This window comes from Anas acuta, chromosome Z (genome assembly GCF_963932015.1).
Source record: "Anas acuta chromosome Z, bAnaAcu1.1, whole genome shotgun sequence".
Classification (NCBI taxonomy): Eukaryota; Metazoa; Chordata; class Aves; order Anseriformes; family Anatidae; genus Anas; species Anas acuta.
In genome coordinates this window covers 47,243,515-47,387,693 of record NC_089017.1, presented here as the reverse complement: position 1 = coordinate 47,387,693, position 144,179 = coordinate 47,243,515, and the positions used below count along the sequence as shown (strand labels likewise).

General features: G+C 46.7%; 1 protein-coding gene and 2 long non-coding RNA genes across 16 annotated transcripts; 2 read left to right on the top strand and 1 right to left on the bottom strand.

Moving 5' to 3' along the window:
- Positions 1 to 35,708: 35,708 nt before the first annotated feature.
- Positions 35,709 to 143,607, bottom strand: PSD3 (pleckstrin and Sec7 domain containing 3). 14 transcript variants are annotated; one of them, XM_068667899.1, is made up of 17 exons: positions 143,453 to 143,607; positions 143,226 to 143,330; positions 130,254 to 130,362; positions 116,661 to 117,729; positions 114,927 to 115,319; positions 101,958 to 102,164; positions 101,774 to 101,854; positions 98,947 to 99,059; positions 96,293 to 96,351; positions 93,195 to 93,284; positions 72,021 to 72,064; positions 64,902 to 65,095; positions 62,315 to 62,385; positions 56,028 to 56,185; positions 55,052 to 55,196; positions 51,742 to 51,885; positions 35,709 to 45,336 (listed from the first exon to the last, which is right to left on the bottom strand). In XM_068667899.1, exons 3-17 carry the CDS (start codon positions 130,255 to 130,257, stop codon positions 45,124 to 45,126), a joined length of 2,985 nt encoding a protein of 994 aa, XP_068524000.1. In that variant the 5' UTR covers positions 130,258 to 130,362; positions 143,226 to 143,330; positions 143,453 to 143,607; the 3' UTR covers positions 35,709 to 45,123. The 14 variants fall into 14 exon arrangements, with proteins under 14 accessions (XP_068524000.1, XP_068523995.1, XP_068523996.1 ...); XM_068667894.1 differs by lacking the exons at positions 143,226 to 143,330; positions 143,453 to 143,607 and adding an exon at positions 136,488 to 136,676 and having other exon boundaries at positions 35,709 to 42,082; positions 45,196 to 45,336; XM_068667895.1 differs by lacking the exons at positions 143,226 to 143,330; positions 143,453 to 143,607 and adding an exon at positions 142,796 to 143,007.
- On the top strand, positions 65,876 to 77,715 carry LOC137848629 (uncharacterized). Its single transcript, XR_011091455.1, has 3 exons — positions 65,876 to 66,763; positions 67,784 to 67,839; positions 77,413 to 77,715. It is a non-coding gene; the product is annotated as an uncharacterized lncRNA (long non-coding RNA).
- On the top strand, positions 88,937 to 92,335 carry LOC137848503 (uncharacterized). Its single transcript, XR_011091395.1, has 3 exons — positions 88,937 to 89,054; positions 90,129 to 90,261; positions 91,224 to 92,335. It is a non-coding gene; the product is annotated as an uncharacterized lncRNA (long non-coding RNA).
- Positions 143,608 to 144,179: the final 572 nt, after the last annotated feature.

The following is a 144,179-nucleotide window of genomic DNA, read 5'->3' as shown; positions in this document are numbered from 1 at the left end:
CGGCTCGGCACGGCACGGCACAGCTCGGCACAGCTCGGTACAGCTCGGTACAGCACGGCCCCCCCGCCCCAGCTCCGTCCCCTCCCCGAGGTCCCGTTCCGTTGTGCCGGCACCGCCGGGATGCCGTCGGTTTTCCCTGCCTCCCCCCGCCCCGGGTCCCCTTTCCAAAGGGGATGAGATCTTCCTTCCTATCCATGCTTCTGCACCCGAGAACCAACTCCACCGCGAAGTGCGTCTTCGGATCAGTGGCTGCAAGGCACCTTTTGCCTTTCCCTTGAAAAACCTCGGCCAAAACCTTGTTTTGCCAGCGCTCCTGGGGATGCAAGCTTGGAGCGTAAATTAATTTGCTGGAGATTGCATCCGGACTCTGGAGAAATGCAAAGTTGCCTTTTTGAGCTTTTCAACTCTCTCTGCCCTGCTCTCAGCAATGGGGTTCGCAAGCAGCTAGGTTGTCGTCGCCAGCCACGGGGTGAAAGATCAGTTATGTAAGGACATGTAACAGAAATACTAAATTAATAACAAGACCTGTTTTTATTTCGCAGCGTATTGTCAAAGGCCCAGCCTCATAAAGGTCTTCTGTAGCTAACAGGGAATGAGGACTCCCTGTTTTTTGTGATATGAAGCAAATATGATTCATTTTGAGGGCATCAGAGTCTTCTCAGGCCAGGCACCTTAGCAATATAATATACTAAAATGGACAAAAATATACCTGGTTCATATTAGTAAGGCTGTTCAATAAGAGGTCACTCGAGTGTAGCAGAACTGGGTCACCTTTGCAGACATAGGTTTCATAAAAAGACCAATAAGATCTAAATATGAGAGCACATCTTCCCTGGGACACAACTTGTGAAGTTCCTTAACTCCCAGCCTCTATTTATATCCAAAAGGAATCTCAGAAGAATCTAACGAGGCTGCAACTGGTTGTGCTGGGTCTTTCTTTCCAGCTGAGACAATCGGGGCAGGGGGGTCAGTGGGGTGAAGAAGTGCGTGGGAGTCAGAATGAAGAAGAGTCGGTGGGAGTCAGAGGCAAGGCACAGGAGGTGGGAAGGCTGAGGGTAAGAAGACAGAAAGGAGGATGAAAGGATGGAGGATGGAAGTGGTGTGAGCAGGGAAAAACATGGCTTGCACTCACTGCAGCTTGCTCTTGATAAGTATCAAGCATATCCTCTGACCAGTGTTTGAGACCCTCTCATCAAAACAATAGCAAGAATTTTCTCATGTCTTTTTTTTTTTTTTTTTCAAGTGTGGACTAAACAATATGTTTTCTCTTGATCTAATTTAGTTGAACCTCAATAGTGTAATTTCCCCCTCTACAAATCAACCTGACTCCCTCTAGGTGCAGACATCCTTCCTAGAAAATTCCAGTCCCTGTAGCCAACATTTGGCAAAATAAAAGAACAAACAATTTAAAGTAATAACAGGGACTGTCAGGCTACCTTTCTCACAGGTGATGCTACTGACCCAGTCAGAGCACAAGAGGGCATGAAGGGTGTCTCTCTCCTCTTTTGCACAGCTACATCCATGGCTACTGCAGCAAAAAACTTATGTTAGAATATGACTGTGGGAAGACAACTGATGCAATTTTAGCATCTGGTGGGATCAGGTACAAAAGAGCAGTCACAATGCCTGGCAGGCTAGCCCTGGGCAGACTGCTGGCCCCACTAACCTCTGCTAATCCACAGGCTGTAATCAGAATTTCAGCTCATTCCCAGCACAGAGCGTGGAACCTATGAGCAGCAAGGGCTGGCAGTGGATTTGAAGTCTATTTGGAATAAGATCTACTTTGCTACACTGAAAATGCTCGTTTGCATAATTTTGGGTTCCTTCTCATGCCCATGTAGCACTTGAAGACATAATCTGAGAGAGTTGTGCAAAGTCTCCACCAAAAAAAAAAAAAAAAAAAAAAAGAGGAAAAAATTGCAAACAAAGCACTAAAAGAAAACTTCCATGTGATCAAAGAGAAGTTGTGGGGCAAGGCGGGGAAGGACGAGCCAAGTAATTCTGTTTTCTCAGATCTCGAACAAGTAGTTGCCTCAATCTGTGTATACCCAGCTGCAAAATAGTCTGAAATACGTGGCCCTTCATGAAGGCAGAATGTGTCCCTGAACACTAAGCAATGTGCAGTTGCACTATTCTGTCACAGCACATCTTCCAGTACTTAAAATTGCTCTTACCCTTGCAGGTAATCATGATCAGGCTGCGAAGAAGCTTCACGGCATCAACTCAACATGCTTCAGCGCAATCATTAACTGGATTAAAGTTTTGCTTCCTCTGTAAAATACATAATCCTATAGGGGAAAGCAAAACTTCATCTGCGAAACTGAGCCTGATTTAATGTAGTCAGGGGTTCCAAAATGGGTGGAAGGTAACAGAGTGAGAGCTAAAACACATTATTTCCAACAGGGAAGGGTGGGGAGTCTGGAGGAATGGAGACAGCGGTTGCGTAACTGGGCTGCTACTTGCACCCACAGACCATGTGCAAGGTTAAAGTCAAAGCAAGCCCACGAGTGTCCCCAGCACAACGTGGGCAGCGCTGGTCTGTGTGATGCAGCTGTGTTAAACCCCGAGCAGATTCATTGGCCTCACACAACGGCAGGCAAGAGGAAGTCAACCCCAATGTTTTATTTCCACTGCAATACTCCAAAGGGAGCTTGAAACGCAGCACAGAAATGTGTTTGCGTATGTGTAAGAGAGAAAGAGAGAGAGAGCTAACGCTGTAACTTTGAAAATTCCTGTGCTGCCTTAATTCTCCTCATACAGGATGTTAGGACAAGAGGTCTGCCACCAAAAAATATATTCCTAGATATAAGAAAAAAAAGAAAAAAAAAAGTTCTGCTTTCCTCCTGGCTAGAAGATGAAAATAAGCAAGAGGTCTTTGTTTTCACCCTATGAATATTTAAATATTTGATTAAAGAGAAAAGGGGAAATTAAATTTAAAAAGTCAGAGTGAGCTTCCATGTGATTTCTCCTCTAGTAAATACAAACAAACAAACAAAAAGAATACTTTTCTCCTATGTTAAGTTTATTCAAAGGTTGAAAAAGAGGTATTTTTGAAAACTGCCTGGCAGCATGGACAGCCTGGTGACAGGCAAGCGTGTGCTGCAGGTGGGAGCGAAGTGGAAGCCTGCACGTTGTGGCTCTCCCAAACCCCTAGGTGTGCAGCAGTGGGAAAGGTGATGGCAGGAACCACGGGAGTGTCTGCTGGCAATGCAGTTCTGGTAGCTGGAAGAGCTCAGCTGTAGGCACAGAGCTACGGGGAGCTGTGCAGTGTTTGCAGCTCCGGCTGCAAAGGATGGGGCACCTGTTCCTCCTGTGGCTCTCTGTCTGTGGGGAGGCTCCTTCAGTCCCCAGAGCTGCACATGCGACAGGAGAAGGGATTCCTGCCTGTGTAAGACACCCTTTACTAGCCTTCACTTGTTTATCCTCTCTGCTACTGTGGTACAGCTTGCTGCTCCATTCCCAGGTTGCCTTATCTTGCAGACAAGGTCCTCGCTCACTGATTAGCGCAAGGATCCGTTCCTCTCCATCCCGCTCTCATTTTCGGAGCCAAATGCAGGCTGCCCACCCCCTCGCACGAAGAGGTGTGGGCTCCAGCAAGACGCCACGCTCTGCCACAGAGCTGCGGGCCTGGCTGCGGGGTAAGCTTGCGCTGCGATTTTCTCAACTGTGCTTTAATTAATTACCACGCTGCCGGCGCTGCCTGCCAAAGTCAGCTTGCTGTCTCGCCAGACACATCTTTCAAAACGCAATGCCAGGGGGGGAGACATTCCTGCAGCCCTTTTGGGGTGGCGGGCAGGGGAGTGTAGGCCAGCTCCCCACTCATTGGCCATGGGGCTGGTGTGCTGAACACGTGCGGCCCCCTCGCTGCCCCTCACGTGGCTCCCGAGCCCTGCCTGCAGTAGGTTAAAGATGACGTTGTCTGAAACTTTTGCAAGGTTACGAAAATGTGCAAGGGCAGGGGGGAGAAGGAGAGGGAAGAGCTCTTGTCTGGGGGTAGTGCTCAGTCCCAGTGGCGCTTGGGTGCCCGTAGGGACATGAGCAAGCCCCCAGGTCTTGCCAGCAAGGTGCCTGCTGTTCCTCTCACGCTATTTCCTAAACCAGTCTCTTTAACCATGGGAACGGAGCCCTCTTGCTCAGGTCCCAGCACGGCAGTCTGCATCCCTGGCTCACCACAGGGAGAGTGAGTAGGACAAGAGGGAATGCATGGCGTGGCCAGTGGGGGGAAATGCATGTGTCATGTCTGTCTCAAGAAGTGTAGCAGGGAAGAGAAGCCACTTCTCTGGCCTCTGGGCTCCCCAGCAAGGGAGAGGATAATTGCACACTTTCTGCTCTTCCTTTAGTTTGCTCTGCAATGCTGACAGATGGTGTGTGGTGCAGCCAAGGCTGGATTCCAGCTTGTATCTCCTTCGGTCGCTTGCAACTTACTCAGAACATATTCCTCCTTGGGCTGACATTTCCATCTCATCCCAAAGGGGATTTGTTTTAAATTTTCATTTAAAGTTTAGGCTGAGCTAGCATTGCTGCTCTGGGGTTTTGCAACTGGTAAGTAAAAACTCCCTCCTGGCCCAGCACCCCTGATGTGGACATCCAGCCCAAGTGCTCGTGGAGAGAGGGCCGTGCTCCCACAGGACAGGTCAGCCTGCCTGTGGTCACAGCACACTTGTGCAGTGCCTCTGGGGAATACAGAGGAATCTTTCAGTGTTTTTGTTCTCCCAGGTTTTATTTGCCTTGGTTCCAAGCCCAAAGTTAGAGGGTTTTATTCCTGTTTGCATGCATGCGTGGACACTTAGGTTCATGCATGTGTTCTCTCCATTTTTCTGTGCCTGCAGGGTTTGCATATAACTAGCCCTAACTTGGTGTGTGCTTATGGCTCTGATGTTGGCTCCCAGTTCCTCTGCTCAGTATCAGACAGTCAACAAGAATATGCCAAAGGAAGAGGGGGATTTAAACATGAAAACTTTTGAAAATGTCCTCAAGATTGTAGTGCAGAGCAGAGGAGACAAGTGGCTGAGCACGTAGTTCTCCAGCTCCCCTCCAATTAGGTGAAATCAGGATTTAGCTCAGGGAAGCTTGGAGCTAAAACAGATACTAAGACAAATTTTTAGGCCTTATGGAAATTTAAATGATTTCAAGCAAAGCTTAAACTCAGTGAGCTGTCTTCGAACTATTAGCAGGAAGCAAGCCAAGTTTGTATATGCAAAATTCCCTTGTCAGGTCTATTCTGTTTGTCACATGTAGGTAGCCAATAAATAGTATTTATTTCCACCCACTTCTTTATTCACATTACTTCACTGTCGCAAGCATGCTGACACTCTGTAGGAGCGCATACCGATCCCCGTACCAGAGGTATTCCTGCCAAAAGCCAGACATGGGAACAAAGAGGAGATACAAACAAGCCAGGGAAGGGGAGAGGAAGGGCAGGGGCTGCAATATCAAGATCCCACCGCTCTTCAGGTGACCCCGGTCACCATGCAGACTGTGGGAGAAACATGAGAAATGGCAAACCTGGTTCCATGATAAAGGAGGGTTTCAGACCCTGCAGATGGGTTCTCCAAGCTGGAAAGGGATATTTTCCCTAGGGACACTTCATTCAGCGAGAACCTGTGAGGGAAGTATATCATCTTTGCCTTTATGGCACCAGATGATGCCAGCGTTACGGTGTGCTGAAAGCAGCCACGAATCCAGGGGACCTTTGTTTTTGAAGCCCCGAAGTGCTCAGTCTGTCACTCTTCATGTGGAAGTCCTGTGTGTATCACTGAAGGTGCTGCCAGGTGGCACACCAGAGAGGAGGCACGTTCCAGCCCCTGCTAGGGCCTGGTCCTGAGGGCAGCCCCCAGAGCAGAAAACACAGCTAGGCCTCATCAAGGTGCTCTTCACCAGCCAGGTAGAGAGCTCCTCACCAGCCAGCCACACAAAGCAGATGGAAATTTGGCTGTTTGAAGGTCTCCAACACCAACTCCCTCCTGACTCAATCCTTTTGTGTCCGAGTGCTGAGCCTTGTAGGAAACACCAGTGAGACCCAGTTGCTGCTGCAGTGGAAACCACTGTCAGTGACCCACCATCTGGGCAACCCTTGTCCTCTGCAGCTCCTGAGGCCACTTGTAAGTGCTCTATGGACTGAGTAAGAAGACAAGGCACAAAACCTTCAATCATCCTGCCCCAGGGCTGCGTACAAAGCCAGGGGCTGAAAGAGACCCAGAGCTCAGATGTCCCTCAGCAGGACAGGCTCCTGCCCAGTGGATGTCCTGTGGGGATAAGGCCAGGGGGGCACGGAGTAGGTGATGAGAAGCAGGACAAGAGCTCAATCCATCTCCTTTGGGTGCCACAGGCATCAGGCTCCACCGATATCTTCACCTCCTCGACATTCACATCTCCCAGGATGTCCATGAGGTCCATGGGGGGATTTCTGTTTTCAGGATCCAGTGGTGAAGAAAGCAGCCATGTGTGTGTGTTTATACACAAGTTTGCAGTTGTGTGGCTGGCAGGATGCCGAGCAAAAAATGGCTATTCTTACAAACCTTCCTGTTTACTTAGTATGGCAGCTACCTCAGTAAATGTTCCTGTGTTTAAAGCTATAAAGAGGCCATTCAAAGAACCACTAAAAGGCTTAGAAATCTCTGAGGATCAGACTCCAGGCATGAATTAGGTAATAGTGGTATTAGCATAGCCTGTTTCTCCAGGCAGCTGATAACATTGTAACTAACCAAACTATGACATAAATTTGCCCCAGGAAACAGGCAAAATAGCTTTGTGGGTTGTTTCAAATTACTTATCCTGCAGGAATCTTAAGAATTCCTGTTAAATAATTAGGGACATGTGAATTTGATTTCCAATAGTCCTGATGCTATGAGAACTCTGGGGGAAGGTGGCTTTTTTAAGGAATATCGGCTCCTTTGTTGTTAGGTGAACTTCTTCCTCAAATTTTCTGGGGTTGTGATGTTTAAACTCATTTACATCCTTTAGGATTATTTTGTGTTACGGTAAGAACTAAGGGCTCCAGGCTTTCCTGTGTAGTAACGTAACTAGAAGGCTTATGACCAAAAATCTTGGGAAAATAAAATCAGCCAGACGAGTTCCTAGCACGTAAACTGTTCTGGACTCACACAGCCAAGACGGGGATACAGATACAGTGAAAATTCCCTCTGGGAAAAGGAAAGGTCCCGGGAAGGTGTTTCCCTGGCTGGCAGCAGTGGGTCCCCATGCCAGCCAGCCATCCGACTCTCCCCTGGCCATGGGACAGGCTGAGCTTCCTCTGGGCAGAGCTCACCATCAGCACATCCATGCTGTACCAGGGCTCCAGGGAAAACAAATTATTAACGCGCCACAGCTGTTCTATATTTTCCTCAAGCACTGAGACTTTCCATAGGCCATTTTGATGACAAAAGCTGTTTTGGACAGCTGTTTTTTTCCCACGCAGCATGGAAGGGCCTCAGTCTCAAGAGACCTCAGCCTTGCCACCCAGCTCCTCCTGACTGCCCTGTCTGTCTCCAGCCCAGGACCAAACAACACTTTTCAACCAAGCAGCCATAGCACAGGCTGTCATGCAAAAGGCAGTTCCCATCTCTTCTGCATGCACAGACTACTGGCAGAGATGGCTTTTCCCAAGGACATCTGCATTTACCTGTCATGGGCTGCTTCTGGACATGCTTAGCTGCATGGTGCTTAGGCACTCTGGAGGATAAAATGCAAGACTGTCTGTGGCAGCAGCCTTGACCTTGGTGTGATCTTGGATTTAGGTCTTAGAAAAGCCACCTAACCCCGTCTTAAGTGCCACTGTAGAAAGTATGAGGAGATGCTGTTGCTGCAAAGCCCAGTCATTCAATTGCATAGATATTTTTAACCCTGGGGTTTTCTACAAACGATGTGGTTGAGGTACAGGGCTGAAGAGACAGCAGAAGCCGAGAAAGTACACGCAGCAGAAAAATGAACACTACTCAGCCTAGCTTAAAAAATGCTAGGCTTTCTTTGTTTTGTTTCAAAAGACAAATGGTGAGGTATTTTTTATTTGCCTTCTGGTTTTTGAGGTTTAACATTCTCGTCTTCAAACTCTTCTCTGTGGCCATGAAGGCTAAACATTTACTCTTCTGTAATGCAAGCTGTGAGTCGTAGGTAATTGCAGGGCTGGAAGGGTATCTTACATAAACTACCTGCTTCCACAAGGCTTGCTATCATTCCTGAGAGCTTCCAGTCCTTTTGGGATTAGTTAACAAATTGTCCCTGGTTTTCTCTTGCTTGTTAATCTATGATCAGATTTACTGAATAATTCTTTTATCATTGTTTATTTACGTTTGTCAACAAACTGATGAAAAGGCACTCACTCTCCCATCTCCTTCAACAGCTCATATCTGAATATTGAGGTTTGTCGTCTCAGCCAAGCAAGGTTTTTTATTGTTGTTGTTTTGGCCTGTGTATTTTTTCCTTAATATCCTGAAGAGAAGAAAGCAGCTGTAAAGTAAAGGAGAGAATCAGGCTCAAAGGAAGTTCCACCTGTGGACATGGAAAAAACAGCTCCTACTTAAAAATTTCCCTTGCAGAGGGGAGAGCTAAACAAATTCTTCCCTTGTGTTTTCAGGACTCTGATCACAGGGGAGAACCACCCCGTGAGCTGCTTTGCAGGCAATTGAAGAGGACAGTCTCTGCCCTGTTTGGTGCTAGGCTGTCACCTTTATTCTCTCCCAAGATAAAGCAGAGACAGACAACAGAGCAAACAAAGCTAATGGGATAAGGCAAATTTGGGGCTGATTAGGCATGCTAAAGGAAGGAGTCAGTGCTCCATGGATAATTCACTAGGAAACAGCTGCAGGCTTCTCTTTCGAGGCAGAAGTAGAGCTCAGCAAAGTATTTCCAACCTAAGTAATTCTTGGCTTTGAAAACTTATGTTATGACTCAGTCACAATATTTTGCAGCTTTGTGCTGAATTAAATAAATTGCTGAAGATTAAAAAATAATGCCACCCAAACTTTCTGTTTTGACATTTTTAAAGCAAAACGCTGCCTTTTAAAACTTTTGGGGTTGGCACCTTTCAAATTTTTTTTTATTTTTTTTTTTTTTTAAAAAAGAGAGAGAGAGAAAAGGAAAACAACCACCCATCTCTTGAAAACAAATTTGGATATTGATCCTGGTTTCAGTCAGCAGTTGCGTTTGCCTCAGACAGGTATTTCATCTGCAAGCTTTTTTGGTTTCTCTGTCTCCTCTTGCATGCAGCTACTTTCCATCCAGATATCCCATGTAAATCCACGAGGACAGACTCGGCTGTTTTGTACCCATTCGAGTGCCAGTCTCAGAGGTGCTAAGCAGCTATAAACTGTCCAGCTGGCAGGGCCAGAAATATAACATCTCTTTTGCTTCTGATGGAACCACGCTAGCCAGAGGAGTACACTACACACATGCCAGTTTGACCGACCCTGGCAGAAAAGTATCACTCAGTGACAACCCACTTCCATATTTCTTGGTCTGTGTTTTGGGGATCTCTGCAAAAGCTCAGTTGTGCTTATGCAGGGAAGCTCAGAATCACAACCCTCATTAATCAGACATGCTCCCAGATACCTGGGACCTGCTGCAGGCAGGACATGTCAGAGCTGCTGCTGTTGGACTTGCTTTTGGACCCTTCTGGCAGGTCTGGGTACAGATCTATGCATCTAGGTGTATGATTCGTACTCTGAACAAATGCAGGACCAGCCCTCCTGGCAAGAGTGGGTCTGTAAGAATATGATACATTTAGTCTTAAATTTACCCAGACATATTAAATATCTGCTTCTGAGCTTCCAATTTCATTTCCATTTCCAATTTCAACTTTTTTTTTTTTTTTTTTTTTTTTTTTTTCTGGAGGAAAAAGCCTTAACATTTTAAAATGGTATTTTTTGTTCTAAATGAAACAATTCCATCCACCCCCACCCCCCTCAAAAAAAAAAAAAAAAAAAAAAAAAAAAAAAGTAATTTTCAAAAGTTTGTAATTACAGCATAAATCTAAAAATCTGGAAACCAGATCTGAAAATATATGAAAAATACAGATGATTTTTGTAATTTGACCTCTGTATAATTGTTGGATTTGCTCTGGCTGGAAAGGTATTTTCTTCTGGAATAGCAGACTAGATGCTGTAAATAATCTCAAAGCAGCTACTATAAACTTTGCAATAGCTGGCAGTCAAGTGTAAGGTTTCCTTATAGTGAAACAGGACCTTCTCCTAGCTGGCCTTTCTGCTGGCCAGATGAGCCTCCTCCAGTGATGCAGGGTTTATGTGTGTGGGAAGAAAACCTGGTACCTCTTCAAGGAGCAGAGCCACTGTGTATCCCAACAGGGTTTGGGAAGGAAGTGGCTCGCTCTTGCCAGCACAACCCTGCTGGCAGATCTCGGTCCCATTGAGGCACAGGGCTGGGAGCACTGATTGACTTGAGCAGGGGACAGTATTACTTTCCTTCCAGGGAGCAGCTGAGATATGTCAGTGTGTGTATCTGTGCTTAGTTACTCCTGCTGCTGCGCTCCCTGTCGCTCGGTGAGAAATCCCCTTCCCCAAGCTTTTTGCCATGGTTGGACGCCAGCATGGAGAGGGAGCTTTACAGTGATGATGTATTACCTTGCCACCTGTCAACTGATGATTGCGGTGTGCATTGCAAAAGAGTTTCCAACCCCCCTGCAGGCTGGCTCACCCCAGGCAGGGGGGCAAGGAAACAAGTTAGCAGGTTGGAGGAACAGGAGTCTTGTAACCCAAAACTGCATTTGAATTTTGCATGGACAGACCTTGAGGAGGCCAGAGCATCGGGGAACAGTGTGCAGTGCCTAGCAGCTGATGAGTGCAGTAGGCAATGGCTGGAAGCAGGTATTTCTCAGTGTCAGCTGGCTAACTGGCTTTAGTCACACGACTGGTGTATCTGTCAGCCTTCCCTTAAGCACCTGTTGCTGAGGCAAAATCTGGAGCCAGAAGGACAGTGGTCTGGCCTGGTGCAGCCATTGGTGCACAGTGCTTGTAGCACTGCTGTAACATCCAACCCAGAATTCATCTAAAGTATGAAAGCTGAAACATCAGCCCTTGTGAAAAGAGCTCTGAAAAGAGACACTGAAGTTCCAGTAACACTAGAGCCCCGGCAACTCAGCAAAAATGCTCCGGGTTCATACAAAATTTTGCTATTTTCCATGTCAGGTAATCTTCACAGCCTCTGGATAGCATGAAGGAGGCCTCCCATTTACCTGATGTTAATTCAAGCAAAATCAGTTCACTAGCTTCTTGTATGACTGCTTCTGGCCTTTCAAAACATTTAGGATATGTGGTAAAACAACAATATGGAGTGTTTTCATGAAAATAAACTGTTTCTTACTGTAGTCCAAAATCCTGCTGAGAATAAAAGCCTGTAACTTGTAATTTCCACTTATTAATTTCTTTTTCTGACCAGTTATTTTTTCGCCTTTGCTTTATTCTCACACCACTACCCACCTACCAAACACATTGGCAAACTGCAGAGTTGAAGTCAATTCAGCTAGTGCTTTTCTACTGGTAAGGTCTCATGTGATAAGTCCCTTCTTTCTGCTTCCTTCATACAGCTCTTCATTACATAAATACACCCTTTTTCTAAATCTTTTTCCTGTGTTGATCAGTTGTCTGTCTTGCTCTCACTTGAGAACACAGCTTTCTCTTTCACCCCACTGAAATCGAACCTGAGCCCAAGGGTCCTTCTTGCACTTGGGTAAACCATCTCAATAAATCAATGCCTAATAACCCAAGAGGAGAACCAGGCCTATTCCCCTCTAGCCTCAAACTTGCTTAAACCCCAGCCTGATGTTTTGTTCCAAGACCTTACACCATCCTTTCTCTCCCTACACCCACATGAACCCACTGGAAAATTAACCTCTTCCCCAAGGATACAGAAGGGCAATCTAAGTCCCATGGGAGTCCAGCCATGACCTTTTTAAAACTTAGAGGCCCTTCCTGTCTGACACAATCCCCTGGAGGGAGTACACAGCTGAAATTGCATGAACTGAGCTTGCCTTGCAACTGCCCTAGCCAAGTGGTTGCTAAATGCAACTCAACATCCACAGCTGAGTGTTATCTACAACCTGCAAACACCATCTCTTTGCAGTGAATCTAGGGGTTAGTGCAACTTCAGGGACAGTGCTTGATGCAAGGCTGCTGTGCACTGAGAACTGGAAACCCTCCTTGAATGCCAGATGTGTGGTGTCCTCAGCACCTTCTAGACTTCCCATTCACTACTTGGGTTTGTGCATTTTGGTTTGCATCAGGTGCACGTATCTTGCTACCCATATGAAAATATAAATGAAAGAGAGTGTTATGGTGGAAACTAATTTGGTTGAGCGCTACTAAGATGGTGAAGGGCCTAGAGGGGAAGATGTATGAGGAGCGGCTAAGGTCACTTGGCCTGTTCAGCCTGGAGAAGAGGAGGCTGAGGAGAGACCTCATCATGGTCTACAGCTTCCTCACAAGGGGGGAGTGGAGGCAGGCGCAGATATGTTCTCCTTAATCACCAGTGATAGGACCCACAGGAATTGTGTCAAGCCGAGGCAGGGGAGGTTTAGGCTGGACATCAGGAAGGGGTTCTTCACTGAGAGGGTGGTTGCACACTGGAAGAGGCTCCCCAGGGACATAGTCACTGCACCAAGTCTGTCAGAGTTTAAGAAGTGTTTGGACTGTGCACTTAGTCACATGGTCTAAAATTTTGGGTAGACCTGTGTGGCACCAGGAGTTGAACTCGATTAGCCTTGTGGGTCCCTTCCAACTCGGGATATTCTATGATTCTGTGATTCTATGGTTATCTGATACCTTCACTGTGAAACCTTATCACGGATTTCAAGCAGGGCCTCCAAGGTGCATTAAGCTCTTACACGGAAATGCCCTGGTGCAGCATAGAGTTCTCACAGTGAAGCATTTAGCTGTATGCTAGCTGACTAAAAACCCATCACACAGTGAGGTCTGAGAGAAACAAGAAGGAAAAGAGAGTCTGAGTATCGCGTCTTGTTTGATTGCATGGTTTGCAGTTCCCCTTGTAAAGGAGCAGTGCTCACTGCTTTAATCCCCTTCAGGCCCCAGAGAGCGCCGTGGCAGACAGCCAGCTTTGCAGCCCTTCCCACTCACATGTTTAGCCCTGTAAACCCCAAGAGAGTCAACTGGAACAACTCTCTGGGACAAAGGTGATGCTGTTGCTATTCCTCCACCTACTCACGTCCATACCATCAACTTGTGGACATCACTTATTACTTTTTCCCTTGCTCCTTATCCCTTGAGAATACAATTCAGCCCCCAGAAAGACAAACACAGGCTCTAAGAACTGTTCAGTTAATTCTGTCAGAGGAAAGTTCCAGTTATTTCTCTTGGATGACACATGACATTCAATGAACAAGAAAACAAAGCAATTTCAGGGCCCAATCCAACTCACAGAGTGCTCCTGCTGCATGAACATGGGTGTCAGGACACAGATCTCATGCCATGGCCAAGAGATTTCAAATTTTCTTAGAGAGTCTGAACACTTAACATCCATTTATTGCAAAACTGTTCACCTAAATATGTTAACCATTCTGGAAGACCACAGCATTAGTAGACAACATCAGAAGCAGGCAACAACTCATTAAAGAGTGAACTATCAGCAGGAAAAGTATTTGAGTCCCTTCATGATCCAGGTTGGGTCTAAAGACATATGAGTTAAAAATACACACAGCTCTGGGAGATCCATTACTGATTTTCCATGCCCTCGACAAAGAGCCCAAGGATATTTCTGGTACATCAGGTGAAGTTGGGGGAAATGCTTAAAAAGGAAAAAGAATCTGCAGCTCCAACATACATATCATTTGATAGGAAAGATAAAGGAGCAAGCTTCTTGGGTGCTACTGACAGGAAAGAGAAAGTCAAAATTAAGGAATTGGTGTTATTCCTGTTAGTCCCTATCACAAGCAGTTGACGTGCAAAAAGGAAAAAAAAAATCTCCAAGCAGAAGACCATCATTGTTCTGCAGAAGTTTCCAAACGCATGAAAAATCAGGAAAGAACAGCATGAATTGGTTAATTATGCAATAGAACATAAATTTCTACCATTCATCCCTAGTGTACAGTTAGGAAAAAGACAATATTACGCAAATTATGAAACATATTGCTATTCCTGAGCTATTTTAAATTTTCTTCATTATTTGCTGAAATTAATGCAAGCTAAGAAGTTCAGAAATATTTCTTAATATGCTTTTGCCTCAGAAAAGGTCACTTGCTGCTGGAGAGCTTATTCCAATGGGGACAATCAATACCTTTAACCTGTACCTCTCCCTCAGCCACCAAGATCTCATCATCAGCAAACTAACCACAGACAGCTTATTGCACTGGAGATAAAACACAGCTTAAGTCTTAAAGATACATGAAGAAAGAAATCCCTATCTTAAAGCAAGTAACCACCATTCCTACCTTTAGCTCAGACACCACATTAAATACCGAGATTACAAACCTATCTGGAATAACTTTGTTTTGTTACTTTTCTCGGACACTTGCCACGCAGGCCTCAGGAATGGGCAGGTCAGGTCTGCAGGTCTGTGAGTCAATACCTATTTGTGGTGAGCTGTTAAAGAAATGGTGACCCCCCCCATATCTGAAATACAATTATGCAGTCCTAAATTGGTGCTATAAGGACTATATGATGTGACCCCTGGAAGAAGAAAGAAAAGCAGAGGACAACCCCCAATTTCAAACTTCATCCAGAAGACGTCAGTCACGCAAATTTCTGGTTTACTGAGGTCAGCTAGTGCTTGTTATGGACAAAATATCTTGTAAAAGTTTCTCCTGTTCTGTTACTCTAAACATCCTTTTAAAAGCCTAAACAGTTTGCTATGCCTCAGTTTCATCCCTTGGGTCTTTCATCTGCCAAACGCTGTAGAAGACGCATTGAGGTCTGCAGGACTGCACAGCTGAGGATCTTGGCCAATTGTTTTTTCTAGGAGAGCAATCTCAGGGATATAAGATGTGCACTCTCTCATGCCCCTGAAAGCACACAGCAAACTGAAAAAGAGTGATGGCTACTCGTAACCAATAACTAACGTGGTCTTGGAAGGACTTGCTCCTGAATTGAAGGAGAAAGCCCTGAAGCCCAATTTAAACCCATTCAAGGAATGGTTTGATAGGAAGCTGGGTGGCTGGTTTTGTGCCCAAGGAACACCGGGCTTCATGCAGGCTGCAGAAGCCCTTCACTACGTGCTGGGAACGTGCCTAGAAAGCAGGACCCCGGCCTCAGATGGCGCCTCCAGGTTCCAGCCCCGCACAACGAGCAGCATCCGGCACACCTCAGGCTGACGCCGGTGCTCGCTCACAGGATATAAATAGAAGAGCTCTGGGATTCATTGACTAGACCTGCAAGGAAACACACGGCCACTCTCTCTGTGGCATGTTCCGACCAGCTTATTACTCTGTCTCCTCGTTAATGAAGAGATATCCGCTGGCTGCTAATCCAATTGTCGCGCAGCAATTCAGGGATGTGTGCAGAACATCTCAGAACAATTTGTCATTTTACGCCCTCTTGTGCTCCTGGGTTGTTTTTTCTTTTGTTGTTGTTTTGTTTTGTTTTGTTTTGTTTGTTTTGTTTTTTGTTTTTTACTGTCAGGTACCAAGCACAGCCATAAGGAGCTTGTATATCCTGGGTTCCTCCTCCTGCTCCTGGTGGGGCTTTTCAGGCAACACAGACACTTGGAAACAAATAAAGAGCCTGAAACTTGCTTACACGCCTTCTCTCTCTTCATTCCAGGAAAGATGCTCAAGCCACAACAAAGCACCAACAAGCCTCTCCAGCACTGACATCCTTCAGAGCCTTTGCATTGCTACTTCTTCCTCTGTGGCCTTCATTTTCATGAAAGTAACATGCTACAACCACATCTGCAACAGAATCCAAAATCTCCCAAAGCTTCTGGACAGGTGATCAGTTTTGACCCTAAATCCTAGGCTTAGTTTGTCCTGAACAGGAGGAAAGACTGCACAGTGTCTTTTTCTTTCAAAAAGTTATGTTTAATTTATTCAGGAAGAATCCTTCTCTGAACTCACGAAACACAAGTTAGCACAGTGTGAGCAAGTAAAGAGCCCGCTTTTCTTCCTTTGTTGTTATCTCCTTCCTATAGCAATACAAACGTGGCTTCTGTTAGCAGAGGCTGGCCACTACTAGAAGCTGTACAACTGGGGCTGCATGGTACACAGCCAGGACTGGGATCTCTGCATGCTGCAGCAGCTCAGCACTATGGCACCTGAACTCTTCTCAGCTCCTCACTGCTTCAGGGCTAATTTTGTCCCAGCAAGTGTACATCACACCAGTGAAGACATACCCTGCAAGACTAAGAGCTGAGTTGAGAAAGGGCTGCCAACAGCAGAGCAGGGCCCCAGACATGTCCAAGAAGGAGACGCCATGTGTTTTGTGCCTCCGCAGCTGGTCTGTGCTCCCTGGAGGATGCTCTCAGTCAGAGGAACTGGCCAGCCAGGGTCAGTCTGACCTGTGAAATCTGCAGCCAAGACCATCACGGCCACAGGTAGAGGAATGGAATTTCCTAATTGCGGGGGAGGAAGGGAGTGGGAGAGGGTGTGAGGGGGTGTAGGGGTTTGGTAGGGGAGGAAGAGGAGAAGGGAAAGGAGAGGGAGGGGAAAGAAAGCAGAGGTATTTTTTGGAAAGAAAAAAGAAAAAAGTTCTGGTGAAACAGGGACTGCCCTTTACTTGGCTGTCAGCTCCTTGACTGCACAAGTGAAACAGAGGTTTATGTTATTTCTTATTGTCAAAGCAGACAACATGTACATTCATTGATTTATTTAAACCAATTGTGTTTTGTTTTGTTTTGTTTTACCATACAAGCCTTTCTTGTTCTCTGTTACTCTTCTTATGCAAGTCCATCCTGGCTGAGATGCTGTGGGCATGACATTGAGTAAGCAAGTGATGAGCTGACAATTAGCCCAAGGGACTAATTTCCACTAAGCTCTTCCAGTATTAGAGAACAACCCTGACACATGAATATGCAAGAAATAATCTGTATTGCATTGCAGAGGAGCCAGCTACTAAAGCCATGCCTTGCAGTCAATAACTCATGAACCCTGTGGACCTATAGGTGCCGTACTAGACTCACCTGTTCTGGATAGAGGGTTTGAACACCCCAGGATATCTAAAGTGGTGTTTAAGAACCTGAATCATCCTCAAATTTTCCATAAGACACTGCAACCAAAAATGGTAAAGCCGCTACGTGAGAAGACAACCTGACGCCCTCTGTGAGAACATCTCACATCTAGTCATACGTCACTTTCCAAGAAGAATAGGTTCCAGTGCTCTGCAGCAATTTAAAAATAAATCATGAAAGAGTAATCTAAGTAGGCTCTATAGAATTAATATACAATGGAATTGAAAGTCTTTTAATTCACAGTGAGCATTGTCTGATGCTAATTATATTCTTCATTCAGGAGTCTTCTGTCTGGGACAAAGGGATATTATGATACAAACTGAAAGGTATTTCGCAGAGGTCATCTGATCAGGAAATGTATTCTCCAGGCCTTACTCTTGCTGCATGGCTGGTGTTCAGAGGCCAATATCTCCAGCTCCAGTCAGCAGCATGAGGGATGAGGTAGAACATAAGACCTTTCAGATGTGGGTATTGAGAGAAATGGCCTAGAGTCACTGTGTCCTACGGTCTTGGTGATGGGGTGCTTTCCATGTGGCTCAGCCTCCTGCACCAGACAAACTCCACTCCTGTGGCATCAAGGCTAGGGTGGCCTCTCTTTTCTCCACCTGTACAGGAAGGACCATACAGGCTTTGGTCCATTACATCTATTCCAATTCCTGAAACAGTAGACCCTCCAACTAGTTTTTCCTAATTAGAAGATGGGTACAGCACATGGTAGGAGAAGGAGATCGCTACAGGGCCAAGAGCAGCCTGTTTGCTTTGCCATGGGCAGCTTGTATGAGGCATCAAATGCATCCCATATTTGTGTCAGATGCCATGCATAGCTCAGAAAATTATGGTCTACCTGCCATGCAAAGAAAGGCAGAGTCATCCTAGTTACTGGAGCCAGATCAATGGTATGTGCAGTACATAATCTTGTCAGCAAGAAGCAGAGAGTATTAACAGACAGCAAAACATTGGGCTTTCACCACCTTGTCAAACTTTCCTCATGCCCCATGATTGCGCTGTTCTCCAGGGCTGACTTGAGCTTGGTTCCCCTTCTTCTACAGGCTGTTCTCTGCCCAGAGAGTCCCCTCAGAGCAAGCCAGTGAACTGCACAATCTCTCATCAGCACGTTCAAGGCACACCAGATGTTGCAATGGGACACCTTATCCCACTGATCTGGGTGATGATACAGGCACAGCTGGTTAAAAAGTTGTGCTTTGACCTTCACTTCCCTGTGCCAGGATGAGTGACACAGCAGTTAGCCCCTTGTTTCAGAGACAAGTGTCCAGGGCAGTCTCAGGCATGACAGTTAATGTATCCTGTCCATTTCAGTAGGCTCCTCATGGGTGGGCTGAGGACACATCTTCTGCTCATAAATCTAATCCAGTGGTGCTGGCTGCTGGTAAAGTCTTCCAGGATACTCCTTGCCAGCAAAGAGTCAAGAGACCCTAAAGCTTTCCCTGGAATAATGTACATGTCTGAGTGTTTTTTTCCTGGATGCGGGACAGCAGTTGGAAGTTTCACCACTCCAACTTCCAATTGCCTTTGTGCTGCTTGCCTTTCTCCTCATATGCCCCTTCTCTCCCAACAGCCTGTAGACACTCGTCTCCTGCGATGGCACCATCACCGTCCCTGCCCTGCCAAGTTCCCTTTCCTGGAGTGCTGATTCTCAGCAAAGTTGCGTTTGCAGTGTCAAAACCAGGAACTTTCAACATCCCCTTGGAAACCTCCCCCTAGTCTATTTATGATAGAGAAATGGTGTCCCATGTGCCTTATTTCCAGGACAGGAAATGGCTGTCCATTGGGAAGAGAGATGGCACAGTCACATCTTTGGCAGTCTGTGCCATGGAGTAACACAGGACAGGATTGCAACCATAATTGCAGCCCAGCACGGGGCAGCGCTGTAATTGCTGGCCCCCAGCTCCATTGAGCAGACTGCCTTCATTCTTGGTGAGCCACTGTAGAAGTGACAAGGTCGTGGGCTGCAGCTCTTTAACAACACGAGCAACCACACCATGCCACCCAAGTTCATAAGTTTACCTACGGCATGAAACTACCTAGTTCCTCTGTCCCCACAACTCCCGCAGGAAGGTGCTCACAGGACTCCTTTCCTGGTGGTTAGAAACCAACCTGACATCCAGCCTGACTTCAGACACAGGGTTCAGATGCTGTTGCAGCATTGGGAACGGCTGCATGACCTTCCAGCAAGGTACCTGCAAAGGCAAGGCCGAAAGTTTGCTAAACTTTTAGGCGTTTAAGAGAGTAAGCAATGCCACCTACTGGCACGGAAATGGAAGGCGATTCTGCTCCACTGGATGGGCGCGATGGAAAGGTCATAAAGGAGATACCATAAGGGAGATGGCCGTCACGGTTCTTCTGATAGTCTTTTGTGGCTTCAGAAGGAAGTGAGGTAGAGATAAACAGGAGCATTTGTCCTCACAGGTGTTACTTGGCTGAGCTCTGTAGGAAACCCTGAGCAGCTGGAGCTCACCCCTGGAGAGTGAACAGCAAGGAAAGCAGCAGCTAGACCTGGTGTTGGTGTGCTATGTACCAGGGTAGCACCTGAACTTCCCAGAAGGTGAATGTGCAGTGATAAGGTGAAATTAACACCCTTGCCCAGCAATATTTGTGGATGCAAACTGCCTCTGAGAAAGGGAAGGGGATCGGACCTTCATTTCAAAACAAGCAGTCACCAACGGGTTTTCAGGCTGTGCCTCCAACACTGAATGGTTTGGTGGGTGGGCAGCTGGGTGATTCCACCTTCATAATAGCACATGGATGTGGAAGCATTTGCAAATAATAGGCTTAAAGCACATAAAAGGAAATAACAAAGCCTGTAGCCAAACTAAGGAAGTCCCTAGTACAGGATATTCTTGAGGTGACCGCCACTGTTTGTTTGGGTTCCCCTATCCCGTTTCCAAAGGTGGAGCTCATGCTGAGGCAAGTACTTACACAAAAGGTAATGCATCAGCCGAGAGCCTTTCCAGGGTGTTGATCATTTATTTCCCAGCCCTGCTCCCTCAGCTGGTGAGCTTGCTCACCAGCTGTTTCCAGCAGAGGGAATGCAGGGTGCTGCCCTGCAGCACTGTCAGAGGGTAAGGCCTTCAGGAGGTGGATTGAAAGAAGGGATATTTGTGCTCTCCAGCAGTAACCCTGACTGTGCCTCGTGCTCAAGCAGGCAGCAATCTGCAGCTTCCAAACAGCCAGAAAGAGAGAGATGGTGACCCCCAGGGCCACGACTCTGCTGTTGTAGAGGTGAGCACAGACACTGAGCAGCACCCACCACCTCCCAGGAGGACCATCCTGCCGGATGCATCTGTGGGGCTCCTACTTCCCAGCGGTGGTCACCATCTTCCAGACCCTTCTGTTGCCATCACCAAGAGGGTACTGGAGCCATGGGAACCCAAGGCAGCTGCTGGGAGGCAATGCAATGTCATGTCCTTAACAGTTTTCACTCAGGACTCACAGACTTATCAAGGAGATTTCCTCCACTTTTGGTCCCCATTGCTCCTATGCTCATGATGAGGGCTTTTTCTCAGGCAACACGACAATAACTCTGGGAAAGTTACTCTGGAGATAAGACTCCCTGCAGCTGTGATCAACATTTTCTCATGCACTTTCCATCAGCATCTACAAATAGCAATCAGCTAGGAGAGAAGTTAAAAGTCCTGTGCCCTTTTCCAGTCAGCACCTTTTGGAGGGGACAAAATTTCCTTACACACATTAAACACTGATTCTGCTTTGAGCCAAGGCAAAGAAGGTGGTGGAAAGGGCCACAAAGGTTAATATACGTCAGCAAAGTGCATTGGCAGTGAGAAACCCATGTCCCAGTAAACATCAGACATGTCTAAAATGGATGGACTAAGGCAGCAATTGACAATGGTGTACTACCACCAAGAGTGGGGTCTCACCCCCTAAACATTTTCCATATGGTGAGCACTGAAAGCCCACGGACTGAATGCCAGTGCTGGTGAAACATATGAATCACATATCTTTCAGGTCTGCTCCATCTTTTGGATTATCTCACCCACACATAACTCTTTGCCCCATTTTTGTGACTAGCTAACAGTGCAATAAATAAATAAATAAGTAAAGGTGCTGCTAGGTCCCTGGAAAATTCCTCCTGGTACATATAGGACATCTGTATAGAAGCACCAGCCCAGCAGCATCTTGAATGGTTGCTGGCATCCACATGTAGCAGGAAAAAAAAAAATACTTATTAAAAAAAATACATCCAGGCATAGGCTCTACAACAGTTTTTGCTTTGGCCAGTGCTAAAGAAGAGAGACCAGAAATGCCCAGAGAAAGGTGCTGAGCAGTGGTGAAGAGGTAGTACCATGCAGGCAGAGCAGAGCAGAGCAGCACGTGGTGTAGGAGACCTTACCAGGTGCTCTTAGTCCTTGTATCCAGTGGGTATGTTTGACTGTGTCTCTTCTGAGCCTTGTCCTGCAAACCTAAGGACAGAATTAGACCCTGCTGGCTCATAGTTACATGTCTTCCTCTTCCAGGGCCCTGACTGGATCCTGTCCTGTGCTTCTCCACGTTTTTCTGCCTGCCACTAGCAAGAGAAATCAATACCTCACACCTGAGCTGTGAAGTGAAAACGGTCCCAAAGAACAAAAGGGAAGTACAGAGAGTCCCCAGTGACAATAAGCCAAAGCAAAATAGGTGAGGTCACATCAGTTTACACAGCAGAGTGTCTTCAAATTGTACTACCACTACAATCTAATAAGATGAATCAGCTGGGAGAGAAGTTCAATTAAAAGCATACAGATAGACTGTTGCCAATGAATTCCCTGTCCAGCTCTTATTAATATTTTGTGATACCAGACCCCGTACAAGTTAGTAAATTAGGAGAGATTACAGCTAATTGCTGCTTAAATGGCTGTGATAGAACATGTCCCTACAGATGTATTCACCCTCTCCCCTGCCACCTGTTCTTGGAATAATTCGCTGCATGTGAAGAAAAAAAAAAAAATACAACAAACTGTAACATATTAAAGAGTACAAGTCAGAGCTTTGCTAAGATTTTTGTATTTTATAGTGGTCTCAAAATACATCCAGGCATAGGCTCTACAACAGTTTTTGCTTTGGCCAGTGCTAAAATTGCTTTGGAGCCAATGAAGCTGAAATCATTCAAAATCAGTGCAGCTGACGCACTGTAATGAAATATTTTCTCTGAGATAGAAAGTGGATCTAGGCAGTGATTTGGAAGAGACTGGTTCATTTTCCTTCTCTGCCAAGTACTTCCTGCATGATCTAACACTCCGGGACATAATAAGGTGTGTAGCTCATGGCCTGGTTGTTTTAATGCAGCTTCAGGTGCATCGGTGGAGCAAGCTGAACTGTGAATGCCCCGGTGAAATGTGGATGCGCTGCATCATTTCAGGTGGGGCAACTCCTCGTCTAGAGATGGGGCAGGCAGCTGACTACAGTGATATCTTAAGTCAGCTAAACAAACCACGTTGTGCAGAGGTCACGGGAGAGCAAGGTGTTTGCATACTGCCACAATGAGGACTAAGCTAGTGCTGTACAGGAAGATCCTTAGACCAAGACCTCCACGGGCGATAGAGACAGCACTGCACCTGTGAGGGAGCAGAAGCAGGTGGGAGAGGAGCAGCATGACCCCCATTTTCAGTCCTCACATTGCAGCCTAGAGGGGTTGCTGCTCACCTAAGCTACACCAAACCCTCCCAGCCACCAGCCAGCACCCGGTGTGATTTACACATGGTGCACACATCCCAGCACAGGGACTGAATCTTACCTGCATTCAGACACAAGCAGCAGACATATACGTGTTGTCTGCTTCATTAGAGCTCCACGTGGATGAAAACCCAGGGTATTACCTCTGTGCAGCTGGCACACTCAACAGCCTACTGCCCCCTGCTCACCAGAGAGGCTTTCCAATAGATGTTACAGGTGCTTTGTGCTGCTGCACTCTGAGCACAATGCCCGCTGTGATCGCCCACAGTCCTGCCCAGCTTAGGAACTTGCTGTAGATGTGGCAACACCTAATTACTTCCCGGAGGGAGATGGTGTTAACTGCAGACTATCAAGGGTACGCTGCCCACAGAGAGGCTGAAAAGCATGCATGTAGAGAACTCTCCAGGCACAGCTGGCAAGGTGTGCTCCAGCATGGCAGTGTTGTGGCTGGATGCGAGCAGCCTGTAGTGGTGCCAAGGGCAGTCAAAACCGATCATTTCATCACCAACTTGTTGAGCTCGCTCCTCCTTTCTGGGCTTTCTCCTGTCTCTTTTGTCTTGTTTTCCAAGACAGCACACATCTCCCACAATACAGCACAGCATGGAGGCTGGCAGCCCTGATTTTGGCTGGGGTCATTATGCTTTAGGCAGATAATAAATGACACAGAGCCACTCACCCAGCTTTTACAAACAGCCAAGTGTAGGCTCATACTGATTGTTTCACCACTGTGCATTTTTCATGGGATTGGGAGAAGGTTTTGGTTATGATGCAAGAACCAGGTCTTCCTACACGAAACATACCTTCCACAGTGCTTGGGTGGCCAGCAGTGAACAACCTGTTTCAACTTGGTGCCAGCAGAAATAATACAACTCCTTATCTTCATAGCCCATGGTGAAAAGAAGCTCAGGGAACTCAAAGTCCATCAGGCCATCCGTCCTTGGAGGTGTGGAGCCCACAAGAAGTGCAATGCTCTCTTTTGGCTGTGAAGGAAACCAAAGCTGTAGTACTGCATCTGAGCTCACAGCCCTGTAAAGGTGGCTGAGATGTCCCTGGGCAGTGTCACTGAGAGAGCTAGAAGGGACTTTTGAAGCTAGGATCAGAGCAGATGCCCAGCACTGAGGGAAGAGGAGAGCTCAATCTGTTTCACCGCTCAAGAAGGAACTAAAGAGACCGTGACTGCCGTGTAAAGCTGCCTCTCAGGGAGAGAAAACTCTGGATCCTGAAGGGCTGTTTAATCAAGCAGAGGAAGGTACAATGGGAACCAATGGCTACAAATTGAAGTCAGACGTTTACACCAAGATTAGAAGGATTTATAAAATTAAAGGAGAATTAGCCATTTGGTTGGAGGCTCAACAGCAGCAGCCTCATATTCCTTCTGGGAGGGCAAAGCCTGGCTCTCTAACCACTGTGCTGACATGAACACTGCTGGGGCAGCACAGGGGAGCTTCCAGATGTAATGCAAAGCTAAATGGTATAACAGCATTTCCTGACACTGTGCACTGGAATTTTTTGTTTGTTTTGTGTTTGTTTGTTTGTTTGTTTGTTTTTTCCTTAAACAACCAAATGAAAAACAAACCAAACCAAACAAACAACAAAGAACAAACAAACAAATAACAACAACAAAAAAACAGCTCCTGGAAGCACTGGAATCTTAGACTTATCCTTTTCCTCACGGCTCTTACTATGCTATCCACACTTCTGCCCTTAGGAGATCAAACCTTCATTCCCAATTCAGCCCTACAACGTGAGAGAAGGACACCTTCAGCTAATTTACATCTAAGTGAGCATTTGTCAGAGTAAAGAATAAAGGTCTTACTGTGCAAAATGGCTCCTGTGGCAGTACTAATCAATACTTGTTTGATGGATTGCCTGCCAGGAGTCTTTCAGGCACATCATTTCAGCTGCTAGACTTTCTGCTTGCTCACTCCTTAACAAAATAAATAGAGATGAATCACGGTATTTAACATAAAACTCCAACTCAGAATCAAAGCTGTTTAAAATGCACAGTGGTTTGCCCTGCTCCATCCTTCCTCTCCCTTTGCTCAGAATGCATGCTAAGTCCTGGCTCTTCTGGAGCAGGCACAAGGCTTGAATGATAACCACTCCACCAAGGACTGCCCTTTCCTCTGCAATCAGTGATTGCAGTCCCGGCACAGGGCTTCATTCCTCATATGCCCCCTGAAGCGGGAGCTGGCTGGAAAAGAAAGAATCGAGATGTATTCCTGCGTGGCTGACAGGAGGGTGATATTTCACAGATGCCTTTCTTAGTTGCCGTGATGCAATGCACAAACTGTTCCCTCTGCTCCTGCGCCTATTGTGCTACTAATCCATGTGAAAGCTCCCACCACTGAACTGTCCCCACCTGCAACTGCATCAGACTCCAAACTACAAGCAGCAACAAAGAGGCAGGTTTTCAGAAGTACTTGGTTTCCCAGTAATAATAAATACGTGTTTAGCTCTCCAAAAATTCACATTTCTATTCAGAAGTGCAGCTAGTTGTTGATTTCTTTATCTGGCTTGAAAATGGATGATGCTTTTCTTCAAGCCCTATACGCCTACAAGCCACTAATAGCCTGGAAAAGGGTGAATAATCCTAGCAGTGACTTTTTTTGGCCAAAGAGGAACACCAAGCTCCTTCTATCAGGTTCTGTGCCCTCCCATATTTTGCCAAAGCCATCCCTACACTGCAACAAAGCTCAGTCAACCACATGAGGAGCCTGAAGGGGTGGGTGCAGGAGCTCTGCTCTGCTGTGTTTTGCCACTGCTCCCTCATGGCTGCTGTGCCAGACAGGTGATGCAGACGCCCAGATGGGACCTTAGCTGCCCTCTGCCGCTGGGGCATAACCTGGGGACCAATATCTGGAGAAACAAGGAGGATGCACCCTGGTAATCCAGGCTCAGATGGGACCAGGCAACCTCTTGTCAGGGAGCATTGCAGAGGTATGCCATCAGAGAGTCCCAGCAGCCAGGAAAGCCAGGGGGCAAATGGTGAGGAGTGTGCCAGCAAGGAGGAGCTGTGCTTTGTGCTCTCAGAGCAGTTACAGGACTGGGGTGCCACGGGATGGGAGGAGCACACAGGGCCTGGGGCTTCTTGGGGGCAAGGGTGCACAGAGCCAGGGCCAGGGGTATTTGGGAAAGAGTCAGAGAGAGTGCTTGACTTGGAGCAGCTGGTGGGTTTCAGATTTAGTGTAGCTGCAAGGAGCAAGGGGAGCTTTGAGCTCAAAGGCTCTTCCTCTGCAGCCCCACCCCGTTGTCCTCTTCATCCTATGTGAGCTCTGGTGCTCTTTGTGACAACGGTACAATGGCACGTCTTTTCCAAGCGAAAAGTAGTCTATTGAGGCACAAAGTGGAAGCCTTCAGATCTTCCCATTGAGGCCTTGAACATGCGGGGACCACGGGGTGACGTTTTTGGGATTACCCTTGCATGAAGGCTGGGACACACTGCATTAAAGCACAGGGAGGTCAGGCAGCTCACCTGGTGCAAAGACAGCCTCGTGCCAGTAATAACAACCCCACCCAGGGCTTTGCAGACCGTCTCTAGCAAATTATCAACAAGGCCCTTTCTGGCCTTAAAATCAGGGACTAGTTCTTGTTTTCATTGTCCAAGGAAAAATCTTCACTCAAAATATTTTGTTACGGTTTTGGTAACTCCTTCAGTTTTCAGTATCCTTGTCCCTCCTCCTTAGCTTTCTCGTAATCTGACATATCCATAGTTAATAATTTCTGTGGTACTGAATTCTCTGAATTATACATAAAGGATTCAAAAACAATCAGAGAAGAACTTGAATAATACATACTAAAATTAAATGTTTTATGATTGCTTACAGAGTGAAATTAATAAGGAGACTTGGCCAATGCTGTATAATTTATGCTGTGCTTAAGCAGGAAAACTACAGAATCGGGATCACAGAACAGTTAAAAATGGAGAGGATCTCTGGAGGTCACCTGATCCAAACCCTGCTCAAGCAAGGGACAACCAGAGCAGGCTGCCCAGGAGCATTTCCAGGTGGCTTCTGGAGATCTCCAAGGAGGGAGACCCCACAGCCTCTCTGGGCAGCCTGTGCCAGTGCTCCATCACCCACACAGCACAGACGTGCTGCCTGGTGTTCAGAGGGAGCCTCCTGTGTTTCAGCTTGTGCCCATCATCTCTCATCCTGTCACCTGACAGTAACGAAAAGAGCCTGGCTCCATCCTCTTTGCACTCCCCCTGCTCGTGTATTTGTACACATTGATGAGACCCCTTGACCCTTCTCTTCTCCAAGATGTACTGTCCCAGCTCTCTCAGCCTTTCCTCGCAGGAGAGGTTCTCCATCCCCTTCATCTACTTCAAGGCCCTTTGCTGGACTCTCTCCAGTATCCCCATGTCTCTCCTGTAGTGGAAAGCCCAGCACTGGCCCCAGCACTCCCAGTGTGAACTGCCAGAAGCTTACAAAAAAATCTTTAATGTTCTTTAATGCTGGGCAGATGGGTGTTTCTGTTAAGTGAGGGATGTTCTGCATCTTGATTTGTAATAAAAACCTACATCCAAGCTCACTGAAAAAACAGAATTTGGATTCTTTTTTTGTGTGTGTGTATCTGTGTGTGAAATCGTGTTTCACTTCTCTCACCTGGAAGGATGAAAGTCACTGACAGGGCAGTACCAACCTCTACCCTCAATCCAAACTACTGGTATTTATGTTTATTGTCCATAACAAGAGCTTTAAGAACAGTTATCAATAACAATGTCTGACCATGGGCAAAGCGATCGCAGTGTGCCTGTTTCTTTGTCTCTGTTATCTGTCTTTTCTAACTATTTTGTCTGCTCATCTTTACGCTCTGCAGCCAGCCAGTGCATCCTGACCCTATTAGCATTAACAGCAAAAAGTCCAGTAAACCACTTACCTCTGAATTTCAGCTTGGATATAAATCTTTTGAGAGCAAACAGATCAAAGCCATAGTGTGGAGCCATGGGGGGGCTTACACACTGCTTAACATAAGAGTACTCTGAACTCGGGTGATGGCTGCCGTACAAGCGACCACGAATAAATCTGTACGGTGCTACTGCTTGATCTTCAGCTGGCGTTTTGCCCTGAAATAAGAGAGGTGCAGATATGCTGGAGGTGTTAGTTGTACTGGCAGTGATTTTATGAGGTTTTCTCTACCGGCAATTCAGAACTAAACAAGCCAAGAGCAGCAATGAAGGGTAAGGCCAGGATGGGATGGTCTTCGTCATGGAGGCGAAGCTGTCAAAGTACTCGAGGGAGCTGAAAAAGAAGAGTGACCCAGAAGTGGGAGATGGGAATTCACGTTTCATATAAGCTCACAAATTCCCAAGTGAGCAAATTGCTTGGGCTTTTTGTGTCTCATTTTCCACCTAGAGGGCAATCGCATGAGGAGAAGATTAAAAATACAGTGCAGTCCATTAGCACGACAATAAAAGCATTGAGGGGGAAATATAAGCAAGGGATGACAAACTCCAGCAAAGCAATGCCACGGGTAACACAGGCAGCCAAACAAATGCAGTGTTTCCTCACAACCATCACAGCCAAAACAGAAACAGCAATGGGCATGGTGGCCTTTCACCATTCAATATGGGACAGTCCCACTGGGCTGCAGAAACCCACTGGATCTCAGAGCATACCTGCTGAGGAAATGTGGAATAAAAACTGTACTGCAACAGGAAGGATCTGACCGAATAAACTGGGCCATATTTTTCCCTTTCTCCTTCACCACTGTAAACTCCTTTGGCAAAATCAGAACCCCCAGGAGCAGAACGGTAAACCTGAAAAGCCCATTGCAGTGGGTTTGCTGGTGTTTTGTTTGCTTGTTTGGCTGTTTGTGTTTGGTTTTGTTTGTTTTTGTCTGTTTGCTTTTGAAAGCCATTTTGATGAAAGATTAGAGGAAATTTACAGAGTAAGTTTTCCACATTTGGCACCCCAGCAAATCTGCATTTCATGGCCCACAAAGCTCAGTCTCCAGCAGAGGAAAGCCAAGGAGATGACCTCTACCTTTAGCACCTGAGTCATCTTTACTTGACCTTGCCAGAGCTAGGGCCGGTTACTGCAGCTGCGGCTTCATTATCCAGAATTTTTCAAACTCCTTAAAGCCTGAGTCGAGTCAAGTGGATATTTAAACCCCTCAAATTCACGGAATCAGCCTTGGTGAGTCACAGGGAAAGGACTGCTCCTTTGATTGATCGCATCTGTGACTCAAATCCAAGCATGCATTCGAACGAGTTAAACCATCCCCAGGGCTCACAAAACACTGTGCCAGGCCTTCTGTGTTTTGCATTAAAGTCATACCAGCCTCCGAAAGCCTCGCAGTTTGCAAATCATGGGGATTAATATTTATTACTATTGAATGTACGTGGTTGAGGCCCCTGCCCTGGGGAGTTTGCAGTTGAAATAGTACAGGAAGAACAGGCACATGTTCTCAGCTCTGGCCTTGCTCTGCTCCCAGGGAAGCTGGGGGTGAAACTTGCCGGGCTGCTGGGCACAGAGATCAGGGCTGGGGCGGGCTGCAGCCTGAGCTCGTAAGAGCAAAGAGCCCTTGCCTGGAGGAGTGGACTGTGCTCTGAAATGAAGCGAGGCCGAGCCCCAGACCTCACGGTGGGTCGGCATATGTGAGCCCCCGAAGGATGTCCGCAGCTCCTGATGCTCGGCGAGGAGGCCCTGTCAGTCAGGCTGCGCAGTGAGCTAAACATCAAGAGACATCTGATGAATCACAAGCACAGCAACAGCCCAGAGGGCTGCGGAATACCTCCAGGGACTTGTTTGTGCCAGATCTCTTAGAAAGTTCAAGAGGAATTAGCTGAAGACGTGAATCAAATCGCTGAGGGGAACATGTTCCGGTTGAAAAGAGGCCCTCACGGGACTCCTGTTGCCACGCTCCAGAAGCTTGGCGGCGTCGAGGCCACCCTGCCTGTGAATCAGGGTGCCCACACAGGTGTTTAATGCAGTGCAGCCCACACGTTTTGAAGCAGAGTTACCTCACTTCAGACATAGCTATCCAGTTAAGGCCTTTGTGGTGGCATCAGCTCCCATGCAGTGTTACAGTGGAGCCCAGCCATCGTGTTCCTGAAAAAGAGTACCCACACCACGCATGCCGCACTCACAAAGGCTTCTTCATCTCATCTTACCTTTCCGACAGAGCGCAGACAAGCCCTAAGAGAAGTGATGAGAGAACAGACAAAAGGTTAGTGAACAAGCAAGCCTCTCTGAACCAGGGGATCCCATCTTGACAGACGGACAGATGTCCTGGGAATGGTGCAAAGGCTTCGCACACAAGGGTGTGGAAATGCCGTGGCTGTGAGATGTAAGCAGCAGAGAGGCTACAAAGCTGATTTCCGAAATTCCCCAGCCCTAACGCTTCCAGGGCAGCTGAGCCCAGGGACCTGTGATGGAGAAGGGCAGTGTAGCTCACCCAAGCACAACCACACTCCCATACTGAGCTGTGGCCGCACTCCTCAGAGGAGCCCTCATGGATGGAGCTCCCCAGCAGGCTGAAGCTGGATGAGGAGCATGAGCACATGCCTTGCTGTCCAGATGGGCCATTTGCAGAAGGAAGTTCCCCGTCCACCTGTAAAAATTACCTTTATATTGCTGCAGTCTGGTATTTTGGGTCTCTCCAGCAGCTTCACTGCACTCAGAGGTTCACTCGCTCGCCTGCAGGTGGACAAACGTGCAGGGGTTATTAGCCACGAGCAGCTGCTGCTCTAGGTCCACAGTCCTCAGCTCCCAAAGTCAGAGGTTCAGGACCCAATGAGGGATGGTCAGAAAACTAGCCTGGAAGGAACGTAGAGAGAAGAAGAAAGCAGCAAGGAAAACAAAGCTCTCCGAGGTTTCACTGTACCAGGTCCCCATCATCTGCCTACATTTTGCCCACACACAGTTTAATCAGCGTGCCAGGGAGCCTGGCTCCCTGCCAATGGGAATGTGGATTCTGACAATTTGTCTAAAGTGCAGTCAGAAATTGCAGCTAAACAGAAAGAGCACTTCTTTTTTCGTGTTTTTTCTTTTTCTTTTTTTTTTTTTTTTTCCCCTCCAGAAACAATTACAACCTCTAACTGCCGCCCACACCTCAGTTGCCTGAGTAACGCAGCGTGGGTATGGTGGTGGTAATAGAGATTTGGGTTTTACACCATGCTTGCTATCACTGGCTAGCTGCAAGGCCCCCACAGAAGTGTCCCAGCAGGATGCTCTAGCCCATACAGAGAGAGCATTCCCACCCCAGGCACAGCCCACTGCAAGCACCTGCCATAGCAAGCACCACCCTGGGAGAAGCCAGGGATGCAGTAGCTGGTGTCTACATTACTCTGGTAATTATTCCAGTAATGACCCTGGCTCCATCCATCCCAGTTCATTACTTCATGCTATCCACACCCATCCTCAGTTATGACCCAGTCATTATCCACATAACTAAAAAATGGTTTGGGCTGGAAGAGACCCTCACAGATCACCCAGTGCCAACCCCCTGCTATGGGCAGGGACACCTCCCACCAGACCAGGCTGCCCAAAGCCCCATCCAGCCTGGCCTTGAGCACCTCCAGGGATGGGGCATCCACAGCTTCTCTGGGCAGCCTGTGCCAGGGCCTCACCACTCTCTGAGAGAAGAATTACCTCCTAAACTCTAATCTAAATCTCCCCTCTTTTAGTTTAAAGCCATGCCCCCTTGTCCTGTCAAGCCACTTCTCAAGTGACAGGGCACATCACGTACCTATACTGCTGGCTGCATCCACTACGAGTTTTCTGAGACATGCATCCTTGCTAACAAGCCATAGTTGGAATTCACCTGAAAATAGAAAGTTTTTGTGTTGTTTTTTTTTTTTTTTTTTTTTTTTTTTTTTGTGTGTGTGTGTGTGTGTGTGTGTGTTTGTTGTTGCTGTTGTTTTTAATTTTTGACACCTGAGCAGAGGGGAGAAGCTTGTTCAAGCTAACTAAAAATATTCACCTTCCCAAAGGGAGGGGAAGGGGCTTCAGCTTGGCATTTTTTATTTTATTTTTTCCTTCTCTTCCTAGCAAAGCCATTCCCCATCCAGCAGAGACTGCACAGACAGAAGGATGGTGCTTTCTTCCAAGCTACAAGGCGTAGACAGAAGTATTTATCTTGGCTAACTGAGCAGCTTTCTCTGAAGGTCAGCACACAGCACCCTCTTCTGACCTCATGGCAGCCCTGACAGTGTTAAAATCTCCTCTGCAAACAATGGGGGAACATGAACTTTTCATCAAAAGACAAAGGAAGGTGTCAGGCAACCTTCACAGGTGGCAGCTCCTTTCTTATTAATTGATTTCCTTTTCCAAGTGATGGCTGAATCTGTATGCATTTCAGTTGCCTCCCATGCTTTTTCTTTACAGTTTTGCTCAGTTTTCTCCTTGCCTCCGGCTTTCAAACCGCTCTTTGTTGCTCTCCCCTCGGGCAAACTCTCCTTGCCATCTTCTTTTCCACAGAGCTTTCAGTCCCTGGTGCTATATTCTGCATTCTTCTGCAGCCTTCCAGCCATCTGCACAATACATTTCACCTACATTTCAAGACTGCACAGATAATGGCCCACCAGTGCCTTTACATGTGCAGACAAGTAGTGTTTGTTCTTGGAGAAAACACCATGCTTCCACACTATAGATGTCTGTCCCTGAAATTTTAACTCACAGACCCTGCTTTCCTAAAATGTCTTTTTTTTTTTTTTTTTTTTTTTTTTTTTTTTCTGTTATTTTTGCATTCTCTAGACTCATCCTTCTTAGCTTGTGGTCACTGGCAGAGCTCCTGCATAATTCATTATTTTCAAATATTCTTACAAACATCCTTGCAGTTGTCTAAGTCATTAAACGTGTTGTGACTGAACCAAGTTTAAATGAGGCAGGAACTGTCCTGAAGCCTTTCTTCCCATGAAACTGTTATTTCAGGAACCAACTCTCTCCATTTAGACTGCAGGATCGAGATGCCACTGATTTAGGAAACTACTGTGTCTAGTGATTAAGCAAGCCATTACTAAGAAAATGGTCCATCTATTAAAGAATCAATATACTGAATACCCAGTAAACACACCCTCTCACTAATCTGCAATTATACCACTTTCCACATTATTACACAATTATAAAGCCGTTAATCAGCTCTTTTACATATCATGAATCACACACAGCCATTACTTAGTTACTGATCCTCCACCTTTTCCTCTCCACATGACCTGTTACTGATGTGCAAATCTGCCCCTCTGCAGCCCACCCTCACACCAGGACAGAGCTGATGGGAACTCCAAGGTGTTGTCCCACAGAACTCCCTCTGGTTTGGGTTTATGGGTCAGTACCCTAACTATCTGCAGGCACCTGCACTCCTCCCTTCAGAATATTCCCCCATCCTTTGCTCTTCACCTGATTTTCTACCGTATTCATTACTGTTTCTATTTCTGGAACACCTTTTTTGCCACACTTTTGCCTCACTTTCTCTATGCTAAATGATCTTTAAGACACATCCCTTGCTAATCCTTTCTGGCTGGCCCAGTTCTGCTACCTCTATATGTAAGTCTGCTATTTCCAAAGTTGTTGCTGGGGCAGTCTCAGCTTTATACAGTACTACTGATACACCTGTCTGGGCACAGGGGAACAAAACTCCCCTATGGCTTTCCAGTTATTATTGTTTGCCTTATATATTTTCTAAGACAAAACAGTGTGCTTTGGCCTTGATTCCTCCACCTCAAGCAAGTTAAGCTCCTTGTTTTTGTGACCTTGTCATAAGACCAACAAAACAAAGACGCACACCATCTCCATACCTGATCCACCCAAAAATTAGCTGTGGACTGGTGACTAGAAGAGATACCCTAGAACAAATATGACCAAATAATCCTGGAGTGGTGGCAAGCTGTTGTGCAGTAGTTTATCTTTTCTAGGATGGCCCATTTTTTAGGGAAAGTGGTTATAATAGTGGGTGGCATTTTTTCTTTTTCTTTTTTTCTTTTTTTTCTGAAAAACATCTATTTAGCACCAAGCATAGACAGAGCTGAACACTGTGACGGCCTGACGAATGAAAACCTGGGTCGTCAGTGTATCATTCCTCTTCATGACGTACCAACCTCCACCATAAAGCCCACAAGGTATTTTTGCCTTTGCCTTGCCAGTTAGGAGGCTACTGCAATACATCAATGTTCTGCTGGGTACGAACGCTTCCAGTTTCTAATCTAGAGATATCCATGACAACTTCAGACCAATTTGTGCTTTAGTTTTGGGCTAAGTCACTCTGTCATGCTAGATTATTTGTAAATAGCCGGAGATGTGTAGCTTTTGTGCACAGTGGATATTCACCTTTATATTCAAGCTAGCCCTTTTGGGCTCCCTTGGTAATTATATTCCTTACTTGGAAATGTAAACTGAAAATGGACAATGAAGAATGCAGAGAATATAAATGCATCTGTCTTTCACTTTGCGGCTGTCCTGTCATTTTGTTCTAGTTTAGTGCACTGTGAGCAACGTGACGCGACTTGTGATTCCAGGCAGAAAAGGGATCACCAGAAAATGCTCGGAGTTGACTTTGTCAGCTCGGAAGGCAAAATAGGGAAAGATGTGGTGAGCAGCACTGACATTAGCATTCACACATAGTTAAAACATTCATCCGGGCATTAGGAAGAAATATTAAATGCCTCCTCTAAGTACAACTCCCACTCCTCACCATCACTTTGTTTAGCCCTTTCATAAAAGAAATACTAATCCAGGAGCATGTGTTGGAAACAAAAACTTCCAGTGCTTTGAAGTAACCAGGATGGTAAATCCACAGGAACAGCAAAGAAAAAAGCTTGACATCCCATAGCATAATGTGGAAAAGAAAGCAATCTCAAGTGCCGGAGGTCTTGCTATTCATCTGAAAGTAACACGCTGAGTTTCTAGGAGGAAGAAAAATACAAAGAAACAATCATCTCAAGATGGTCAAACGTTCAGAGAGATCTTGGTAAGAAAAAACATCTTCCCTACTATTGTTTTCCCAATACAAGCTCCCAGCCCTGTTGTGAGGCTTCCCTGGGCCCTACCTGCTCTTGGAGACATCCTCTCAATTTGCCCTGTAACCCATTCGGCAGACAGCCTCCTACATTCCCACGCTGAGCCACGGCCAGCGCAAGAACAGCAAACACAGAGTTGTTTGCTTTCTGTGTATTGTGCAGTCTGCTTCCCTTCACTTAGCCATTGTTTCTTACCCACTCCCACCTCTTCTTTCTGTGCTTCCCCTTTTCTTTAGTGTCCCGCTTTGCTGGGATGTCAGGGATCCTTGCTTCCTCCCATTCACTACGCCAGCAGCAATTCCCAACCTTGACAGTGCTCCCAAACAAACTGTCTTGTAAAAAGGTTGAGGTCAACTCCCAATCGTTTCTGAATAGCTGACCGCTGCAGCTGCCCTCTACCAGCCCATCTGCTGGCAAAACCATTTTTAATCAGTTAATTGTCTTCTTGGTGTCTCTTCACAGCCAAGGGGAGGTGACTTCACAGTCCTGTGACAGCCCACAGGTAAGGCCACCTCTGGCAGAGCTGCAAGCAGAGAGGAGCTCCAGCTGCCCTCATGTAGGACTGGTGTGCATGCCCAAACCACATGCCTCCTTCATGTGATAAATAGGCTTCCTGTGATAAATAAGGAGCGCTTACTGTACATTTGTGTTGGGCCACACTGGTTTCAGCCCTGGAAGAGGTACGCTGGTCCAGGCTGTGTTTCTGCAAGGTACACAGTACCTGCACTCTCCAGCTCAGGAAACTTTGATACTGCTGACTGCCAGAGGTCAGCAACGTGCACTGGGGAAAGCGATGTGCCAGCTAGTGGGTGCTATCTTCCCTCAGCAGGGCTGCAGACCCGCCAGAGGCTGCTGTGAGCTGGTAGCGCCACCTTCATGCTCTTATGCACAAGAAATAACAGCCAGGGCTCCAATAAAAAAAACATTCAACTGCAGGAGATGAAATACATTTGGTTTATTTCTTTCTAAAGTTTGTACATATACATATATCATTATACATATGTGAGATCCTTCACTAGGGTTGCTTGAGTTCAATTACATAAAAATTATTGGGAAGCTTGCAGGCTCTCTGTTGCCCGTAAGCAACATTTATTCCAACTTATAAAAACACAGAGGAACAGAGTAATAGTCAGGAACATGGACACAAGAGAGAAGTCTACTTTATATCTCACAGTTTCAATACATCAAAGGCAAATTATTTGTCTGTATACCGTAGGCTTACTTTATCAGCAATGATAAAATAGAGGAAAATATTTATATACAGTCACCTCAAGTGAAAAATAAAGCAATGTAAACTTAAATTCCAAAATATTATTTTAAATGATATAACAATATCCCCAAAAGTCCTTCTTCCAAGGGGAAGAGGACTGATTAAGTGCCTTCATTTATCAGGAAATGATCATTCTAGTACCAGTTACATGAAGCAGAATAAGGGAGGGCATCCTGTGGTACCTGTAGAAAAGAGTGACAACTCTGCTTCAGGAAAGCATCTCTGTGTAAGCAAGTATTTGTTTGAGTCCTTATGGACATCAGCAGCACGTGGAAACACCTCCCATGAACCAGGGTTTGATTTAAGTCGGCACAGCTCTGACTCTGACCACCGAGAAGCAATATGCTTTTCTGACCATGCATGCACCCAGGGACAGGAAGGAGTGCCCTGGTGGTAGGACAGCCTCGGACACGAGACAATTACCACACCAAAGAGTCAGAGCAGCAAATTTCATGCTGCTGGAAAAGATTTAGTGATTACCTCAAAGCTGCTTCAGAGCAGACCAAGAAGTTACCACAAAGCAGTGAGACCGGGACTGCGTCTCTAGTGTGTTGCATGGAAAACACTCCAGTGAGTCAGTGATGAGAATAAACCGCGTTCAAGGTTATTAGGAAGAAGGTTCCTACACTTGGCAAAAGGGACAGGAGGCTGCCCAGAGGAAAAGTCTTGCAAGGACTGCTGTTGGGCCCAGTAAGGTTAAGTCTGCGCAGAAGAGATCCACAGGGTGTGTGTACACGCATGTGCAAAATGTTTTTTGCACTGCTGCTGCCAGGGGCTACTATTCCCATAGGGGCACCACACCACAGTAACTCAAAATTCAGTGCTCTTTCTCAACCTAAGGGAATACAACGCTGCATCATCTCAGGCGGAGGGCAAGTGCCAGTCCCTAACTGCAACTCTGAACGCAACAGCACTGACCCTCACCTGCCTACTGTGTCACCACGGGAGGCAGGTAACCCAAGGGAGAAGCTCAGAGCCTGAAAAAGGGTTACAAGACCACAACTGACCCAAAGCAAGGTGACGGGGATGTCCCTCTTCATCTCACCCTGAGCTAAAGTCCACTTGCATCTCAGCCCTCCAAGATGTGATCACCCTAGCCATGGTCAGAGCCACTTCACTGAGGTTGCCTGAGTGCATCAAGTTACCTGCACCTTACACGTTTTATGACTCCAGGTAAGAATCCATCCTTAGGCCTTGCTCCCCCTTTACTGGGATAATGCAGATAGTGCTGCTGTTGCACCAACTAGACAGAGCATAATGGGAAAACCCACTGGGCTTCCTCATCCCTTTACCTAGCGCACCAACTTGTTAAAAGGTTGCTTAAACCTCACAAGGGAAACCTCTGGGAGGCAAACAAGATGCCCTAGAGAGATATCCGTCCTGCTGCTCTTCTTTTCCCCTCTGATGAGCCAAACATTCTTCTGGAAATCTGTACAGTTGCAGAAAGAAACCCTCACTACTGCTGTACGGCTGTATCTGCAGGAGACATCACAGGCACCTGTCCTGCTCGGACACTTTTGGACATGATGTCCCCTTGCTGAAATTTTCACAGAGCGAGGTCAACATTTTCAGAAGTAAAGCTGTATATTGGATCCCCAGAGTGTGATTTTCAGAAGAATCAGGCGTGGATGCTCGTGGTGCAGGCATCAGCTGACACCACCAGGGAGACAGCCCAGCGTGTAGCTAGCAGAAAACAGCACCCAGCGATCCTCGCTTCGACTCTCAGGCACGTGCCTTTGCTTTCAACACGCACAACAACAGGCAGCCCCTGGTGGACAACACACGGAGATCAAGGCAGCTCAAGGGATACCCTAAATCTGCAAAAGCTCTGATGACTGTTTAACCTAATTTGAGAACAACTAGAACAACAAGCATCCTAACAAAGTTCGCAGCTGTTTTAAGAGCTTTGACAAAAATAAGCTTCAGAAAAGAATAGCAGGCTTTGGAGTGCTGAGCCACAGAAGCCATACTATACCTATGAAACACGTACACACATCTATAGGCATCACTTAAACACGTTCACCAAGTACTGTAAGCCTCAGATTGTACCTCACGCAGAGAGTATTGATTTTAAAGTTTTCAAACTGCCAAAAAACTCTGTTCTTTTAGCCAAGGTTTAATCCTAGCCTCAAATAAGAGGACATAGTTGTCATGAATATGTACACACAAAACAAGAAACAACAACAACACAAAAAAAGACCCACCCCTGTTCTCATCTTATGGTTTTTCAGGACTCAACAGCACTGAGCACGAGGTTTTCACAAGTGTCTGAGCGGCTTCAGACTTCCACCACCGATAGCTTTTGCCTGGTGAAGTGACAGACTGGGTACCGCAGATCGCTCCATTCCCAGCAAGAGGCTCTGGGGAGCCGGGGGACTTCAGTCAAACACCTCTCTGCAGAGCAGCTGGCTAGCTGCCACACGGCACAAGGCAGAGCTAAAACCTGCCGTGCCTGCTTGAGCCACGGCCCCCTTGCTGTGTTGGTCTAGTTGAGGTGAATTGCACGCAGGACCGTCGCCGCAGAGCGGCTGCTAATTGCGAAGGTTGATGTCAGAGGAAAGTCGTGCCCTTGTAATCTGCAGCACTTTCAGCACATGCACGAAGTGATGTACTTCTCCTCAGTACCTCAGGCCTGTACCCCAGCTGATTCCTGGCACAGACCTAACAGCAGATGCCATGGTAGGTCCCTCACTGTTTAAAAATTTATAACTTTTGCAGAATACTTCACTGCTCAAAGGGGGGTGACAGAAGCTCTGCGGGGCTGACCTATATTTGCTCCTTTTGACCACGGCAGCAAAGTCAGGTCAACAGTGCAGCCTTTGGGAAAGCTGTTGCTTGCGCTTGTTAAGGAAGTGCTCTCATAAATAATTAACCCGAAGCCTCAGTGCAGCTCACAAAACAAACGAGCAAGGTACCTCCAGCTCAGGCAGGGTTGAGAGCCGGCCTCCTTCCACTGCTCAGCTGGGTGTTGCCAACAGAAGGCCTCCAGACACAGCTCCCCAGGACCACCTCTCCTCCTTGCTTTAATTTAAACCAGCCTCTTCACACTGAGGCCGTGACACCCCTGGATGAGGGCGCTGCAGTTGCAAGGGAGAGAAGCAGCTGGCGACACGGACTGGGGCCAGTTCCCTAAGCAGCAGGGCGTACATGGAGAAGGAAGCTGGCATTTCTCACTTCCCCCAGCACTGAGGGCAATGATGGAGAGCACTACTGCCCAGGTCCCAGGAGGTGACCAGACACAGAGGGTGGCACTGGCTTTCCGAGTGTCTTCTTACAGTATCACTGGCTGCATGGGAGATGGGCCCATGCACTGGTGCTCAGCCTGGGGAACGTAGCTGCTCTGGAGGCTGACAAAGCCTCTTCTTGCTGGAGCAAATGCTCAGGAACTCCAAGTAAAGCAGTTCACTATACTACACTTATGCTGCTGGGAGAGATCAGAGAGAGAGAGAGAGGAGAGGAGAGGCCAGGCATACTGCGTGAGCATGCACTAAAAATACCCTCCACGAAGCACAAGCTGGCAACCAGCTCTTTCAAAGAAATTTCTGAGACAGCTCCTTTGGCTTGCCCCTCTCGGCAGCCTAGGCAGCTGACACCAGGACACAAGCTGAGGAGCTCCAGTCATGCTCTGGGGAGAGTGGTGAAACGTGGACTGAAGAATTGTCCCATCAGGGCAGACACAACACCCCAGAGCTGGGGGAGAGCCACACTGGGTCAAGTCCAAACAAGCATCAACCTGCAAGACTGCTGGAGACAAGGTGTTCATGCTGCCTATGCCTCTGCAAAAGCAGATGGTGTTTCTGGATACCATCTCTCTGTGCTTGGGGGGCACTGATTGAAAATGGCATCTTTTTTTCTCTTTTTTCTTTTCTTTTTTTACACAGCTCCCTGAAAGGTTGCAGAATATATGACCTGATTTGGAAACCACCCAAATCCTTGCAAAACAGCGTGTCAAAGTTTCCCCACAGCACAGCACAGGCTGCCTCTGCCGCTGAGATTTTTGGAAAGGAGGCTAGGAATGTCACAAGTGTCTGGTCTGAGTGTGGGAGGGGGACCTTGCATCCATGCAGCGTAACACACAAGGATCACAGAAGTCTGAAACTCTGTCTCGCACTTCCCAGCTATAACTGTGGCTGGAAATACAGGCTACAAACGAGCAGAACGAGAAAGCTGTTCAAAAGGTTATCCATTCAACACGGTACTGCCTCGGAGCAGGTTTTCTCAAGGCAAGATGGGACAGTCAAATTTTCTGGATTTCTGCAAGCATGGAAGGAAAGAGACCTGTTACACAGAAGCAGCTGAGGTGCTAAGATGACAGACAGGAGCAGCTTGACAGAAAAGGAGGAGGAGCTGTCAGACTAACTGCTATAAGGCCAAAATTGATTTAGGGATGGAGAATGCAGACATGGGTAAGCTGTAAGCTGTCTGCAGAGAAGAGCCTTCCATCTTTCAAGAAGAGCACCGCAGTGCAATGCCTCCAGAAATGCAGTGATCATCCTGCCACCTCTGACATTCCCCACCGCCACAACAACCCCCTCACCAAAGAGATGCTCTAACCAAGTGGGAACCCAGCCCCACTCGGGTGAGACAAAAAAGCCTGATGGTTTCAAGGCAGAAGAACAGCCGGCCTATTACGGGAAGGCACTGGAGCTGTGAAAAGTCACCCATCAGTCCAGGTCACAAGGGGCCTCTGGAGGTCAGCGAGCTCAAACTGCTGCACACCGTGCTCCAGAGGAGCCCCTGAACTTGGACAGGCTGCACCCTGGGAGCAGGCAGGATCAAAGAGAAAGCACTTAAGGGATGAGCTGTTACAGCCCTTAGAAAGCTTCTGGTAACCATTTACAAGTGGCTGGCTATAGATGAAAAAGTGTCTGAGTCGGAGTCGCAGATGAACAGCGTTCCCCCACAGCTCCGCTACATTAATCACCCTGCTGGCTGACTTATCTCTCTACATCAATTAAAGACACAACATAAATACTGGATTAAAAAGCTGCAGCCATGTTCACTGGTCCGTGCGTGATTTATCTGCAAGACGCATCCAAACACAAAGCCAGCCCAGAGATTTTCTTCCACGACGCTGCTGAACAAAAATCCCAGCATCCTGCCGGCTTACGAAGGAGAGCGCGGCTTTGGCGTTGGGAGAGTTTTCTCACCTGCTTTGGTTGCTGAGCGGAGGGAGGGAAGGCATCTCTGTGCTTCTCCCTCCCCTCTCTGCTGTCACGTCCAGACCCTCCTGCCGCTCCTCCTTCAGCCGGGAGAGGAGTCCAACACGGAGGGTGAGCAATCAGCATCCCCTCCTCGCTTTCCCCCTCTCAAGACGTGGGGGCAGAGCTTCTGCCCGAGCGGCGGCTTCCAGGTGGCAGGCTGCAGCAGGGAGGAGGACAAGGGAGGGCGATACCTCCCCGGCAGCACCAACGCAAAGGGCTGGCTTGGGGGCTGCATGCTCGGACGCACACTTGCAGTGGCCTGCCAGCTGCAGCTGAGCGAGCGGGCACTGCAAGATCTTATCACTGAGCATCCCGACACAGCTCTGCCCAGGCTGAACGGGGGCCCAAAACAAGCCTCAGGTACCTCCTGCTAACATTCAGCACCCCCAGGAAGCCACAGGCTGCTCAGGTGATACCGAGGTTGGGTGCACGGTGGGGACAGCCAGGCATGCAGGGGTCCAGGGGAGGGCTGGAAATCAGCAGAGGAACCTTACATGCTGCAACGGGGGGCTCCTGAGTCACTGAGGCCAAACACCAATCTCTAATAAAGGCAAACATTCGGCAAAGAAAAGGCAGGGCACCGGGTACCATGCAAAGCCATCTGGCCAGACTCTCCGTGGTGCCACCCAACAAGATGCATCGCTCACACCCCTGGAGAATCTGCACCCACCCTTTACAATAGCATCAAGGGGGGAAGGGAAAAAAAAAAAGCAAATGACAGTACTGCTCAGCAGATGATCCTGTTCCTAAGGGAGTCCAGGAGGCTTAGGCATTCACGACAGGATCTCCTTTTTCTCTTGGCCTCTGAAATGTGCATATTCACATGGGTGGCTGGGACGCCTAGAATTTGTAAAGCAATGGAGCAAAATGACATTAATTAAAACTTGAGCAGAACCTGACAAATTCTCAGTAAACTAATCTGCACGCCTCAACAGTCTCACCGAGACTGCTCCACGTTCAACAAATGTTTAATTGCTAAAAAATGCAGTGAAAAATTGCATTTGCTAAGTACAGATGAGACTTAAAAATTATACCCCGATCCATTTGCAAGTACACCTGGTAATGGAGAATAAATAACAAAAACTGAAAAAAAATCATTTTCGCAGCTTACTTTTTGACTTTTCTGTTATTTCAAATCATCTCCTCTGCAGTGACTTTGAAAACGAATTAACCCGTTTCTGTGTCAAAGCTGGGAAATGCATTTCACAGGATTTTTTTTTTTTTTTTGAGTTCAGCAATTTAACTCCAGTCTACAGCAGCAGAGCATTTTAAAAGCTGAGAAAAAAGTTAAATGTCACCTCTTCGCCTTTTAAAGCGCTGCACTCAGTATCACAAGAGGTTTGCTGGGTGTGTTCCAGGATGCCTCTGAAAAGCTCCTCCAGACAACCCCACCCTGACATCCAAGCAAGGTCCATTTACACATCTGCACCTTTTTTTTCCCTGTTTCTGCTGCATGCTTTCTGTGAAATGCCGTTATCTGAGACTGGACAAGTTTTCTTCTCAAACACGCACTCAGCATTCCCCATATGTCTTTTTTCCCTCTTAGTATAACCTCTCTCTCTCTTCTGATTGTTTGTTTAAAACCACCAGAGTACGATGAACAGCTGCAGGGATCTCCTGGCTCTGTTTCCCCTCCACGAGCTGTTTACCTACCACACACGATTAATTCACATAACCCCCTCCGATAAGCACTGCCGTGCACCTGTCTGCACGGAGTCTCCCGGTGCAGCACGCCCCGGTACAAGAAGGCCTCTCTCTCCTTCAGCAGCAGGAGGACTGCACGCTTGCTCCACCAAATGCCAAACGCGTGTGCCCCACCATCACACACGGAGTCAGTCCCATCTGATTCTGCTGCAACTGCAAGGATCGATTCGCTTCAGCACCTCTTGGCATCTGAGTGCATGACATCCTTTGTTGCAGCCCACGGCGAGCACAACATCGGGAGCGATGCTGCATGGTGGTCCTCATTGGGGAGGCAGGTCATGTGGTGCCTGTTAGGGTCCCCCTCTCTTTGATTGCTCCCTTTTCTGCCCACTGAACTGGCAGTTCAATAAGCTGGGCTAATTGGCTTGGACCCTTTGGGAAGTCTGGCAGAGCACAAAATCCCATCAGATGGTAATTTTTTTTGATGTGTGGTCCTACACCGTTCAGGCTGGAAATTCCAGCACATTTCTAAACAGTCCTTGCATTGATCTCGGCATTTCTCTATACATTACAAATTATATCTATCAGGACGGCTACCCTGCGCCAGGCCCAACAAAAATAACAGCAACAAGCATTTCTCAGCTGGCCCTGAATGTTACCTCTCAAGGCGCTTTGTGAGAAAAGCCAGAATGGTTCAACTACTCTGCAAAGGGGATGGGTGAGGCAAAGAGGGAAAGACCTGTCCGAGCTCACACAGCAGGCCAGTATCAAATCAAGAGATTAAAACTGAGCGTGTAAAGTACCAGGTGAGCCTGTGTTCTCTGCAGTACCAAGCTGCCCCAAGTCGAGAGGGGCTGGGAAACAGAAAAATGATCTCTGCATCATCTTGATACTCCCCTGACCCCTGTGACTCAAGACTGCCAAACATCCCCAGGACCTGCGGACCAAGCATGGCTTTGAGGTATGGAAAGCTCTGCCCGTGGTGGCCTCTCCCTGGCCTCTGCCTCCCTCTGAAAGCCTGAAGTGGGATATGCTGGAGCTGCAGGGCAGGCTGGCTCCCCGCAGGAGGAGGATAGGATCTGCCAAAGCTGAGGCAGCCCTGTGCTGGCCTCCAGGCATGGAGGAGCCAGGAGGGCATCAAACCTGGCCTTGAGCAACCACACATCTGTACCATCCTCCAGTCTGCACCAGCCTCTTCCACCTCTGTATGAACTAAAGCAGGGAAACAAATAGCTGAGGAGAATCCCTTTCTGGAGGGAAAAGGCAAAGTGCACTGTCACTATCAGAGAAATTGCATACATCTGCACACACCAACACGGGAACTCCTGGGAAGGGGAGCATCGGGGGACAATGTATCATAAGGCTCTATATAGCAGCTAAGTGAAGAGTGTATAGTTAAAAACTACACAGAGGCCCTTTGTCTTTAAACGCAATGCCAGTGGCTGACATCCTCAGCAGCCACCGCTGCAACCCAGGTTCATCCCAGCCGGGTAACTCCTCATCTCCCTGATCACAGAGACACGACAGGTTTGGATACCCCCCAGCCTGCTAACTCAGGAGAAGGCTCTTTGCTTGGAAAGAAGCAAACCAACGATTCCAATGCTGTCATCCCAGCATTGCCAGAGATTTCCAGGTTGCATTCCTTTGCCTTTGTGGGTCCAGGGTCAACGTAGGAACAATAAGCAACAGCGACTATTTACCGTAGCACCCACTGCTAATTGCCAGTACCAACACGCTCTGCGCTGTCAGGAAACCAATGTTCCCAGCACCCTAGACTCTGTCCAGCCCTCTGCAGCTGCCCGTTTGCACAAAATTTCTCACAGCTACAGCTCACATTCACAACACTGCAGCATTTGTCCAGTTACTTTTCCCACCCACCACGTAAATAAAGTGACAAGTGACTTGAGAGATGAAAGCCACGTGCCGATGGGAGGAGGTAAACGGGGAAGAGACAGAATACACGTCACAGCGCTCTACCCCTCCCCCAGCTCCTTTAAAAACAGAACACAAAAAAGTCCCGATGCTTCAATTGCTAAATGATAAATTAACAAAGCAAAGCAGGAGCAAAGACATCTCCCACAATCTGCACAGAAACAGCAAAATATACAATAGAAAATGTCACTAACACCCCATTCAGGCAGATGCACTTAATTTTGTGAATGACAGGTTATTAAATGGAAAAATTTTGACCACCGGTACTTTGCTGCATGGCTGTTCCCCTAGCTATCACTTCCGCCCTAAGTGACCTTCTGCTTAATGCTGGGTGTTTCTGGCCTGTAGTCCTTCCTCTCCGAGACATTGCGCTTCACCTTGGCACTGACTGGAGACTCCTGGTTGAGCGACGGACTTGAGTGGGATTTCTTCAATCCTGGCGCGTCGTTCTCGCCTCCGCTCAGCAGCTCCTTCACCCCTTCTTTCAGGAGGCCAACGTAGATCTCGTAGCGACTTTTCTGGGAAGTGAAAAAGAAAGGCCCGAATCAGTCTAGGAGAAATTCTGCAGAAGCATTTTTGAGAGGCCGTCTAGGTAACATAATGGTTTCAGCTGGCCTTGAAAGCTGGGAGTCTAATATGGATGAGAACAATGGTGGCTAATGTAAACTACACTGTGCAAAAAGGATTTCAGGCAGGCTGTGCCTAGGGATGCTGTGCAATTTAAGGCACTCAGTTCTGCAGCATACAAGTCCCAGTGCTCTGCTGAATGGTGGCTCTCGCCTAGCAGAGTGCCTGGTGATTTCTGAGTAACAACACCAAGCAAGAGCTTGCTGACCTTAGCCATGCTGAGTCACCTCCTATGCTCACATACACTGAGGCGTTACGTGCCTGAAGAAAGCATGGAGTTAATGGGCAGCAAAATGGACTAAGGGACAACAAGAATCGTGCTCTGGCTGGCTACATCTCCCCCCTGCAACCCTCCACTCCCATCAGCGGGTCCTGCTTTTCTGAATTCAGCCTAAGGGGTAGAAACCAAAGCAGAGTCCTTTTAATCTAAAACTGTTCCAGCTCAGCCACCACTGAGCCCTTGAGACGATGCTTTGAGAGGGAGAAGCAGATGAGAGGGATATGAGAGCAGCAGGGAATATTCATTCCCCTGACAGGACAGCTAATGATGAACGATGAAGGGTGCTCTCTGTCCAGACACTTTTATTTTCTTCGCTTTACCATGCCCCATTCCTGCTTGCTCCTGTTCCTTCTCTGGAGTGGAGCTTTCCCCTTCCAATGGGAAGACTTTGCTCTAATGTGTCACGGTAACACCTTTCTGCACAGAACATCTCAGCAAACAACAAATTGAAGCTGGATTAACAAAGGAGCACCGCAGGGCCTCAAAATCATTACCTGGGGCAGGAGGTGTTGGGAACAGAGCAACCCACCCCTTGGCATTTGTTCAATAACCTGACCGTGACATAACCACTAAAGACATAATGCAGGCATTGTAACTAAGGGGATCTCAGTGGGATAGGGGCTGGCAAAAAAGAAAATATAAATATTTCCACTGAAAACAGCTGCCAAACTGTTATGTTCCTGACTAAGCAAAAAGTGCTTAGCGAAAATTCTTCCAATTTGTAATAAAATAAAAAATACCAGGTAATAATACTTATTTACAGGCAAAAAAAAAAAAGCTAAAAGCTTTATAACTGCTTTGAAGAGTGGAATATAAAGGAAAAAATGAGAGAATGTGACTGTGTTTCCAAAAAGTCCTTTGAATAAACAAGACCACATAGAGGAGGATCATAAAAGAATACACCTAAAAAATAAACAAAAAGCATCCTTATCAACTCCGTATCTGGAGCTCCAGAGACAAAGGCATTAAGCAGGTAAGATGTGTCATTCAATATGAAAGGAAATGGAGAAACAGCAGGCAGAAATCTGACAATGCACTGGGCTGATGAATGATTCATCACACAATGAACGGTACACCTCTGCAAAAAAAAGAAGCCAGGACAGTGCTCTAACCCTGGTATCAGCATAATATTCATCAAGGGAGAGAAGAACATACTGCTATATGGAATTTTATTTGTTAGTCCAGTAAAAACACTGCTGGGGTCACAAGACCTAGCAATAAGAACAGAAATCCAGGACCAGTTTCTTCCCTGCACTTCTGTCAGTGGCCATTTTACCTTGGGCTCTGTGGGCTCATGATGTCTCAACTAAGCAATGCATCTGAAAGTTTCTCAATTGATTACAGCTGCAAACTTGCTCTTTTAATGATCTGACATTTGAAGCTATGTACTCAATTTGGTGGAAATTTTTCCTTAAAAGAAAGCAATCTGGAAAATTCTGTCAAGAAAATAAGACACGGAAATTAAAAATGTTCTGAAGCTTTTTCGATTTGAAGACAATGTATGTACTGTACGCATTTCTGAAGACTGAATGTATGTAATGAAGATGAGATGAGACAGCCATCCATCAAATTCCTGGCTTCACCTCTGACTGACAGTGCTCGAAACATCTCTCGCTCATAACTTTGCCATCCTGAGCAATCATAACCTGGAGTAGCACTTTTTCAGACAACAAACAAAGAGGAAGCATTCTTTGCTTGGTTTTTACAAGCAAAAGCACCAGCAAGGAAAAGTGATCAAGGACACATCCCTGAACAAGGACCGGGCAACTCCTTGTTCACCTCCCCTCACAAGGAAATGCCATTGCTTGTATTACATCAGGAATAAGAACGAAGGGAACTCAAATGGTTGAATTAAAAGAAATTACAAGATCCTACTGAAAAAGAAATCTGGCTTCTTCCTGCCTAGTGGGACTATGCTGCTTCCTTTGGAACTAACAGGTCCTTTTTGATGTGCTCGGGGATGTATTGGTCTGGCCCTTTGTACATTGATGAAAGCTCTGGCCTGCAGGCTCTGCCTGAAAGAGACGAGTACAAACTACTGCCTCACCTGCCTCTTGTCCTCTTGCTGTAACCTCGTGCAGCAAAGTCTATCATCAGTTCCTCGCTGATCCTGACTGCGCTTTATTCTGAAGGAAAGGTGAGGGAATTCCAAAACCGGTAGAAAGTTTCCATTCAGGATTTTTGTATAGAGCTTTTTTTTCCCCCCCAAACTTCTGAACTGATACTTCAGCATGGTCTGTACAATCTGTGCCAAGTGTGAAGGTAATTCAGCACTGCACAGCAGCACCTTGAATCACTGTCTCACACCCAGTTCAAGTTGGTACCACCATTTGCCTGCTTAGACAGGCTTTCCTTGCAGTGCTGGTCACAGATTTGAACCATGCAGCTCGACTGCTGTTCAAGGGTCTCACTAGGGGAGAAGATATCTTTTGTTTCCTGTGCTATACTGCTTCTGCTTTGTCCTGAGGAATGTGAGACGTAATTCTCTAAATAAAATTGACAGAAAACAAACATACACACACAACAACCTCTTTCTCTTATCAGTCTTTCCAAACCATCAGACACTATAGCCTACGTTTCGTCCTAACTCATCGTGCTTCCAGGAGTGATAGAAAATAAACTGCCAGTCAAGGGCCGAAACCCAAAAAAAACTATTTTGCTCTCCTAAGTTGCACAACACCCCTATGGAGGGCAAGCGTGTGGCTTAAGTGCACATGTGAGTGCTGAGTCCAAAATTGAGTATGCCATTGATCACAGCCCTTTTATCACTGCTGTTCAGCCAGCTATCACATTGGTCTGGCACAATTTTGCTTTTGTAAACCCATATTGATTATTGTTAGTCATCTCCTTGTCTGTAATGTTTTTGGAAGAGATTTCCAGGAGAATTTGTTCTACCACCTTTTACCTGGATTGAGAAGAATCTATGCAGCCTGTAGTTCTCTGAACCTCACCCTTTCTGAAGATAGGAATTTATTTTCATCCTTTCCTCAGGAACCTTCCCTGATTACCAGGATCTTTCAAAGGTAAACGAGAATGGCCTCCCAATTACATTATCCTGCTCCCTCAGAGCTCCACTCATTGGTATGACCATCAGATCCCATAGACGTGTGTGTATCCAACTTAAATTATTTATTGCCTTTGTCCTCATTCCCCAAGAGTAAGTCTTCCTTGCTCCAGATTCTCCCATTGGGCTCATGGTCTTGCAATTGCTGAAGGCTAGGCTAGTCTTACCAGTAGAGACCTAGACAAAGAATACATTGACTACCTTGGCCTTTCCCTTTTGTGACCAGGTTCCCTGCTTCATAACAGGCTCCAGCTAGGATGCTTATTTTCCCTGTTTGTTCTGCTGCCAACATACCCATAGAAACCTTTCTTCTTGACCTTCACACCTTCTGATAATTCAACTTCACTTGGGCTTTGACTTCCTTAAACCCAACCTCACATGCTTGGACAGTATCTCTATATTCCTCCTATGTCATTTGCCACTGCTTCCACTTCTGTACATTTTTATAGTTGATTTTTTTCAGGAGCTCTCTGTTGATCCATGAAGGCTTTCTGACACCTCTGCCTGGTTTCTGGCTCATCAGGGTAGAGTGTTCCTGAGCTTGAAGGAGATGATACTTGAAAACTGACCAGCTCTCACTGAGCCCTCTTTCCCCCAAAGCAGTATTCCATAGGAGTCTTCCAAGCAGTTCCCCAACGTCAGCTCTCCTGAAGTTCACAGCTGTGATCCTACTCTTTGATTTGACAACTCCTTACAGGATCCTGAAGTCCACATCTCATAGTCACTTGCTGCCATGGTTGTCCCTGGCTTTCATATTACCAAACACTTCTTCCTTATTCATAAGTAAGAGGTCCGGCAAAGTGCCTTTCCTTGTCTGCTCCTCGACCACCTGTGTTAAGAGGTTGTCACTGCTCTCCAGAAACCTCCTGGATTGTTTGCACCCCGCTATGTTGTCTCTCCAGCAGATATCATGGTGGTTGAAATTGCCCAGGAGAACAAGGGCCTGCAAACACAGGGCTTCTCCCAGAGGTTAGAAATGGCCTATCAGACAACCAACACAATGTCACCCGTCTTGGTGTGCACACTAATCTTGACCCACACGCTCTCAGCTGGCTTGTTACCCTTCCCTAGGCGAGGCTTCACGTGATCCTGCTGCTCAACCACATTAAGGATGACTCCCCCTCCGCTCCATCCATGTCTGTCCTTCCTAAAAGGCCTTTATCCATTCGTGGCAGCACTCATGCTGTGTGAACTATCCCATCAAATATCTGTGGTCCCAACGAGATTGTAGCTTGCAACTGCACACAGATCTCTAATTTACTCTGTTCATTTCCCATGCTGTATGCATTAGCGCACAGGCACTTCAGAGGCACCTACCTGTACTGATTGCTCAAAAAGGGTATAGGAGCTTTCCCTATAATGTTGTCCTGGGGGCACTTAATTATGTACTATGTGTGAGATGAACCTGCTTTAGCCCTGTTTTGTTGATTATGAAGTCTTTCTTCTTCACATCGTTGTGTACTCTTCGCTTACCAGCCCTTTCCACCACCTCCTCATTTGATTGTTTATCAGATCATTTCAGATATGTGGGATGTGGAAAATCAAACTGGCCAACTGTGCTCCCTTCACAAAACAGCAGGAACACATCTCAAGCTCACCATATGCAACAACAGCAGCCCAGAGCTACAGCAAAATCAAACGCACAACGAGGGGCTACAACCTTCCTCTGCAACAGCAGAAGTACACAGCCAGTCAGCCCAGGAGCAAAAAGAGGCCCTCCAAAATAATAATAATAATACATATAATACATGCTGAGAGGCTTACTTCAGCTCTGAAGGCTTATATTACCTCCACCATCTCCTTTGGTGGTCCCCCTGACTTCTTACCTGAATGGAGTTTCACTAAGCCACAGCCTTAGAACTGTTTGTATGTCTGGGGAATGCAGGAGAGAGCTCTGAGCTTTTCAGTCCAGTAAAACACACACCCTTTGCCCAAGATGGAGAAGAGAATACCAGTTACAGCCTGAATGGAAACCACAGAAGTCCCTGCTCCCACACTCCTCTGCTCCACTGTCAAATTGGTGTGCTCATTCCCATGAAGAATTCTCTCCTTCCAGGCAGAAGGCAGCTGTCTCTATCAACAGTTGATTAAGGGACCTTTCTCTCTGCAAACACAGCCAATAAACTTTAATCTCTTGGAACCTCTATGGATCATAACAGAAAATACCTCTGCTCTTCCTTCAGTATGTGGATATTCCTTGTAAGGCAGTGCCTGCCTTAAGATCTGTTCAGATCCAAGGCAACAATGACTTGCAGTTCTGTGGGAAAATGCTCAAAGGTGCAGCCATGAAAAACACCAGCCATCTGCTGGGCTGCCCAACCCTTCCCACATAGCCCTACAACGTGGCAGACGCAGTGAAAGATAAAAGCTGCTGTCAGAATCTCAGAACAACGTCCCCGTACAGCTGCCTAAATTGCATCAGTCACTCCTGTGATCTTTAATTCTACCCTTCACCTGCTCATCCTGATGTCTAGCTCACTGGTAGACAACACAAATAGCTCTCAAGAGGCACGTCTATGACATAAGTTTTAGAAGAGCTGTTCCTTCAGAACATACCAATGCAAGATAATTATTATGATCTGCATTACTCTAATTCCAGGTAAAGACTGGAGTCCCACCACAGTGCACAACACACAGTCTTACAACATGAGACAGTTCCTGCCTAAAAACCTTATCATGTCTTCAAAGAGATAAAACAGGCAAGGACAGAGGGTCATGTTTTTCCATTTTATAGATAAGGAGCTAAGCCCACAGCCAAATTCACAGGAAGTCTTTATCAAAAGAAAGAACCACATCCCAACTTCTGGGATTGCTGTGACATATCTCTCAAAAAAGCACATCCTCCTCAGTGGGTAAAGGTGAAAAATGAAGAACTCCTGGATTGTATCACAAATACAAGACCAGCTCCATCCACACCTAAAAAGTAAAAGCAATAATGTTTCCCATACATACCTCAAACTCCAGATAGTGGTCTTTCAGTTTGTAATCATCTACTTCCTTTCCTTTCAGCTTCTTGTCAGGAGGGTAAGAGCGATGTTCAGCAAGCTCAGTGGAGATCTGCTTCAGCTTAGCTTCATGAGATTTCAGCTGTTCATCCTTCAGAAACACGAGGCACATAAATTACAGAATATAAAATATTCTATAAGCAAATGGAAGTAAACTGAGATCCTTTTGCAATAACAAGTAAGTTCTTTCTTTCTTTCTCTTTACTAATTTTAATTAGATTGATCAGGCCTGTTTTCCCAATCCCCTGTCCCCAACAGCTCTCTCAAAGGCATCCAAGCAAAGTGGCCAACTTTGCAGAAAAACTCAGCAGTGAGCAGATGCCACTGGAAGGATAGCAAACCTGTCATCCCTTGCCTTGCTGGGAGCAACGGAAGCAGCTTGCTGTAGAGCATTACTGACAACATGACACTTCTGCTCTAATACATTTTTGGCAAATTAATTAAGGCTGTTACACAGAGTCAGACCGAGGGCAGAATGAGACAGGCAGAGACCCTGCCTCAGGTCTTTGCAATATAAAAGTAGCTCCTTACAGGACAGAGAGGACAGGGTCCTTACTTCCATTTCTATGCTACTGAACGTCTGTGTTTTCCTTTTGTTCAGAACAATGCAACAAATCCAGGAAAGGAAGGGTTGTCCTCTCCTAAAAAGGTATCTCATTTTGCTAAGCTGCTACCAGCTTTTTTTCCCCACTGTGCAGTTGGAGAGAATGAGGAGCTGCTACTCCCTCTTTCTAGGCAATTTCCTTTATCATAATCCCAGGCCCACTCACTTCCTCCAGTCCATCTGTCAGCTAACCTTCCCTCAGCTCAGAAGGTTTCCAGCTCCTGCTGCATGGCCTTCTGGCCATCTCTAGGCTTGGATCTAAAATTATGTTTGATTTAGGTAAGTCCAAAATATAGACACAGTCATGCAACCCTCAATGACTTAGGCAGAGTCATAACAGCAGGTAGCGCCCAGCTCAGCTAACAAATATTTACCTAGCCTCAGAAAAGGGGACTGCTGCCAGTAGTTGTCCCCCAGTGGTGTGGATGTGCAGCTTGCAGCTTCAAGCCTCTATCAGACTTCTCTGCAGCGCACTGAGTCACACCAAGGACTAAGCCTTTTAGCTCACTGAATTGGAGCTGCAGAAAAGAGCAGAACGGGGAAAACTTCTACAGAGGACAACAGCTGATTCCCAGCTAATCTTGTGTTTCACCTTTTTTTTTTTTTTGTGCAAGAAGACCATAGAAGGAAATATGTGGGATAATTTGCCTCCGCCTATACATGGGTGGGTTCGAACTGATCTCTACTGACTGCCAAAAATCCTTGTTGCTGTTAGTAACTACCCTGGATCTGCTGCTTTTTCTTTAAGTATCCAATCACTTCTTACTTCGTGATAAATTGCTGGTCTCAGTGACATCCTGTTGCAGTGAGTTCTCCAGTCTGATGACAGGAGGTCTTTGAGAAGCCATTAATTTGGCACTTGTAATTTCCAGGGTAGCAGCCCTTTGGTGTTTTTGTGTGTGCAGGCACACCCTCAGAAAGAAGGCACACAAAGCTACTAGATCCTTTCTACGCTGGTTGTTCCTTTGCATATAGTTTTGTCACATCCCTCTGGACTAACCAAGATCAGACACTGAAAGCAAACTCGTTACAATGATCTTGTGCAACCTGTCATGTCCACCACCCTCTCTCCCTTGCCCATGTTATGTTCTCAAGGCATCCTGACTTCCGTCTGACTGGGAAAAAGCCCCCTGAAGAAGTACTGTGCATCATGATTCAGTCCACAAAATCCTAAACAGCAACCAGAGGGATTTGACAATTCATATTTTTTGGTCTGCCAAATGAGAAGCAGCCTGCTGGCAGCTTTTCCACACTGACAGATAAAAGCAGACATGTTTCTGCTTGTCTTTGAATTTATCTGCTTTGAACACTTAACATTCTTCTGCCTTTAGCTAAAACAGCTTATCTTATTTCACTTTTTCTGTCTCCTCTTCTTCAAGACACAAACCACAGGGCTATATTCTATTTTTTCCCTTTCCAGATTAAACAGAAACAGTGAGACTAGGAAACAATGTGCTAAATGGAACAATCACACAGAACAATGATGAGTAAAAAGGCTTTTTTTGGTGACTGGGGGTAAATTATTGAAACCCCATATCAGTATATAAAAAGTATGTATGAGTAAAAGGACAAGTTATTATTATCCTGTATGAGACATGTTTTAAACTTTAACCCAGAATAGAAGATAGAAAGTCGGTCACCACATCACAAGGAAAACGGCTATTGCCACAGAGAGGGAAAAAGCAGGGGCGACATAAAAACACCCTCTTAGAGAAATGCAGATTATGAGATAATGGTTTCTAAGGAGTGTTGCTAAGCTATGAAGATGGCAGGAACGCATTTAAGAAGCAATCCAGCATGAAGAGATGACTAAAAGTTACAGGATTTTATTTGTAAAATTATATACCTAGGGCTGGGATCTATCCCCTCTGCCACTCTGTCAATCTGATTGACACAATCAATAGTGGGTTCCTGTCAATGCAGGAGGAACTGCAGGCATTCATCACATCAGAGTACACAGAGCTGTAGGTTCAAGCACCAGGCAAAGCCAGTTTGAAAACAGCAAAAGTAGGTGTTTGTTCACGCAGGAAGTAATAGATGTGTGAAACTCCCTGCCACAGGTTGTTGTGGAAAATAAAAGGTTATATGATCACAAGGGAAGACCATGGATGCTCAGGTAAGAGACAGCTGATAAATAGAAAAGAAGAAATCCCTCAGCTGATAAGGATTGAAGTCTGGAAAAGTATTATGGGAAAAATATAATTCACGTTTGACTGATGAAATCAGCTTTCGCCCTTTATCACCCCAATAACCCAAACACTCAGGAATACATGCGTTTCTTTTGAAACAAGTGGCAATAAACCCTCAAATTCATAAAATCACCAGCCTGATGGTATTTGAAATGTCCTCTGCAGAGCTATATCCGTGGAATGAATATCCTGTATCTAGTACTAGGCACACTAGTGATTGTTTCTTTCCTTTGGAAATATAAAAGAATTATACTCAAGTCTTCTCCTCCTCTCCCGCTCTCCCGCTACTTAAAATCTTGGCTCAGGAAACAAGCAGAGATTTACCCTGCTAGCAGACATCCACGCAAGCCTATTTCTCCTACAAATACCAGCACTGACAGGAACAAAAAGTAAAGAACCACCTTCCAGGCCCAAGCCAGTCAGAGAAATCTCCATCACCTACCCTCCATATAAAAACAGCTCACCTGAGATAGCTTCGTTGTGGTAGCTGGCAGGAGTGGGCGACTGAACTTCTTCTGAGAGCCAATTGCTGCTGGAAACGGTGGTGCAGAGAAGACAGCAGCCACACAGTTAATCTTGTTGATCCAGGTCTGCATTTCTTCTTGGCTCCTGGGAAAGAAACACATACTGAGAACCTGTTGACTCAGCCTCCTCTCCATCTTCGCTACCCCTTCAATGGCACTTTTGAAGTGAGAATATGAACACATTTCAGTCTGATGAGTCTTCTGGCTCTTGTGAGCAGTTAGTGTCTATAACTCACCCTAACATGCATCTTTTCCTAATCCAAACCAAGTGACACAGGAAGCAGAGGCAGAAAATGCCCTGATGCAGATGTGTGTCCTAAGGTCTCAGCTGTTCTGTACCCAGCAGATCTCTAGGAGGTTTCATGTGGATCTCAGTAGAAACAGGCTAATGTACAAAACTATGAACAGGTTTTTAATGCCAGAAGCAAAAGGCAGGTCATCTGTTCTGTCTGGATATCACAGCCTGAAGAACTTAATCAAATTACTCTTGTATTAAGTACTAACTTTGTTTCTGACCAAAGTGTATCTTCTAGAAAGACATCCGGCTGGGTCCTGATGACATCAGGAGCCAGAATCCAAGACTGCCTTCGGTCATTTGTTAAAATGATTAATCACCCTGACTGTTAGAAGTTTGTGCCTTGTTTCCAAATTGAATTTCCTGCAGCTTCAGCTTCCAGCTGCTGCATCTTGTTATGCCTTTCTCAGCTAGATTAAAAAGGTTCTTAAAACCTGATCTTTCTTTCTCATGAACTACTTGTGCACTTTAATCAAATCACTACTTAATCTTATTTCTGATCAAATAAACAGATTGAACCTCTTAAGCCCCTGCTTTAACTTGCCCAGGCATGAATTTACCCCTCCTAAAGAACCGCTTTCTTTCCTGAACTATTGGCACAAATCAAAAGAGAGCACTTACTGGGCTTGGAAAAGCAGGACCCTCCAATCTGCTGTTTTAAGCTTGAGGACATTGGGTTTCTTCTCATAGTCTGTTGCCTTGGATGCCAGCGCATGATGCACGCTAACTGCATTCTTCAGATCTTCCTCCGACAAAGCCTTTTCTGGCTTGTACTCATCCTACAGGAATTAACAAGATAAAAAATGGCATCTTATTTCTCCATGTGCTACTCCTCTTTCCTTAACCTAAGAAAAAATCTTGTTGCATAGTCATGAGAAGTACCAAAGTATGGGAACTGAATGCAATATGACTTGAGCACTTGCCGTTCCCACTAGTTTTTAAATCTCCTTTTTTGGTTTTGGGTGGGTTTTTGTTTTGTTTTGGCCTCTTCGCAAGGGAGAAGTAGTTCTGCTACCTGCCTTACAGAAGAGAGGTGAACAAGGAGTATCTGATTATCACAGCTACAGACTATTTGTCTTCACTTCAGGAATCCTCCACGGACAGCTCTCCAACTCCACTACTCAGCTGCTAGTTCCTGCTTGAGTTCTCAGCTCCCACTGCTCAATTTTTGTTTTTTCTCAACTATCTTTGTACTTCCTTCTAGATAGGCCCTCAACAGCAGAGAAGCCTTCCTATCAGTCTCCACAAAGCAAATATAGCAACATCGTTTAAACCTCTCTTTTGCTATGCTACCAAGGAGGCATGATGCTAGCAGTGACTGCTGTGCCAATGCATTGACAGCTTTATGACCCAGCACCATCACACAGCTTCTTTGCACATCTGCAGCCTTTATTGCAGAAACAAAAAGGAACCACCCTGGGTGACTGGGTCAGCTCCAGGTTACATCACGTTACACAGTCTCTTTGCAACCACAGAGCTGTATGTCCTGCAGGAGGGGATAGCTCCTCTGGGCAGGGTCTGCAAATGACAACCACAGTATGGTCCTGACACGGCAACAGTACCACTCCTAACAGCAAATTATGAAAAACAGGGACACAAACTCCTCTATGTTGCCATTATAAGACTGGAATATCCTGAGCAACAGGAGCTGGGTGAGTGGTGTAGACACGAGTTCAGATTAAGGCCCACCTGACTATCAATGTTTTTCTGAATATACGGAAAGCCAGCAGCTTTAAGGAAAAAAATCACTCGTCAGCAATGCTGCACCTGTAAAAATAATCACAAAATTTCTTAGGGAGAGGCCAAAGCAGCCTGCAACTGTCTCTACTGCTCTCTCCTTTGATATATCACAGAAATCAGTCTCATCTGAAACACCCACCAAGGGAGTGGGTATGATGGCTGCAACACTCAACAGTAATTCCCTGCAGGTGTCATAATTATTGATCCCTTCACTTGAACACAAGAGTGATGAGGCCAGGTTTAGCAGACAACAGACTGCAGAACACAAAACATGCACAGGGACAACATTAGCTTAAACACCCGGAGAGGTACTCGTCCTGGAGAAGAGCTGTTTGACGTGCAAGAATTGATTTAGAGGGCTTATCTGGTGGTGCACAGGCAGAGGCTGCAAATGGAGGCAATTAGACCACTGCTAAGGGCATCGGTGCTCTCACCAGTGAGATGCTGGATTTGCCAGGGCCTCTCCAGGATGTGTTTCACCATGGACAACCTGATGCTTGGACATTTCTCCAACACACCAGGGAGGAGACAGCCTACCAGCAATATCGTCACTGCAACCACTCCGCTGGGGGACAGGCAAGGGCACCACCCACCGCAGACCCATGGCAGGACTAATGGCAAGGCACTGCTCCACAGGTGGCCAAAGCACAGCCTTCAATCCAGCTGCCTGTGACAAATGAGGGTTTCAAGGTATGGTAGAGAGCTAAGCCAAATGCCTCTCCCCTTTCATAGATGGGTCCCAGCAAGTTTTGGAAGGATCTTCAGATCACGATGTACTTCGCCTGCTTCCATTCAGGGCACTCCTAAACCTTCTTCACGGAAAATTTGGGAAAGTCCCTAGCCAAAGGGCAAGAACTGCAGGAAGCTGTCCAACACCTGGCCCAGCCCGATCTTGAAGATGAAGGAAGCAAACCCCAAGGTCAAGCCCCCTGCATCATGGGTACCAAAGCTGATTTCTTTGGTAGTAGCTTTGGGGTAGATGACTGGCTTCACTACCCAGGGGCACTGAGAAAATTCAAGGCCAGGAAATGAACTTAGATCCCAAAAGCATGCGTGATATTCTGGCTTTCCTCAAATTACTGCCGTGAGACATTGACAGCTATTGCTTTGCTTGGTGTCTCCCAGCCTTCTCTGTGAGACGAATCCAACAACCACAACTCACTCTGGTGCCTAACCCTGCTCCAGAACAACTCCACATTTGGGCAGCCCCAGAAGCAGCCCTGACCCAAACCCCTCCTTATCAAGGGAAAGAGTTCAGGATAATCCTTGCTAATCCTGCTGGATCCGCTGGCTGCCATCTACCTTGACAGCTGGGGCTCTGCCAGGCTCTCCACCAGCACTGATCGGCATACCGGAAACATCTCCGAGGACTTGGCCAGCCTCAGAGAAAGTCGGAGGGATGTGAAGGCGCTGTCAAAATTCCTCCCCTAAGGCCTCCAAGCTCTTCGTAACCGGCAGGGAATGCTCGGGGCGCGGGAACACCCCTGTCTCATATGGCTTCAAGGACAGCACATGCTCTGGAGTGCTGGTGTCAGCACAGAGGTGGAGCTGAAAGGAGAGGCAGCTCACTAAAGTTAGACCACGGCAGCGGCAAGAAATATATGAGGAGCCAGAAAGGAAACGCGACCCCTGCATTGACTGAGGGCTGCTGCAAGCGCTGCACACCACACAAGTACAGGCTGAATTTGTCTAAGACTCCCAATGAACGACTTTCCCATTTTCTGCTGACCCAGAGTCAGCGTGTTTCTGTATCCATTTTTGATAGACCAAAGAACGGCAATGGGTTTTTTCATCAGCCAACGTACCCGTGGGTGGATTTCTCTGCTCAGTTGCATGTGACAGATGCAAAATTATTTCTTTCAGAAAGTCTTGTCACTGATCTCTTTACATCATTATGGCTTTTTTTTCCTCCTCTCTCTCTTTTTAATTTAATGGAGGAACCACGTTGGAGAAAAGTTACATAAAAATACTTGAAATCCCACATTATAAGGTGTATAAGATGTTACAAACCTCACAGCAGAGCTGAAACATGTCGCCCGTGTCGTGCCCTGCCTGCCCATAAGCAATTTCAAGCAAGGAGGTGAGGTCAGCCTCGTGTCCTCTCCTTACAAACCTCTCGTCTGCATGCACATCACATCCCATGTCAGTCTAGAGAACAGACATTCTGTCAAGCTCCTACTTTCCAATTTCCTCTTGCTATAAACAGAGGGCAGGAAATTAACCTTGGCCTGAGGATGTCCAGAGTCAGGGCGAACATCCCAAACATGTCAAACTTCTCATTTTATATAATATTGTGCAGGCATGTTTAGTTGGCTAATTGTGATAGCTTCCACTGAGCCCCTCCGGTGGCTTCTGTGCTCACTAATTCAGAAACCATCTCTCTCAAATCACTCATTAAAAAAAGAGAAACAATATGCAGCACAGTAATTAGCACTGGAGCACTTCCAATTGAAAAAAAAAAAAAAAAGTAAGCAGAGACCAGACTGCCCAGATAAACTCACCTGTAAATCTCAAATGATCACCATTTAAGGAACCACTCTTGTGTATGGTCTTTGACAGCAAAACAAGGCAATGTAGACAGGGATGCAAACAGAACGAAAAGCGAATCAGGCCCACACTACCCAATGGGGGAATCACAGCTGTTAATATTTATACTGGAGTAGTGTCTTGAGGAAACAGCTGAGCTGCAGATGAATACAGAAAGCAATAGTGCAGAGGCTTGTATGTTTGTGTGCGTACAGCACCTAGAACAGTGAGATTTCTCCCTCCTCTGCTTGAATAGCACTCGGTGCAATGAAACTATCATCACAGCTGTTCCCTCCACAGATGTACAGATAATGAGAGAAAGAGGAAAAACTTGTGTGTGCGTGCACCGTGCCCAGTAGCACCACATAATCAGGAGAGAAGGGAAACAGCCATGGAAATCCCTTGCCCATGACGACCACCAGAGTTCGGGATTTCTACAAAGAAAACAAGTTGTTCTAAAATGCTCCTGAACTTTATGAAATTAGGAAGATTTCTGTCTCCTGGTACTTACTCCAGAATTAAACAGTTCAGCAATTTTCACTACAACTAAGGTTAGTCTAGCTGCATGTTTTAAAACCCTGTCATCCTCAACTTCCAAGCCACAGCTTAACAGAGCAAAGATTGTTTCAGGGTTTAAGCAAAGCCCTGCTGGACCTTCTGGAGCTGAAGAGAAACCAGATTATGTTTCACTGCTGTAGTACAAGGCACTGCTGCCGAGCAGGGTTTACAAGCACCTCAGGGAGGCCCGTAGCTGCCCTATCACTCTTGGAGTGAGCCATTTACCATCAGACCCCTCTGTCAACTGTTTTTGGCACTAAACCATAAGTCTTGCTTGTCACTGTGCTGCAGCTACAGAGAAAGTGGTTTCAGAGCTAGGTGGGAAAGAGCAGCTTTGCAGAGTAACTACCCTGTAACCACTGAATTCAAGAGCTGTGACAACTGCAGGATACACAAATAACAAATAAATGAGAACAAGAACTCCACCAATGCATTTTCTTCTGCAAATGTGCAGTCAGATGTGAAACTACTCTCTTGTTTTCCAAGGGATGGAGTGTGATAGTGGTGAGAGCAAACTGCTGCAGAAAATTTGCATGGTGCATCAGCATCTATACATGTTGTCAAAGGAACAGTGTTTTTAAGTAGTATTCCAGTGATACATGCAGCAAGTTTTTAATTAAGACTCTAGAATAGATAGCATCTCCAGTTCTTACCCTTGAATGATTACTAAGCAACCCTCAAGGATCAAACAAGAAATTAATTCATGTGCTATGGACAAGGAACCTTCTTGCTTCTTAGGGAGCCATGAAGCCTTTGCAGGCAACTGATAAATATGACTTCAGAAATCAAAGCAGTTGTCTTGAATTTACACAGGAAAGGGCAAATACAAACCTGCCAGGAAGGCCACTTTACTAAAATTGCAATGTACTGTCACCAAAAGGACCAGAGAGAGGGAAGGGTCAGCTGCAATTTGGGAGACTTCGTTCAAGCCTCCTGCACTGGCTTTGAGCATGTCACACCCAACTTCCAGCCCAAACCTTTTCCTCCTGCCTGCAGATTGCTTTGTCTGCTTCAGCATGTCAGCCCTCTCAAACAGGCACTGAGTGCAAGACCATCCACCTCATAAACCACATGCTGTAAGAATTTGATCCAAACTATTCAAATTTCTGCCTCCAATGAAACCAACATCTTCAGAAAACCAGAGCAGGAAAGGAAGAAACAACATTATGCACTTCAACTTGCACTCCTGACAGTCACAAAACACATTGGAAATGTAAAAGTGCTTTCAATGGACCAAAATTCTACAATGCAGGGCAACGTGGACAGACACCACCGATTTCAATAACATTTCACTTACACTTGGGGTCAAAAAGCCTTAAAAATCTACCTAGCTGCTACCATTTATTTAATTTTGTCAGTTCTCACTCACATAATACATCTCACTTTCCAGAACAAGTTACAGTTTAAGACTTTTATAGTTGAAGCTGTATAATAATACATCTAAGCTTGCGCCAAAAGACTTGAAGGGTTTGAGCTGATTTTTTTTTTTTTTTTTTTTAGACTTCTTGCTGGCAGGGAATAAAATTTGTTAGAAATAAGTGTTTCTATCTTGATTTAGGTAAAAAAAATGGTATCCTCCAGCTTTGCTATGGAGCAGATTCCTACCAAGACAGAGCTGCTGTTAAACTGTTTTGCAGCTGCTCTTGCAGGCATTGCAGAAAAGTATACTGAGAAAAGACTGGAAAGGAGGACAGCCTTACAGGAGGGTGAAGTCATACATATCAACTGCAGTGTTAAAAGCAGCCCAGAGGAATGTATGCAAGACACAGAGAAATGACACCGTCTTTGCTGGTGAAGCTGGCTGTTTTGTCAGTCATGAGTGACAGCAATGGTATAAACTGGAATTGACAGGGTGGACATGTGGATGGGGACAATGGGACTGAACTTGAAGCTGTGAAATTAGGGAGGGTGTCAGTGAGAGGATTCATGTCTGAATGCGTGTGTAAACAGGATGGGAGACAGAGAGAAGAGCTATACTGTGTGTCAGAAAGAAAGGAACCTGGAGGTGGGCTGTGAGAGTGGAGAAGATGCCTGCTGCTTTATCCCTCTTTAATTACTTTCCAAAAGACAGTGATTTCTCCTACCTTCTGCAAGTACAGGACCGTTCCCTTCAGCACAGCATAAAAGGTTTTCCAGCCTCGCTTTCCCCGGGGAGCTGCAAAGAAAACAAATGAAAACCCATTTAACTCAGATCCATTTTTACACTTTGTCTAGGCAACAGGAGAGCTACATTAGTCCTGTGTTAAACCTCCTTTGTACTCTCCTTTTCAAAGGACAATGCAACCCAGCACAGTGCCTGCACATACCTGCTGTGAGATAAAGTAATAAAACAGCCCTGACGACAGCCCTGGACTGGATCAGAAAGGAACAGGAGCAACGCAGAAAACAGGCCAGAGAGATCTGGTCTTTGTGCTCTTGCAGGTGGGTGTACACTGCCCCTGTACAGCTATGTCAGAGCTCTGTGCCGTGGCAGCGCTTTCAGCAGGGAACACCCTTTCTCCATGCCAAAACAGGCTGGCAGGCACTGCTCAGACACAGCTTGAAAATCAACACTTCCCAAGAGCATCCTTCCCTCTTGTAGCTGCTGCACACCCCAGCGGGCACTGCTGCTTCACCCCTCTTCCTGCAGCCACTGGGGAAGCCAAAGAAGTGGATGGAGAGGGGAGCCAAATTAAATCCTAAGAAAAAAAAAAAATCACCCCTCAAGAAACCTGAAGTGGCACTGAAGAGCATAAGAGAGACAACATATCCATCCCACAAATTCCCAGGAACAAGCAGTGGGAAAAGAAGGTGGGAGGGGGAGCAGGGAGGTGAATTCAGCATGAAAGCTGCAGTCTGAAATTCAGCTGTAGTACAGGGTGAGAAGGCACAGGCTGTACAGTCACAGCGACCAGAAGCATCTCAGTTCACTCTCTGCCAAGCACGCACCACTGACCAGCATCATGCTGACCTCAGTACTGAGATTAATACATGACTAAAGCATCACCCTCAAAAAGTGTCTCATTCTGATCTGAAGTCACCAAGTGGCAGTGAAGAAATTACTAGTCCCTTGCTCCAGAGGTTAATCACTCTCATCTTACACAATGAGCATTATTCTTAATTGGCATTTGTTCATCTCAGCTTCCAATCACTGGCCCCTGTTATGTCCTTCTCCTCTAGACTCGTTAAGTGCTTCAGCCCTCAGTACTCCTTTCTTAAGGAAATATGTATAGCATGTAATCACACCACCTCATTAGCAATCCCACACAAGCTGATCTTGGCCCTGCAACAATTACTTTAAGAAACGAAATATGAAAAGCCCTAACTTTAAAAATTAGTTTCATTTTACTTACGACTAGAAAGTTTGAATGTAACTTTTTCAAGAGTCGCATGACAATGAGAGACAAGCCTCTTATGTACAAAGGAAATTCTAAAGGCATGGCCCTAATTACATTACTCATTAAAGGATTATCCCAAAAATGCCAATATCCAGTGCACTGAATAATGAGTGATTCTGAATATTTATAATTAAGTTAATAATGGTAACCATATACAATTACTTAAGGTTAAGTAAACATAAGTTTAATAAAGAAGAACCTATTCAAAACATCCAGTCATCACAAAGAATCTGATCGGTTCGATTACGACATCTCCACTTGGATTTAATTGTCCAGCTGCCAGTCTTCAGGCTGAAAACAGTGACCTCCAAATGCACCTCCTAAAATACACTAGCACAATATGCAAATGCAAAAGAGCTTGGCCTAACTAGAGAGAGTTGCAGTTAGCGGAAACCGACCACAAAGTTCCCTTTTGCCTTCAGAATTCAACCCAACAGTATGGGCCATTGGTAGGCGATCTTCAATAGTGGCTGGGAAAAATACAGATGTTCTGAGTAGCCTCTGCTGTTTCCAAGACCATAAGCTGAAAACAAACTGAACATAAAATCATAGGATCATAGACTATCCCGAGTTGGAAGGGACCAAAAGGATCATTGAGTCCAACTCCTAATTGAAGATAACTGAACAACAACAGACACACCCAGTCAAATCAAAGGCCTTTGATAATTAGTGCACCAAGAATGGAAGTAGGATGAGAAGGAAAGAGGACAATTAAAGTAAATAACAGACACAGCAAGATTATTACAGGGGCAGGGATAAATTGCATGGCATAATTCTGACTGTTACCAAAAGCTGTTGAATTTGTCAGCTATGTGACACAAGACTGGGGAAGAAGGGAAGGAAATACTTAAAGGATTATCCAAGCAGAGATCAAAACCAGCCTTTATTTAAAGACAGACCTAGAGGGGAAGGAAGGCTTGAAACAATCTGGTATAACATAAGGAAAAGGAGAATTATCAAGCTACTACAGACGAGCTGTAATTCACTAGAAATTGTTTTCTCTTCTGTAAACCATGCACTTCATTTTCTTTTAGCACAAAAGATTCACACTGCTTTGCTGCATCATATTACTCATTATGCACATGCATTAGAGTAGCTACAAATGGGACCGAACAATGTAAATCCTGGCCTGATAGTGAGAGTGCGATAATCCAATTGCTTTGTTGTTTGTTATTGCTGCAATTTCCCCTAATGAAGCAGTACTATTCACCTTGAGAACCACACAGTCTCATCGTTAAGTGGCTCTGTGCAGAGATAACGAGGAAGAGAGATGTTAAGTGTGAAAGATACTTACTTTTCTTTCCATCCATATCTGCATGGATTTTCCGAGCCAGAAATCCAGTTTTATACACAGCAGCATTGGGGTCATGAGGGATGTCCAGAAATGGGTTGTTAGAGTTACCAATTCGACTTACAGCCTTCGTCTGGTTCCCATTATCTTTTTCATCTGTACCTTCCAAATGAGATTTTTTTTTCTCTTCTTCATCCCTTAAGAAGTAAGGAAAAAAAGAATGAGTGAGCAACTGACCAGCAAGGTTTCATTGCAGTAATCCTTGTACAGTCCTTGTTAAAACATACCTCCTACTCCATACAGGACCCTATGCAGTGAGAAACCTAGACACACACCAAAACACAGAGAGATCAAAGCAAAGCTATGGTTCACCTACTTCACCAGCACAGGTCATAAGAGCTGGATTTTAAAGAAAGCCAAAGTTTGCCTTTTACATTGCCAAAAGGCAGGCTTTCAAGAGTGTTCTCTGCCCTCCAGCTACACCTATTTTTATTTCCACTTATCCAAGTGCTAAAATAGGAAATATTTGCCTGCTGGGCTCTCCTGAAAAATCTCCAATTTCTCCATGAATTCATATGTAGATGAAAAGAATTAGATTACTACAGATCGCTGTGGCTTACTCCTTAACTTAGCATATGAAACACAGCCTCTAACTCCTTTTCTTTATTTTCCTCCACAGACTAGCACAAAAGTAGTAATTTAAAAATAAAAACTACAGTAGGTGAATTATGTTATCTGTATTTTAGAAACAAAATGCTGCTCAAAATGTTACTTATTAGTACAATGTATTCTACACAGCTCTTGGGAACAACAATGCAACCCTTTCAGCAAGTCACAAGCGTTGCCTACCTAATGAATGCCTTCTTGCTCGTCACAGCCAAAAGCAAAAAGGATAAAGCAACTTAGAAAATAAGGGGTGTCCACCTCTGAAAACGATAGTTTTCAGAGAAACAACGGGCCACCGAATCGGGCTGGATGTCACATCTGTAGGAATCATAGTTAGTGTCAGACTACAAAGCAGCCCTGTCTCCTTTGAAGTCCCCACACATTCCTCTCCCGGTGACTGCCCAAGGTATGACAGGGAGGCTGAAGGCTGCCATTTGAAGGATAGGGTAGAAATGCTTCTCTTAAAACCAGCACCTGACAAAAAAAATCATTAACACTTCAGTGCAATGATGGCCACTTGTGGGGGGAAGGTAAAACTTTAAATTGCTGCATTTCACTGGACCCAGATAATTGGCACCCAAAGCAAAACTTCCCAACATGCATACATTCACAGGTGTTTATCAGACGAGGAACAGCAAGAATTAGCAATTACCAAAAATACATCAGTCCAAAAGCTCCTCTTACAACATGCTGCAATCACATCTGCCTATGCAAACGACCACCCACAGGAACATCCTCCAAGAACTGCAGGATATAGGGACGATCAGGTAACATCCCAACCTTTGCTAGCTTCCTGGGGAATTTAGCCTGACGAGATACCAGGGTAATGACCTGATATGACAACAAGGAAACCAAACCCAGAGACACGGAGGCCAAATCAGTGCACTCAGCAGTGCCAGGGAACATTCCCAACTACTTGAATCTGATCACCTCTCATGTTACCTCATGCTTGGCATGGTCTAAGCCCAGCAGGCTCCCAAATAACTTCCAGCCTCAGACTCAGAATCAGTATAGCCAAGGACCACTCTTCTGTCAGAGGGTAAAACTTTTTGGCAGTATGGGTATGGGTGCTAAGTATTGACAACCAGCCTGAGAGCCTCAGAAAGATGCCAGACACTTGATTCGGTTGTGGAGAGGGTAGCTATGGTGGTGCAAGATATCATCGTGGTGTGGTCTGGAAAGGTCTTCTGATTAACAAGGTGAGTCAAACTTTTTCTGGAAGATCTGATTCCTGCACGGGAGACCATTCCTTGCATCTTCCAGGCTACCTGTCTGTGTTTTTCCACTAAGAACATAGATATATGCAATTAACTATTTGCTGGTCAAAGCAATAAGGGTATCCTTGTGCACAGTTTGGTTGAAGCCCTCTCTGAAGCTAAAAAGGGGAGGAATTTCTGACAATTTTGGTTGTCCCAGCCTTTCCCAGTGCCTACTGCTCCGACTAGCTGGTGGCCAGGCCAGACCACTGTGTGGCACACACTTCTTAAATGTGTCCGTTCCAGGAGCACATTCTTTCCACCCAGTTCTCTGTGTATTTCACGGTGCCTAATCCAGACTAAAATCTTTCTTAGGGCACTAAGCACTCAAGCTGATTTGTCACATTTAAGTGCCTTGTGAATTCTGGGATCCCAGCCAAGGACACAGTGGATTTCTCCTTGTCAGCAGAGACCTACTGCAGTAAATGGCTTAGGATTTTTTGGAGTGTGCTATCTGCTTCGGATCCATGGAAGCAGGTTATCCAATACTGATCCTGTCCTCTGGGAATGTCCCTGTGCCCTCATCCAAGCAGCCACGAGAGTTGTGATGAGCAGTTACAGGGATCATGGACAGCCCTAGTCCTGGGGGTGGTGCTCTCAAATTCAGCATCTCTGGGACAGCTAAATTGTCTTCAAAAGACAAATTGCAGACAGGGCGGACAAGTACATAATGGCATCTGCTGTCCTGACAGCTGGCAGTAGAAAACAAGCCTTTAAATGGCCCTTTAAACTGACAGTGGAAATGGGACATCCTTGAGGCTCAGAAGCCTCATGCAATTGTTAGACCTGGACACTCTGACAGTTCGGATGTCAAGATGCACAAGCATTACAGAGAACACGAAGGAAGGGATGAACAGCTGAGCACCTTCTATCTCCCTCTGACCCTGAATACCTAGCAGCAGCAGAGAGAAAATCAGGGGCTCTGGGACCCACTTCTTCAAATGCTTCATTTTACTTTGGCAGTCAAGAAGAAGAAGAAGGAGGACTGGGAGGAGTTTCAAAGCAGCAAAACAGTTCAGGTAATGATGGTCTTTGGTTGTGTACCCTCTGAAGTCAGACGAATAATACTGGTCAGGACTGGAGTCAGGTGGGGACTGATAAAAAGTACATAAATGCTTCTTTGCATTTGTTTGAATAGAAAACTTACATGACATGACAAGAAAAAAGACTGGGTTCATCAATTTAAAAGAAATGGCATTTAAAAAATATTCCTATGTGTAACGTATAATTATACAAATCTGTGGGACAGACAGCATTTTTATCAGGAGTGTGACTTGAGAAGCCAATGGAAAGAAGTTCCCCTTGGCATCTTTCCCAAAGGGAGGAGAGAAGAAAGGAGCACCAGGTGACTACCAGCCAACCCCTCTCTAAAACTAATCATTAAGCTGCAAGCAGGAAATATCCTAGAATTTGAGAAAAGAAATGGTAATTACAATGTAGAGAGATTTCTGGATTTGACCTAGAAAAGGGTGAGCTTCAGCACAGATGTCATTATAACCAGCTCAGTCTCAGCATCCCAGGTACTATTGGCTCAAATGCAGCCATCTAGTTTCTGCAATTTTGTAAACAGCAATTTGGGATTTCATATTATTAATTCCAAATTACTAATCGGTTTATTTTAAGATGATTATTCTATTACTCGTATCACCTGCAGCAGAAGGCAGACATAATATTACAAGCAATGGAGAACAAAGATCACCATCACATTTCCATGCAGACATCGTGCAAACAAAACATATTTAGCTCTGGCACCTTTGAAAATCAAACTCATTTTTCTTATTCACTTGAAAGCTGACAACAACTGATGCAAAAGCCAAAGGAGAAGGAACACCTACAAAACCTGGGATGTAAAATCATAGACAATGAGACTGAAGGGATGTTAAAAGGTCAGCTAAACCATCTCTTAATATCCATGGCTGGATCCATTCTTCATAATCCATTCTAGACAGATACTTGTAAAAACAGCTCAGGAAAATCTCCAGTGAAAGGACTTTCATAGCTCGCTCTGGCAAAACTATTTGCTGGTTTACAAGAATTATTGCTAGATTTTTTTATTTTTATTTTTAATGTTTAACATCGAATTCTCTTGTTTCAAATATAAGCCCATCCACAATGGGTGTGAAGAATTATTCACACCTATCTCTGCAACAGCCTTTATACACTCAAAAGAATACAACCAGGTACCTCTCATCAGTGTTATCTTTTCTCAACATTTGTATTCACAGGATCTTGAATTCATTTAGTCTTACAGGTGATGTCAGGGCAGAACAAGACGTTCCCAACCAAGTATGAAAAAAAATCATGAAAAAATCTAGTCCCTTGGGAGAAGTTTAAGAAGCACGAGAAATTATTACACGATTATCATGGCTAAATGCACCAAACTGGGGTAGTTCCAGTGACCTCAGCACACTGAAAACAGGGTGGATTGGACTAACTGGACAAAACAGTGCCTGGCTTCACTGCAGTCAGAAGGAATTTCTGCCAGTGACTTCAGTGAGGCCTGGCTACTTGTGCTTGACCAGCAATTCAAGGAAACGAACTAAAGTCCAACAGAGAGAAGAGATCTAGAGAAAACATGGAATGGGACAAGAGACAGAAATCATACATATGATGGTCAATTTTCCCACACTGCTTTACTCAAGGCAGGCGGCCAAGAGGAAACAACCAGTAAATGACAGAATACCTCCTGGTAGTTCTGTTGTGAAAAATAATAAAAAACCTGTGGGGGGGGGGGGGGGGGGGTAGGTGGAAGTCTGCACTCAAGGGCTACATTTACCAGTTCTCCATGGATTCCAGGTCAGATTTGCTTATTTTATAGATCATGGCATGTGATTCACTTCTAACCTTTTAGGGAACTGGAACCTGCAAGTACTGCAGAAAAAGGAATTCTAATGTAAATTCTCTCCCAGAGCTGTACTCGTGTTTCCTTGCTCATAAAGCATAAATGAGTATTTGTCCTACTGAATACCTCTGGAAATAGATGAGGAGCACACCTGCTGATTAAAGGTGCCACTTCTTTTGACTACAAATTTGAATTCAATGGTAGCTTTTCCTCTCAGGGGGCTTATGACTAGACTGTAATTCTACTGGAAGTGGACAGCAACCTACTTCGTATGATGACACGTGCTATCTTGTAATTAGTGCGATTAGGATCGGGTAGCAATCTTCCCCATCTCACTCATCACTGTTAGCCGTCCCTGCCTAAGGACTTACAGACAGCCATTAATCCACCAATAATGCATTGCCAGAGAAGCTCTTAAACTGCTTCTCAGCTCATAAAAAACATCTTTAGATCCTCAAGGGGATTTTAGCTAAAGGAAAGGTGTTCCTTCATCTTAACAGCACCATGAGGGAGGTTATGCTGGGTTTTGCAGCCATATTTCCACGCTGCCTTACCTCCCAATTCTTCCACAGCCAACTCCATCAGGGGAAGCAAAGGAATACTCTTTGGAAAGGGCAGAGAGGACCTTTCTCAGTCCTCTTGCAGCAAAACTGACCACATTTCCTTCCCACTCACCTTCCTCTGCAGCAGATCAAGAGACAGTGATTTGCCTTCTCCCTCCAGCTCAGGCAGTCCTGAGGCTGCTTGAGGTTACTTTATACCAACCCACGGCAGAGTAACAGTGAGAAATGTCTTCATGCTCCCTCTTCCAGCCATCCCTCTCAGGCCTAATCTAAAGGTACTACCTCTTCAGCTTTGTCCAGAACAAGCTGTGTTTCTCAACGTAGAAAATAATTTGCACACAAGTCCCAGCTATCTTCCTGAGTTGCATTACAACCACATCCCAAAGCCTAATTTAAGATTCTGGTTTCCCCCTCTTCTAGCCTGCTTGCATTCCTCCCCCCTCCAACAATTCATTAGCAATGGATATAGTCTGGACTACGTAAATGCCAAAGAAGTTATTACCTATACAGGACCAGGTCATCACATAAATCACCTTGACTGAAACTCACGGGAGCAGAGCCAGGCATGAGCCAGTTCCCCCCCTGGAGGCTGCCCAAATCGATTAAACACAATATGGTCTCTTGCCAGGAGAAAAATTCTGACGTGAAAGTCATAACAGATTCTGCTGGGTCTAAAGCACCTCTGAGAAGGTATCCTGCAAAGCACTCTGATCTTATGAGGTGTGAGATTCACACAGCATGCTCCAGACCCAACACATGGTTTGGGAGAATGTTTCACCCTGCTTCTTATAAGGCTCATCAGAGGTTGCACTTCCCAGTGGTTCTCATTGCCAGCACACCTTCCTCACTACCCTGACATTACCTAACACATTTCCAAAACAGGGGCTGCGATCCCAGTTGGGATAACCAGCCCTTGCAAGCAATGTTTTATGCCTTGACAAGATACTCACTTGCAGAACGTAAACTTAAGGAAGATCAGAAGTCAGAGGGCCTGCAAGACCTATGGCAGTGGTTAGGACTGCTGGCACAAAAGATGCAGTAGCATGCAGTCTTAGGAAAGTGAGGCTTCAGATAGATAAATCCATGAAGATAGAGACATCATTCTATTTTACACCAAAATACACTGTTCTGCAAGAGGCAAGGTCTAAAGCAGACCCTTCTGCTCTGTGCTGGCATACCTTGACCACATTAAACCTAAGCACAGAGAAACGTCAATTTAACATGATTAGAAATGGAAGCTCTCTCATCTTCATTGTTTCAGTAGTTAACAAGTGTTAGTCTGTCAAAAGCAGCTAAGGATAGGGGGATATCAGACTTTGTCCTATTTATCATCTTTCATATTAGGTTGTTGTCAAGTTATCCATAATTAATCAGGAGACAAACCAAGACAATAAACCAACAGCAGGAAACTCAATCCAAGATGTGTGTTTCTATTCAGTGGTTCTGACACAATGTACTGAAAGATAAAGGGAGAAGTCAACATCTGTTTTATTTATGCAGTCACAGAACAAGAGAGGATTTAATTTCTCTCTTTTCAGGCTGAAGCTTCCTACGAAATGAAGTGTCCTCTTTCCTTACAAATGCAATTGGCTCCTATCACTAACAACTCCCCTCACTGGATAAACAGATGAGGCAGTATTGCCAGGTCATTCATTAACAGAAAAGCAAAGTCATTACACACACTGGCTATCTTCTACAAGCTTTGGAGCCCACTCAGATAGTGGCACAGGAATTATAAACAGGTTACTACTCAGGTACTATTTTTAAACTCCTAAATCCCATGCAGTATACTTACACTGCCCATTCAAGCTTCTCATTCTTGATTGAATTGTAGAGAGCCTGCAAAGGGAGAGAAAGGAGATGTGATTATTTTTTACCCCTGCTTCACATACATTAATATGCTAATGAAAATTAGTAAACTAGTACGAGCAAGTGAGCTGTCTCTGATCAAGAAAGTACCATATCTGCTTATGGTAACAAAAAAGTCTTGAGAAGAAATCTCATCTAAAAAGAAATTACCAGAATACATGGTTTGAGAGTAAAGTCATTTTCTGGAACACAATTTTTCCTATATTTATTTTTAAATAACTCCACAAGTTCGCAAGATGCACAAGACTACAACCCTACACGCCACTCTGAAATTCAAGCTCAAATTTAATTGTGGCTATAGTCAGTGAGATTTTTTTGCCACTGACTTTAACGGGGCCAAGATTTAATCACACAGGCTTACCAAGTAAAGTATACCAGGATACCTATCCAAAGCCTTTGAGCATCACAGACACCTGAATACCTCCCCCAGTTACACAGACATAAATATTCAGACATAAATAAATTCCATTTAAGTGCAAAACAGAAAAATAAACTACAAGCAACTTCTGTGTTTGAAGATGAATGTCTTAGACTGCTACCTCCTAACATAGTTATTACTTCACAAAACAGAAGCTAGTAGGCTTGATACCAAGGGTCCCAATTCTGTTGTTGATACCAGCCTGCAATGAAAAGGGTCTGGAGGATGACTTTAGCCTGGATAGATATCAGACAGTTGGGATTAATTTCTTTTGAGAAGAAGCACTTGGATAAGAGCATCTGATTTGTGCTGGTATATACAATGGATAAAAGCCTGCTATTACTACAAGCTAATGGAGTTCTTCAAATAGGCCACTTGACTCAAGTGAGGTATTTTGGTATGGAACGTCCCTGATTCTCGCACTTATAATCCACATTTGTAATTTACCTTATATACATAGCTAGATTTACTCCCTCTGGCACATAACTCCTACACAGCCTTGAAATATGTTAACGTGTAGAAGAACTGTTGATGCACATGATTACCAAAAAGTAGCACATCAAGGATGAACAAATCTGAAAGTCACACACTATAGAAGCTATGACATGTTCAACAGAAACATTAGCATTTAAATAGTCTTAAGTCTGCCCCAAAACAAAAATAATTTGGAAGACTATAGAGTTGAAACTAGTCTTGTACATATGTCACCATTGAACTTGCAATGGGAATCCCATGAGTATATCTCACTGCTCATCCTGTGATCCACGGACTCCTTTCTGAATCTTGCATAGTCTATTTGAAGATCCGTAATATTTAGCTCTGTGAAAATCTGGCTTCACCAAACCATACACAAGGAGGTCAAACACACTAGTACAACTTGCCTCATACTGATGCTATGCATTGAGCAGCTTTTAGGCAACACGTACCATAAAAGTAGGTGTCTCAGAGCATTAGAACCAAGATGATCACCAGAAGGAACCATCCCACACCATACTTTTACCAGCAGAGAGAGGTCCCCACCACTCAGAGGGCTTTGCTGAGCTGCTCACAGAAACATGATGAAATATTTCCAACTCTGGAGTGTTCTCTGTCTATTTGTATTTAACCTATCTTCTCCAAATTTGTATGAGAAGCTCTGATCCAAAGGCAATCAGCCAGACAAAGGTGAAGGAAAGGGCACTGCTGGCAGTTTGTAGGCAATTTGCTTAATTTTCAGATGAGAGCTAGTAAGAGATTTTAAGAATACCCTGCAGGAAGAAAAGAAAACAAAGGGCTAACATTTGTCCTACCATGCAGCCAGCAGTCCTGCAGAATTAGATGTACCTTCATTCTTCTGCACATGCAGAAAAGCAGCACTGATTGCCTCGGGTTGCCCAATACTTCTTATTAGAAGCCACTATATTTCTAATGCCTTGGTCGAAGCCCCATTATTACTCTTTGACTTGGCCTCTTCTTCCTACTATTATTAAAATATTCTCCTGCATTTTTTTAAGCCAAAAATCTACTTTAAAATATAAGGTAAAGGGATAGAATTTTTTTCCCCCAGTTGGTTGGAAGAGCTTTTGAAACTTGGCCTGCCCTCAGGCATCAGAAATGCCTCTTGTTCTTCCCTGGCCCAAACACCAGATTGGGTCGCAATGTCTGAAAATGAACACCTGCCCTGTGCAGTACTGCTTTTTATGGATCTTGCTGCTAAGGAAATCTCTAAGGATCACTACAGCCAAAGAGCAGGACACATAAAAGCAGAACTCCAGATTGGTGAAGGAACAACAAATGCCCCAGGCTTTTGCCTTGTGGAAAGTGACATGTGTTTGTCCCAATCCTTAGGAGAGAGCCAGACCCTTCCTTAGGGAGTAACAGACACCAACCCAGTCATATGGCATACATCCGACAAAGGACACTGTGTCCCACGGAGCACCAAATACAGCCTCTCAGAAAGTCTCTGTTATTTACAAAAGTGGAACAGCAAATCCTAGAAAATATCCACAGCCCAGGCAGCCGTATACAGAGCACGGTCACTGAGACCTCAGCGAGCAGACCACGTAAGGGATGGTGATGTATCAGCTCCCACCCTTGCCCCCCAGCCCACCCCTCTGGCACTGGCCACACCATCCTTTTAGAGATGCTTTTCATTCCTTTCCCATCACTGTTTATACTGTAGCATTCTCCCAGTTTCTACTGGGCTCCCCCATGATCGGAAGAAAATTTTTTTTTTCCTCCCTTATTTTACAGCCCAGCACCTGCTCTGTCATTTCATGGCTGTTTCCCAAGGCCCTGATTCAGACAGCAGCTCTTTTCAGCAGACATCTCTCCAGAGTATGATTAAATCAAACTTGAAGACAAACACTTAAATGCTTCGCTAAATTGTAACAGAACTGATCAGAGATTACAGTGGGAACATGACTTTAACTGTACTTGGCTAGCTGCAAGGATGGGTTTAACTAACTCATGCTTTTTGTCTAGCAAATGACAAAAGGCCCTGGTTTCAGGCATATTCACAGTTTGACAAAAATCTGAGCTTCTTACCTGTTAGCCTGCGAATTGCTTGGCCAATTTACTCTCTAAGTCAGAAAACCTCAGGCTGGACCACAGCAGGGAATGCCAGAATTAGTACTTCACTGGTCTCATCTCCCCAGCTGGACTGATACCACTTGGAAAGGAGAGACTCTTTCTCTCTCTCTCTCTCGTCACCCAAGGCTACTGTAAACAGCATATAAACAGCTACTCGGCAGCATCCAGTTTCACTATTTTAACTTACAAGCACTACTACCCAGACCCCCAAAACCTACTCCCTGGAGCTTCTCCTTTTCTGGGAACTGCTAATCTTTGGGTCCACTACACATGAGGCCCAGCACTCCTCTGGGCTTCCTGGATAAAAAAGCATAGTTTGTAAGGGAGAACAAAAGAAATTAACTGGCGTACAAAACAGAATAGAAAGGACCATCCTGAACACCTTTCTTAACTCCAGCGTTGTTTCCTATAGCTCCAATTTGACCCTCAACAGCCTGCAGTATAAAAAAAGAGCAAAGCGGGATTTGTTTGCAGTTGTTCATAAACAGGAAAACAAATGTGTGCTTCCTTTTTTAAAAAAGGAAGCCTGCAATTCTGTGAGAATTCACTGGATTCCATCTGTTTTCCCTTTGGTAAGCAGGTAAACTAGAAATCTAGATTTCAACAATCTCTCACCAGTTGGTAATCTTATTGCAATTGAAAAGAGAAGCAAAACCACGCAGAAAGCGCTTCTGAAAACTCCTGTTTATTTACAAAGCAGCCAAAAAACAAAAAAAAAGAAAGAAAAAGAGATCGCATGCCATCCTCACCTCCCTCAAAACCCTGTCACATGCAAAAACCACTGGAGCCATTTAGATAGGCTGCTCTCAGCACCTGCCGACTGCCTGCTATGCTGTGAGTCAGCCTCTGCATGCAGAAGCAGCAGACAAAAGAAAGGCACGCGCAGGTGTGAACACAGGGGTAGAGATCCAGGGAAATACCAGGGTACTCATCCAGGTAAATAGTTTAGGCAACAAGAAGGGGCAGACTCCCAAATCCTGGCCAGCAGAGCACAAGGAGCCGAAGAGCTCCTGGAGCAAGGCATGAGCCCTTCCTTTGAAAGGCAACGCAGGGCAGAGAAAGTCTGCTTCAAGAACCTAAGTGCTAGTTTCTGGTCACATTTGCACACAAGGGTCCTTCCAGAAAAGCTTGCCAAGAAGGAAGGAAACGCGCCACAGGTATTTCTCACACCTGCTCTGCGCACAAAAGGGAAGGTGCCATAAATGCTTGTCATGAGCGGGTAAACAGGCAAAAACAAAACCAACTCTGGGGAGCTGGGATCGCCCAGCCAGCTTTCCCTGGTATTTGTTTCTCAGGCGCTCTGCCAACACCCAGTTTTGCCCTGATTTCTTAAGTCGCTGCTGGGGGAATGGCCATCTGACCGCTACAGGAGATGTAGCGGGTGACCTCTGCAGCTCCCACCAGGCAGGAGAGGGATGCACTCATGCTCTCAGAGCCAGGCCCCTGCCAGCCTCCCCCTGCAGCTGCTGTCAGAAGGAGCCCTGCCCAAGGACGTGTCTTCTTCTTCCAGCTGGTTGCGGCACTGTCAGGCTCAGGAAGCCAAGGGAGCCCCAGACACAGCCCCAGACAGCGATGTGCTCCTCCTGTCCGCCACCCCAGAGACAGGGAAGCTGGCAGGTATGGGGAGGAGGCAGGAAAGAGCAGCCTGTGTGCGTCCTGAAACAAGTCAAAGTCAGGAACATCTCTGTCACCTGTCTGCACTGTGGGAACAGCGTGAACCACGCTCTCCTCTCCCGACCAGCCTGTGCGCCGATGCAGCTCCGCACGCCTCCCATTCAGTTCAGCTCCCGTCCACCAGCTCTGCCCCCAGGACCGTGGCAGCCAGCCAGGCACCAGCCCAGCTCCCACCGTGCAGGATTTACTGGAGGGAGGACACACAACGTTAAGAGGCAGAGCCCTATAAAACGGATTAGGGAAGCCACAAATACCAGACATCACAGATGCCTGCACGCAGGTCTGATAGGTGTTGTACTCAGCATGCAGGTCCCTTGAACCAGCGTGTCTCTGTGTCACAGCCTCCTCAGGCAGGAATGGAGTGGGATGCACTGCTATAAAACACCCTTGGTTTGCTGCTTACGCCTCTACCCCAAAGGCTGACCCTCCCCTAGAGCTGTTACTTGCATTTAGATCCACATTACGTTGCCATTTTCTATTCCCCAGCCTCCCCCCAAAATTCAGATCTTGAAATTTTCTCCTCTTGCCATGCACGGATCTGTAACACCTGGCGAGGCAAGTATACGGGCTCTGAACACCAAGTGCCTGTAGCATCTTGCCAGCCTCAAAATCTGCTCACGCCCAGCGCCTTACCCCCTCTTTCTCTTTCTGACAGGGGTGCAGCCAGGATGCCAGAGCAGTACCCCAGGAAGGCCATGGGTTAGTACGTGGCGTGGCACGTCTGCTGACACCTCTCTCAATTGCAAATTCCACTGGTTTGTACAACATTCTTCTAACAAGCCGGCATACATTATTCATAAAACAGCACAGAGCTGTTCAGCAGCATATGGAACCGATGAATGTTGTTTTGGTGTGGGTGGAGATAGGGTTGATAGGAATGTTTTAGGGGGAAGGAAAAGAGATCATTTCACCCAGGGAATTTCAAGTGCGTCACCAACTGGAGGAGAACATTTCTAAGAGAAAACTCCTCTGTTAAAAAATCTGGTTTGTATGGAGAGAAGGGGGGGTGGGGAGGAAGGGAAAAAAAAAAGGAAGGAAAGATTGTGCCAGATACATCATCGTCACAAAACAGAAAAGGGTGGTTAGCTGGGGCTCCCAAGAGCCAAGAAATTAATGCCACACAAGAAATGCTTCCTCTGTAATCTTGATACATTGGTATTGCTAGAAAGATTTGTTCTGTACTTGCTGGAGTGTTTCATCAATGTTACTGGTAAAGGCAGTACACTGAATTATTAAGAGTGAACAGAGAAAAAGGCTGGAGAAGTGTTTCTTGATAGCGGAGCACCTGCACAGACTGTTTCAGAAACTGTTTTATTATCCTTGCGCATTTGCAGGCAGGACCTGTACAGGCACTGTGCGATTCAGCCCATGGTTGCAGGGAAACAGTGCCTGTCGGGAGGAGAGACTGCTGAGCATGGCACATCGCACGGAAGATCCTGAGATCCTCCAACTCACCTTGCCTGCAGCCTGGGTTTGAGACTACCCTCCTGAGAATAACGGCACATCGATCCACAACATCCTTTTCACGGGTTCTCCTGCTGCCCTGAGACTGTGACGTCTGCCTGTAATACACCCAGAATGGATTACACAGTGGACCCTGTGCATATAGAAGTGTACGTGTGTCCACAGAAGCATTTCCTGATGTTTTTAAAGGAGATGACGGCTCCCCGGGCTAACTTCTTTGACACAGGTAGCAGGTATATGCCATATGCAGGCACCATGTTGGTGCCTCGTTCACACCAGCCACAGCACAAGAGCACATAATACTCTCCAGATTAGCAAAACAGGCTGTGATGCGAGTGCAAAATACCCATGGAACGTGGCTCTGGGGCACAAATAGGTTAAACAGCGGAAGCAGTCACAGAAACAGGTCTTGAGCATTGTAGTCCTTTTGTATGGGGAACAGAACTTAAAAAATAAAAAGCCTAGAACTGAGGACATTTTGTGCGAGGTGATGTACAGGCACGCACACATGGGCTTCACTGACGAAAAGACATCCTTTGCCACGCTACACAGTGGCAATAACTTCTAGATTTTCAGGTGTCTTCCACCGAGACAGCAGCACTGAAGAGCCAAAACTCAAGCATAAACCAGATCTCTAAATCATAGATGGTCAGATGAGGAACAGAAGAGGGAACAGACATATGGAAAGAATGGGGCTGCCTCAAATCACACGTCTCTGATCAATGGTAGAGCCAAAAATACAAATCTCATCCAAAATCCTGTCTACAAGAAAAGTTACAGGCCGCGCTGGGGACAAAAGGGGGAAATAGGCAAGAGGAATACACAGCCCATGCAGGCTTCTAGTCTTAGCTGGGCAGGTACCACTGATGGGCACGTAAGGATCACCTCAGCCCTCCATAATATCCCCTTTACAGGTCCTATGTACTTGACAGATACAAATATCTTGCTACTAAACAAAGATACAGCTCTATAAACAAAATCAAAGCTGCAGTACACTTCCCAGCTGCTTGAGCTAGGCAGGTGAGAAGTGGCTTTCTCCCTCACCACAACCCACTGCGCGCAGCACTCAGGGGGCAGAAATGGGAATCCCACAGAGGAATGAGCACAGAGCAATCATCACTGCAGTAGCAGCTACGGGTGTCAGACATCACCCCTGGGAGTCCTGCTCTGAGGACGTTACACCATGTGCACACAGTGGTCACAAAACCCAGGAGGGGGCACAGAGGTGCAGAGACTGTGTTTCACCCAAAGCCAAAAGACCCAAGTTTCTGCCATACGCGGAGACTTCACATGTGTGCATCCTCCCACCAAATACACCAGAATTTTTCACATGCCTAAGGTGAAATTGCTTACAAGAGCATGGTCCTAAAGCACTTGTAAGATCCACCCCTCACTTTGGCATTTTCCAGAGTAGCAGTACCAAAGTAACACACTGCATCAGCTACAGCCCCAAAATAGTGGCCATGCTATTCCTCTGCCACAACCTTACCGTTACATTATTTCCTAGTCATGGTGAAATTAAGCCCCCAAAATGGTAATTCCTAGAACTAGAGTGAATAAAATATTTATTTCTGCTTGCAGTACTCTGATGAAAGCTCTGCAGCTGAGACTCTGAAATAGCACACAACTTGTAATCTGGCACAGGGTGATCTGCTAGGAAGTACTGTGCAGCATGAGGACGTTTTCACCGTACCGAAGGAGGCTTCTCTCAGGACAGATACGGGATTTAGCAAAGGGACAGCACAGGTTGATCCATGTGTCTGCCTGCATGCAAACAAGCAGGCAGACACAAGACACGGTTGATTAAACGCCTTTGGCTGTTAGTCTGAAATACTTCAGCCTCATTCAGCACACCTCAGCAAACGGTTTTATCTTCTAATCCCAAGGCAAAAATCAATTTGCAGCAGGAATGAAATTAGAGGAATTAGAGGTCACTGCATAAAGTTCATCTAATCCTTGGAAACACAGAGAGCTTTGGGAGGGAGACAGGTATTAAAGCTCTTGCCAGAGGTTCCCAGGTGCCTCTCAGGAGTGACGGAATGAGGGAAAATGCAATACTGCATGAAGTGGGGGCTGTTCGCCTAGGAACCAAACTGCACCGGGCGAGGAAATGCTGAACACAGCCACCGTAGCAGCTGGGCATAGCCCGTGCTACCGACTGTTAGACAAACAATAATGTATTCCCGTAAGCGCACGAGTGATGCGTCCCTAATAAATACTTGATGGCAATATTTAATCACGCAAGCAAGCGAGATGATGTTTTTATCTAGCACCCACCTACTAAAACATCAAGCTGCAGAGAAAGAGCAAAAACTATTTTTTGCTGGGGAAAACAATTCCCATTAGAGGGATAACCCCAAGGACATTACTTGCAAACTCAGGTACCTTTCCTGGGAGCAGAGCTCCAATTAGCATTCTCACTAGCAAGTTTTCACTGTGTACTACTGCATCGAGCACAGTGAAAGGCATTCCTGTAAAACCTGATCGCTACCATACACACCAAACCTTTTCCACCTTCAGCCTCCCCTTAAGCCTAAAGATCTTTTCTGACTTGACAGCAACTCCGTGATCACTGCAGATTATCCGGAGCCCTTCATTCCTGCAGAGCATAATCTTTTCAGCATCATCACCTTCATTCTTAGCAGAGAGAAACACTGAATATTTAGCCATTTACCTTGCTTTCTTTAGTAGAGAACTCAGAGGAGTTGGAGATTTTCATAGATTTTGACCGATGGGACTGCCGCCAGAGAGATTCTTCTCGGGAGTATTTCACTGAACCTGTGGCTCTCACCCGGACTTTGCTGGTGCTCTGAACACTGTTAACTCCAATCATCTCCAAAAAGTGACGGTATGGGATGGGGGAGAAGAAAGCTAATGGCACTTCCCAATCCCCTGCAGAGGAATTGGAAAAGGTCAAGTCTGGAGAGCCCAGGCTCAAGCAATCAGTGTTTGCTTAAAACGCACTAGGCTGTTTCCTCCAGCATCTTCAGGCACACTGTTTGGAGCCAGCCTGATTGTTCCAGGCATTGCTCACGTCACTGGATAGGAAAAAAAAAAAAAAAGGAAAAGAAAAAGAAGAGGACGACAGAAACTCCACCCCTGCTCCACTCCCCTCTCTAGCTTAGACGCCCCCTTCATACACACACCGACGGTGAGAGGCAGAGAGGAGGAGAGAAAGATGCTGGAACAAATGCCAGCAGATCAAGCAAGAGATTCATTTTCAGTTCACACGGCCACACTTCCCTGCCTGCAGTGGCCTGCCACACTCATTACTGTCTGCAGTAACAAAGGACACCGTAAAGAGAGCCTTCAGTCACCTGCCAGCTACAGGCTCCTGGGTGTTAGAAATACTGACAGGTTCCCAAAGCACTGGAGAAACAAGTGAAAGCCCACAACACCACAACAAAAGTTCTGGGAAGCACCCAAGCCCCACAGAGATGCCCGCTGTCCATCCTCAGAGAGATTCAACAACTCAAGTGTTTAGCCAGAGCCCTCAAGGTGCCCTCCTGGGCTAAGGGAGCGGGCCAGCACTCCCACACACTCAGAGGGGCTGGAGGGAAAGAGGTCACCTTTCATAAGGTGACCAGGGCAGGGTTGTGAGCAAGCAGACAGGGACCAGTTCCCCCCCTTGGGGCTACGGGGGACCTCAACCACACCACCCTGCAAACAAATCGCATCCCCCGATTTCTGCGCTGCCTGGAGCTGCTCTCCCCCGCGCAGGGGGCGAGGGGAGGCCGGCACCAATGGCAGCCGGATAAGTCAGCAGGGGTGGGTGCGCCGTGTAAGGGAGAAGAGAGATGTTTACCTCAACGTTGCAAAAGCACCATCATTTCTGGTTGCTGGAGACCCGGAGCGCTGCAGACTGCGCATCGCCATGGCAACATGCTACGGTGAGGGAGACCTACTATGCTCGGCGCCGGCCGTGGCAGCGACAGCACATGCTGGGGCAGGTGGAGCAGCCCGTGCCAGCGCCAAGGCAGGAGGACACGAGGCGGACCTGGCCCTTGAACTCAGAAGAGGGAAGCAGGTTGCCTAAAGAAGCACGAGGAGCTGGGAGATTGAACGGCTCAGGGACCTCGGCCTGCCCCATGCCGCCAGCCTGCAGGGCAAGGCCAGGCCAGCAGTACGATCACAAGCCGTAGGGACCCCATAGCACCATGTCCCACTCCCATGTGGCACGTCACACCACATGCCCAGACACCTCAGAGGAGGGGAAGCCCCCTTGAGACCCCCTCCACCCCTGACGGCCGGCTGGAGGGGGTCCAGCCCCATCCCACGCCCCAGTCACATTTGGTGTCAGCAGAGCCACGCCAAGGCAGAGCCAGAGCTTGTTTAGCCCCTGTCATGTGTGCTGCAGCACCCAGGAGTAAACAAGAAGCAGATGAACCGAGTGGGCGTTTTCCCTAGATACACCTGCCAAGCCTCTTGCAATCTGGGATTTACAGCCTCAGCGGACAAGTGACTAGACAGCCACGTTGTGCTCCGAGGTGCATTTCTGCTTGTGGAAAACACCGCTCCCCCTCTCCCCAGCACCCCTCAGCAGCCACCTTTTGCTTGCGTTACCCCCAGGGATGCTGCAGACACCAGTCCTGCCCACAGACCACGATCACTGCAGGCAATGCTGAAGGGCAACACTTGGTGAAGAGGGGAACAAAGAGCCCCACTGAGCCAGGTGCTGATTCCCCACAGATCCTGCCTCTGGCCAGCTGGACTACTGACTTCTTCCCACCTGGCCAAGAAGCAAAATGCATTCCTAACTCCGTGGCAGTCTCGCAAGCTCACCCCCACCTCACGCGTTAGGGTCAAATTGCAGGTGTGCTCCAGCCTCCCTACACAAACCTGACGTTGTCAGGGGATACCCGAAGGAACAGAAGGCCGCTCTGCTCTGGCAGCAATCAGCTGCGTGCTCGAAGCTATTTGCACCATTTCCCAGAAACCATTACTTAACCCAACTGAAATTATCCACTGCTAGTGGAAAAGCTTTTCAAAGAAAATATCATCTTAGTGGAAATTTTCATTGCAATCAAACAGCTCCAGATGAGCTAAGCAGCAGGTCCCGACAGGTGCTACGTAAATGGCCACAAATCACTCCCTAACCTACCAGCCCCCTGCCTAGGCAGATTATTCTTGCTCTCAGATTTATAAGGCCACCTCCCCAAGCACCCTCAACACATCCAAAATAATTATATTCCTTAAATACCACACACAGACCTAGGCCACCGTGCATTATGCAGAGCAATTTCATTATTAAACACAAGTTATACCAAATCACAGCAACATTTTTCATTTCTCTTCCCTTACCCACAACACAGTACCATCAACGCTGCCCCAGTGTCGCAGCTCACTATCTATCACCCTCCAAGCCAAGATTAGCAGATCCCCAGGCAGGATGGGAACCTTAATTCACAAGGGATCGGGTCTGGTTCAGCTGTAACCAAGCAGCAGTCCGAAACACCCAGGGTGAGAGGTCACATCTTGTTCAATTTTACTCCCCCTCCCAGCCAGAGCATGGAAAACACCTGTCAGCTCATGCTCTCCAATAAAGAAAACACCTTGAGATCATGCTTTATGAAGCCTTAAATGTCTTAAGCCCAGGGATTTGTCTATTGCTCCACTGTCTCTAATTTTCATCTGTAAGTTATAACACAGTCTTGTAGTCCTGACTGAGCAAGTAGATCTGTGTACACAGTGACTGCTCTTCCTCTTCAGAAAGACCACTTCTGAACATTAGAGAGGTTCCACCATTTTAGAAATTAACATGCATACAGGATTGATTTGTGTCTGTAACTGAGCAACAGAATTTCTGAGGGAGAAGGGAAGTGGGTTGTTGACAGAAAAGGGGACAGAAGGAATTTCTTTAACGAGGGGCTGATATGACTATGCAATACCGGAAAAAAAATTAAAAAAAAATCAAAGCCATCTGCACCCAGGGGAATCTCCAGTAGTGGCAAGAAGCCACGATCTTCCCCTTGATCAGAGGCCAGCAAAGAGGTAGTAGGAAAGGAGCAAGATGGAGATATTCAGCTGGCATTTGGTCGGAACAGTTCAGTAACACCACTGGGGTGACTGAAAGGCTGGTGACCCTATTTATGGACACTTCTTACCAGCACCTCCAAGAGCAAACCATAAATCAGCAAGAGAATTTGAAACTTTAGGCCAAAGCAGATAAAGGGAGGGGGGAGCAGAGTCTCTGCAGTTCTTTCCATCTCACCGTTTCAAAGCTATCCAAAAGCTTTTTACCTGTCACAGACAGTGGCAGAGTACATCACCCATACAGGTAACAGGCAGCCGTGTCAACTTCCTATGCAATAAGCTCTTTCCCATCTTTTCCTCCCACCAGGTTTCACTGACTCAGTCAGGGCCAAATATACCCAGTCCTCGCTTTGTCCTCCTAATGTTATTCAACAAATAACAACAAAAGAAGAAAACCTGAGGAATTCAAAGTGAAATTCAATATTGGCTTTTAGCTACCAAACCCAAGGACCAAGTTATTGTGTCTGAAGAACTTCAGTGTCCTCAGACAAAGCCACAAGAATCCATTAGTATCATTTAAGCCTGATCCCAGTGACAACAATACCCCCAACAAAAGCTAACAAAATACATACACACATCAATTACCTAAAATGTACTCTCAAGAGCCAGTAATAACATATTTGTGCAGCACAGGAAAGCAGCAGTATTTAATACCACTATTAAATACTGTTGTTTGTTAAATAAACAGCATTAAATCTCTCATAAGATTGCTTTCCTTCTTCCTTCATCCCTGTTTTTTTCTTCTCCCCAAAACAGACGTGCAGTTAATTCTGCTGGATCAAATACTAATACATGATGGCTACAGAACTACAGCTCAACAACTGATCAACAGTGACATTATTGAACTGACATTACTGTGATATTAAGATAATGATTTCTGAGGTCTGCTAACCAGAGGGAGCTGACAACCAAGATTAAATCTTAATGTCTCCCAACAGCCATCCCTGTAAATAGCAGAAATACTAGAGCAATCACTTTGTTTCTACATACATAAGCAATCACGTCTACAAGGAACCCTAACAGAGTAACAGCACGTTTTGTGTATGGTAGGAGAATGGCAGATATTGACAGGAAATTTCAAAATTAATCTCCAAATTAACTACCTAGGTTTTCCCAACAGATAGTCCTGTTCTCCGCTGACCACAGTAGATCTTCATAGTGACATTTATGGAGCTGATGGGTTTTACCCCAATCTGAGTGAATTTACCAGCAAAAAAAAAAAAAACACTCACTGATGTCCTCAAGAAAGAATTTTTTGCTTTCTTATGACTTATGTAGTAGTGCATACACCTTTGCTATAGATTCTGAAGGAATCCCTGAAGATTATTCTGATTTCTGTTACAATATGGAAAGTAATCCTTACAATGGAAAGCAGTCAAACTACTACAGCCTAGAAAGCTATCCCATTTCAACTAAGCCATTCAAACTGCAAGAGCATGTGCTTTTAGACCACTTCAACCATGAAGCAAAGCACATCAACTTACAGTACCAGGAAAATACAAGCCTTGCTCCCAAGAGGTTAACTCAAGAAGGTAAAGTTTTACTCTATGTGAGAAGCAGGCTAAAAGCACATCTGTGATCAGCTGACTTGTAGTCACAGACACTAGTCTTTACAACTGACCTTTTACATCAGTAAGTCACCAAAAAGCAAGCTGAGAGATAAAACCACATTGGCTGGTGGAAGACCAAATCAATCCTGCTCTCTCTCTCTCCAGGATCCCTGCTGCATCTTGAGCCAAAAGAAATCTGTCCCAAGATGAAGTGCCTTGCTGAGAATGATGGGAGACTACAAGTTTATTAAAAAAAAGCTCCTGGATAAGAACAGTGGTGCAAAGGAACCACACCTCCTTTACCCTGATCAGCATTACAAGTGAAGAGATGCAGTTACCTAACTTGATTTTCCTTACAGCATATCCCTACACAGCTCAGTGTCACAGACTGCATTTCCTAGCTAAGCAGTATAGTCTCCAGAGGGAAGAAAAAGAAGTCTCCTCTTGCATCCTCCTTTTGGGAGCTACTGTCTATTGTAAATTGGGCTGGCAGAAACAAATGGAGCCATACAACAAGCGTCAACTGTCAGAGACCACCAAGTTCCTTAAGTTAAAGCTAACAGATGAAGCTACACAAAAGAGCAGCATCCCAAGCAAATCCATAAAACCATGAAAAAACCCTACCGTCCTGAGTAGATGTGACAGAAACCCGCAGTGATCCAAATCAAACATGGTTGCAAAGCCAACAGACTCTCCCTGTCAGCTGCAAACAAACCGTGCCTCTGTACCTGCAGCGAGCATGCTTACAGCCAACAACATTTAAATAAACCCTCTGCCACCCAGCACGCCCCCAGACATTGCATGAAAAGAAAAACAACCACCCCTTAATGCTTCCCTCTGATTCAGAGACAGCAAACACAACAATAGCAAAAATTAAATAAAATAAAAAAATAATCGAGGCCACTCTGAGAGCCACAAAAGTTTGATGTGGGTGTTGCTGGCACTGGAAGGAGCAGCCCAAGGGGGGGTACACAGGCACAGCCTCTGGCATCCCTGTCCTCCACAAATGCATGTGGCTATGGAGGGGTGTCTGGCTGCCTTGCCCCAGCCGCAGGAGAAATCCAACGTAGTCCTCATGACGCCTGCCAAACACCATCTGTCAGCAGGGCAGGAAGGAGTCATCTTGGATTTGCCCTCTGTTTTCACCAGGATCTTACGAATACTTTGTCACACAAGGAAGCATGACCTCAGAAGGAAACTAAGTGCTCCATTTAACATTAAAAAAAATACATATATATACACACACACACACATCAAAATTCAAGCAGCAACACGGTGCTCTTGCTTGAAGAGAAACAGTGTAACTGGGTCAGAGAGAGAGTAATCCAATGTCATTTTAAAAGTGAGATGACTAACAGGAGGCATGAGTACCAAAGATTTATATGGCAATAATTCCAAAACTGGTGGAAGTAATGTTTTCTCCCTTTCTTTTTCTTCCTTTTTTTTTTTTTAAATATGGTATAAATTATATTCCTACTCCTCCTTCTCTCGAGTTGCAGTACAGAACTAAAATTTCAAGCAGATCAGTGGGTGGAAGATCAAAGAATGTTTTTCAGAATTTGTTTTCTACCTACATGGAGGTGGGAGTAATATGTCATAGGGACCAAAATGTATGTGTGACATTGTATTAGAGATTTCCCAGCTCGAAAAGAGCCTAAAGCTCCTTCTTTAAGGTGGCAGAGAGCAGCACTGCTCAAGACCAGCATTCTGTACCCTTCACACTGACAGCACAAGGAATGGGAAGCTCTACACGGAGACATTCGTCCTCGGGAGCTGCTAAGCATTTTGGCTAAACTAGAGAGTAACTGACAGCCTTGGCCATCTGACAGGATGGAGAAGCTAAACATCATATGATTCACTTGCCTGATCAACTTGGACAATTCACTACTGAGACTTTGCCTCCACAGATGAGAATTAACCCCCCAAACGCTCATTAGGAGCCTGGTATTAAGCCACATAATTGCGGCAAGTACTAATGGAAATTCTTAGCCGACCCTGCTTGGGTTTCACTCCTTGCTGACACAAAAGCCTGATGGGCTAGGCAAGATCTTCTGAGTAACTATCTGAATGCATAGAAATAAACGGTTGGAGAAGGAAAAATAAGTCAGAGAAATGCAGGCAATGAAAGCAGAAACATGCCCGCCCTGAAACGCCTGCTTCCTAGCAAGATAAGCAATTCCCTGCACCACCCCTGGACCACTGAGAGGAATTATTATTCCTGGATCACCATCACACAATCTTACATTTAAGCCTTTTCAAGAGTTTCACTTCCCCTGCTCAGAGAAAGAAAGTCAGTGGAGAGCATTAGACTTTTGCTGTTATCTTATATTGCTTTCCTAGACTTAATACTTAGGCTTGTTTGACTTCAGAGAGTGCACAGATTTCAGATTTTTCTCTTTACATGAATTGAGCCAAATTCCTGGAACACAAGAAGAAAATAGATGTGTATATCACCCAGGCAGGTAGGTGTCAGGACCTCTGTTACTAGCAGATCCCAAAGCAATGCATGCATCACCATAACCTGGCTTAATTCACAGTTCTGCACGGGCATGCTTTAGCTGGTTACTATCCCTGCAGAGGATAAGCTACAACATCCAGAATCATAAGCCAAGGGAAACGAAGGTTACCACAGAAGAAAGGTCTTTACTGAGGATGGAGAAGACCGAAGGCAATCCGGGTGTTCCCTTCAGTCACTGTTACTGTGGCTCTTCAGTGACTGAAAGGGAAGTATGTTTTCACAAACAACTGTTAAAGACATGGATTAATGGTTTTATCCTGCATTCCCTGACTTTTAGACTGCTGGATTAGACTCAGTTGTTTCCTAGCAGCTGAAAGAGGCCTTCAGCAACAGATCCTTCATTTCAAACAGATAAGAAATGGCTGCCCCAGAAACACTATCCCGGCAGAAACATTTTGAAAAAGGAAAAACTTCATCCTGGAGGCGAACCAAGGAGGTAAGGCCCAATTCCTGCCAAGCAGAATTCCAACTCTCCTAGCAGAGCACAGACATTTCATCCCCTCCGCCCCCCTGCTTTGCCCACAGCTGCACCGTGCTCCAGCAATAAACGCTACCCTTCTGGGGCCCTTCTGGCATGCCGCTACAAACTCCCTTCTTCGTGAATTCATCAGGCTCGCTTTTCCATTCAGCAATAGCAGGAAGGTGGAAAGTCCTTGCCGAAGAGCCTCAGACACAAAAGGATAAAGTGCAGAGACTACAGATGAGGGCAGTTACAGCATATACAGCAGTCTGGTAAGTGTGACTTCTTCTGGGTAAATAAGAGGGGAGAAAAAAAGTTAGCTACCTGACATTCAACCCCCTTCTCTCCACGAGACACCTGAAATGATGGGAATGGATCAAGAATGAAAAATAAAATAAAATAAAATAAAATAAAATAGAAATAAAAGAAATCAACTCTTTTAATGAAGTGTTTGCTTTGGAGGGCTTTTTTGAGGGGGAGATGAGGAGTGGGGGAGACGGTGAAATAGGAGACAAAGGCAGTGGCAAAAAAAAAAAAAATAATACAACAATCATTGATTAAAGTGCAAGGAACTGACAGCAAAATGAGATAAACTCTACCTTGCAGCTTCTATAGGAAATTGCATATCCCAGGAGTCCTGATCAAGAATTCAAATCATTTAGGAAATTAAGGGGGACTGGCTCTTCAGGAGAGTTCGGCAGCAGCAACTCCCACTTAATTTGGTCACTTCATTACAGCGCTTCTCCAGGAGACAGAGCAGATCTTTCATGCAGGAATGGAGTCTTATCTCCTCAGCAGCCCCTCCTGGGACAGCTCTAGCAACGTCACTGCAGAGCACCCCAGCTCCCTCAGGCTGGTGAGGCTGCCTGACACCACTCTGGTTCAGAGCCATCACCTCCCACCTGAAAGCACAGATCTGGGCACACCTCACACCCAGTGCTCACAGCGGGGGGCAACGCAGCCGCCAGTCAGCACAAGAGAGCACAGCCAAAAGTAGATGCTTTTCAAGCCAATCTCATGAAGCCCAACACTGAAGATGACAATGGCTATGTAACAGACTACCATCAGTGGAGATAGTATGGCAACACCAGATTAAAGCGCACAGGCCTTGGCACTCCTTGCAAGGCTTCGACTCATCACAGTGAAGGGATCTGTGCAACAGACCAAAGCTGAAAGGAAAACATTGCTAGTAATTCAGGATTCACCTCGCACAGCTCGATACAATAGAAAACTATTTGTATGCTTGGTGTGTGACAGTTCAGAGTCAAAGGACAGGAGTTTCAAAAAGTTTTCTTGCCTTTGAAAAACTTCACTCTCAATAACCTTAATCTGTCTGGATTCAACAGGCCTGAATCACCTTATACACCAGTCAGCCAAACAGAGATACCACTGATTTACACCGAAGAGAATCGCAGCTTGGGATGCTGGTTCTCACTTGCAAGGAGTTGTTCCAGTCTGAAGGCCTATGGGAACTTTGGAGTAAGTATAAACAACCATTCTCAGGCCTGTATGCACTGACAGCACACAATGGACATCAAGCCACTGTCTCTACTTCTGGTCTTTACTAGCAGGTGACAGCAGATGCGTGACAGACGGTCAAACCAGAGCTAAGATGGAATAAAAGGGAAGGTGCATGTATCTGTGCATGTATCTGCCTGCCCAGCAAAGAACTGAATATATGCACACTGCAAGCAGATCCCATGGGGAGAGCCACGCTGTTAGTCAGCTTGGCATATCTGCCGTTGTGGGTCCCAACTTTAAAAACAACCTCAGGCCTAACAGGAGGAGGGAGGAAGACAAAAAAAATAAATAGATAAACCATCGTATAGATGAATGTACAAAATGAAACTCCTTTCACTATTAAAAAAAAGACAGAAGGACACAGAGCAAGTGATGTTGTATTAGCATTCCTCATTTCCCTTCTAGCCAGAATAAAATCCCTGTTCCCAAAGCACTATCAGGGACACACAGAATCAAGGCCTGAACTACAAGGCCTTATGGTGTTTACCAAACTGCCCTTATTGCTGGGGTGAAAAAAAAAAACAAAAAAACCCCACAATATAACAGAGGTCTGGTTCCTTCATGTGAGTGGGAGGGGGGGAGCAATGAGATCCCACATCCAAAGTTTTCAGAGGCTGATTACAATTAGAATAGGCAACTGTCTCTCCTCACACATTCATGTCTGCCCACTGAAAGTCTCTTTTCCTACGAAATAAACGAAATAAACACTCAAGGCTGCAGTGGAAGTAAGGGTAATAGGAGTGACTGAAGACATTTGACTTCTGCTTGTGTGTTTACTGTTCTGCATGTCTCAAGTGGGACTTGCAGCTCTGACTCTGTACTGAACCACCTGTACTTGCTCTGTACTGAGCAAGTGTTACAGAGAGCTTCCCAAGTCCTGCATGAAGCATTTGTCTAAGATTTTCCCCCTTTTCTTTCAGTGCCAGCACTGCTCAGCTTTGTACAGGGGCTTAGCTATGCACAGCTGCAGAGTTTCATTCAGTGATGCAATGCTCACCTCAGTGGTGCAAGGGGAACACGGAAAGATGGAAGAGGCAGAAAAGCACAACTGCTTCCCAGCCACATCTACGCCACTCACCAGTGGGTGCTGAGCATCTCGCTCCCGCAGGGGCACACTGCCACCCTGTGGAAATGGTCCTTGCTCTCCCAGACAACTTCAGAAGGGCTGTGGGGAGTCAGCCTGCAGCCTCCTCACATCAGCTGTCCTGCTAATGCACCAGCGAGCCAAATGCGCTTCAGCACTGTGCTGAAGCAGGGCTCCGTGAATTAAATTTATTGACAGTAATGCAAATTTAATTTCTGCTAAATCTTGGTAATCACATATCTAGTGTCAGGCTGGCTGCTGCGGGCACAGTAATGTAGCTATTGAAACGCACATTTACTGCCACTCGCTCGACTTCCCTCCACTAGCGAATTAAAACAATGAGCAGCAGAACGTCTGCAAACCTTCAGACAAGCCATATGAAAGACCAGTGTTGGTTTCCACCTCTGTCCCCAGAGCATTAGGGCAGCACGCAGAAAAGGGCAGCATGCCTCAAACAAAGCAGGACACTGGCACCAGGTTTCTTCCAAAACATCCCAAGTCACAGTCCCTGGCTTTCGGTGGGCTGGCAAAGAGCCAGGCAGTCTTAGCACTAGACTGAAGGTCAGCAATAAACACCAAGATTCAGCCCCGACTGTGTACTTCTGTCAGCATGAAAATAAACAGCAGGTGAGCACCGGTGGAAACCTCTCCTCAGTACACTCAGGTTATTTAAACACAGCCTGGAGACCTATTTATTCAATAAGGGCTGCAATTAGCCTGCAAATTAATCTCAACACATCTCTCTATGGCAGACTGAGAAATGAACTTCATTGGGAAAAAAAAAATAAATTAACTGATGCTGCTGATAGACAAGCACGCTGCACCCACATTTTAAAAATACATTAAATCTAAAACCAAGGGGTCTGAGTTTACATTCCTAACTAATAAACTGAGGTGGGAGGGACTAACAAAAAGCTCCTGAAAAAGCTGGAGAAACTAAAGAAACTGCCAATAGTAGAAAAAAACTCTGCCACTTGTAATTGTGCAGGTGCATCTGCATTTCACAATAGGCCTGAAAAAAATAAAAATAATAAAAAAAAAAAAAAAAAAAAAAACAGAACAGGAGGAACTCTTGATTTACTTCAGTAGGCTTTGGGTCAGATCTCAGATGCAGCAACCTCTCATTACTATTTCCATTACCAAAAAAATTACGATGTCTAGTATATGCGCTCCTCTCCTCATTCAAACAGACTGCTGTTTCATGCCAACAATCACACAAAAGAGAAACGAAACAGTCTCATTATTATTGACAATGAAACAAGATTTGTCCTGCTCTGCCTCTTTCACAGCTCTTCAGATTTAACTCCTGCCATAAACTTAATGAACAAAACCTGAAGCAAAGCAGTCTGTACCAGACAGCACACTGTAATCTGAAATTACATCTGCTCTAATGTGAAAACCCCAAAGCACCTTTGATGAAAAAACACATGCCTTCCAGATATGCAGTTCAGGATTAGTCCTTACATATTCAATAGTCAGACCAGCTGGCCGCCTTCTGTCTGATTGAATCAGGAGACAGAAGCCTGGGACTGCCTGACCACCGGACCTTACAGGACGTGTGGCTCTGGAGATGGTTCCACTGAAGTTTAGTCCTGCTAGTTCATGATGCACACTGTCCCAGCCTCATGCAAGTGAAGGCAGAGGGAAAACAACAGAATGAACACACTGTACGTATTGTATATGCTCTGGGAGGAGAAATGTGCCCACAGCCTGTCCTGCTTTACAATTGAGATTCAGAAAATGCAAGCATGGCTTGAACCATCTCTCACTGAAACTGAAACACATATTCTGCAGTTCATTTCCTTACCTTCAACAGCCCTTTTGGGAAGTCTTTGCCATCGTTCATCCCCTGGAGGTTAGCAATGAACTCCTGGCAGGTCATCTTTTTCCCGATGTTCTGGAAAGGATGACAGAGAAACAAAGCATCACCTTCGTGCTGCTTTTGAAAAGTACATAAGCAATGTTACAGATGAATTCCATCTCCCTGCTTTCATTCAAGCCCAAGGCGAGCAATACTAAGACATTCCCAAGATCACTCACAGGCAAGCATCCCTGTGTGAACACAGTTGGAAAAGGTAAAGTGTACTTGGACTCCACATATTCATCTGAAAAAAAAAAGTTGAATACTGGAGGATAACGAAGAGGGTGCTGCTGAAGTTCACTGGAATGTGCATGGTGCCTTCCACCCCCATGTCTCCAAAGGCTCTACAAGGTAGAAAATCTGTACTTGATCCACCTGTAGGGCATAGGGAAACAGCCAAGACACTTTCCAGACCTTATTCTTATTCCTTCTAATCCTGCCCTCCAGTAGCAGCAGCCTTGCAAGAGCAGGATGCTCAGGAGCCACCACCATCTTCTGATTCACAGACTCTGATTCTGCCTCCACACTTCCAGAGGATTCTTTTCTCTCTCCTTCTGTGTAATTCACTGTCTCAAAGTTGCCCAACAGAGCCACAATCAGAAAGGGGATAGCTACATTCGTGTAGGACCCAAAACATTCTGTATTTCAAGGTTTGAGGCTGCCTTTAAATTGTTCTGGGATCCCAGTGAGGGCTCAGAGAAGGTGTCTGTGCTAGGTCCCCCTGGTGTCCTGGGTGTTAGAAACTCCAAGCCTTGCATGCAGGAAGCCTTGTGAGTGGGCAGCAATGGTAACACCGAACTGGTGAAAAAAGGAGCCCAGAGAGAACTGAGGAAAGGGAAGCAGCCTGGAACTAACCATAAAACACGGCAAAAGCAAAAACAGGGCTTTCTGATGACCAGCGTTATCTTTAGGGATGCCAGAGAGGAAAAGGTCTGGTAAGATCATCCCATGGTCAGGGTATGCCGTGGCTGCAGGATGACACTGGGCTGTGAATTCCTCTGTTGGGACAGAGCTAGTACACGGTGCGTCCGCATACCACACTGCGAACCTCCACCTGTAGCACGGTGTGCCCACAAGCTGCACAGCGCTTGCTCTCTCTGACTAATGAGGGCATGTTACAAGGTACCTGCCTTGTTTCTGTGTGCAAAATGGACTGCTGGCTGTCCTCTGGGGAAGCAGCCTTGTAGCTTGAAGCCCTCCTCCCTGCCTTGCCAGGAAAACATGAAGCATTCACAACCTACAGTGGAAGAGCTTTGTGTACAGGCAGAAGCAAAGTCCCAAGAAAGAGATGAGTCAATAATATAGGTTATTCAGTGTTGCAGTTACATGATGGCTTGGGCTGCACTTATACTCCTGTTTTGCAAAAAAAAAAAAAAAAAAAAAAAAAAAAAAAAAAAAATGATCAGGGAAAGATGGAAAACCACCAAACCCTAACCATCAGCCTCATCTAGCCACAAAGACAGAACCCACAGCCCTTGGCCACCAAAGGACCAAAAGCAGGTTAGGACCTACCCACCAAAGGACCAAAGCTAACATCACCACACAGGTTGCAGAAGATGTGCCTTGCAGTCTAGGGATGCCTTGAACAGAGTTACCTCTCTAGCATGGCATCACAGCCCAAGAAATAACCTGCCTGCAGAGAAGTAAGCATGCATCTTCAAGACACAGCTAGCATAAAGGATTTAGCTACCAAAAAAAAAAAAATGCAGCAGGGCAGGGGCAAATAAAGGGGTAAGTGAGAGCTTGTCTGCAAGAGTTAAGGGAGAGCATGGACTGAAGGCACAGCAGTTGCCCTACAGCCCTACATGCATGTGAGCTTACCATGAGATAAAAGCATCCGCACTTATCATTAGCTTGTCAGCAACAACCAGAGCTCAGTGCAGACAAGCCCTATGACTCATTTGTTTCCTGCTCCAGCAGAATCATGCTAAAGGATGGGTTGGAGCATTGTATCTTTGTTAGGGAACAGGCAATTAGTATATGTGTGCAAGGGGCTGCATTCCAAGTCAGAAATGCCCAACTTACCACCTACGTGGAAAAAATGCAAAGCAGTAAGAAGAAAACCAAAGTTACAGGAAATCCCAGAGAGAAGTGGCACACGTACAGGAGCCTGGCAAACATTACAGCTCCACACAGGTAGCAACACATGAGTAATGGCTGCCAGCAGTATAAACCTCCGAAGTTACACAGTGCACCAGTCATTCTAACCCCAGCTACAAACCAACAGCAGTAACGAAGGGTCTGAGCCACATCCCTTACTCCAGTACCTCAGGGAAGGCCCAGCCCACAAAGGAAAAAAAAAAAGTCTTTACTACTCCCTTCCCCCTCCTGCTCCTACAATTTTCAGACAAAGATCTTCAATTAACGTCAGGTGGGCGTCAAAACCCCTGGGGAAGCAGGCAGAAGCCTGGGCTTCATTACCTGCAGCCACTGCAGAGCTGTGCACCCACAGGGGCTGAGCAGCCCCTGGAGACAGAGCTACAGTGCTGCAGCTGGGGCTCTCAGGGCTGTGCCTGCCCCCAGGGATAAGCCTCCATGCCCTGCTGCCTGGCCCCACATCCTTGCTGTGCATGGACAGAGAAAGCCCCAGGAATACCGTGCACAGCAGCCTATTGCACTGCAGGTGCTCAAATACATGTCCTAGGGCTGCTGGCACCCTGCTGCACCAGAGTGACTAAGAGGACTGGAACTGGAAAATTATTTCCCCCAGGCAGCCACAGGAGAGATGCATGTACAGGGGGAATGCAGGGCTCCTGCTCAGGGCACCCACGCCCCTCCTCTGCTCTCTTTCCTCCGGGCACAGCCATTATTACCTGGCTGAGCAGAACTCTGGTCCCACCAGATCTTCTCCCTGCAACAGGATACCTGCAAGCACCACCTGCCCCTTGTATTCTTTGTATTGGAAAGGAGAATTCAATCCCAACCACAGTTCCCTGGCCAGGGTCACCTGCCATCACTGGGGAAAGGATGAGAAGCCCACCAGAAAGAAAGGGGGCTGAGGACTAGGAGCATCTTCGCACATAATGGCAAAACCCAAAACTCACGTGTCCATGCAGGTCAGTGTTCAGCAGCATCATGGCACACGTGAGGCAGTGAACTCCATCTGCAGAAAGGCATAACACGAGTCACATGCAAACCCAAGCCTGTACCTTTAAGAACAGCTGAAACGAAGCCTCGTAGCCTAATCAAGTCTGTTCTCCTAATGAGAATCTGTTTATCAAGAAATACACATAATTAAGTAAATGAACAGTGAGGTCATTCCACAGCTGCCAAGACAGAACAGCCTTTCTTTCATCTTTTAATGACTGTCAGAACTATCTTGCAGCACACATGGATGATGCGAACTAGACAGGAAACCACGCTGCCACCCTTTGCCTGCTAATGCCAGTACAGCTTGAATCAGCTCCCACTTTTTTAGGGCAGAAAGGGAAGAATAATACACGCACATTCTTGTATACGGTGCACATACAACACGATAGATAGCATGCTGTTTTTGTGGCCCCCTCCTCATTCAGGGCTCAATTACACTAAATTTTGAAGAATTTCCCTCAGCTCTTCAGACAGCCTAGGCTTCATGTTGGCTAGTGAACAACCCATCAATGTCTAAACAGGTCCTGTAACAGAGGAACTCCACATGGAGCCAGAAGAAAAGGGGCTGCATTCCTTACTCCATCTCTAGAGTCACTGTGGTAGACCTGGGAAAGACAGAGCAGACCAGTATTTTCAGAAGTGGCTATCACTTTAGTATGTTTATTTTCCATGCACCCCTTTTAAAACCCTAAGTGTAGCAGCTGAGCACAATCCAAACACAGGTGACAGTGCCCATGCTGCCATTTGTCACCTCGGTAAATTCATTTTCTAAATCCCTTCATCCTGTTTTCAAACTTAAAAAGTGCTCTAAGAAAAATATTTTCTCCATTCTCCTGTTTGTAAACACCTGGTGATGTCTTCCTTTCTCTCACAGAGGTGTCACAAAGATACAGAATCATTTATAAGCCATGGACACACTGCAGTGAGATGCAAGTAAAAACCTTTGTAGCCAGGTCAGGATTATGACCATGCACAGATCCCCGTGTGGTGTAAAAGAGAAGAAATGGGGATGGGGATATATGCATCTTAAAAGTCAGCATGACTACCACAGGCTTAAATCTGTGAAAAATAAAGCCATTACAAAAAGACGTGCTGCAAGGTAAATACCATGTTTTCTTACAACGTTTATAAGGCAACCAAGCAACGTGGCAGAACTCTAGCAGAGCAGGGAATAAAAGCAGCACTATTATAATCGGTAACAGCGTCAAGTCTGAAGCAGCTTGAATCTGGGACAGTGGTGCTCTAGTTCAGGTCTACACATTTCTCTAGAGCAGCCTGTCCTCCAAATCCCAAATACAATTGGAGAACTGAAAAAAAGGAAATGTGAAAAGTGAAAACAGAAAAGCAAATGCAACCCTGGATTTCCACCAAAAGGAACTATCACCACATTTCTGCAGCGCACCACTTGACTACTGACAGTGGGAACCCAGCATCAAAATTATGTGAAATCCTAAGCAAGGGCTACAGGACTTGCTTTAATTGAAATGCTTACTCACGCTCTTAAGTGGAAATGTCCCTACTGCAACCTGGAATTCGAGTAAGGCAGCCAGATCAACATGGAAATCATTGTTTTAATCTAAAAATGACACACACCTATTCTACTTGACTGCCTGTGGCATCTTAAAACAAGAAGGGCATCAGGAAGGGGACAGACATGGTGTAGGAGCAGATGACATCTCATTGCTACCTATTCCCTTCCCTGACAGGTCAGCCAGTAAAGCTGAACAGGCACAGAGAAGGCAAACGCCACCTCTCTGTCACAGGTTAATTACAAAGCAAGGGGCAAGAAGTGTGGTGGTTCCTCCGAACACAGCAGCTCCTCCCTACTTACACTAGAGACCAAAGGCTCGTCTGAGCCCGTGCGTATTTTCTTTCTTCTCCTCCTCCCTTTCTCAGCTTTCCCAGCGTGTGATCAGCCGGCACTGGAATCGCAGGGTCACATTCCTCCGCTGGCACGGGTGACTGAGTGCAGCAGCTATGCCAGCGGACAGCTCGTCCTCTTCTCGAATGCCAACTTCCTTGGGTTTGATCTCTGCGCTTGTTTGTTTCCCCCACCAACTTCCAAAATGACTGAAAACATTGGCACGGAGGCAGTACTCTCTGACTGATGTTAGTCAGTCAAGATGAAACCGTGCCAGGGTCTGGATACAGCACCCAAAATTCACCCCCACAACTGGCAAGAACTGGCATGTGCGTTGCCAGTGCATGCGGAGAGATGAGCACTGAGCTGAGTATGAGAAGTGCAGAGTGTCTTTGCCACATGAGATGCGATCATTCCCATCCCTACACGTGCAGCTAGAGCACAGGTACCCACACACGGGAAGTCAGAGAGACCAAAAACCACAACCGAGGACATTTAAATCTGGAGATGCTGAAACAAAGGATTTACACTGAGGAGGCCTAAAGACCTTGCCTGTGTGGGGATAAACACAATTTTTCACTCTTACCACAAATGTGTGTCGACAATTGGAAGGGTTTCCATGCTTGTGACAGGCAATCTCTGAAGCGTGGCACAGCAATTACAGCATGTCACCACACAAGCTACCATACATACAAGGTGAGGATGAGGCAACAGGGAGACCAAAGACCTTATCAGAAGCAAAGTTACCTTGAGAAGAAATGGTGTTTGGGTTACACTGATAGTATCTGCTGGAAAAGTGGACTAAAACTCTCTCTCGTTCCTGAGTTTCTCCAATAAGTGAAAAGGCTTTAAAGAAACTCCTAAAAGAAGCGCAGAAAAAGGAGAAATTAAAATCATAAATCCCTTTTTCCTCTCACACGGTGTGTGTGGAGGGAGCATATACAGCTGTACAGCACAGCACAAATCTTAGCAGGAAATACATAAGCACACACCAGACATTTGGTTCCAAGAAGCCTGTCTAGGAAAGTGAACCATTATCCCATGGGCAGTTAACCCAAATACTACAGTAAATTAACCAGGAGGAGTTAAATTACTGGTCTCAACCGCAGAATATATGAGCTAATAAGCAGTTTTTCTGCTTGAAATAGCTGTTCCTAATTTTCAGTATTTCTCATTTCTTCAGGGAGGGAGCTGGGACAGGTGCTGTCCATGCACAGTGTATACTCAAGGTGTTCTGTTCCAGCTGTGCACACCCGAGCACACGCACTGGACACAGCAAGTGAGCCCATGCAAGGAGCAGGGGCACGCCTTCATCCACCTCTTAGCCACCCCACTATTCTCCCTGCTAGGAAAACTAGCCCTGCAGCCAGCTCTCACGAAGAGCTTCTCTCCTTCCCGAAATCCCCACATCCTGGAGCCAAGAGATGACCTCAACGGTATCAGCCTACACTCATTTGTCAAGATGCTTCTAAGAAAAGCTTGGAAACACAGACCTTCTGGGTCCAAAGCAAGAAGGCATTGCAAATGAGTGCCTAATAGACAAATTTTAAATACCCCATGAGACTGAAACAAACACCAGAGCTGAGAGGCGTGGAATATGCTGCTGGAACATTCGAGTCTATCTAGCCTGGAAGAATAACTATTAAATCTTTTTCTTTGATGTAAGGTCAGAGACAGACTGTACTTGCAGGGATCTCACACCCATACGGAGTGTGATCTGCCTGGTAATAACTTCATTTCACATGTACCGTATTGCAAATAACCGAACTCACAAGTAGATACAACCGAGTCTTTGCAGGGTTTCTCTTCCCCACCCTATTTCACGCCCTACTGGGAAATTTTGACAGCCAGCCCTCCCTCCAGCAGCAGCCCCTGCTCCTGCTGGTCACCACAGACCTGCAGCCTCTCCTTGTTGTCAGCACCGTGACCCACCTTGCAAGCACCCCTGGAGAGGGAGCCAGACGAACACCATTTGCTCAATAAACAAGAGAGATGCACAAGTGAAGCCAGCCCACACGCAGAGCCAGGGCATGGGAGCAGAGCAGAGCAATGACTGCCTATCCACGTGCCCTGACTCTCCACAGACTGTGCTGCACCCTGCACAACGGCCTCACACCATCTGAAGGGAACACAGGTCTGGGCTGCTGCCACAGGCTGTGGTACACCGATGCATCGCAATCATTTAGCAACTACAGCTCGCCAGCAAGCCAGCAGCAGCGGGGCAGATACCTCTCACGTGCTGCAGATGGAGGGCAAGGCATCCTAAAAGTCAGCATGATTACCACAGGCTTCAATCTGTGAAAAAAGAGGATGCTTTGCCCTCAGCCTGTGCACCCAGCAGCCTCCGCAGTTTGGCTGGCAAGCGGTTGCTGACGAAGCCTCTGTAAGTCCCTTGTGTGCCTCAGTCCCGCACCAACCAGAGTATATTTTAGAGAAGGTCACGACTATTAATATTAACAGGAGATCTACAGGGAGAAGAGGCCTCCTAGAAATGCGAGGAGAAGTAATTAGGTGTTGGATTTCACAATTTAAAAGAGGGGTATATTTAGCACCATGCTCCAGGGCTCCGAACACCCGGAACAAGGAGGCAGCATCCCCCACCCTGCGCTGGGCTGGTGCTGGAGCACCCAGCATCCAAGCACTCCTTTAACCCTTCAGCAGGTGTCTCCCTGCTGCCCTCGGCATGCAGGGCTCGTTGTCCTTTCCTCGTGGACAGGGGCAGGGCTCTGCCACAGTTTCCTGCTGCTGACCCCCTCGAAATGCATTTGCCAGGGGACCAACAAGAGCCCACAGCCTTCCTGGTTTCATATCATTAGGAAAAATAATAACCCTTTCCAGTAGCCTGAGCCAGACGGTTTAAACTCACATTAAATCCCTCTCCCTTTCTGTCAGCATTTAATGGTCCAGCAACTGTGCCAACAGGCCACTGCTACACAAGTTTAGTGTTTTGCCTCCTAGAAAAACACTGAAAACAAACACCATTAAGACCTAATTCCATTGTAAAAAGGAACAAAAATTGAAGGGATGGGTTTTCAAACACCCACGCTGGCAGCTACCAAACTCTCAAAGGCATTTTCCATGTGGAAGCTTTTGCTGTTCTGCACATTTTTAGGTGCCTCAGAGGGACACAGCGAGGGGAGCTGCCAAGCCACGTGAAATCCTGGCCCCTGCCTTGCACAGTGCAGCCAGGCAGTGAAAGCTTCAAAAGGCACCAGCCAAAAAGACAGCGAGTACTGGGCGGCTCAATCGCGAGCAACACCTTCATTATTCAGCTGCACCTGGCAGGCTGCAAGCTCCCCCTGTTCACTGACTTGTTGTTTTTCTCCCTCTCCCCTGCATCAAGGATCACATCTAAGCAAGTCCACCCAAAGATCTCTCCCTCCAGGAAATGCCACCACTCCAACAGAGCTACGCACAGCAGCACGCCAACCTAAACAGAAGAGAAATGCTCCGTCCCAGAACACGTCACTTCCCTCTCTTCACAATCTTAAGCTCCCACTGCTTCACCCAGGCCAACACAGCAAACAGCCCTGCTACTAAAACAAGAGCATTAGGTTTCCAAAGAGGCACGTACCTGAGCGAGTAGTCCAGCGTCATGCCTGTGAAATCGAAAAATTTAAGGTATTCTTCGGCCACGAGCTTGCTGAACTCGTTGCTTTAAAGAAAGAAAAAAGAAAGAAAGGTGAGTTATTCAAGACTGAGCTCTCCTGAGCCAGTAGTACAAACAACACAGCACAAGTTCCCATATCAGCACATACTTTTTGCCCAAATGCTTCGCCACATCGGAGCGCTTGAATCTGTCCAGATGGTAGAGGCGTTTAGCCAGGCGCCTGGCTGCGTCCAAATTGCTGCTGCTGCCATTGCTGAGGTCGTAGCCAAGGGCTCCAGCAGCATCTTTCTCCTGAAGTTCATTGCTCCCCATGGCAGCACTGGAGTCTAGCACCGCATTCTGCAGTCCAGCATTGCTATGAGATGTAAGGAACATGAAAAGAAGTAAGAATGACAACATCACGGCTTCGAGAAGGATTTAATTCCTCTTAGAATAGAGGGCAATTAATGGTACAGAGGCAATATTACGTGCTATAGCAAATGCCACTTAATTGAAGGAGCTGTGTATAACAGGAACATTTATTTAGCAGTCATCAGAGAATAAGAGAATTAAACAGAGACCCAAATATGGTTTTTCCAGCCCAGAAACACACTGTGCTCTGCACTCACCTCTTGAACAAGCTGTGTCCAAAACCCGTGCTCACCGCACAGACAGCTGCTTGCTACAGTCAACCTACAACTGCGCCTGACAATAACAACTTCTCATCTAATTTTTGTTGTAGTATTTTTTAACTCAATCATTTGCCAGCAGCATGTACCCAACGTGTTTGAGAACAGCTTGTAAGGGTGCCCTGTAGATGTAAGCCCTAAGCCACTTTCCACAGGGCAACACAGCCAGGGCGATCGGCAGCTCCGCGCTGGCTCAGCAGAAGTCCCTTCCTCATTTCTTCCCCCAGTTGTCCTGGAAACAATGCTACTCCCCAAATCTAAAATAACCTCCGCAGAATTCAGTAGCATCCACGCTGCCCACACGCAGCGGGCATCCCACTGGGTGGCACCACCAGGAAGAGCAGGACTCGGGGCAAGGAAGCTGATTTGGGAGAACCGGAGAGAGGCACAAACCGCTGGGCCAGCCTGAAGAACCTCTTGCCTTCCTCCTGCTCCCTCGTGGCAGCGATGATCTCCCTCACCGGCTGCTCCAAGTCAGGATGTTCAGCATCGCAGTCCCAGGGCACTTTATATAAATCATGCATTTATAGATTCCTCCCACTTCTACTACAGCAGGAAAGTTCTGGCTAAACTCTGTATTTGCTTTTCTTCCTTCAAAGAAGCAAAAGCCTTCCACATAAGAAAGTGCACCCCCGCGTACACCTCCCTCCACATGGATAAATCTTTTCTTTAAAAAAAAAAAAAAAGTTTGGAAAAAAGCTTGTCTGACACTTGCATGAAAACCCTTACACAATCTCGTTTCTGCGTGTGACAGCATTTCTATCAAAAAAAAGTACTATGCAGAAATTCTTTCCACTAAGTCTTAGTTTACACAGGGATAATGAGTGATCAGCAGAGGTCACAGGCAGGGCAGATATGAGTGGAATGAGGTAAAGATGACTTTAAACACAACGCTTCAGCATACCAAAGCTTTGTATGCCACTGTAATCCTCAGGCTGGACAAGCCACGGTCAGAACCACTGATCACTCCAGCAATGACCTACCAATTTCCTGAGATGTCTGTTAGATGTTTATTAACCTTTCCAAGCTGAGATTCTCATGCAACGTGAGCTAAAACCAAAGATCTTGGTTGTTCTGCACACCTTCCTCAACATGTATCATCACCTGCGCCCTACCCTCTTCTCACGTTTAAGAGGAGGTTGTGCTGTGATCCTACAGGTGGGAAACTTAAAGAAAACACCCAATGAAGGTATCAAACATCTGCACTTTGGGTAAACCTTTCTATTTTTTAAAAACGTATCTGGAGAAAACAGACATCTGCCCATTCTTACAAGTAATGGGGATTTTAGTTTGCATGTAAGTGTAAATATTAAGATGCTATAATAAAAAGACTTCATTTTCATCTACCATGGGATTACTGGATATAAAGTATTAAGAACACTGCCCACCAGCCACCCTAGAAAGCAAACAAAAAAAGCCCCTCCTCATAACTGTTGTTGTGGGATGCCCCTCCTCAGCCTTTTCCAAAAGCTCTAGACAAAGTCGTAAATTCTCTTAGAAATAATTAAAAAAAAACAAAAAACACTGAAATTGGTCTCCTCTGAATTTGTGAATAAAGCAGATCCCCAGCTCTTCTGACACACACCCAAAGTAACAGCTCATCCATTCACAATAGCCAAAACTGGTTTCAAACTCCCAGCCCTGGTATTTAAGAAGAGCAAAGGACAGCCAGGTGAGCTAACACCTCTACCCTGCCTTCCACACACAAACGCTGCTCCGAAAGCCATGCCAACTTGTGGAGCCTTGCTCATAAATCACAGCCCTGTTTCACCACTGCTCTTTATTAAAGGCAGTATTTATAGCCCTGAATGATGGCCAGCGCTGACAAGCAACATCTGCATTCTGCTAGAAGCAGCACACTGCGAGAGTCAACGTCACCACAAACCACCACGAGTTTATAGAGAGAGGAAGTGCCAGCATCTGCCTCTTGGTGAAATAAACAGTGCAGGAGCCCTAGGCTTCTGTTTTGCCTTTCAGGGCTGCCGTTCGGATGTGGAGAAGGAACACACAGCAAGAAGGGAGCGCTAAAACGAGCCAACAGAGCTGCGTAAGAAACCTTAACTTCCAGCTTGCCTGATTGTAGGCTTCGTCCTCCTGGGGAGTCCCCATACACATTATTAGGTCATAGGATTCCTTCAGCTATTCTGGCAATGAATTAACTTGTTACTCAATTAGTAAGTACACAAAGGCGGTCAGATCAATAGTACAGGTTGTTTGTAACATAAGCCTCGTGTTCAGGGACAATGCCAGACTGCTAAAATAAAGCAAGACTCCAACTCTCAAACTTTTTATGTGGTGAGAAGACAGCGCCCGTGTTGCTGAATGCTAATAAAATACAGACAGCTGCTGATTACAGCATGTAAGCTGCCTTTTTAATGTCCCCTCCTGGACAGGTCATTTCTATAGGGTCTGCAGGTCTTACAGGGGAAAGGCTGACGTCTCCTCTTACCTCCAAGCTCCGTGGGCATACCATTTTCCTGTCTGTTCCCACTGCCAAACACAGGCATTAATACCTGCTTATTTCTGCAAAGTGCCTGTAATGGACTCAAATCAAAGGCTGGGAGTGCCCAAGGCTGCCTTCTGCAGCCTGCAATTTCTACGCACAATCAGTGCACAGCAGCACTGCTAGCTACACGCAGCCAAAAGGGGGCTTTGTGATGGAGAGCAGGACTGGACACAGATTTCTCATGCGGCTTCACTCTTTATCACATAAAAATGAGAAACCTTCACTGACAAGAGTAGGCTGAAAACGTAATAAATTGTATCTGCCTTATCCTGGATTCAAGGCCAAAAGCAGCTGTAACAATAGCGCTGGTAATTGCCTGCACTGCAACGTTACTGTTTTTCACCCAGAGACTCTCATATTAATCTCTGCTATCGGAAAACAGAGAAAACAGAAGAACAAAAAAAAATAAAAATAAATCTCTTCAGTCTCACCACACATGAGCTCCTCAGCTTCTCCGCTGAACGTGCACACACTCTGGGCCACCATACCCAGCAGAAACTACAGCAATTTAACAAACAGCTGCTACAGTAAATTCAATACCTTCCAACAGCAGCCACCACCCCACCACACTCATGGATAAAACACATGCAGACTGTAACATCTGTAAAGCTGCTTTCCCCTAACACACCTTAACGGCCAGGAAGGGACCGAAACATTTAAGGCTGCTTTCTTTATTTATTCCATTATTTACCAGGTCTGCAGGAACCTAACTCCCGATGCCAAGGTATCTCAAATGTATTGTGCTCAGCACTTAGTACGCTTTGCTCTATTTAAAAGTCTTCCAGAGTAAGATAATTTTTTGGTTGGTGGGTGTTTGTTTTTTTCTCCAATATATGAAAAACCCAAACCATTCATAGCGATGCTGGAGATGGCTGGTGAATGGCTGCAACTTTCAGGCAACAGCAGAGCAAGACCACTAACCTAGTGGCAAGCATACAGCACTTTGCATCTCACAGAGGTTCGACCTCCCAGTTTATTAAACTGCAAAAGGGAAACTTGAGCATGAGTACCTGCAGTTTTAGGTGCATTAGACCTCAGCACGCTCCTCATTTGGAGCAAATCTGTTGGGAAAGAACTCTTTAAGGCAGACTAAGTCAGGCATTTGCCAGCATAGTCCATCAGAGCAAAACACAGCAGTTATTAAAAATAAGGAAGGGTGGAGAAGAGTTCTGGCTCGCTGAAACCAGGGCCAGAACAAATGTTGTCTTCAGCAGGAGCACGGCATCTGCCAGGGAACCAAACTGGGTCTGATAACACTGCAACACAGCACTGTCCCTGCTGTCTCAGATGCCTTCACTCCACGTCTTTTCCTTCTTTTGGTTCCCGAACAGCCCCCCAGCAGCGGCTCTCATGTCGCAGCACGGCAGGGACGTCAGAAACACAGGAGCACTGGGATGCCACCGACACCAGCCCAGATAGCAGGGGGAGCAGGCTTTGCTCTGTGAAACATCCCGCCCTGGGGCGAGGAACCCCTGCCCTGCAAGCTGCCAGGGCAAGGCTCAGGCTCAGCCAGAAACATGCTTCCACATTTCGAAGCCGATCGGAAACAATCCGTGGCGCCAGCCGAGATGTGTTTCGAAAGAGCTGACACGCAGGCGGGTTTCTGAAAGGAGTACCCCAGCCTCAAGAAGGAAAGAAATCCCGGCAGCACAAGGACACGATGAGTCAGTTCCTGCTGCAAGGGACCGATCACGCAGACCGGCTGGGAGCTGCCTTGCTGCAGCTTTGCCACAGCTCTGCACCGGGTTCTTCAGGGCCAGCAGCGAGCACAGAACTATGTCAGGCAACAATTCACCGTGCCAGTTACCTCCAGTCACAGTGCTCTTCCAAAATACAGCCACAGGAGGGGAGGGGGGTGTGCAATAAATATATAAATAAATGAAGCCTTTTCCTGGCAGATGACTCACTGTGCAATTCTACTCCGAACGGTTTAAGCAGCTTTGAAGTCCTACGTACGGGTTCTCTTCAAAGACACGTTTGAAGTAGATCGCGCTTTGAGGACTGACACAGCTGCACTGTGCTGCAGCTGAGTTCAGCGGGTGGCTCACGAGCACAGCATCCGTGAGTGCACATGAAGGGAGGATGGCTTCCACGACCCACAGCACCCGCCGAGGATCCATTAAAGAGCACCTAGGCTGTCCCGCACTACGGGGAGAGGAGCAGAGAACAAATAAACAAGCAAACAAACCCTGTAACCTGTTATTGCTTATCAATAAGCGCATATGCAAAGCCATTTCCAGGAACTGAAGCGAACGCCGCTGCTTAAAAATAACCTCTTGCTCCCTGCAATCATCTGCCTTTTTCTTTGACTGAAAGAAGTCCTGCCGACCGTAAGTAGGGAGCTAACAGCTACTGTGCTCAGGAAATGCCATTTCTGGTAGGCTCACACTGCAGCAGGTCCAAGCTTTGTCTTTGCAGGACTGCAGCTCTAGGACACAGAGTCCCACCACACACGGGGACAAGATTGCAATCCTTCCGAGAGACAGTGTGTCCTTTATTGCACAGGCTTGCTGGCCTGTTGCCACCTGGAATACAAACGTTTTGCTAAAAATACTTTAGGTTTGATTCTCTTTCAAGCCTCAGGCTCCTTGCATTGCTGTAGCAGGAGCTGCAGGTGGAAAAGGGGCTGCCACCACGTTAATGCCCCTCTGCTTGGAAAGCGAAAACCTGTCCCTCTCCACAGAGGGCAGCGTGTGCTGTAACAACTCCCTCCACCAGGAGCATTTCTGCCAGCTGCACTCACACCTATGCTGGGTTAAACCCTCCTGACAGGCACACCAGGACAGCCCCACGCCCATCCAGGGGATGCAGTCCACCTACCACCACAGACGAGGAAAACCAGACCCGATGCACTATCTCCTGGCTGCCTCCACCAGATAAAGCCCAGCGCCAGCATGACATCTCTCCACGCTGCTCCTGCAGGTCCCCCGGCGCAGGGAGGTTCTCCCTGCTGCTCTGCCCGCTCGCCTCCAGCAGCCTCCCTCCACCAGACCCTGCTTCAAGGAGCCACATGTGAGCCCTGCGTGTTCGGGCTGACTGCCTGGAGATGGGTGCCAGGAGCACGTGTGATAACCGGGCAGCTGGCCCGGCCGGTCCCCGGGCAGGGAGGAAAATAGACTCGTAAAAATTCGGGCGCCGTGCCTTCCCCTGCAAGCTGCAGTCGGAGCACTTCAGTGTAGGCAGCCTCACTCCACAGAAGCTTCGTGGCAGTGAAACAGACTGCCCTTCTTCAAAAAGAACAGATAATAATAATAATAAAAAAAAGATTTAAGCGGTTAAAGTGGGAGGGGAAAATAACAAAAAAAAAAACAACAACAACATCCCCCAGCTCACCCAGCTGTGCTAATGAGGTGCCCACATGCCACGTGCCTCGTTCTTCACTGGTGCTGCTGCATTGCCTGCGAAGCCCTGCATGCCTCCTCACTGCTGCCTCTCTCCAGCAGAAACCCGGAGGACGAGAGGCGACCCGCAGTAATTCGGAGGGGGCCTGACCGGCAGCAGCCAGACGTGGCTAATGGATGAGACAACAGGCTGCGCCTCGGGGCTGGCAGGGGTTTTGGTGAATGGAGGCTTCCTGACCTGCATGTCTCTGGCTTCACTGGAGACCTGCCAACGCGTGCCAGCTGAGGAGCTGGACCGCTGACAGCTTCACACTGAGCGCTTTGTGCCATGGACTCAGCGGCTGCCACGCGTTTTTCTTTTTCTGTCGCCGTCGGCTCTTGGATTTTGGTTTCGTTTGCTTTATTTTCGGAGGAGGCTGGGACCTGAGGAGGCGAGGAGTCAGCAACCCTTTTTTTTTTCTCTCCCTAAAACAACAGTTTATTTAGGAGCTGGAAGCGGTTTTACAAACTCTTACTAAACTTGCACCGCAAGCACCATGTTAGCCAGAGCAGAGGCAAACTCATTCTGTGCTTTCAGAGCCTCGATACTGATGCCACTCTCCTGCAGGGAACACCACGCTGACCAGGGTGGCTCAGTATTTTTGACGTTACTAACCTGTGAGACAAATCCTCATCCGCCAAAACGCTGCCACAGGTTCAGAAGAGCTACAGAAATTTGCCGCTGCAGATTACACCTGGACTCTGTCTTTACCTGGAGTTTTACCACTCCGTATCCACGCTTCTGCATTTCCTAATGGCAGATGCAGTAGCCCACGTGCAGGCAAATGCACTCTGGCACGTGCTTGCTTGCTCTCTGGCTGCAGACACATTGGATGCATTCAGCCTTCTGTGACAACAACCAGCAATACTCCTCGGAATACATTTCCTTATTCTGGGCATTTTTTGCATTTTGAAGGGAAAAAAAAATGGGGTGAGATACAGCTTCTGCACCTCTGAAGATGCACCTGGGAACACAGCAGCCTCGACCCACTGCCAGACAGGTCCAAGGGTGATTTCTGCTCCCTTTCCTCACGGTAAGCCTTTTCAGAGCACAGTCCCATTCACCACGCTGTTGCATCACTCCTTCTGTACATAAACGATGAGCTTATTTCCTAATTGCTGAAGCTGCAGCTGCTGTTGCTGCCATTGCAGTGATTTGAGAAGTAGATCCCATTTTTCTAAATGGGTATTTTCCGAGGAGAATTGGCAGAAAAAGGCAACTACAGAGAGCTCTGCTTCTGTCACACGCTTCCAGCAGCGGGAGCAGCGAGGAGCGTGACTGACCCATCCATCACAGCAGGGCCAGCTCGCCAAAACATGCAGAACCAGGCAGCCAAAAAAGACACCGGCTGGGAGGAAGTGGCAACTGCTCCCAACTACACTGCTTAAAGGCACACCCAGATGAGGAAATCAAACCTGGCATTAGGCTGCGGTAAACATTCAAGCAGCCAGCAGTCATCTGAACACTGTTCACCACGTGCTTCTCCATACTTCCAAAGCAGAGGATGGTGGATGGCAACACCTCCTGAAAGCCCCAGCTCCCCGGGGTCCCCAAGTTCATTCTGAAGCGAGGTGGTCATGAAGGACAAAAAGCAGCCACTTAGGAACACGCAGACCTTGGGTAGACTTCATGCTAAGTGAAAAAACACCAGCCAAGACACAAGGGGAGTCTTCAGATGGGAAAAGAGTCCTACCAGGCTGCTGCTAGACAGACTAATAAAGTTAATGAATAAAGGTTACACATTAAATAGGCAAGCAATGAGTCTCACATTTATATTGAAAATCAAATATAAGCTACCACTGGAAAAATAAAATGTGAACTGAAAGCCAGAAGTCTAACTGGCGTACAGAATACTGATAAACTGGGAGGAAAATGAGGAGAATCAACCGGGAGAGTAGAATCAAAACTGATTTTTATCTATTGACAAAGTTTACTGTCTCCAAAAAGGAGTAAGTAAAGCACAAGTACAGAAAGTACTGGAAATGACCTACATGCAGAAGAAGGAAAACAGCTGGGAACTACTACGAGAGTTTGAGAGGCCCAAACATTCAGAGTAATCTGACAGGCTCTGGGAAGTACAGTCTACATTCACGTGCATTTATTCTGAGAACTACCAGATTGCTTTAAGGAGCTTGTTCCCCACCACCACCCCTTGAACTACGGAAGAACACATATGCGACTAAATTAGAGTTTGCACTGCTAGGGAAAAAAAAAAAAAAGAAAGAAAGAAAAAAATACACATAACAAGACTTGCAAAATTTGCTGAGCAACAGCAGTTCTTTGAAGATGATGGCAGGTGGCAAATAGTTAGCATTTTTGAGGATTAGGAGTTGCAATACAGATTTTTTTTTCTTTTCTCTCTGGATTTGCAAAAATCTCAGGCTATGTCCTACCAACAGAGACCACACCTTCCAAGACAACTCAGGAAGACAAATGCCAGAAGTTGGATTTTTTTTCCTCCTTTCTTGTTCTGATACAATCTGAACACAGAAGGGAAGAGGGAATGCAAAGTCTGCTACAAAGAATGCAGGAAAGTGACTAAAACAAAGTCTCTGTTTAAAGTTAGAAAGTAGAAAGAAAGAAAGATTATCATCACAGAGAGAACTCCATGCTTTCAGACACACAGATGTTCTGTCGCTCTCTGTGTATATAGCAAAGATACCTGAGGAGAAAGTGAGCTTTATCTTACTGCTTTGGAAATACCTTCTTCCCACTGTGATTTCGTGTGAATGATTACACCTACTTTGAACCGTGCAAACTCAAGCTCAGTAGCACCTTGCAAATACTCTTCTTTCCTGCCTCTTTGAGTAAGACCACAACCCAGATGCTGATCCTGAGCCTTCTCTTTCTCAACATGACACACCAAACTGAGGAAGGAGGAGGGTCACATCCTGCATACAGGTGGCTGCAGGGACTTGCACGCCTCTGTGTGGATAGCTTGGAGGTCACAGGACCAAATCCAGCCCAAACACAATATTGTTATTAACTCTGCAAAGCTTCATTACTGGCACCTTCTGGCTCAGCACACCCCACAAGGACCCCCACAGTGCTCTAATACACAGAGAGGCTATCAGTCGGGTCCAGAAACTCACGCACACTCCCCCTCCTCCCAGCTCTCCCATCCCCATCTGGGGAAAATTAAGCCCACCTCAGCAGCAAAAATTTGTTTTTCGCCAGAGGCGAGTAATACGTAACTACAAAAGAGGTTAAACCAAAATAATGACAAGAGCTGAAGTTGTTCCTGAAAGAACATAAACACCACACACAACTACCTCAAGCTTCCCCTTCTCCCTTCCTCTGAACCAGATGCAGAGGGCAAATAAGCTCTGCTTTCCAAAGCACGCCAACCTGTCCTTCTGCGAGGACCTGCATGGATAACCTGCAGGCCAGCTGGCATCCCACCTGTCCCACAGAAAAACCACAGGTCCCCATCAGAGGGGGCATGGTCAGCATCACACAGCTTTTGTTGGGACTTACTGCATTTAACCACGGCTGGCAGCTGATAGGACAGCAGGGACGAAGTACCCAGACACGAAGAAGCCCATAGGAACTTGCAGCCCGCGAGCCTTTAATCATTTTTTTCCCTTTTTTTTTTTCTGTTTCTGAAGGCATGTGACTGGCCTTCACATACCAGAGCTGACCCCTCCCAGAGCCAGTGATTTCCTAAGAGCCGAAAAGGATGTTACCCTCCCACTTACTCATGAGAAGACGTGGTTACGCGTGTGCCGTGCATTAAAACCTCACGCCATCTAGGGTCTGCGGGCCATTAATGCTCAGGATCCCTCCACAGAGACCCAAAAGGACGGTGGTGCTGACTGCCTGCTCCCAAGATACCCTCACCATGAGGAACACCTGCTTCTTCTCCTGCAATAGACACGCTGCATGCAGTTTCCAGGTGTAAGCCATTAACTCTCTTGCTCTCACATCCACCCTCTCCTCCTGTGCAGGACCAAGAAGAGCTGTCAGTATTTCACAGCCTGTTCCCCCATAAATTAGCGCTGGTACCAGGATGTGTCCTCCCCCCTACGCACTTTCCCACGCGCTTTTTATGTCACCGAAATACCAGCACACAGGGAGCTGCAGAGTGTTTGGTTTCAGTTTTTGTTTGCTTTCAGCTGGAAGCTGATTTCTGGAAGACAAAAAAAAAAAAAAAAAAGGAAAGAAAAAGGTGCGGGGCAGGCTTCTCATCGTGCCTGACTGCAGCTTTGCAGGATCCCCCTTGCAAGCGCCCTCCCTTGCCAATCCCTCTGCCTCCCCTGCAGGGCTGGCTGCTGCTGCCGCTGCTCCTGTGCCGAGGAGCCCTCCGGTGGCCCAGGGCTGCGCTGCAGGACAGCAGCTTCAGGGAGAGCATCCGATGCTCGGGCAGAAAGAGGCAGGCTCTCCGCCGAGGTGGTAACATCTCTGAGGCTGGTAGGGTTTTGCAGTGCTGTGGGAAATGGTGTCCTGTAGCAGAAGGAGTGAAGGATACCTCACGAGTGTCATGCGGGTGAGAAAAGCAGTTCAGGGTTGCTTCAGGCAACACAACCACGTACTGTTATTCCTCTTAGGAACAGTACCTGCAGTTTAGGCAGGTGTTTCTGGTTCATACCAAGCATTGCAGTGACAGTGTGCCTCAATCCCCCCTTAAATAAATCTCATAGGACCCCCAGCACGCACACTGCACTCCTCAACAGCACACGACAACACCGTGGCTCCCCTCTGGCTCCCAACAGTAAGGCAAACATGATCTGCCAGCCATCTGTGCCCTGGTGTAATACAATATAATATTAGAATATCGCCATGGGGGTGTGGTTAATTGAGTTATTGTCTGGAGGATTACCCATCTGGGCACATCCGTGGCTGGCAGCTCTGCTGCAGCTATGCTCTTTACCCGTACCTGCCGTAAGAGAGCGAGCTCAGGGTTTGCTCTTACCAGCACCTTGTGGATTACAACAGGAGGGCTTTGCCACAACACCACTCTTAGGAACATTTCTTTCTTCTTTGTATAGCAAGGGAAGGGAGGGGAAAGAATTTTTGAAAGCCTCTGTTGGTATTTCACTGTGGTTGCAAATTTAAACTCAATCGAACTTCATTCTGCATGAAATTCATACTAAATAGGCAAACAACATGTTAACAAGCATTACCTAAGCTCACCTCGTCTTCATTAAAACTTCTGCCTTGATAAGCCAATGTGGATCTTACCTGGTGGTACTTTTCACTATGTGGGACACTTGAGACTACAGCTGTGGGGTATCAGACCAGGGTTTGTATGTGCTGCTTGTCTTCCACTACTCCAGTCTTACGGCAATCTCAGGTTTTAGCGGAAGCACAAGCTGCCAAGTGTCAGGACTGACCTCAGTTTCTGGCTCTAAACTCCTTGTAGCAGATTAGCAGTCACTTTCTATTAATTGGCACCAAGCAGCTCAAGGTTGCACAAGATTTAAACACCCCTTTTCCTGTGAAATTGATGAAATACCCAAACTACTAAGTTCTGCCTGATCTTTTAAGGGCAAACTGTACCTTAATCCATGAAGCTGGAAAAACTACCTCTGCTCAAAGGACTTCTTTCACACTTGCACAAAAGGACTAAAACACATAAAAGACCTCCTACCACTCATGCTCTGGAATACCTAGACTAGACTAGTCCTATCTAATGGAATAGTCTAAGGGCTCTGAGATAACAGCCCGTCCCTGCAGGATGGTGACCTGAGGCATCTTCGTCATTTGTGAGGTCTCTCACCCCTCATTACTGCTGAGAAATAAAAAAACATTACTGCCTTTGGCTGTAGCTCCCCCACTTTGTGCGTTGCTGCCTCTCAATATCCCCATCTCTCTTTGACCAACACATTATGAGGGAAGTTTGCTCATAGAGCAAGTTTATATAAATACACAGTATCTTCTGACCACTTAGCCCAGTGTTTATTTCTCACATAACTCTTCTCTTACTAGGTTTCTTTGCCTCTCCCTTTACCTAAACAGAGATCTTCAGTATTTTTGCAATACTCCTTCCTCTTTCAGTCAGTTGCTACTGCACTAGTAAAACAAATCAGTTAATTAGTGCAACTGCTAGGACACAGTGGGAGCAAAACCTCGTCCCAGCTGAAGAAACCAGCAAAATTCCTACTGGTCTCATGAGAGAAAAAGCCATGCCAAAAGACACATCTATAACATCCAGATCATAAGCTGCATTTGGACATCTTGTGCATGTGCACAGATTTCATTCTTCCTAAAATTGCTGTAAGCAAATTCAGGTGTAAGAGGAGATGAACAGTGTTTATTTATAGCAGGTAGCTAACTCCTCCGGGGACAAGTCCCACAGATGCTACAATACAGGCCAGCCTTTTATTGACACAACTATGACAGAGACACCTACTAAAAACATGTACATTTGCACTTTCTAATAAAACAGCAGGTTTGGATGGCTCTTTTCTCTTCTGCACCTGACTCTGTTACAATGAAAATCATTTGGTGTAGAAAACGTGCAGCGTGCAGAGTCATAACTACACTCTGAGACAGTCTGCTTCACTACACAGGCATCAGAACAACTAAGCACACACACAGAAAGCTTATCCACTACTTTTACCTTTCCAAACGAGGAACTTCTGTGACATCTCCTCTGAAGAGCGTTTCACTTACATCCCTTAAACCATTGGCAATGCCTTCACTGCAGCTCTTTGCTTCCCCGTCAGGGGGAAGCTGAAAGACATCCGTCTGTCCTGAGGCTGAAGTCCGTTCTAAAAACTGACTGCCCTCCTTCATGCGTTGCTGGATCATCGGAGTGAGTGACATCTCGAAGCTGAAGTAGCTGTCAGGCTCCGAGTATAACGTCTCCAGTGACTCCGCGCTGTAGTATAAAGAGGCATTGTCTAGGATGTTTTCGAACTGCGAGCTGTACAGATCAGTGGAGACGTCAGAGTGCCTCTGTCCAAGGACATCTTCATATCCTCCCACGGCGGCTTCCCCCTCCTCCATGATCCTAGAAATTAAGCACAAACAAGCTCGTTTCAGTTTGGCAGCTAGGTTTGGACCTTTGAGTGGACCTCCTTGTTTTCCACCTTTCTGGACAGAAAGGTCTGTGCTTCGTGCAGGAGACCACACCATGGACGACCCACCAGCATCTCACACCACCTCTGCTCACAACAAGCACCATCTCCCTCTCCACTCTGTTACAGTCCTGGGGACATGAAAGGAAACAGAGTTATGGGCAAAAGCACTGTGGGGGGAGGCATGATATTGCCTAACAGTTAACACCAGATGCTAGTGCACTCACTAAATCATAAACTCTCTGTTAGCACCATCCCTGTTGGCCAGGACAGAGCCACAACCCCAGCCAGTGGCCCTGGGGGACTGGAGGAGGCCTCTCCGAAATAAGAGAGAAGCAAGAGCCCAGCCCAGGAGCCCCATGGGCCTGGCCTTCACCTGACACAAGGTGGAGAGAGCACAGTGTATGGTTACTGGCTATTTTTTTGAGCTTTCCTTCCAGCTGAGGGAAGCCAGCAGCTTTTCACATATGTTTGTTTTGCCCAAAAGCTGAGATCTGCTTGCCCTCACCCGGCAGCAGGGCCTGAGGCCTGGCAGCAGCAGATCTCAGGTGTTCATGGCACCTGTCTGCCACCAGTGCTGAAACCAGAGCCGCCCCAGGCAGTAACCAAAACAAGTCCTGAGGGCCCCAAGGGGCTAGATGCTCCCCAATGAGGCCCACTGGCCTTCCCACAGCTGTGGGGGCACCCCACACCCCATTACAGACATGGCCAGGAGCAAAGGGCAAGCAAATCGGGACGCTCTCACAAAGAACAGCCTGTGGTTCATAAATACACCTTGGTGAACAGGTAGACAACACAGAAAGCACGTCACTGCATTTACCCAGAAGTGACTTCGGCTAAATGTTTTCATTATCCAACCTCACAGAGGTGCTCACACGGTGCTTGCACGAACTTGGCTCGAAACCAGAACACCTATCAGGGCACATGCGGCCAGGCCTGTGTGTTGCCGCTGTGTAACTATACACCATCCTGGCTACACCTGCCAGAGTTGCTTCGCCACACAATTGTTACTGGACAGACTGCAAAAGACACTTTCACACTTCCAAAGACAAGCTTGACTTCCAACTGCATCAGCACAGTGTGGACAGGACTCAGCCCAGCCTCACACACTGGCCACCACTGCATACTAACCATTACCATTTCCACCATACTGCAGACAATCTTGAGTTGCCACTGATAGCAAACCAGCAGCTCCTACAGGGGCAGGCAAAAGTCCCATGCTTGCAGTAAGAGACACCCATCCAAACCCCCACAGCCCCCAGAAGCCATCTCACCTGCCCTGGCCTCTCGCTAGCACAGCAGTCTCCTCCTCACCGCGGTTCTTTCTGTCCTTCACAAAAACTTCATCCTCCCCACTTTCATCAAGCAATGCCAGAGGAGCGGCTCCACAGGCAGCTCCCAGCTTGGGGTCTTCCCAGACCTCTCTCCCAGAACTATCTGGAGAGGCAACCAAGCCCGGGGAGACCATTGGTGGCGCAGGGTGGCTGGATGTTTTGGGGAATGCCTTCCTCTCCACGGATGCGGTCTCCAGCAGCGAATGCTTCTTTTTGCTCTGCTCCTCTGCTTTTTGCAGCCATAAAATCTCCACCCCTTGAAATTCTACATGTTTGCTCACAGCTGCCTCTTTAGAGAGCCTCCTCTCAGGACCCATTTGCATTTTGCCTTGACTGTACGCTGAAAACTCCTCGAAATGCGCCCACCCTTCCACTCTGCTGGCTGCTTCCAGGTTTGTCGCAGATGGTCTATGACAGCTTGTCTCCTCTGCTGTGTGGACCTCCTCAGTTTTATTACTGGTGGCTTGCAAGGACTCGGACTGCTTTTCTCCAGTCCATATTGCAGCCAGATCTTTCCCTACGATCAAATGCATTTTTTCCTCAGCTGTTCGTTCAGATGGAAGAGGCATGTCTGAGGTTTTTTCTTGGCCTGCTGGAACTGGTTCTCTGGCTGTCTGTACATTTTGGCTGCCAGGAACGTTCTTTTTTTCCATGTGTGTCTCCGAATCAAGAGCAGTATTTGCTCCCTCTTGCACCTTTGTTGCTTCTAGCCGTCGAGAGATTTTCATAATCTCTGGCACGTTACCCGCAGGTTGTAAGCCTTCTTCCGCAGCATGCAGCTGTGCTGCCTTAGCATGAGCTCTAGACTCGTCCACAGAAGCCGCAGGCTGAGAAGGAGGCCTGCCAGGTACCTGGTGACTGTCCCGTCCTTCTGGGCTGCACGTCACAGGCTCTGCCTGGCCCTCTGATGATGTCCTCAGTGTGTCTCCACTTGGCTCTATAGTGCCGTACTCTGGAAATTCATTGATGATGGTGTGGGGGAGCAACGTGTTACTTCCATGGCCACTACCTGCCAAAAAAAAAAAAAAAAAAAGAGTGTGGATTTATCTACTTTGTGCATAAGCAAAAAGCCTAACTACCGCATCCCAGCCTTTCAGAACAGAGCAATTGTGTTTGTCCCTGCAGGGAAAATACCGTTCTGTTTAACTCATTTCTGCATGCTCTCACACTGCAGCTATCCACAACTGGTCCTCTTGCATACGAGTTTTTGGGCAGCCCTATGTTGGAAGCTTGCACTGCCGAGGAAGGAATGCCAAAAATGTCTGCTACACTTCAGAAAGGGTCCCAGTGGCCCATGAATAGTCTGAGGCCACACGCCAAACACAAAGGCTGAACGAAGCAGATACTCAGAAGTTTAACATCCATCCACAGTATGCGCCATACGTAGTGGTTTCACTTAAAAAATACTTTGAGGTCATTTTCACTTACAAAGATGAAACACCAGGAAGGTAATCAGCCACACCCCATATATCCCACAAAACCAATTAGTTAAATTATACAGCAATTAATGGGCAATTAAACTTTCTGCCAGTACTACCCTCCTCCTTTAACAACTCAGGTAACTGACGGTCATGTTGCAGTAATGCACACATCCCAAGTAGCTTACATTTTCTGCTAAAAAAAAAGTTAATTCAGTGCTTCACAAAAAGCTCACTCCCCCTCCCTTCTCATGCTATTTTTCAAACGGATGTAAACAGAGAGGGAGAGAAAACTGATGGTGGCATTTTCAAAGGAGCCGAGCACCCAGTGGTTCCCATTGTTCTTGGGTAACACAGACTCGGCTGTTCTCAGAGGGACCCATGGATGGCACACTGACGCAGATCTAGCCACCTGATATTACAGTCCAAGCTGGAGCTGAGCTTTTGGAAAAAAGCAGCAGCAGCTGCGTTCTCTGCACACTTCTGGAAAGACATAGCCTGGAGTTTAAATTTCTTTAAACCAAACAATGAGGAGGCCAAACCCAATCACCTACTCCAAAAAATGTCAAGGGGCACACCTCTGAAACCAGACACCCACTTGCATCTGGACACTTTGCCCTGCTGGGGGGGGCATCACTGGGTGCTGCTCTGCAAACCCATGCCTGTCTCCTCTCTGAGCTGGCCACAAGCCATTGCTGGGGGGGAAGCCATGTAGCTGTGGTTAATGATTTTCAAGGTAAAAAGGAGAGTAAGTTAACACGAGTTCAGCACCGCATGAACGTGGCTATATATCTGCCAGCAGTTTGTAAAGACAAGGAGAAGCAGGTCACACCTGGCAGCTAACTAGCCAGTAGCTCTATCCACAGGGTAAATACCACACATGGTGTGTGTGTATGCAAAGGATCAAAATGACAGACTCGGACTACACCAAACCACAGCCTCCTCCCCAGCAGGTTCTCTAGAATCTCCATGCCTTTGATTTAATCACTCCTGATTTAAACTTCAGGTTTCACCTACATGACCCGGCTGCTGTTGAGGACAGTGCCTGGGCAAAGCAGGGACCTCTGCTGCAAAAGTCACGCAGCCTCAGAGCAAAGAGAAAGGTCCCACAGGGCTGTGAGGAGCAGAGATGCCCTGTCCACATCTGCACTGCCAGACTGCCTTTGTCACAGAGTTTCCAAGCCCACAGGTGTGGGTGTACCAGATGAGTCTGAAGGAGGCTGTGGTATCTTTTCTCCACACAAGCATCTCCAGGCACAGTGCTTTTTCTAAGTGATTAGGAGCCCCAGGTAAACAGCCCCCAGTGTATACAAATTCAGTCTCACATCCACAGAGAGCTTAGGTGCTGCAGCATTAATGCTGGCTGCTGCCCCATCACTGTAGATGTCAGTAAACTCTTCTTGGAGGGCTCAGCTCTACCTACAGCAACTCTCAGCTTGCAGACCCACCAGACGGGGTGCCCCCCATGGCAGACGCCGCTCCAGCTCCAAATCCCCAGCACCACGGGGAGGCACATGCCCATGCCCCGGCCTTTGCACATCCCGAAGGAAGGCAATGGGAAGTGCCCACACAAGCAGGGACCCCCGTGCCTCCCTCTGACCCACACACTCGGCCCCTTGGAAGGAAGCCCGGGGCATCGGTGTCCCCCCGGCCCCCCACAGGGCTGGGCTGCAGCCAACACGCACTGGAGGCCAAGCCCCGACAAGGCACCGCGCACAGCTCCTGCCAAGGGGCCAGGCTCGTCTCTGCTAATTGCTATCTTAGCTTCTGAACTGACAGGAGGGAAAACAGAGGAGGCCTTCTTTCTGGCAGTGAATGCCGCACACACTGCCGCGCGCCCCATCCATCACCGATGGCCGCCGCTTACAGCAGCGAACAGTCCCGAACAAGTTCCTGCTTTGCTTCTCCTCCTGAACGTCTTTCACAACCTACTCCCAAGCAAACACGACCCTCTGGCGAGCCTGGTATGCTCAGGAAAAGCCATGAGTACAGAACACACAGGCCCACAGAGACGTACAGGAGCTTGCCATACGTGCAAGCTGCAAGTGTTTCACCTGGGCACCATCACAGTAGAAACCTAAGGCCTTTTCTACCCCGAGGTCGCAGCAGCAATGCTCTGGGAGGACTTCTGCTGCTGCAGTTTGTTACCACAAGCAAATGGGGTTCTCGCCTGCACAGCATCCTGGAGAAACATTGCCTAATTCGATGCCTGACGTTGCCTGATGAAAAACAAATATCAAACGTGGCATCAAAGCGACAGCCTGTTCACCCTGCCTCAGGCAGCACCACACACCACGCTGCTGAGGCCTCCGCTCCTTGCAGCACACCACCAGCACCACCACCATCACCACCACCACCACCACCAGCTCCTGGAAGGGGCAAAGCCTTCCCCAAGGCTCCGTGCACCGCTTCAGGTGCCCAAGTCTGGAGGAGCTTGAGCTCTTTAAGGGAAACTCCTCCCTTATTCCCATCCACCACCACAGCATCATGTCTTGCTGCAGCTACTGGCATATCCTGTGCAACCCCATCCCCCAATATGACTGCATTACAAACAAGGCTAGAAAGGCAACAACAAAATTTAAGGACCGCACTGAAGATGAGCAGGGAAAAAAATACCCACCACCAAACAAACAATGAAAGGACACACACTCTCAGGTAACACCAATTTCTACTTTGCATTGAAGGTGGCTTCTTTCAACAAAGCAAAAAAAAAAAATGAAAAGGAGAGAGAAAGAGCTAAAACAGCACGGGGGCGAGTGGCGAGAAAACGGGCAAATATAACCTAACAGCAGCTGTCAGCCTTTCGTATGACTAGAGGTTGAAAGAATTCATGACTTAAATCAGGCATAGATATGATATTTCATAGGTAAATAGCCACTCCGTTTCAATCAAGCTTGTCTACAGCATAATAAAAGGAAATTCTAGGAAGCAAAACACAAGTTACAAGCATAGACAGACATTTTGTTTACAGGTACATTTTACAAAAGAATGGTGTGTGTCTCTCTCTCTATGCAGTATATAGATAGACAGATAGACAGATTAGCTAGCTAGAGAAATCAGATATATTTGCTTGAACAGTCTCCTTACTCACAGAGGTTACTGTAGCTCCAGCAGTTACCCATTGGTCAAAGAAATAAAATGCACAGATCATCAGTTTATCTATAGCGATACCAGCTAATTCAATTGCTGCTGTTCTAGTCAACTGGAATCAAAATAGTTTCAAATTTCCTGGCAGCTGCTGCCCTGCACTGCACACAATGATGTAAATGGAAGCTTTCTGAGTATTATGAAACTGATGGGGGAACTGCAGTCTCATTCAGTCTATCGCCGGAGCTAAGGAGTCCACCTTGGCAGCTTGCAGGGGGAAAAAAAAAATCTCCTCCAGCACAGGCTGCCTGATGATATGCCAGGGAGATGTTTGTGCTTAACTGCCGGGTATTGTAAGAGGAATAAAGGGGCAGCATGGTGATCCTCAGAGTGGCGTGCTGGTTTCAGAGCAGAAGGCGCCTGACGGCTTTTCAGCGTTACTGAGCTGGAAGGGTTCACACAACAGTGCAGGCATCTTGCATTTTATTTCTCTGCAGCTCCTTGCGCTGATCGCTAGCAGCACATAGGTGAGACCGCATGCAGAACCATACCATTGATCTTCTGTTGCGGGCATTTATTGCCTTTATTTGTAAATGGCAAATTAGGGCCATAAAAACAATGGGTGCACTGCAAGGAAACGATCTCAGGGTGACAAAGTTTAATGAACAGATCACAGCAGTTACGGCACAGTATCATTCCTGCACCTTTCTGGAGAGGGGGAGCCACAGGCATCGTGCACTCCCTCGGGCAGAAACTTCAGCGGTAACTAAAGCTATTTGGATTTATCAAGCTGTGCCTGTGCAGGCTGAGCTGGAGCGGCCCCTGCCTGTGGGAGAGCAGGGATGCTGCCACACCACCGTCAGCAGCCCTTTTGCCAAATGATGTCATTCTCCGTGCCGTGATGGTCCTGTGCTAGCCAAAGCTGAGTGATTTACGCGATGCAAGCACTGAGGATTTCTAACCAGACTGCAAATGACCACATCTTGCTGCACGCACTGGGAGCACAGGTTTCTGCAGCTTGCAGCTGCTCTGGGCTTTTGGGCAGCTTGCTCACCTGGGGAAGCTGGAGCCAGGCCTCCACCGGCCCATCAGCATTACACAAAAAACAGGTTGGTGGAAATATAGGAGCTGACAGATGTAGGGAGAGTAGGGCAAAGAGGTAAGGGAGAGCTGCTTATAAAGTAAGCATGGGCTAAACATCACAGCCACCTCCACGTTTGCCTTAGCAAACACACAGTGGAAGTGAGGGGAGCCAAGGATACAGATGAGCTTATGCATAAGAAACGACCATGCAGTCTGGTATCCCTCACCCCAAAAAGAGAGGACCAGAGGGGGTCACTGGTGAGTCCCAGGGACGCAGACCTGGTGGCGGCTGACAGCTGAGAAGTTAGACTGACCAGCACAGGGCAGGACACCATCCATCCAGCGCTAGCAAGGACCACCAGGAAACCTCTGCTGGAAGAAGTTACCAGAGAAGTACTGCTCTCTGTAGTTCTCAGTTCCCTAAATTCTGTTATTTGGCCACAAGAGGCTGCATTAGATGAACCTTCAGTCTGCCACAGGACAGCCACTCTTACACCAGGTACATTTACCAACAGCATCTCCACCAGCTCCTTCAGCTCCAGCTCCTGCAGTCAGCGATGATGTGACAGGCGGGTTGGCAGCACTTGAGAAAGGAAGACGGAGGAGTTATGAGTGTAAAGTCTGTCCTTTAAGAAAGCAATGACGAGAGCAGCATGTAAAATATATGTGCGTGTGCATGTGTGGTTTTTTACAATTGCAAGTCTTCCAGCTCTATTCCACATCATGTGCTTTCTGATGGAAAGCCTTAGGTAAATAACGTTGTGACTCAATTACATATTTCTTTTACAGATTTTAGCCATTTCCCAGTAGTAAATGGGGTTTGGAAGCCTCCGGTGTAACTCAAACCACACTGAACTAAAAGCCCTCCACTGGGCACCTCATCGCTCCCCAAGCTGCAGGAAAGAGGGCACGCTGCCGCGGCAGCTCGCAGACCCACAGTGAGCTCAGAAGAGGACCCAGTCCAAAACTAACACACAGCACGTGCTGGGAGAGCTTACTGTGAGGGATTATCCACTACAAATTGCTGCATGGGCCACAGATGGTCAGTGAGATAGCTTGGTCCCCAGAGTCATTACCCTGGAAAGCGAAAGGGTAGAGACTGAAACAGCTGCTAGCAGAAGGGGGAACGGGAGGGAATACAAAGGGAAAAACTGGGCTCACTACCCTGACGTCAGTGGGTCTTGTTATATGCACAGCATTTTATTTCTTTAAAGGCACACCGCCTGCAGTGAAAGAAAAAACCTTAAGTTTTGGTTTTAAAAAGTTGGAAAATATAAGCATTAAACTCAAAATTCAAATGGTAAATCCAAAAAGAATAAAAAAAATATCATTTTTCCATTGCTGTGATTTAGAAAGGAAGCTCCTAACAGGTGATTTTCCAAGTGCAGATAGATACAGTGATATCAGTAATTATTTAAAAAGCTCCCTAAGAACCTCAGGCTGAAAGCACAAACTTTTGGAGCAGTGACAACCCACAGCTGCTTTGACACTCGCAGTGACTATAAAGTGAAGACTTTGTAGCTCCCGGAATCCACTTCCATTTATGTATTTAAAATATTGTCTTTAAAAGAATCTTTTTAAAACCCTCAAAAAGTCCTTTAAATGGAAATATATTCTCAAATAAAGAAACTGCTCCATACTTCAAGGTAGAAATGACGGCTTAAAAACAAAAAAAGCGAAAACAAACACACAATTGCTCACCAATTTGAGAAACCCTGCATCTTTGCAGCAGCTACTGAGGAAACTAGACACACCCCTGTGAGAGGATGTCATTTATTGCATTTTGAGATTTGGGATCAATTAGCTGGGCTAAGAGAAAGCTGGGTAAGCAGTCTTCAAAGCATCCCAGGAGCTGGATATCGAGTTATGCACACAGCTAAAATAAAAGTAGCCGCATAGAGGGACATGTGCATTTCCCAGGCTTGGAGTCTTTGCTGCTAAAGGTGCAGCTTGACATTGCACGGGCACTCTTCAGCAAGCTAGCATGGTGAATGAGATTCCCTTCCTCAGTAAGCTGAATGGTGGTCAATAAACAACGCAGGGGTCCAGAGCAGAAGGCGCTCGTTAAAGTGCTGAACTGTGAACAGGAAAGATATTTGCTGTACCATGTTACATTTTACGAGCCAGAATTTCATCTACCCATGTAATTTTAATTAAACGTCTTCTACATGTTCATTACCAAGTCACCTTTAGCAGCAGGACAGTACACTGCTGTTCCTCCGGAAGCCTTTAGAGATAAACCAAGGCTACAACACGATGGAGGGCTTCTGTGTGCGTGCTGCCTACCTCCTTTGTCTCAAAAGACGACAGGGCTGTAGCAAAGGAGAGGAGCGGAGCTGATGGCGAGGATAAGCGACGATGCAGCTGTGCCCCACCGCGTCCACATACGGCCGGTCGATCAAGTCAGCCAGCTGAGCCCCTCCTTCTGTGCCTTGTGGACTTGGCTTTGTTGTGCTGGGGAAGCTTTTCTGCTGCATTCAGCTGCTGCTGAGCTCAGCCTGCACCCTGTATGCTCCGGGTGCCCGCAGAAGGCCAGCCACCACCAAGGGGCTGCCAGCATCACCAGGCCCCCAAGTATTTGTCCATTTGGTTTCAGGGCGTTCCGCCGCTCCAGCCGGCAGCCCACAAATGGGGAGGTAATTACTGCCTCAACTCTGGCATTTCCTAGCTGCTGAGTGTTTAATTCTGCACCTTAAAAAAAAAACAATAAACAAACAGCCCATGTTTTAACTATTATTTGTACTAAACCCTTGGCCTTCAAACAATTTTGTTGTTTACTGAGTTAAGGATGTGGTAATCTCCTCCCTGCAGCTGTAGGTTATGATAACTTGAACTACCCAGCTTTCAAGTGCAGGTCACAAGACATGCAATTTCCTCCTGCAGAGCCATGGACCTCGCGTAATGTCTCACTGCCAGCCAAAGAAGACAGCAAACATCAGGGACAATTAGGATAAAATGCAGTGTTACCAAACTACCACTTAAAAGCTCCTGCTGGTCTTCATTGTGTCAGAAACAGTAGTAGAGCCGCAGAAAGAACAAAAAGTAAGCTTAGAGATTCAAGAAGGCACAACGGAATGATGGAATTTCAATTAGGAGCGCATGGGCACCACAGGTTTTAGCTATCCAAGAATCCAGTCTTGCATGTACCCCTGTTAAATGTTGCAGGGCATATCCAAAATGAACATTTGACGTACTTATCTTCACAGGCTCTGGTCACTGCAACATGAACTTGCAATCAGCAGCCCTTCGACCCTCAGAAAATACAATTTTGTACCTTTTCAGGAAAGCAGAACTGCAGAGGAAAACAGCAGCCCAGGGTGCCTAGACTTTCAAGACTGCCTGGAAATGCGAAAGGGCAAGAAAGGAAAACATGACAAAGGGTGGTGTTATTGACATGGACAGAGATGTGGTTAAAGCACGGGGGAAGACTGCAGCTAGCAATCCATGCTAATATGAGGTTGATGCAGTACATGAGCAAATTTGATGTAAGGGAAGTTTTAGAGTGAGGATCATGAGTGTGTCACATTACGCAGTGCAAGGAGGGTGCAGCAGAGCTGGACATGCATGACTGGAAGTGATGCAGAGAAAGAAAGCAAAGCAGAAGAGCAAAGGTCTACCTAGAAAGTAAGCAATACGTATTTTACAGAAAGGTTAAGAGGGTAACTTTCTCAAGGCTGCTTAAATCAGCAGTATAGGGCCACCATCTGGACACAATACTGGGAAATGTTCTCAAAGGGACCCTGCCTGAGGCAGGAGGTTGGACTAGAGGGTCTCCTGAGATCCCTTCCAACCTCAATTATTCTGTGATTCTGTGAAAAAGGGTGTACAAAAAACCAGCCACTATGTGCTTCCTTAGCTCCTGAAAGAAGCCAGAGAAATTCTACAGCAAATGCACTTATTGCCATGATTCAGTTTCAGGAACAGGTATGTGGCATGGCTTAAAGTACATGTACATATTTCATTTTCTTCTGCATATCAGCTCTGGCACTGTTTGACCATTGGAAAGGTGATTCAGCATGCACTGCCAGGAGAAACTAAACCTTTTTTTAGACTTTTTTTTTTTTTTTACTCCATTTTTACCGGCTTACACTTGCTAAGAAAACAGATGAGCACAAGAGCTAGCATGAGACAATCCGCGGCAGCATGCGGCTGGGACCATCTCTTCTGGCAGAAGCAAGCTGTTACATGAGCTCAGTTGCCTCATGACACCTCACTGTACACAAAACAGCGAGTGACAGGCTTTCCAAAAAGCTATTTGTTTCACCAGGAATTCAAAAACAAGCTCCTTCCAGCAGCTGTTGGGAAAGACCAGATTTGCATAGCAACCCGGGAACTACTTGTACAGGGTTTTTTTGTGAAGAATGAGATTATACACTTAGTTACAGAGGAGGGGTGAAAGCTTTCCCCTCCTAGAAGTATCAGAGAAAAGACTGTTCATGAATCTTAAGAAGATATTTGCTTCTTAACAACTCCCTTGGATTTCTTTCATCAAATAACAGGGATTAGGGATTTCATGTTTCTTAAAGCAATTATTTTGTAGCCCTCCCCTCCCCCCCCAATTTTTCTTTCCCCAAGGAAGCACTTTTTAGGACTAAGTCACTTTGTCAAAACTCTTTTTTTTTTGGCATTTAAATGTATAAACTGCAAAATCATAACAATCAGTACTCTGCAGCCTGCCAAAGCCTAAGAGATAGAGCTGCTCAATAGAGACCACTGTTAGCATGGCCAGTTCCAGAGGAGGATATGTTTCCAGACCCATACAAGTGCCCTTTATGTTAACAAGGCTGAGAAGACGTCTTGTCTGCTCCGGCTGAGTTCAGATTTTAGAAAATATTTTCTTTTGCTGGAGGCAGAAAGCTGGGGCTCCACCGAGGAGCAGGGCAGGGCCGCGAGGCTGCGGAGGCAGCACGATGCAGCCCCACGAGCAGGCCTCGGCAGGAAAATTCGTGTCCCCTCATCCTCCCTGCACACATCTACCCACCTGCCTCGAGGAGGATGACCAGGGACAGAGAACCAGGGACAGAGGAGAAAGGAAAGCCAGGCAGGACAGTCACATGCTGAAGACCAATAGACGAGTACAGAGACGACCTGGGATTGCAAATCTCCCCAATAAAAACAGACCAAGGGCAGTGAAGGAGAAAAAAGAGGAATTGTTTGTAATATGGTAGCTTTATTAACACGTACATTTGAATATAGCAATGAAACACCTCTTCTACACACATTTAACCAGGTGTGTTTTTTTTCTCCTCTCACCTGTGAAAATGACTGCTAGCGTAAACCTGGAAGGCAAAAATCAGTCCAGCAGCTTATTAACAGTCTGCTGTCTCCAGAGAGAGACCTAGGCAAACAGAAGTGCTTGCTACACCATCCCCCAGTCATTGTCCCTCTCTGTGAAGTGTCTTCTCCAACACAAGTATTTCACTACCCAATTAAAAAAATCGTACTCTCAACAGCATCCAGCAGGGCTTCGGCAATATGGCTGTGTCTGAGAGAAAGGCCAAACTGGGAGGCAGAACTAATTAAGCCATTCAGCAGCTTATGTATTATGTTCTCGTTTTCTGAGGCCAGCCAAGGCACGAGTGAAGCCTCTTTAGGTCAGATAAATGAAAGTTCAGCTTTACTGCCCACAGCGACAAGCTGTTCTCCTGATTAAGTTTAAACACCAGTGCTGCTCCTGGGCCCTACTGCTGTCACTCATTCGTCTGAAATCTTACATACTTTGACCCATGAAAACCATGTCGTCTTTATTTTAAAAGCAACTTCAGAAAGTAGCAGGTTGGTTTGGATTTTCAGTGATGTTTTTTTTTTCCATCCCCATCTAATATAAAGAAGGAGAGAAAGACTTTCAGGCATAGCTGCTTCCCCCAAAACAGTCTTCATCACCTGCAGATACACCATGACATCTTCAGTATAGGTTAAATCAAAGGAAACTATGATTTGGTGCACAGGGACCTGGGTTTGTACTACTGTGACCTGAGCCAGCCCAGTCATTCATCTCCAATAAATAAGCAACTGAAACCTTGAAGAAAAAGGGTCAGCGCCATTCTCATGCATCCATTTTGGCCAGGCATCTTGCAGAAGGAGGAGACTGCCTTTGCCTGTGACACCACCGAGAAACCAGCCTGGGTTGGCACAATGCTGTGCAGCAGGGAACCTGAGTTTTGGGGAGGGGGAACAGGGGCCTTGAGGAGAGCACATATTGTCATCCTGGCTGGGGAAAACACACAGCAGAAGCAGTACAGTTTGTCAGACCATTATCACAGCCAGAGGGACAAACGTGACTGCAAATCCCAAGCTGGCCAAGTACAGGTCTAGCTGGCCAGGACATGGGATGGGACGAGAAGACTCTTCTAGGTCCTACCTGGATTTCGACAGCTGTGAATCTGCTAAAAGGAGAAGGACCATAAGGGAAGGGGCCCTTTATGAGACTCTGGTTGGTCTTTGTCACAGTCATTAATTCTGTGGGCATAGTAAAAGCACCCTTCCAACACAGTTTTGGGGTACAATTCACAAATGATAGATGTTAACCACTTAAATATTTGGAAACTCTCCTTGGAAGTCACTCCCTTTCCACTGCCTGTTAGCCCCTGCTGGTAGCTTCCGATTAATAAAGGTACAGAAGGAGATTCAGAAACAAGGCAAGAAGCAACACAGGAAAAATATGGCAAAGTACACACTTAAGCCAGTAAAGCCGCCCTTTATTTTAACTCTAAGTACCAATGCAGCACAGAATGCTCATCACATTTGATAATTGTTTTGGTTAGTAACGACAATAGATTCACTTGGATTTATTAGACACAGCATGCTTTATTTAATGCCAATCTCCGGAAATGTACTAATGCCTGCTGACAGTGCTCTCACATTGTCTCTCCCGAAACAAGAAATGAGGTCATTGTGATTCATGTAAGAATGCGATATACATTTCTGTGGCAATTTGTAAGTTTTTAAAATTCCTAAACAAGAGCATCTGTGTGGTTTGGTTTTTTCCCCCTGCTCTGCAACCAGGATTTCCCAAGTGGAAGACCTAACTTTAGGAAATCCAGGAGAAACTGTTATTCACTTTCCAGAACTCACTTCTGCTTGTTCTTTTTTTTCTTTCTTTTTTTTTTTTTTTTTTTTCTCTTGACTGAAGTGGAAGACCATACACAGCTTGTTCCTGTACAAAGTGCTGCCCTTCTCTGGCAGGAAGGGAATCTTCTTTAATTAAAAGTGACATTCCAGAAAGTTTGCAATTTAGAAAGGATCAAGGCGCAAAGAGAACAGCCTGAGGAAATACTTTTGCAAAGAGGGCAGGGATTGGTAATTAAAATGAAGCAAAAGAAATAGGTATAGTAACTACTTTTTTTTTTTTTCTTCTTCTAAGCTTGGACTGGGAAAAGGTAGAAAACGCCCTCTGTTTACAAGAAAAACATAGAAACAAGACTGACCCTTAGGCATAAAATTAGATACTACATCTGGATAACATGAATTACTAAATACAGAGGAGGGAGCAGTTCAGGTACCACCTCGAATATCTAAATGAAAATCTTATCTACCTCTAGCTGTAGGAACAGCAGCGTGCAGCTCACGAAGGGCATTCCTGGAAGGACTGCCAGGCAGAGCCATGTTTTGGCATGCAGAGTGCAGACACGTGGCTGAGATGGCTCCACTGCAGAGAAGGGCTGAGGTTTCCTCCGCCAGCCCCTTGGCTGAGTGTGAGCAGCACACAAGTCCCCACCATCTCATCGAGGTGGCCCAGGTGAGCCAGAGACAGGTGGGGGGCATAAGATTGCTGTGGCCAAACCATCAGGGTCCTTTGGTCTGGTACTTGCACTGCGTGCCAGCGAAGAGCAGCGTAGCACATTGAGCAACCCCTCGCGGGGTCATTCAGGAGCAGCTTCTGCAATTCCTTCCTGAGGGCCTTCGGAGGATGTTTTTGCACACATTAGCGATAAATAGCACTTACCCATTTCTGAAGGCTTCTCTTCTTCCAAGCCAAATAAAAATTCATATTTGGCCTTGGCAACAGTCTGGGCGTGAGCAGATACATCATTATCCCACACAAGTGCTTCTGCCTGCAGAGTCAAAATAAACAAAGCTTATCTATCTTTTAGCCAAAAAAAATGGCAGCAGGAACACGAAATCCATTCAGGTGGGTTGTCAGGTAGGATTTTCAAAGTGCTAGTTGTTCATTTATCTCTATTAGCATCACCCCATTACCACCACTAAGATCAAGAACAACAGACCTGAGCGAACTCACAGTGCCTTTGAAGGGCTCATCTCTGAGTCTTTGAACCCAAATGTTTCAGTATCAAGCAACGATGACTAGAGCAGCCCACGCCGAGCCCCTTAGCAATCTTAGCCACTGCTAGGCCATGGTACAGAATCACAGAATAGTCAGAGTTGGAAGGGATCCACATGGATCATCAAGTCCAACCCCTTGGTCTGCACAGGACCATCAAAAATCAGATATATCTGACAGCATTGTCCAAACGTCTCTTGAACTCCGAATATCAGTATCAGAAACAGTAAATTCAAGTAAGGATGTCACAAAACTGGGACCTATGGGGAAAAAAAAAAAAGAAAAGGATGTTTTTTTTGAGAGGAGACTGGGGTGAAGAAAGTGAGAAGAGGCTACAATAGGGAGGGTCAGAAATGTGAAAAAGGATAATAAGGCAAGCAAATACATGGCCAGTGATGTGTTACAATCCCTGTCCTCTGGATCCCAGGCCTGTGCCTGACCACCACCACCTAAGTCAGGATGACAACCCGTCCTGTTTTTATGATCCCACAAGCCAAACCTTGAAATGAGGAGGCTCAGGGTGGTCCTCCTGGCTAGCAGGGGAGCACCTGGGAGGATGAATGGACAGGCACATAAAGCATCTTGGTGTCACACAGGCCTAGTGCCACCAGCACCTACCCACTGCTTCCTACTCATACGAAGCAATTTGAAAGAGAAAGGTCCGGTTTCTCAGGGGAAAGAGAGGCTGCACGACAAACATTAAAATTACTTTTCTGAACAGGTGAGGACAAATCAAATCTCCACAATGAAGCGTACACCAGCAATAAACTGTAGCGCAAATAGTGTCTGCAGTCAGCTTTAAGTTGCTATCCAGCTGGGCAAGACAGAGCCTGTAATTCTTCTGTCTGAAGTGACAGATGAAATAAATTATTAGCTCTATAAATTCTTCGGTGACCTTTGTGTTCACATCCTATGTCTTAGGCAGCCAGGCAGCCAGTTCTTACAGCATATCAAGTCATTTCATGGTTCACACTGGCAAAGGCCCTAGCTTACAAAAATACTTTAAAAAAAAAGTCAGATGGAACATTCTGCCCCCCAGGACAATAATAACTTTCATGCACTTCCAACAAATACCTTAGGATAAGCGTCAGCTACAAACAGAAATTCAAAGTACAGGAGACACATAATTCACAGGAACACACGGTCAAGGCTCTTTAATCAGAGATGGATGGAATCACTAATCTATACGTTCCCCCAAGGCCAGCTCTACAACAACTACATTTTCTTCTAAGACCACACTGACAAATAACCATCTTACCCCATGCCCTAAAACTGCTCCAGGCTCTCCTGGACTTCTTCCCCCATTATTTCTCCCACACCTCTGTGTTGAACCAGTTCTGCAGAATTGAGTCCAGCTCACATGTGTAATAACTGAGCAGTCATCCATGAAGTTCCTGGGTGTATTTATCATTCACTGGCCTAACTATTTGTCACTAGGGCCCCAACAGCTACTTTGATGGACCTCCTAACACTAGCCAGACAAATCCTTCAGGAGAACCATGAAGTAATAGAGCAAAGACTTTCTAGCACAAAGACAAATTATATCATGTCCACGAAGATGTGTTCATTCACAAGATTTGGGGCAGGAATAACTGGGGAAGGAAGGGGTACACACAGAGCACGCAGAAGAATATTCAGTCTGAGATAACCTGGTCAAAAGCAGCTTATGGAGCCAGATGAAAATTCAGCCTGCACAGCTGATGCAATGGGATGGGATGGCTAAACTTCTGGCTGCTGCCAAATCCCACCTACGCATGAATGAAATAGTAAATAAAATGCACAGAGCAGTCCAGTTGCTCAACAATCAGAAATTTCTGATCTACGCACCTCTGAGATACAGCACCTCAATCCCTTAGCACTGCTCTGCAAGACTTCACAGACATCTGCTGCACTGAGCCTCCTTGTCAGCAAACACATTTTCCAAATGCCTGTACTTGCCTATGTCTGATCATAAAGCATTGAAAAAGATTTCAGTTCACAACACCCTCCGCATCACCCAGTATTAGGATGAAATGAATGATCTTTCAGTTTACAGGGCAGCATTTATCAGTTTGGTGCCTTGGCAGGGACCTTCATCTTGGCACCTGAAAGAGGCAACTTCATTTTCAGAAGTGCTCAGCGCTGCTGATGAGAACTCCATGTAGCGGCTGGTGTGTGGAAACAACTGAGCCTAACATCTGTCTAGGCTGTCAGAGCAATATGAGGATGCATAAAGGTAAAGCAGGTCACAGCCTCCAGAGCCAGGCTTGGGGATAAGGTCACAGTATTTCATCCAAACAAAAAAATATTAAAAGAGAAAAGGGAGGGAGAGAAAGTGAATGCTATCAGGCATGAACTGCTTTTAAGAGCATTGCTTCACTGTGGTCCTTCCTTAGAGACAGAGGGAAGAAGAGTTATAAAACAAAGAGAGAAAATTTGCTCTCCTTTTCTTACCTCAATCTGCCACTCACCCAAATCTTGCTGAAGTCATTATGCCCCTGAAACTGGGAGCTCAGAGGAGGGCAGGACAAACATTCCCGGAGCTTTCCAGGCTGCATTAGCAAGGATTAAAAGAAAGCAAGATTGGAAAGGATAACAAAAAAACCTCCTGCTTAAGCCTTCTCCCTCAGCTCAAGAGCAAAGAAACCTGCATCCGGGTCATCTCATTTCATAATTGCTTCCCTCGGAGGGCTTTAACCACCACTTTTGATGCATCTGGTGTTTGTCACCACCAGAGAGGGTGACGCTCACCCAGAGCATCAATCCCCTTAAATCAGCCCAGCTGTACATTCATTTCTCATGAGCCACACACACACATACTGTTTTTCAGTCTGATTAAGCTCTGGGCAGAGTGGCAGCAAGCTCCTGCCCATTTGTTCAACCCTCTTGCAGCCCCTTCTGCCTCCTGGGTCATGTTTGCTCAAGCCTGCTCCTCCGGGTCACGGATCTTGGTTGGGACTTGGGGAGGCTGCATTTGCCCCTTGGGAGAATTTCATTTAATGCTCGTGAGTCTGTGTTTGCTTCCACGTGCCAGTCCTCACCCCTCAGACCTCCTGGCACCACACTGGACCTTTCTATTGACCCTGCACAAGGCATTGGCACGAGGTCCCAACTTGCTGGTGTTTCATCCTTTCCCTCAGGGAAAGGGAGATTGCTTAGGAAGTGCCCACAGCACTTGTGTTTTAAGGCTGTATCCCGAGAAGCAAAGCTGCTGAACGCGTGTTTCAGCACCAAAGTGAGCAGCAGGAGGATGCTCAGACCTCAGGGGTCCTGCTCCTCTGGCATCAGCTGCCACGTACAGGTAAGTCAGGCAGCTGTGAATCACACACCACATCTCTGCACAGCTCTGTTCCCTGAATGCTGACCCGAGCAGCGGGTCAGTAGCTGCAAGGAAAAACCCTTGCCACAGTCTGTCCCTGAAAGGTGGCTTGATCCAGACCCAAAACAAGGGTTGTTTGCCAGCTTTCCTGAAGCACGGTGTCTCTTGCTGGGTGAATTTGATTTCAGTTCCAGTTGTGAGCTCCCCTCAAACTGCCCCAGATATTTAGATGGTATGGCTGAGTCATCGAAACCTGAAGGAAATGCTTCTCCTTTCTCCACAGAAAGAAAGCACCAAAACATCCTCTCTGAATCTAACTGAGGTTCTGGCCAGGACCTTTTGGGAACAGGCTGTTTTCTTCTTGGGGACTTTTTTTTTTTTTTCCCCATTAAATACCTACATTCCACACAGCATTAACTGAGGAACACCGAAGTCTGGTTACATTGCCCACAGCTGCTGACACCAGAAACAGGCCAGTCTGAGCAAAAAGACACATCAGCAGGAAGGTGTTTAAGGACCTGAGGGAACGGCATGGAGCTGGGACAGGGCAGGGTCAGGCTGGGGGTTAGGGAAAGGGTCTGCACCCAGAGGGGGGTCAGGCACTGGGACAGGCTGCCCAGGGCAATGGGCACAGCACCGAGCCTGACAGAGCTCAAGAAGCATTTGGACAATGCTCTCGGGCATGATTTTGTGGGTGGTGCTGTATGGAGCCAGGAGTTTGACCTGATGATGCTTGAGGGTCCCTTCCAATTCAGGATATGCTGTGTTTCTGTGACCTCTCATGAAGGGCTGTGAGCCAGGACAGAGAAGTGAAAGTGCCCTTGGGGGAACCGCTGTAATCTTTCTTAATAAAACACTTTCACCCTACCCCCAGAAAATAAATAAATAAATAAATAAATGTTAATCTAATTCTGGGCTTACAGGAGGACCCAGAAGGAATTGGGCAGTTGGCTCAGGGGTTTCCACAGCTAAGTCACACCACGAGGGCGCCTTGGGGGAGCCCTGTTTTTGCCCTCTCACAGCTGCATATCCCCTCCTTCCAGAGCTGACCACCTTCCCCTCGGCTGTACAGCTGCTGGGAAACAAGTATATTACAAGTCAGCTGTGGAAGACTTCACTCAGACCATTTCTAACTCCAGGACTGTCCTATCCTCACCTCTTCATCATCGTCCCTTGCAGCAAAAAGCCAAATGCCTCTCAGCAGCCTATCATACACCCCGATCGGGTGAGTTTTAGCTCTCAGGAGGAGTTTAAACATCTACCTTGATGTTCTCTTCCGCAGCCCAGAAGTTTCCTCAGAGACTAGCTGAAATACAGGAATTGGTAGAGGAGCTAGCTTCAAAAAATACATGAGAAAACACATAAGGGAGAGGCAAGAGTGATGGATGGAAGGTTTCCAGAGATCTGCAGCCTTCTTAGCAAGTTGCCAGAAGAGCAAAAGGGAGAGCATCTGAGCCAGGCTGCCATGCCATGGTCAGTTCTTCATGGAGACATGCAGTGAGAGCTTGGCCTCTGCTGTCACGAATGGACAAAGCTCCCAGGGGCCCGGTACCACTAATGGTCAGCCCTTGATTTTAAGCACAGTTATCATTCCTGTGTGGGTGTGAACTTAGCAAGTCTTCGTGCTTTTGACAGGTTGTGCTAATTGTTCTGAAAAGACTATTTCTGTTGAGCTTTTCTTAAGTCCCTTTCCCAAGTAACAGGATGAGATGGGGAAAGCTGGAGTTAAAATAAACCTGCTAGCTGGTGGAAGCCAATGCACTGACAGCAGGGAGAGCTGAGAGAGCTGGTGCTCACAAACAGACCGCTAAGAAGGTTTGTAGTTTTTATTTTTGTATGACCTCGTACACCATGTTCGTGTTTTCCTCACACGCCCTCCCACATGCTAATATACATGTTTGCAATTTTTAAATTAAAGCATTAGTAAAATAGATGAAGGCTGAAAAGAACAGGAGTTTTGCATGGCTAAACCTCACCTGGGGCTGCCAAAGTCAATGCTAGCAAAGGTTCAGGAAGAGAAGAAAACTCAGCTCGTGGTTTAAAATAAATTCTACCTATCAGGAGTTACAGGGAGATACCTGCAAAGAGACAGGAGGTAGGGGAGGAAGGAAAGGACTGGTGTGAGGGCACTCCCTATAACCATTCTCCAGCAAAAAAGCTTGAATTATACCAAGGGATCACAGATGCAGCTTCCCAACTAAAGGAAAGAGATGGCTGAGAGATATATAGCAGAGATGCATGCAGTCACTGCAGGTCTGGAAAAACCTGTGAGAAGCGACCCACTGCCTCCTTTAATACATCAGCCAGAAGACATCAGAAGAAGGTTTTAGGAGTCAGCATCAAACCAAGCAGAAGGAGATGGTTCCTCACGCAGCCTGCAGTCAAACCAGAGAGCTCCCTACAAAGCAATGTCATGGAAACCAGGAAGGCTGAAAAGGAAGGCAAACAACCTCAAGGGGTACAAATCCTACACGCAGGTAGAAAGCATGAAACTCCACGCTGAGCTCCTCCCAGGCTCCTGTAGACACCCATGACCACCTCTACAGGCTGCTGGGCTGAGCTGACCGTGGGTCTAACCCAGAAGAGTCACCTGCTCTTACCTGCTGACCAGGCTCTGGCATCTCCCTGCACGAGGCAGCCCTCGGGCTCTGCAGCCGGGCAGGCGGCTCCGCTGCTCCGTCCCCACCGCGGGGCTCCCCGTGGCACACCCCCTGCACACCTTCGCTCGCCCCAGGAATTTGCCACAAGGAACTGGGGCTCTGCAGGCTTTTCATCGCGCTCGGGACGCTGACGAATTTGTTTACCAGGAACAGCCTCCTGGGAAGCGTTCGGGGCAGAAGAGAGCAGAACTAACAGGGCGCAGATACCATCGAGGCTATTCTCCCTCCTCAAAGGCACACTGCACAAAAGTTCAGTGTCTGATGAGAGGCTCGATTCAGAAACTAGCCACAAGAGTCTCCTCTTAGAAAAAGCCATGGGAACAGTGACTAAACACGCATTCTTTACCCGCAGAATCAAACAGCTGCAGGTAAACTTTGTTTTCAGTCTGCTAGTCTTGTTCTACACCTGTACTTCATTTTTTTTCCCCCCTTAAAGAAATGTTTGCTTTGTTGTTTGGCCGAAGCTGCTAGGAAAACAGTCAGCTGCTATACTGAATTAAATGCTTTTTATTATGCAAAGGCTGACACTGTCTGAGCTGTAACTGCATGAATGTGTACAGCATTTTAATTCAAAGTCTTTATGATTACACTTTACCTTTAAAGGTCACTCAGCATTTCCTATTTGCCGAGTCAGTGATTTTTGATGTGTGCTGTATGGACCTCTGGATGTCTATGCATTATTTCTAAGGTAAGCACAGAGCTCAAGTCAAAGCAAGCCCATCGAGAGGTAGACTGCAGCTCACTCATGAAAAACCACCTTCTTAAATACAAAGCAGATAGAGTAGAAAGATCCAAAATATTAAAAGTCACAATACAAATGTTTTTTTCTTAGTTATCTCAGACAGCACTGGGATGGAGTCCTGATGTAGGAAAAATATCACAAAGCCAGCAATTTTTTACTCAGAGAATTCAGCAGTGGTATGTACCAGACATCTTGCATTTACTTTTTTTTGTCCAATCTGTTCCAAGTATATTTAGCAAACTGACAGACTGCTTCTCTTCAGCAGGTATTGCACTTCCATGATATTTAGGTACCTCAGAAGGCAGAACAATGTTTAGACAGCTACAGGTCTGCCCCACATGGATTTCAGCTACACAGAAGCTAAAATCTGGTGCCTCAGGAGGCTACCAGAAGTTACATCTGTATCTTTAAGCAACTCTTTTTTTTTTTCAAAACCCAAGCCAACATCTGCTGAGACTTGAGAACTTGCAAAGCTCATCCCTTCCCACATGCTGTACATTCCTTATGTTGAGCTAAAAACACTGTTTTTATGGATGGATGTAGAGAAAGAGAAGAGTTATCAGGAGAGTTCATCTACCTTTTCCACATCAGCATTACCAACATGGTTGGTCTAAGACAGAAGCTCAAAGTGACTATAGTATTCTTTGCAGTTCAGGGAACTGAACAGTGGGGGAAAAAAAAAAAAAAAAAAAACACTCTGCACAAGAGCAACTGGAAAAACTTCTGCAAAGGTGTAAAAACCTGCATTTCCTCTGAGGCAAAGACAAGCTGTAGAGCGACAACACAGCAAAAGAGCATGCAAAGATGTGTATAGATCTGCCTCTAACCTAGAAACAGCTCTTTGACCCTGCATGCTTATTTCATATCGTGTATTTAAATTAATTTTACAATATTCACCTCCATTGTTCTTTCTAAACCTTGCCTAGATTTACCAGAAGTTATTCAGATCAGCAACCTGACTGAAGTTTGAGCTGATCTGTCCTCCCCTGGCAGAACAGAGGCAGAAGCTAGGAGTCACACCAACTAAGTTTATGTAAGCCTCCTGCTGTGCAGATACCGGGGGCCTGAAAAGATGTTTTTTGCAAGAGCAGACTGTTTGCCTGCTAAGAAAACATGAGTTAGGGAGTGCCAGCACTGGCACCCTCTGGCAGCCGTGGCCCCAGAGATGGCCAGGAGCCACCAGGCAGTTCCAACCATGGCAGGAAGGCAGAAGAGAAGACACCAGGAGCTATATATTCCCTGCAAGCAGCACAAAGTCGGCCAGCTGGCACACGTGTTCCACTGGTGGAGAAGCTAATACACACTTCTTCCTTCTTTTTTGTTGTTGTTTTGTTTTCATGAGGCCACGGAGACTCCACACACAAGCGAGCTGATGAAAACCAGAACTCACTGGTGCTAGAATTTGTCGTCTTCTGAAGGAAGTTCCCTCCTGGTACCACTTCTTCTGTTAGGGCTGAAATGCAGCCATATCCCGGGCTTAAGTGCATCTTGCCATTGCACTTGGCGCTTGCCCAGCCTGGGAGATGCGGTTATTACCCCAGTGACACTTCCTGTTTGAAAGCTGTTGTGAAATAATAATGAGTACAATTTGGAGATAAGCCACCTCTTCCACTGTGGCATTTCACGCTAAGAAAGGAAAGGATGCCGCATTCATCGCTTCCGCAAAAAGGGAGGTCTCGACTGTTTAATCCTTGCCATTTGAGTTGTTTTCTTAGTCCTCCCAAACTACTGTGTCACAGGCTCAAGACAATGCCTTCTTGTTCAGCCCTGATACCAGGCATCAAAAAAACCTGCTGCGGTCACGACGTGAAGCCCTTGGTAAGCGTGACAGCTACCAGTGTGCCTTGGCAGCCCAGACTCAAAAGCCCACTCCAGCCTGGTCTCCTCAGGCTAATGACACTGCTCGTGGCACTGACAATCTTTTTCTACAGTGCACAGTTAGGAAAGCAAGTCACAGCAAACACTGTGTGCTTCCAGCAGCTGGAGCTGATGGCTGAGGCGCCTGCTGGAGGTGCAGAGCTCCTGCTCTGACAGACAGCTTGATCCTGTGCCCCGGCAGGTTTGTTTGCTTACAGCATCCAGGAAGTACAGTCAATTCAGGAGCAATTCAAGCTTCAAGGGCTAGATAATACCTGAGCTATTCTCACTCCTCGTTCAACCCCATGGCAACCCAGCCTCACCCGGACTCAGCTTCACTCCACCCTGCTTTTACACCCCATCCACGACCCACCGTGCTTGCCTGAGACACAGAGCACGAACACCCAGATGCGTGAGCATCCCAGGGGCCTGTGGTCTCTGGCAGGAGCTGGCGTGACAGCAAGAGAAGTCCCAGAGCAAGGAGGGGGCGTGCTCACAAAACGCATCTGGAAACGCGCTGCAAGAGCGTACTTCAAATGGTGTAATCCTGAGAGGAACAGGACGCTTAGGGCTGGTCTGAAAGTGTCAGGCAGGCACTTACCACTGGGCTGAAATAGCTTTTTCATCCCACAGAAACGTGCTGTTTCAACGCCCCCGCCCAGCTTCATCTCAGAGCAAACAGGAAAAAAGGACTGGAAATAACCTCTGCTGCCGTGGGTGCCAGAGCACAGAAATCCCCTCAGAAGGAGATGCAGACTCTGAAGACACAAATTGCTCAAGATCTGCCTCGGTCCACCTGTGTCCCTGCTGCTCCGCATGCTGACGGCCTGGAGGAGCTCTCTGACCACAGATACCCCTCTCAGCCAAACCCCCCGAGGAAGGACCCCTGACTGTACATCCCCCTGCAACAGGGCAGCCACCCATGCCACCGAGCAGATCTGGGCAAGAGAGCAAGATGGGACGGAAAATCCCCCCTCTGCCATGATTCAGGAGCAGCTTTCCACCACGTTGACGAAGCAGCCCTTCGTGGGGAACAGGGCTGCATGTCGCTGAGCCCCAAGACTTCTCCCACCTCTTCAGGCCAGGCCTGTAAGCGTGGTGCTGACAAAGGCCTCCAGCTGCTGCAGCCCGGAGATCCCAGCAGCCACGTGTGTTTCACCACCCGTAGAGCTGACACAGGGTGGGATGCTCTGGCTGCCTCAAACTTTGAGCCTTGGCAACAGCTTGTTGGTCTTGCCCCACCTTGCCCACAGCAGCATGGCAAGATTGCTACCAAGTGCCCGTGTCCCCACCGAGCAGACATCATTTCCAGTCACCATCAGTGCCTCATGCACGAGGACCGCTCACCAGCTGTGGCCAAAGGATCCTTCCCACATGCTGACAGCCACCTGTGGAGCATGGCTCATGCCACCACGGCCACCAGCCCCAACGATGAAGCTCCAAGCAGTTGGGACGTTTGTCCCAAGCACAGCACGTTCGGCATGACAGCTGCTTATCTGCACAGATGCTCTGTGGCACCAGTCCACAATCCTCCAGCAGACACAATCCTCTTCATCCCACAGGAAACAAACTCCAAACTGCCTCTTAAATCCAGGCTTGAAAACCAAAGGCCAAACTCTCCCGGTAACATCGGCAAGAACAGAAAGGATGAGGTGGGGAGGGAAAATGCTCTGAACTGCATCCAGGTCTTTTAGCCACCCAGTTTGACAACAGCAAATAAATTCTTGCTCCCCCAGTTTCATCAGCCTTCCTGGGAGGAGGAGGAAGAAAAAATATCTGTTGTGTTCACTGTGATCCTCACTGCTCTTCCCTTCAATCTGATGGCATTAGAAATGGCAAGAGTAATCCACTCAAGCACCAGCAGCACAAGAGGACCTCCTTCACACAGGTACGTTGTGCAAGAATTTTATCTATCAAGCCCTATTTTTTTTGTGTATCAAGTTTAGAGGAGAGCAATGCATAACATTCTTGAAATTGTTTTTAACATCACCACTACCACAAAGGAATTTCTTACACTCTTTTCTACGGTGAACCAAGGCTAAAACTGAATGGGAGCATTTGCACAGGGATTCCTAGGTGGTTTAACCTCACCATCTCTCCCACCAAAAGCATACTCCCAAAACCAACGACTGTATAGCCAAATTCTCAGCGTGTGCAAGCCAACAGGGCTAGGTCAGACCTACAGCTAGTGTTAAACTGGTAACATCTGCTAAAGCACATCAACTAAGGATGTGACCGATGAAAGTGCACTTGGAGTAGAAAGAGGTTCCTTTCTGCTAGCTAAACCAGAAAGGCCTGGATGATTATCAGCAGCCTATTACAACTGCTTCAAAAACCGTGTACACAACCAGCAGTTCCATTAGAAATATGGCATTTGATTTTCTCTCTCTGTTTTAATGGTCCTACGCACAGACAGAATTGAAGTGTGACTGAAGCTGCAGAAGCAGAAGTAATTGCAGTTACCTACTACACACCCAAATCACTTCAATAACACATAGATGTGCTCTGCCTGACAATATACTAACTGGCACCCTGTGGGAGCCACGTAATTGTTGTTTATGGCACGGAAACACTGCGTCTATGTGAGAAGTTAGCATCTTCTGCGAGTTTGTGTGAAGTTCAAGCTCATTACAGCTCTATGTTTATGTTCCCATTGAGAAGCTTGGCTTCGGAGCACGGCAGCAGGGCTTACGATAACACCCTAGTAGTGCAGGAGTGTCCCTGTGCAAGTTTAATGTTGTAAAACTTTACACCTTTGGTGAATTCACCTCAATCCTACTCCTCCCCAGAAAGCACAATTGCTATTAACTCAGCCAAAGATGCTGATTTTTGCACTACATCTCATTTAATTCAAGAATTTGGCATGATTAACAGAGCCTGTCAGTGCAGCAAGGGTGCTGATTTGTTACACTGACACGGAGACAGAAGCAAAACCAACCACACAAGATGCAGGTGGGGGGTCCCAGCCCGGGGATGGGGGCTCCCCGCGCTGCCTCTCTGGTGATGCTGGTGCGTCTGGGGAGCTACCAGCAGTGAGCGCCTTAGTGGGCTCCGAGTGTTTGCCCCTTAGGGGTATGCACAAAGAGAGAGAGAGAGAAATAATGAAAAAGGAAACATTAAAAAGAAGAGGGGGAAATGAGAGGAGAGGGAGGAAAGAGGAAAGAGAAAATGAAAAAGGAAACATTAAAAGAAGAGAGGGAAAAGGAGTGAGGGAGAAAAGAGGAGAGGGGAAAGAGGAGGGAAAAGGGGAAAGAGGGAAGAACAGGGGGAAAGAAGGGGGAAAAGGGGAAAGAAAAAAATGAAAAGCAAAAGGGAAAAGAAAAAAGGAGAAGCTAAAAGAAAAAAAGAAGAAGCTAAAAAAAAAAAAAAAAGGAAAGCTGCAGAAAAGAAAAAAAAAAGCTACAAAAAATAAAAGCTAGATGAAAGGGAAAGGTAAAAAAGGAAGGAGAAAAGAGAAACGGAAAAAAAAAAAAAAAAAAAAAAGGAAAACGAAGAGGAGATACGGGAGAAGAGGAGGAGAAGAAGAAGAAAAAAAAGTGTTAAGAAAGAAAAAGGGAAAGTGAAGGCAGGCGAGGAGGTGCCCCCGGCTGGGCGCGCCGCCCGCCCGGCTCCCGCCCGGCTCCCGCACGCCGGCACCCGCCGCCCTTACCGCACCGCCGCCTCCCTCCATCTTCCATCGCCGGCCGCGGCGGATCGCAGCCGCCCTCCCGCGAGGCCGTGCCGTGCCGTGCCGTGCCGGGCTGTGCCGGGCCGTGCCGTGCCGGGCCGGGCCGGGCCGTGGCGCCCTGCCGGCCCCGCAGCGCCGGCGGCGGAGCCGGGCAGCGCGGCCGCGGGCGGCCCCAGCCTGGTGGGCCCGGGCCGGGCCGGGCGAGGCGGGGCGGGGTGTGGGCGGGCCGGGCCGGGCCGGGCCGGGAAGGGGAAAGGGAAGAAGGGGAAGGGGGGTTGGACGTGAAGGAAGGGGAAGAGGAACGGAGCGCACCACGTGCTCGTCAAAAAGAGATTGAATCAAAAAAAAATAAAATAAAAATAATAAAAAATGAGGAGAGGTTTCGGGACTGCCGAGGAGCAGGGCTGCCTACCCATGAGGACGGCGCTTGGGAGCGGTGGTCCCCAAAGCCCGCAAGGCATCAGGACGTGCTGAGCTCTGCTACGCTCCTAAATCCCTTCAGTGCTTCTCGCAGTCGCTGGAAAAAAAAAATAAATTAAATTTTTAAAAATGCCCTTTTTCAGCCCAGGGGCTTCTCCCCGCAGCCTGGCTCCAGAAAGCGAAAGAGCACAGATGTCTGCAGAGCAGCCCTGTCTGCACCTCCGCAGCCGATCTGTGTTTCGCAGGTCGCTGGAAGTTCTCCCCGAGCTTCGGGTTTCCGAGCAGAGCACGCCGTCAGGTGCCGGGGTTTCTCTCACCAGAAACTACAACCTGTCCCCTTCTGCGAGAGACGGGTTTCCCCGTCAGAAGCTGCAGTCAGAAAACACCCCAGGGTGTCACGGCGCCCCTCGCAGCAGCTACGCCAAGTGGCTGGCAGGCTGGCGGGAGGAGGATGTTAGCTGCCTTCCCCGCGTGCTGCCAGCTTGTGCTTTGCTCAGTAGCCCTCAAACGCGTTAATTTATTTGGCTGGAAGAAGAGAGGCTTTCTGCTGGGCACCCAGGTGTGATCGGGGTGATACCAGGCTGGAAACCCGATGGGAAGTCACTGCCATTTCAGAGCTGCAGTTTTGCCAGGGTTCCTCCGCAGCCGGTGGCACTTTGTCACCCACGGACAAGGCACGAGCTGCGGGCAGGACAGCAGCAAAGGGGCCATCCGCTCCTGGGGACACACAGCCAGGAGAAACCTCCCGCACACAGCAAAGGGTGCAGCGTGATCCCACCACCCATCACAGCCTGCCTCCACGGCCTTGGTGCAGGCACCCCTCGGGGCGACATCCCCTGCAGGTGGGCCACGGTTGCATTTAGGCTGAGGATAGTTGGGCTGAGGATAGGTGAAGTCCTTCTCTGTACCCGCAGTTTGGTGGCAAGGAACAGGTTTCTGCCAAAGG

Excerpts from the sequence above, each read along its gene's own strand:
- PSD3 (XM_068667893.1), bottom strand. The coding sequence starts at position 136,661 with ATGAAAAGCCTGCAGAGCCCCAGTTCCTTGTGGCAAATTCCTGGGGCG. Across the intron at positions 115,320-116,660 it reads CTAGCGAGAGGCCAGGGCAG|GATCATGGAGGAGGGGGAAG; the intron begins GTGAGATGGCTT and ends CTTAATTTCTAG. Across the intron at positions 62,386-64,901 it reads AGATATGGATGGAAAGAAAA|CTCCCCGGGGAAAGCGAGGC; the intron begins GTAAGTATCTTT and ends TTTTCTTTGCAG.